The 129,118-nt window shown below is 37.0% G+C and overlaps 3 protein-coding genes, 4 long non-coding RNA genes, 1 other non-coding gene and 2 pseudogenes across 23 annotated transcripts; 4 read left to right on the top strand and 6 right to left on the bottom strand.

Moving 5' to 3' along the window:
* Positions 1-19,325: 19,325 nt before the first annotated feature.
* On the bottom strand, positions 19,326-20,494 carry LOC110912294. The gene is made up of 2 exons (XR_002577821.2): positions 20,302-20,494; positions 19,326-20,075 (listed from the first exon to the last, which is right to left on the bottom strand). It is a non-coding gene; the product is annotated as an uncharacterized LOC110912294 (long non-coding RNA).
* A 37,116-nt stretch (positions 20,495-57,610) lies between these two features.
* LOC110912303 lies at positions 57,611-61,699 on the bottom strand. Of its 8 annotated transcripts, none has more exons than XR_004864403.1 (8): positions 61,339-61,699; positions 61,112-61,217; positions 60,339-60,421; positions 59,997-60,113; positions 59,204-59,331; positions 58,962-59,032; positions 58,392-58,543; positions 57,611-57,847 (listed from the first exon to the last, which is right to left on the bottom strand). It is a non-coding gene; the product is annotated as an uncharacterized LOC110912303 (long non-coding RNA). The 8 variants fall into 8 exon arrangements; XR_004864401.1 differs by having other exon boundaries at positions 57,611-57,853; XR_004864398.1 differs by lacking the exon at positions 57,611-57,847 and adding an exon at positions 58,635-58,638 and having other exon boundaries at positions 58,199-58,543.
* A 376-nt stretch (positions 61,700-62,075) lies between these two features.
* LOC110912311 lies at positions 62,076-66,236 on the top strand. Of its 6 annotated transcripts, XR_004864408.1 has the most exons (7): positions 62,077-62,432; positions 62,542-62,648; positions 62,824-62,871; positions 63,016-63,131; positions 63,304-64,311; positions 64,710-65,359; positions 65,552-66,236. It is a non-coding gene; the product is annotated as an uncharacterized LOC110912311 (long non-coding RNA). The 6 variants fall into 6 exon arrangements; XR_004864407.1 differs by having other exon boundaries at positions 62,076-62,432; positions 63,016-64,311; XR_004864406.1 differs by having other exon boundaries at positions 62,824-63,131.
* A 12,382-nt stretch (positions 66,237-78,618) lies between these two features.
* On the top strand, positions 78,619-83,871 carry LOC110931804. Its single transcript, XM_035976171.1, has 6 exons — positions 78,619-78,871; positions 78,995-79,249; positions 79,340-79,778; positions 79,875-80,815; positions 80,904-82,124; positions 82,208-83,871. Exons 1-6 carry the CDS (start codon positions 78,619-78,621, stop codon positions 83,869-83,871), a joined length of 4,773 nt encoding a protein of 1,590 aa, XP_035832064.1.
* Positions 83,872-95,219: 11,348 nt separating this feature from the next.
* LOC118481105 lies at positions 95,220-96,258 on the bottom strand. The gene is made up of 2 exons (XM_035976213.1): positions 95,419-96,258; positions 95,220-95,322 (listed from the first exon to the last, which is right to left on the bottom strand). Exons 1-2 carry the CDS (start codon positions 95,650-95,652, stop codon positions 95,254-95,256), a joined length of 303 nt encoding a protein of 100 aa, XP_035832106.1. The 5' UTR covers positions 95,653-96,258; the 3' UTR covers positions 95,220-95,253.
* A 2,020-nt stretch (positions 96,259-98,278) lies between these two features.
* LOC110932120 (two-pore potassium channel 1-like) lies at positions 98,279-100,711 on the bottom strand. 4 transcript variants are annotated; one of them, XM_035976217.1, is made up of 3 exons: positions 100,096-100,711; positions 98,715-99,628; positions 98,279-98,620 (listed from the first exon to the last, which is right to left on the bottom strand). In XM_035976217.1, the coding sequence occupies exons 2-3, from the start codon at positions 99,602-99,604 to the stop codon at positions 98,428-98,430; spliced, it is 1,083 nt and encodes a 360-aa protein (XP_035832110.1). In that variant the 5' UTR covers positions 99,605-99,628; positions 100,096-100,711; the 3' UTR covers positions 98,279-98,427. The 4 variants fall into 4 exon arrangements, with proteins under 4 accessions (XP_035832110.1, XP_035832109.1, XP_035832108.1 ...); XM_035976216.1 differs by lacking the exon at positions 100,096-100,711 and adding an exon at positions 99,760-99,934; XM_035976215.1 differs by lacking the exon at positions 100,096-100,711 and adding an exon at positions 99,760-99,934 and having other exon boundaries at positions 98,715-99,637.
* Positions 100,712-103,300: 2,589 nt separating this feature from the next.
* LOC118481106 lies at positions 103,301-105,138 on the top strand. Its single transcript, XR_004864410.1, has 2 exons — positions 103,301-103,546; positions 104,485-105,138. It is a non-coding gene; the product is annotated as an uncharacterized LOC118481106 (long non-coding RNA).
* LOC118481642 lies at positions 105,042-105,225 on the top strand (annotated as a pseudogene).
* Positions 105,226-105,249: 24 nt separating this feature from the next.
* Positions 105,250-105,421, bottom strand: LOC118481641 (annotated as a pseudogene).
* A 1,187-nt stretch (positions 105,422-106,608) lies between these two features.
* On the bottom strand, positions 106,609-106,805 carry LOC118481640. The gene has a single exon (XR_004865847.1). It is a non-coding gene; the product is annotated as a U2 spliceosomal RNA (small nuclear RNA).
* Positions 106,806-129,118: the final 22,313 nt, after the last annotated feature.

Raw genomic sequence — 129,118 nt, forward strand, 5'->3', positions numbered from 1 at the left:
AGGGTATGTCTTTATAGTGGGAGGCACTGCTGTAAGTTGGATGTCCAAACTTCAGAAAAGTGTTGCCCTATCAACCACAGAAGCGGAGTATATGGCAGTTGCTGAAGCAAGCAAAGAGCTTATTTGGTTGAAGAATTTTATCAAAGAGCTTGGCAAGGAACAAGTTGATTGTGCATTGTTCTGTGACAATCAAAGTACAATACACCTTGCAAAGAACCATGTCTTCCATTCAAAGACGAAACATATACAGTTGAGATATCACTTTATCAGAGATCAAGTCGGTTATGGCACTCTGAAGTTAAAGAAGATCAAAGGAACTGAGAATCCAGCTGATATGTTGACTAAGGTTGTCACCTTAGAGAAGTTGAAGCTTTGCATAGCTTCAACTGGCCTTCAGGTTACCTGATGAGAAGGCCGCCCACAACTAGTAAAGATGAAGAGGTTACAGAGGTACTTATGAAGATGAAGTTTTAAGGAGAGCAGTTTGAAGTTGTCAAAGCCTCCAAGTGGGAGATTGTTGGGTTGTGTAACAACTGCCACTAAAATCAATAGTTAGGACAATAATTAGTCAAAAAGAAAACCCTAATTGAGACACCCAAGTAATTCTGCACTAGCCCTAAAATTTTCAAAACAATCAGAATCAGGATCAGGGCCCCTAAAACTCGAGGGGGGCAAACCCTAGTCTAATATTTATCTAAAATGAACGTTGCATAATTCTGATTAGTTGAAAAGTTGAGTCACCCAAGCTATACCCGAGCCTAGGCAGCCTATGAATTAGACTGCTTAGCTTACGGACCGTAAGGGTTCGGGCATACGGTCCGTAAGGAGGTCCCAAAAATTAGTATAAATAGCCGACCTTGGGACTTGAATAGGGGACTTGGAACGACGTAAATAGCTTCTGTGTACGTCGAGATATCACTGTTATATCACAATAAACACACACACGATCACGAGGTGCTGCCGCAATCAGGGTAATAACTCGATCACTATTACGATTCAACGTCCGATCGATTATAACTATCCAACGATTGTCCGAGTGCTGCTCAAATTGAGCTTGTACTTTGTTATTCATTGTGATTTCGACTTGAATGTTTGAGTGCTGTTCGAATTCGGACTATGCTCTGTCATTCGTTGTGAATCCATTGAATTATTAAGTATCGCACTTGATAATAGTTGTGAAGGTTTAATCTCGTGAATTGACGTAACTGCTGAATTAGTTACTAATCCCGTTTGTGTGTGTGCATTGTTATTTAAATTAGGTTAAAAGGCTAATCAGTAAAGCTTATACTCTGCTCATAAATCTGCAATGTGAGTCATTCTCTTTTTATCAACTGTTTTACAAAACTCCAAACTATTTTCAAAGTTATAATTACAGGGATTAAGTCTATGTAATCACCAAATTACAGCCGGTATGTGGGGTTTTGTATACATTACTTATTTCCCGTCACACTTGGACAAACGGGTGGCCAAGGGGTGATCTGACCACAGTCACAGACACCATTGGACAAATGGGCTAGCCAATGGATGGTCGAGTGACAAATACTGTGGGTAGTTGGTTTGATATCAGAAACATTGTAATTCCCCTTAATACTGTAGATTATAACAAATGTGTCGTTTTCAGTAAACTGAATGATTCATTCAGTATTTCCCCGCTGACAAAACCTTTTTCAAACATGTTTCAGGTGATATGGTATGAGCAAAGAAAAGTGCCGTGGAGCACTCCCAGCTTAGAAAAGTGGCTCAATGTAAATAAGTAAATGAACATGTTTTGAAAATAAAGATTTCCCTGAGAAATCACATTATTGTAAAATACGGGAATTTATCCCTAAGTTATGAAACGAGCAGTTTAAATTAGTGAAAGATCCTGTTTTAAAAAGACTTCCGCTGTCGCCTAAATTAAATACCACGGGATTCCTGTCCCGCGGCTCCTGAAACGGGTCAAACCGGGTCGGGGGCCGTGACAGGAAAAGGTGGTATCAGAGCCACTGTTTTAAGCTTACTGATTAAGCTCATTGTTCTACTTAATTTAAGTTTATTGAAAATTTTATTTGTTATTATGTGAATATACGCTTATTAATGATTAATTGTTAAAATTACAGTATGGGTAAACAAAAGATATCTGCTATCTATCGCAAATTAGATACTACACCTAAAGAACAAGGAACCTCTTCCTCCAAATCTCCCACCAATTTAGAAGAGGGAATCTTTGTCCGTAAGGCAAATTATGAAAACCCACTTACACCGGAGAAAAGGAATTCAATCCTTAGAAAAGGTCAAGAGAAAAAGAAACCCCGAACCAAGAGAGTGAGGTTTAACCCAGAAATTCAGGAAATTAATAATAATCCATCAGGGGAAAATAACTTAGATGAAAAATGGGCAAATCTGTATCTGCTCGCTACTGTAGCAGAAAATGCAAATCTTTAAGCTTTAAATCTAGAAATATTTACTTCCCAGTAAATAAATAAATAGATCTGAGTGTGTTCTGTTTGCTGTATGTTGTACAAATTGGTATGCAATAAAAATGTTTATTTGTTAAGCTTTGTTCCAAAGTTTTAACTTAGCATTTTGTGCATTTTGCATATATGCCGTACAACATGAATGAGATGTCGGAAGCATTTCAGAATCTCAACCTCTATCCTGTGCCAATTGAACTCTCCCACAACTTCACTGGTTACATTGCTGACATAGAGGAACCTCTGGAATTCCAAGCTCCACCGCTGGAAAAAGCAAAACCTAAAAAGAAGAGAAGATATGTAGGGTGGCGAAAAGTGCGCAGAAGGAAACCTAGGAGACTCCCTAAAATAGAAAATCCTGTGAGTGTGAGCAAGGGAAAAGAAATAGAAACCAGAGAAAGTTCCAAGCCAGCAGAAATAGGGATAGACCTAAAGCAAAAAGGAATAGAGATCGGAGAAAGCTCTAAACAGTCTGAGGAAATCACATTCCAGGACGAAATAGACCGCCTACTGGATAATTGTGATGTTCTAGAGCCTATCAACGATAATCTTTTCTCTTATCCTGCTACAGCCCAATTCCCAATAAACCTAGGACCAGCTATTCCAGACCCACTAGTTCACACCCGACCATTAGGCCAAATGGAGGAATGGTGGACCAATGACTGGCAATTCCAAAATATAGTTAATAGCCCCTATAGTTTTCTCCCACAGTTTGATCCAGAACCTGTCCCTAATCCGCCAATGAGCTATGAAAATTTAGCTGAGCTACGTCAGTTTGGTGAAGAACTGATAGGCACCGGGAATAGGATCCGGGAAATGGGGGAGCAGATTTCTTGGAAGTACGACGAGAGGGAACGTCGTTACTGAAACTGCCAGTGGACCAAAAGATAGGAAGGGTTGGAAAAGTTTGTTTATATTATAATTAATATAGTAAAACTGATTCTGTAAAATGGACAATAAAACACTGTAAGATAAAAAGTGTGTATTGAAGCAGGTATAATATATGAAACAAAACAGAAGTCGAGGCATCGACAATTTTGGCTATGCTTGCATGTTATGCTGATCTATGTGTTTATCTGTGATTTTGTTATCAATAATTAGACACTAATAATTTCTGCTAGTACTAATTAGCAGATGGAAAAAGCTAATAGTGAACCAGTTAATGAAGTAAATCAGTCTGAGCAAAATCAGGAAGATCAATATATAACTAGACAAGATATTGAACATTTTATTGCTCAAGGGATAGCCAATGCTATTCCAGAAATTGTGGCTGCTGTTCAGAAACCTGCCGAACCACAATTAATTCCTAGTAAACGTATTCCGGAAGATAACGGCAGTAACAACATAAATGGAGGCGGCAATCATGACGATCATGATCCGCAACAGGCCCCACTCCCTAAGAGAATGAAAGCTGCAACGCCTGGTTGCACTTACAAAGAATTTCTTGCCTGTAAACCCGCAGAATTTGCAGGTAATGAAGGGGCAACTGCAACACTGCGTTGGTTAGAAAAAACCGAGGCAGTAATTGCAATAGGTAAATGTGCTGAAGAAGATCAAGTGATGTATGCATCAAACTTGTTCAAAGAAGGGGCGTTAGAATGGTGGAACACGGTGCTACAAGCAAAAGGAAGAAGGGTGGCCTATGCAATGAATTGGGAAGAATTTAAGAGTCTTGTCGAAAGAAAATTCTGTCCCGAATACGAGAAGGAACAAATGGCAAATAAGTTCCTGAGCCATCGTATGTTAGGTGTAGACTGTCGAGGATATACTTCGACATTCTTCGAATATGCGAGAGTGGTACCTTCCCTGGCTTCGCCAGAACCGGTACTTATTTCCCGTTATATTTGGGGATTAATCGGAGAAATCCGTAATATCGTTAAAGCTGCGAGACCACGCACGATTGACGATGCTGTGGAATTAGCTAATACCTTAACCGATGAACTAGTCCGCACCAGAGAAGAAGATCGCAAGAAGGAACTGGCTCAGAAGATTACCCAAGGATTCCGCGTGGGTAATAATAGCAATAAATTCAAGAAAAAAGGAACCGGGCAATACTCGTCACCTCCTTTCTGTAGAAATTGCAAAAAGAAACACTATGGACAGTGCAATATATTTTGCAACTTCTGCAAGGCGAAAGGACATGGGAAGAAGACTGCAGAAGGAAAACAAAAGTTTGTTATAACTGCAGAGAAACAGGACATTTCCAGTCTGAATGTCCTAAGTTAGCTAAACCCGCAGACAGTAGGGCTAAAACGACTGAAGGAACTACTAAGAAAAATGCACGAGCATTCCAGCTGACCACTCAAGAAGCCGAACTCATTCCAGACGTGATAGCGGGTACGTTCTTAATGCATAACGTCTATGCAAAAGTATTATTTGATTCTGGTGCAAACCAAAGTTTCATTAATACTGCATTCTGCCAAGCTCTTAACTTACCTCTAAATACCCTTAGGCAGATCTTTACTGTTGAAACGGCAGATGGAAATTCTGTCAACATAGATAAGGTTTTGCAAGAAGTAAAAATAGAATTGTTAGGTCATAAGTTTTCTGCAAACCTGTTACCCATGAATTTAGCCGGATTCGATGTAGTGTTAGGAATGGATTGGTTAATAGCCAACCATGCTCGAATCCTGTGTGATAAGAATTCCGTAGAAATCCGTACCCCCACAGGAGAAGTAATTCTAATTACAGGAGATAGACCTCTGAAGCCACTGAAATTCATTTCAGTAATGAAATTAGCTAGTTATTCAAGGAAACAAGGAATGGTGTATATGATTTCTGTAATCATTAACACTAAAAGTAAGGAACTTCAGGACATCCCTATAGTTTCAGAATACCCAGATGTTTTTCCAGAAGAATTACCTGGTTTACCACCTGATAGGGAAGTAGAGTTTAGAATTCATTTAACTAGATTTTTACCATGCCGCGCGTTGCGGCGGCACCAAAAACATAACCGGCTCAATATATTTTAAATGTGTACATAATTACTTCCATGCATTTACATATTCTGTAATGCAAGTAAATGTGTTCCTTTTCCCCCTACAAACTGACCCGTTCTCATCAACATCTTCAGTTTTTCATTATTAACAGATGTGTTCATGCACATGTAGTATAAACTATAAATATCATGCTCCTCCAAGTTCACCAACTGCTCAGTAGTTAATGAAATGTAGATTCCAAATGAAATTAATGTGGGCTTCAACTTAATAAGATATAAAATTAGAAACATATCAAAAGGAAATAAAACAAACAATAGGGGTGCACAAACTAAAAACAAACCTGCAAAAACGAACCAGGTGATTGCGCCTACTCTTCGCAGCAAATATCGACTTAACATTGCAAACATTACCCGTAACTGATATCAACATACCATCGTCAAGTAATTAACGGAAATAAGCAAATTGCGAGCACAGGCCTGGGAGCAAATTGAAATCAGTTGGTAATTGGTATTGAACATATTGAACACATCGACTGAACGTACTTAAAGACTAAACCGAACCCTAAATATTTGTTTGATTAAACCGAGGCCCTGAATTTGGCAACATCTGAGAGAACACATTGAAAACATAGAAGGAAAAACTTAAATTCGTGAAACTAAATCGAAATAACGACGCATGGCAAACCCAAAAAATAAAAGTTGTAATCACTATTCATGGTTGTTGTGTCCTAACTACAATATGGGTGTTGAAGACATTGAGCATGTTCTTGTTTCATGCCCCTTAGCTAAGGAGGTATGGACTCAGATGCTTGCTTGGGTTCGGATGCCGACTTCGCTGCCCGAGGATGGAGTCAATGATATTCTCCATAATGTTTTGACTTGGAGTTCCAACTAAAAGACTAAAAAAGTGCTCTACACTGTTTTTGACTTGTTTACAAAGGCCACCGATATTTGTAATTCATAAAAAAACAATAAATATCCAAAAGCTAACTATGATACATGACCATAAACATTAAAATTTTAAAACAGCTTAAAAGAGAAGGTTCTTACATCAATTATTTTCTCAATAGTAGCTTCCTTGACCTTGAGTGTTTTCATCCACGAAAACTCAGAACTGTTGACTGAAGCAAATGCCCTACCAAAATACTCTGCAAATCTCATGAGCCGCATATCCCTGGTTGCGATTTATATGGTTCCTGCACGAAACAACAACAAAACCTAATTAAAATTCGTGTTCGAATTCACTGATCAACTCAACTTAAACCACATAAGTTCAATCAAGTCACAATTAGTTATCCCCAAATTACTATGACATCATACCGCATAAACGATGCCCATCCTTATCTTTTTCTTTAAACCTCATTTATCATGTTACTTCAGACCAAGGCTCTTCTGTCTTCTTTTCCATCTTTCTTATGGCTCCAACAAAGTAACATTTCAATTCTCACACAACCAACCATATTATCTCTTCATGTAAGGTTAATTCCTAAATTACCTAAGTATTCTAATGCCAGTTCCATATTAGTTTTATACTTAGTACAGTTCACTTGTTACACCACAAACACACAGCGAAAGAGAAAACAACAGTATAAAGTGAGACATAATAGCAGTATAGCACGAATGCACGATCAGAGCAAATTAGAAAGATGTAGATGCAAACCAATAGCAAGAAAAGCATGAGTGAATATGGGATTTGGGCTTCAATGGGGATGCCAAATGCAAAAAGGAGGTGGCTAATATCAAATTCATCAAGTTGAATGACATGAGTAATTTATCAGATAATCGGGTTAGGTAAATGGCTCTATCACCACATCTCAAACCCTCAAAAAATAAATAAAAACTAATCTCAAACTCAGCCCCAAACCAGATTATTCAACCCCAATCTCATCTCAAATATATTAGGTTTTAAGTTACCCATATCAGGTTCGAGTAATCGAGTTCAATTACAATGTCTGCTTCTCATTTCACACCCAAGACAGAATGACACCTCAAAGTCAGACTATCCACCTAGTGAGTGGCAATTAAATATTTGAAACATCTTATCTATAAAAAAATTGGTAGAACAATATTTTGGTAAACGTTATATATTCAAGTCTTCATCAACATTTATAAACATTTGTTGATATTTTCGTAGCAACGCGAGAGTACAGCTTCTTGTTTATTTGTAAAGTTTGTTATTAATCAAACAAATTGTTATAATTTTGAAATTACGTAACTTACCAAAAACGACAATCGCTGGAACCGTGTAAAGCCGTCGTCACCATCCATAGCCCGCCACCATCACCACCGACAACCATTGTATCGGAACCCTAAAGGGTTCGATGAGCAAAACGATACGACAAACATCAAACGGAGGCGGCAACGGATCTAGACGACAGAGCATAGCCATCGTCCGCATTGACCGAGGCGCACACAGCGAAGCAAGACGGAGAAGATACCATAGATCGAGATACAATACAATCGTCGCCGGCAGGGACAGTCTCCGCATCCGATCTCTCTCTTCTCTCCGCCGGCGAGCATCTCTCTCTACGCTCTTTCTCTTTTTCTGTCCGATCGCGCCCTCCCTTTTGGCCGCCGGTGAGCATCTCTGTATCCGCTGTGACTGTCTTTTATCCGGTGACCATCCCTCTTTGTTTCTATTAAAAACCCTGAAATACCCCTAAGTTTTACTGTTCATTTCATTTACTGTTCATTTCATACTGTTATTAATATATAGGGTAATTCCAGGTACTATACCAATAGCTAAGACACCTTATCGATTAGCACCTACTGAAATGCTAGAATTGAAAAAGCAATTAGATGAATTACTAAGCAAAGGATTCATACAACCTAGTTCATCCCCTTGGGGTGCACCAGTGTTGTTTGTGAAAAAGAAAGATGGATCAATGAGGATGTGTATCGATTATAGGGAATTGAATAAAGTCACAATTAAGAACCGATACCCATTACCTAGGATTGATGATCTTTTTGATCAATTGCAAGGAGCTAGGTATTTCTCTAAGATAGACTTAAGATCTGGATATCACCAGTTGAAAGTGCAAGAGGAGGACATACCTAAAACTGCTTTCAGAACTAGGTATGGTCATTATGAGTTTACAGTCATGCCCTTTGGATTAACAAATGCTCCAGCCGCATTTATGGACATGATGAATAGGATCTGTAAACCATACTTGGATAAATTTGTAATCGTGTTCATTGACGATATACTCATTTATTCCTAAGCAAGGAGAATTAAGAAATAAGATTTTAGAAGAATCTCATAAATCTAGGTATACTGTACATCCAGGAAATAATAAGATGTACCAGGATTTAAGAAATAATTTTTGGTGGATAGGAATGAAAAAGGATATAGCCGAATACGTATCTAAGTGTTTAACCTGTTCACAAGTTAAAGCCGAACATCAGAAACCTTCAGGACTACTACAACAGTTAGAAATGCCTGTATGGAAATGGGAACTCATAACAATGGATTTTGTTACTAAGTTACCCAAAACCAGAAAAGGTAATGATACTATTTGGGTAATTGTGCATCGATTAACCAAATCAGCTCATTTTCTACCAATGAAGGAAACCTTTAGCATGGAAAGGTTAGCCAAGTTGTATGTAGATGAAGTAGTATCCTTACATGGAGTCCCACTCTCCATTGTATCGGATAGAGATAGTCGTTTTACTTCCTGTTTCTGGACAAGTTTCCAAGAAGCAATGGGAACTCGACTTAATTTAAGTACCGCATATCATCCTCAAACGGACGGACAAAGTGAAAGGACGATACAAACCCTGGAAGACATGCTCCGAGCATGTGTAATTGACTTTGGTGGTAATTGGGATAGTCATTTACCATTAATTGAATTCTCCTATAACAATAGTTATCATTCGAGCATCGAAGCTGCTCCATTCGAAGCACTGTATGGACGCAAGTGCAGAACTCCCGTTTGTTGGGCAGAGATAGGAGAAAGTCAGTTATCAGGCCCAGAGATTGTGCAAGAAACTACTGACAAGATATCGCAAATCAAGGAAAGACTGAAGACTGCTAGAGATCGTCAGAAGAGCTATGCGGACAATCGCCGTAAACCATTAGAATTTCAAGTAGGAGACAAAGTACTTTTGAAAGTATCTCCTTGGAAAGGAGTAGTACGATTTGGTAAGAAAGGAAAACTGAGTCCCAGATATGTTGGACCATTCCCAGTGATCCAACGAATAGGACCAGTAGCCTATCGTTTACAACTACCAGAAGAATTAGCTAGAGTACATGATGTGTTTCATGTATCCAATCTCAAGAAATGTCTATCAGACGAATCCCTGGTAGTACCTCTTCAAGATATAGAGGTAAATGAAAAGCTGAAATTCGTAGAGAAACCCCTACAAATAGAAGATCGGAAGATTAAGTTTCTCAAACATAAACGACTGCTGTTGGTCAAAGTCAAATGGGAATCCAAGAGAGGACCAGAATATACTTGGGAACTGGAATCAGAGATGAAGCGAAAGTACCCTCATCTATTTCAGTAAATCTCGAGGACGAGATTTTTCTTAAGGTGGGGAGGATGTAACAACTGCCACTAAAATCAATAGTTAGGACAATAATTAGTCAAAAAGAAAACCCTAATTGAGACACCCAAGTAATTCTGCACTAGCCCTAAAATTTTCAGAACAATCAGAATCAGGATCAGGGCCCCTAAAACTCGAGGGGGCAAACCCTAGTCTAATATTTATCTAAAATGAACGTTGCATAATTCTGATTAGTTGAAAAGTTGAGTCACCCAAGCTATACCCGAGCCTAGGCAGCCTATGAATTAGACTGCTTAGCTTACGGACCGTAAGGGTTCGGGCATACGGTCCGTAAGGAGGTCCCAAAAATTAGTATAAATAGCCGACCTTGGGACTTGAACAGGGGACTTGGAACGACGTAAATAGCTTCTGTGTACGTCGAGATATCACTGTTATATCACAATAAACACACACACGATCACGAGGTGCTGCCGCAATCAGGGTAATAACTCGATCGCTATTACGATTCAACGTCCGATCGATTATAACTATCCAACGATTGTCCGAGTGCTGCTCAAATTGAGCTTGTACTTTGTTATTCATTGTGATTTCGACTTGAATGTTTGAGTGCTGTTCGAATTCGGACTATGCTCTGTCATTCGTTGTGAATCTATTGAATTATTAAGTATCGCACTTGATAATAGTTGTGAAGGTTTAATCTCGTGAATTGACGTAACTGCTGAATTAGTTACTAGTCCCGTTTGTGTGTGTGCATTGTTATTTAAATTAGGTTAAAAGGCTAATCAGTAAAGCTTATACTCTGCTCATAAATCTGCAATGTGAGTCATTCTCTTTTTATCAACTGTTTTACAAAACTCCAAACTATTTTCAAAGTTATAATTACAGGGATTAAGTCTATGTAATCACCAAATTACAGCCGGTATGTGGGGTTTTGTATACATTACTTATTTCCCGTCACACTTGGACAAACGGGTGGCCAAGGGGTGATCTGACCACAGTCACAGACACCATTGGACAAATGGGCTAGCCAATGGATGGTCGAGTGACAAATACTGTGGGTAGTTGGTTTGATATCAGAAACATTGTAATTCCCCTTAATACTGTAGATTATAACAAATGTGTCGTTTTCAGTAAACTGAATGATTCACTCAGTATTTTCCCGCTGACAAAACCTTTTTCAAACATGTTTCAGGTGATATGGTATGAGCAAAGAAAAGTGCCGTGGAGCACTCCCAGCTTAGAAAAGTGGCTCAATGTAAATAAGTAAATGAACATGTTTTGAAAATAAAGATTTCCCTGAGAAATCACATTATTGTAAAATACGGGAATTTATCCCTAAGTTATGAAACGAGCAGTTTAAATTAGTGAAAGATCCTGTTTTAAAAAGACTTCCGCTGTCGCCTAAATCAAATACCACGGGATTCCTGTCCCGCGGCTCCTGAAACGGGTCAAACCGGGTCGGGGGCCGTGACAGGTTGTGGAGGATTTGACTAGCAGGGGTGTTGTTACACTCCTTCTGCACCTAGCAAGCTAGCAGGGGTGTTATGTGTTACACTCCTTCTGCAGCTAGCAGGAGTTTCTCTGTTTATGTAGTAAAGTCAACAACCCTAATTGTAACCCATATAAATACTTCTTTTCATGTATTGTAAACTTCTTGAGCACCTAATACAAAGAAAACTAGTTGTGGAGAGTGGATGTAGATCAAGCTTGATCGAACCACTATAAATCCTGTGTTCTTGTGAATTAGAGTGTGTGTGTGAGTGTGCAAGCTTGCTGATTTTTGTTCTAGTGTTGTGTGAATCGTGTTCTTGACCTAACATGGTGATGGTGACGGGTGGGTGAAGATGGTTGTTTTCCTAGTGCAAAACGTATTAAGTCAAGAAGACCACCGATATGCGTAACTAGTAACAAGGGAAATTGGCTAGCTGTTTTGGAGGAAAACAGTTCTTTAAAAAAAAATGAACACGGAGGACTTCACAAGACACTACTGGGATTTTGGTTCTCTGGGTTGGGGATGTGGAATTGGTCGAACAATATATGTTGAGACTCTTGTATCATGAAGCCATGATTGGTGAATTGTTTCCATTCCTCTAAGTATGTTTTCGTTTATTGTTCTATCGTTGGATTGGATTTAAACTATCTACACTTCTTCACATTCAATTCTTAGAGTTAATTATATTGGTCTAAGATTTGTCCCTTGTTTAGTGAGAGATGGATCTTTTTCTAGCATCTTTGTGTGTATTGCATTCTTTTATCTCTGCAATAGCAGCAAAGGGTGAGTTTGGCTTTTGGTTCATCTCTAATGGGTTAAATGGGTTAGGCTAAAGAGCTTACTAAACTGTAAACGCGCCAAATTGGTATCAAAGGTCAAACGAGTTGAAATTTATCCCAACTCCAAAGTGTATTCTAATTCATAAAACCTCCTTAATCCCTTGCTAAAGAAATCAGATATACATCACCATATAGTTTTAGAAAATTAGCCGAACCAAAATGAGATTGGGTTGTTAATGTGTTAAGTTGGGTTGGCTCGAAACACCTTCTTACTATGGCGCCTCCAACTACATCATCACTAGAGGGAAGACATAAAACGCTATCTCTATGTCTCATACATACCGTCTTGATGATATTTTGGATTTGGATCTATCAACATAAGAGGTCCATGGAGTCGGTTAAAGTAGAATAACCTAAGAACCACGGATGCAGCCACAACGATCGATCTCTCCGTCTTTAGAATAATGGTTTAAGCACCATGCATGAGGTTGAAGGCTGGTTCGGTCTTGGCATGCATTTCTCCCTCTCGATCGATTTTTTACTTTCCATCCTACATATCCACTGTTATATGTATTTGGAGCTCTTCGTTAGTGATTCGTATGGTTTAGTTTTCGGTGTTTTCCCTAGCGTCATATTCTCGCATTTTTTTGTTTCCGTTTTACTATTGGTGTAATTTCGAATGTGTCTAGCTACTTGCTAGTTTCTTTTTGATGGAATATTAGCTTCAATTGCTGCAGTTAAAAACTAAAATAAAAATGGACTTGTACTCATACACAACCACTATTTAAAAAATTTTGTTCCAACTGTAACTTTTGTGATCTTATTTTTGTCGTCCTTTAATTAAATTAATCCACAACATGCTTTATTAGAGATATAATTAAATTTTGGGATTTGAAGTTGTATCTCGAATCATTAGAAGGAATAGATAGTTGCATAACATACATCTTAGACCGGATGGTATGGGGGCAAGAGGATGGGCCGCAACATCATCCGTTACGCCACCGGTAGTGAGGATGAGCCTAAAGGGAATAGACCAAGGTGGTGGAGTATAGAGCTAAATATATATATATATATATATATATATATAGTGGAGAGTTCAAATGAGAAGAAATTTTTTGTAAGAAGAAAAAAGAACAAATTTCAACCAATAAGAATGCTTTATTTTACTTTATTTAATATAAGTATTTAATGTTACTATAATGGTACATTGGTAAATCTACATAGGTTATTAATTTGTAGTCTTCCTTTTTAATAGCTAATACATTAATTTTTTTGTAACTTATCTTCAAAAAATATATATTTTTTTTAAAAAATAAAATAAAATAATTCAAAGTGTAGGATAAATTAGAAGTTGTGTAAGATAAATTTCAACGTGTAGGATGAATTTCGAAATATGTAGGACAACTTTTTGATGTGTGTAGGCAAAAAAGTTAGTGTGGAGGATAATAGTCTTTATGACTAATTAATTAGTCAAAAATGATAATAAATGAGATAAGTGAAAAACTATTTAATGTTTACAAAATTACCCTTTGTTCTTTTTCTTCTCAATCAATTTTTCTTCTCAAATGAACCTTCCCCTATATATATATATATATATATATATATATATATATATATATATATATATATATATATATATATATATATATATATATACGTATGCATGTATAGGTATGTGTGTGAAGGAGTGGCCCGGCTTGGGCGTCGGCTGGAGGATGGGGAAGACGGGACGAGGCTCCGGAGGGCGGTGTGGGGGTGCGGCGCCGGGCCACGCCGGGTCTAAGCCGACCCTCATACCTTCCAGTCTTAGACTTAGGTTATCCATAGTGGTCAAATGAGTGTGGAAAAAACAATTATCACCTCAAAATCACGTAAACAAAAGGGACACTCACTTTCACTATTCACTTGCCTAAGGAGACGAAGTGGTCAAATGGGTGTGAAAAAAAGTTGCCACTTAAGACCGTGGAGTTTGGGTTGGGGTTTGGGTTTGGGTTGGGCATTTGGTGACACGTGTCCGCGGAGCCAGCCCACTGCCAGGTTACGTGTCCGCGGGGTATGGCGGGGCGTGGGTTGGGTGCACCGCGTGGCATAAATGTTTTTAAAAAAGAATACAAAAAATTTATAAAAACTCACACAACATTTATAAAAAACCTACAACTTCATTAAAATTTTAAAAATTACATAATCGTAAAAATTACATAATTTCTAAAAATTACAAAATAAAAAAACCTAAAGCGTTAAAAAAATTTCAAAAAGGTCGATCTTGTCGAACGCTTTGTTTTCCTTGCCTCGAAACTCTATGTTCGCCACCGCCACCCGGTCCTCGTGGCTTAACTCGCCACCGGGAACCGCATCATAGTAAGCCTTGAAACGCTCGAGCTTGGGCCGTAGCTCGCGCCATTTATGTTGGCACGCGTTGAGGTTGTGGCGGTCGTTACCGACGTTATGTCGGTAGGCCGCGAATGCTTCCGCCCAATATTTTGTTTGGCCCGGTGGCCGCCCCTTCATAGCGTCGACGACGCTAGTTACGAGTGCCATTTCTTCTTGACGGGTTCAGGATGCCATAGTGGTATTGGGTTCGTGGGATGGGGGGGACCAGCGGGGTAGCGGGTTCAAGACAGTGGGTGTAGCCGGTTGGGTTTTGGTTCGTGGGATGGGGGACCGGTGGGGTTGGGGTTGCAATATATAGGGCCTTTGGGGGACCCGGGTGGCGGTTATGGAAGATGGGGGGATGGGGGGACCAGTTTGAATTTTAAATTTCAAAATTCAAAATCAACCGCCTGACGTGGCGGGTGAACCAATGGGATTCAGCCAGCTCGCTTGGTCATACCGCCCCACGCCCGGCTTGAAAGCCAAGCCCCAAGGGGCCACGCCACAACCCAAGCCCACCCGGGGTGGTGACTTGGGCGTTTTCCCCCAACCCACGCCCAAACTCCCGTCCCATACCCCACGGCCTAAATGCCACATAGACAACAGGGACATAATGGTAGGGGTTGGTTCCGGTACAAAACATATTTATCCTACAAACTGTAAGAACAGATCCTAGCACTTAAAAAAAGTTAAATTAGCACATACCAAAACAATACATACATAAAAGTAGCACTTTTGAATTATATTAGCACATGAAAATTAATCAAGATAATTGATTTTAGCACATATTTGAAAGATATCAGCACTTTTCTTAATCAGCACATTGAAAACAAAAGTAAGATCCAAATAAAGAATTAGTTGCTTGTTCGTATATTTATAGGGAATTCAATATAATTGATATTATTTAGGATATTATTTTATCAATTCTCTATAATTGGTTGGATGTCACGTGCTACCTTTTAAATGGTTTTTACAGTTTGTATGCGAAATGTGGTTTGTATTTGATCCTAGTCTCATAATGGTAAGTGAGTGTGAAGAGGTTTTTTATTATATATTAATTATTTTTGTGACTTTAACTATATTTAAACATTTAACAAAAAAATATTTTTTTAAATATTTAATTATATATAATAAAATAGGAAATAACCAAAACATTAATATTAATTTTCTAAAGCATTACATAATTAAGAAAAAAAATACTAAAATACTACTCATCATTTGGTGCACATTATGAATTTCCTTTTACGTAACTCTTTACGGATTGCTTCTTTATCTTCGTAGTTGAGCACCACAGTCGGCTCGACATGATCTTCATAGTCTTGGCAAACGGCGAGTCCTTCGTCCTCCGGTGTAATTTTATGTAAAATTATGCAAGCACTCGTTACATTTCTTATTTTGTCTTTAGGAATCATTCGTGTCGTGTTGCGCACGATATGCCAACACTGCTTCAATATACTGAATGGTCATTCAATATTCTTTCTTGCTGATTTTTAAGCGTTTTTAAGTGCTGGAATTTGTCCTCCCACGGGCATATAAATGATTTGATAATCACGGGGTGGTCAGGATGAATAACATCGAAAAAAAATACCCATACGTTACTTTGATCCATTTACATAAAATTAGGATAGTGGTGCAACTTCATAGACAATGTCGTCCAAAACATGTGACTGCTCAAAATAATTGATTTCATTGTTTGATTCAGACCACCAAAGAATGCATGCCAGATCCAAAAAATCACATGATGCCACGACTTCTTCAAGCATTAAGGTTTGGACACTATGGTCACCTCGCGTATATATGCTGGCCTCACCAAGCTGTAGGGCAGTTTCTGACAGCCAATTTGTGCAATTAATGCTACCAACCGTCCATGAAGCCATCACCACTTTGATGGGGTGGTAGAGGCTTTGTGCCTCTTGAAGAGAGATTATGGTTCAAATCCTAGCATGGGTAAACTTAGTGTAATTTAAGAGTAATGTTTATGTAACCTTTTTCGTTAAAAAAAATCAATCATGAAATGCCGTATATAAGGCATGAATGAATCTTTGAATAACCATAAATACACTTGAAAAGTCTTGGCAAAGTCTTACCTCTCTTCATGCACATCATATATTTTTTTTAATTCACTACACATCAGTTTTATCAAATATCTAGTACCGTAGAGATTAATCAAACCTTACAATATTAGTTATAACAACTAACTAAAAAACAATAATAATATACAAATAATATTAACAACTAATTAAAAAAATAATAAAATTAAGAATGTAAGTAATCATACCTTCACTAAAATAATAAATGCTAACTGATCGTATATTGAATCTTATCACTGTTGTTTAATTGCGTGGTGATTGTTTCCTATTGTCTTTGTTTATGATTATTGTCTTTGTTTGGTGATTTTAACTTGTTCACTAAGTTAAAATATGTAACTTATCTGGCTCCTTGATTCCCAAGTTAACTTGTTCCCTAAGTTAGTATATCCTCCACATCTCCTAATTAGTATTTAAATCTATTTTTCACACATACTAAATTTTATTAGAGATAATATCAAATTTTGGGGATTTGAAGTTGTATCGAAGAGATCTACACAAGGTATGATTTTCTTGTTCCTTTGATGCATCTATCTATATCTATACTATATAATAAAAGAAACCTGTTTTGGGACACTTGTCATTCTCTCATTTAATTGATTAAAATTATTAATAAAACTAATAATAATAATTACCCATGATTTTTTTATTTCTAGATAAGTAATTCTTATATATATATATATATATATATATATTAGATTAATAGTAATTAATAATATCTAATTTTTAACTCTATCCGTATAAATAAAGATATACATCAATTTTTTTAATAAAAATAGAAAATGTATATTTCAGTTTCGTATTATCAGATCATTTGAAATTCATAGACACGAATTGGGTTTTAAAATCCAAACTTGGAATTTGTTTATGATAATTTACCCATTATAATTCTTTTTTTCTAAATCAACTTATTTTTTCCAATTGTGAACAAAAGCCATATAAATATAATCCACCGTTTTAACTTTTAATTAATGAAAATGTTCATGTGAGCATGAATATTATATAGACACCATATAAATAGATTTATTCGAATGTAACAAAAAAAAATATAAAACCTTAATATATCAAAAATTTTATAATCAAAATAACGGATCAAGAGTCTCGTGAGCATGAATATTATATACACAGATCATGTAGTTAGATATTTACTCGAATGTAACATAAAATATAATAAAAACATGATACATCAAGAATTTATGATCAAAATATTGGATCAAGAGTCTTGCGAGAATCTATATATATCTATACTATATAATAAATAAAAGAAACCTGTTTGACACTTGTCATTCTCTCATAATATATTAAAAATTTTATTATCAAAATAATAGATCAAGAGTCTTGTGAGCATGAATATTATATACACACATCATGTAGTTAGATATTTACTCGAATTTAACAAAAAATATAATAAAAACATGATATATCAAGAATTTATGATCAAAATAATGGATCAAGAGTCTTGCGAGGATCTATCTATATCTATATCTATACTATATAATAAAAGAAACCTGTTTTGGTACACTTGTCATTCTAACGAGATTTTTAAATATATATTGTTTTATTATACACGACGTTCTTAAAAATGTAACTTTTTTCATTATTTAATATAAAAGAGTAAGTTATGATTTTGGCCCATGTGGTTATATCAATTTTAACCTTTTAGCCTAAAAAGAAATTTTTTAACATTTGAGCTCCTAACGTCTTTTTTCTAACCCTTTTGGCCTCCAACGTCTTTTTTTCTAACCATTTTGGCCCCCAACGTCTTTTTTTCTAACTCTTTTGTCCCCTAAAATTAAATGGATGGGGTTAGTGTTTGGGGCCAAAAGAGTTAGAAAAAAAGATGTTGGGGCTCAGATGTTAAAAGATTCTTTTTTAGGCTAAAAGAGTAAAAGTGATATAACCACAGGGGCTAAAATCGTAATTTACACAATATATAAAACTAAATTTACTCAACCCGTACAATACATGAAGTTCTTAAAAATATAACATTTTTATTATTTAATATATAAAATTACATTTATTCAACCCATGTAATAAACGAGATTTTTGAAGATATATTGTTTTATTATTTGGTATATAAAATTACATTTTTTCAACCCGTGTAATAAACGAGGGTTTTAAAGATATATTTTTTATTATTTGATATATAAAATTATATTTATTTAACCCGTGTATTACACGGGGTTCTAACCTAGTTATCTAATAATTCATTCCTCCACTCGAACAAGTTAATTCCCGTTAAGATCATAGAACCCTAATTAATTGCAATTTCTACTGAGTCATAAAAGTATAAAGAGTAAACTGCAATTTTACCCCCTGGGGTTTGGGGTGACTGGCACTCTTACCCCCCCTAACGAAATAATTGCAATTTTACCCCCCAACGTTTGCTCTTATGTCGCAACTTTACCCCCCGGTGTTAATTTGGCTAACTGATCTGTTAGATTTAATATGAAATGACTATTTTACCCTTTTATTTTACCACCCAACATTCTGTTATGTTGCATAATTACCCCCCACAGGTAAATTACTAAAATGCCCTTTCTTATTACCCCCTATACTTTGAGTTTAGAAGCAATATTACCCCCTGCAACTTTCAAATCACCATGGAAACCAGTATCAAGCTTTCAAAAGAAAAGAAATTTCAAGTTCCACAACAAATTCACTCATTATCACACATCATTCCTTATCAATATACACTTATCCAAGAAATTAGTGAGTATATGTATCGAATCATTCATGGATCATCATCACTGAAAAACACTAACATGAAGGAATTCTCATAACTCAGTCAACTCAAATTAGATACAATCGTTTGTCACTGTGCACAACATCCTGTAACATGTCACCAAAATGTCACCATTTGCTTCATAAATCATAATCACCTTGTAGATCACTGAACATGAACTAAGAACACATACATATGAAATCATTTACTGCATCTAAGATGGTTCTAGAATTGAAAACAACATTAACAATCAAGTAGCAGAAGAACACAAATCACTAGTACCGAAACCGCGAAACAACATCGGTACAACTACATTAACCAAACATATAACGATGAATACCTCAAAATGAACAGCAACTAGCAGAAGAATAATTAATCATGACATTAAAAACTAACTGATAAAGTGAATAAAAGAAAAAAAAATTGAAGAACAACTTGTAATGATTGTCGATGAACCTAAGAAACTAGAAATTAAAAACCGCTTATTGCAAAAGCTTGTAACTAAATGACCAAGACTTATTATCAAGAAATAATTTCATTGGTGAACATATAGTCGATTGATTTCCCATATCCCCTACAACTTGAATTGTTTGTTCCGAATGAACTCAGCAAATGGACCTAATTCTGAACAGTGAATGAACAAATCAGATTCGTACAGACATACTTCTGTTCAGCAAATGAACTAATTTAACCAGATGAACTTGTAATTTTTGTGCAAATCAGTTCTGCAAAAACAAACCCCTGTGAATTAAGAATCTCAAATTCTTGCAAATGAACCAAATATCAGATCTATACGAATCAGAAACAAACTGATTCGTGAATGCGGATTGACTGATCATATAATCTGATTCGTGATTATGTATGAGTGCAAAGATCTGTGATAACCAAGACCCTTGATTTGTAAATGTAATCAAAACAAATTTGTGAATAATATGCGCAAACAAACATCACCGTAACACAATCAATTGCAAATCGATGTAGATCTGTCATAAACTGAAACAATGCAACCTGCAGACTTGTGGATTCGTGTGAAGAAGAAGATACATATGACGGTTTGAATGGCAACTCCATCGGTTTGAATGCAACCTGCAAATCGATGTAGATCTGTCGCAAACGACGTTATGATGTAAGGTAAAAGATCAGATATACTATATTATTATTCATTAATAAATAATATTAAAAGACTTTTAAGGTTATCATGTAACTCTAATGTAACAGATTAGATATACTAGTGGGAAACCCGTGCGTTGCAGCAGAGGAGTCGACAATATGGGCTGAGAACATAATTTAAACCTAAAACGTTAAAAAATCATATATACGTGTGTTTATATATAATAGTTGAAATGACCGCGCGTTGCGGCGGGTATCCCGATTAATATCACAGAAAATTATAGTGTCACTAAAACTCGCTTCTTGTTTCCGACATACGTTCCAACCACCTTAAGCCGTTTCTAGATCGAGCCAGCTTCTTAAGACAACTTTTCACATGCACTCACATCAGCTGCTTGCGACTCCAAAACATCTCTCGTATGAGGTTGAATCAACAATCCTTTTAACACATGTAAATATCGCTATTTTGGGTATGAATGAGTTCACTTTACAAAGGTTTATAACTAACTCTTTAATTAGGAGTACGATTACACTGCACATGAAGACTTTGAGAATACAAATGTTTCTTATTGCATTGGTGATCCATCTGAAGAAAGGTTTAATCTTGTCTTCTGCAACAACCTTCTTCAAAAGCAGCATGTCTAGCCAGCTAGCTACCTAGTACCTACAAGTTTGTAACAATTTTCATCTTGCTTTCATATTGTAGCATATCTAAAAATATTGTAGAGGAATTCAATTGATGTGACAACTCGTACTTTAGACTTATCTTGTGTAACGTTATATGCTTACGTGAACTATATTATTTGAATGAATACATGATATGTTATATGAATGCTATGTGTAATTTGTGTGCATGATACGTGAACCGAACGCACAACGTAGGACTCGATCGCACAAGCCCTTTTGGGCCGTATCACTTACATTCGGACTATGGGCAACCCATTAAGGGATTCGGCCCACCCACCTTACACGCATAACACTTAGAGTGTTTGTAACTTTCTCACATTTTGCAAAAACACAATACACACACAAGAACCCTAGCTCTCTAGAAGCCGGCGGCAATCATCTTGTATCTCGAAGCTCTCTTTGAATTCGTTTTCCTTCCAATCGGTTAGTGTGTTTATGTTTGTGTTCATGATTGATTAATAATACGATTCATATGTGAAATTGCTCATGATCATGCTAATCGGTTTGTTCTTAATGTTTGTATACCGAATGATTTTAATCGGCAGGATGGTTATTATGATCGATCATGTTATTGAAAGATAGTGTTTTCGATAATCGGCTAGCTTAGCTTGTTCACGAATTGCTTACATGATGAAATAGAAACTGTTGAATGTTAGTCGGCTGCTAGGGTTTGCTCGATGGGTTAATTTTGTTGATGGAAAGTTTACAAATCTTGTGTTTCGGGTTGAATCTTATGGCACATGTTCATGTAAATCGTTATGTTATTGTTCATATGATTAGGTTAGGGTTCATGTGAATTGAAGTGTTAGATGTGCTAGTTTGATCGATTAGGGGCATGATTGGAAACAGATTAGTTGTTAATTGATATAAGATAAATTGGAAACTTGGTAGTTGATTGGCAAGATAAATGCTTGTAACCGAATTAGCATAATAATCGGCCATTGAACCCAGTCGCACAAGAGCCCAAATCACACAAGACATCTTGATCTGATCGCACAAGACCAAACACACGAGTCCAGTCGCACAAGAGACTCACCGTCGCACAAGATGTTTTGGATCGCACAAGTTGCAATGGTTGGGCCGAGTATATATGTTGGATTGGGCCAGGTTTGATCGCACAATCCAATAGGATCGCACAAGGCCTATCAATCGCACAAAGCTAACCGGACCGCACAAGTTCACTATGTGTTATATATTTTGGGCCGTATATGTTATTGGATCACTTATACTATTTGGGCCGGGATTTATGTGAATCGCACAACATGTTGCGGATCGCACAACATGTTGGGCTAAATACTTTTGGGCTGAATTTAAATTGCACAAGTTAAATGGATTTGCTTTGACTGTAAACTGTTGCCATGATCTATACGTGTTTGTAACGTGTTAACTTATGTGATACATACGTGCATTACTCGAAGTCAAAACCCGACTTGTATGGTAACCCTGTTAGGACGAGGTTGACCACTTTAGTTCAAGAACCCTTTTGTGTATCTGCCGAGCAAACCAAGGTGAGTTCACACTCTTACCAAGGCATGGGATTCCCGGGGTGTTGGGAATGGGATTGAGAAGATAAGGTTGAATAGATTCAATACGGACACTATTACTAGACTACCATACCATCGTCCTCGGTTGTGCAGGACACATACGTAAAACCTACGTATACTTAAGCTACACACTGTCCTCAGGTTGCGAAGGACACTCACGTAAAACCTACGTGAACGGATACTCACTACTGCCTCGGTTGTGTCAGGCACTTACGTAAAACCTACGTAAACCCCCGCGTACCCTATCCTCGGTTGTGAAGGATACTTACGTAAAACCTACGTAAACTTGTACGTATTACTGTTCTCGGGATATGTAGAACACTTATGGTAACGCATAGTCTAGTGGATTAATAACATGGGAAGCCCCCATCAATAGAAACCTATATCGGCCCAGTAGAGCCACCTGATACTCATGAACTTACTTTTACGCAATTACTTTCTGTGAACTCGCTCAACTAGTTGTTGACTCTCTGCTGCATGCCTTGCAGGACCTTAGGTACTTTTGGAGCTTGCACAAGGAGGGGCGAGTCGTTGTGGGCAAAGGATCGTGGTTAATTATTAAACACTAATGACATTTCAAACGTTAATACTTATGTTGGGTTTTCTACATTAATGCTTCCGCTATATTTACTTTGTTGGTTTTGATAAACACCTTTCGTATTGATGGATAACTATTACTACTTAATTACATGTTCAATATGATTGGTGGCTTGATCCTGGTCATGTCACGCTCCCAAGTGGTGGTACTCCGCAGGTGGATTTTTGGGGGTGTGACAGATTGGTATCAGAGCCATTGGTTATAGAGAACTCGGTTTTAATATGGGAAAACGTTTTATTAAAACCAGACTATAACCAGAACAGTGCTCTCAACGATCCACAACGACGCTTCGCTCCACGTGCAAGACTCTACATCCTAGGTAATAAGGATTATGTTTATTACCTGCATGCTAGAACTATATAGAACCTTGCTCGTATTACGCTTAGATACACATGACTTTATTACATGAGAATACCTACGTGCTTACGCTTTTCTGTCATCGCCCTACTCGCGAACCATTCTCACTTACGCTACTTTTGCAATGAAGATCATGTCTGGACGAATTAACATGACTCAAGCCCAGCTAGAGGCTCTCGTTCAAGCTCAAGTTGTTGCGGCACTTGCAGCCGCACAAGCAGGAGGTATATCCTGTGGTTATAGCACACACTAGGATCTTTAGATCCTACACTCCTAAACTAGCCTTGTATTTAAACTTTGTCCTATTCATACCCAATAGGTCAACCAGCACAGCAACCAGTCTGCACTTTCAAGAACTTTATGGATTGTCGTCCTAGCACATTTAGTGGCACTGAAGGAGCGGTTGGACTCCTCCACTGGTTCGAAAAGCTCGAGTCTGTGTTCGAGATGTGTGAATGTCCTGAGGCTCGCAGGGTGAAATACGCCACTGGCATGCTAGAAGGAATAGCACTAACTTGGTGGAACGCCCAAGTTCAGATTTTAGGGTTAGCAGCTGCTAACGCCACACCCTGGAATGACTTCAAGGAACTGATCAAGAGGGAGTACTGCACACGGGAAGACATTCACAAGTTAGAAGATGAGTTATACCATCTGAAGATGACTGGATCGGAAATTGAAGCTTACACCAAAAGGTCAAACGAACTGGCCGTGCTGTGTCCAACCATGGTGGACCCTCCAGTTAAGCGCATTGAGTTGTATCTCAAAGGGTTGGCGCCAGAGATCCAGAGCCATGTTACCTCGGCTAATCTTGACAACATCCAGGATATTCAACGCCTCGCTCATCGCATCACTGACCAGGCAGTGGATCAGAACAGACTGCCTAAACGTATCAGCGCTACTGCTACCGTTACTACTTCAGCTACTCCTACTACTCCCAGTGACAGTGAGAGAAAATGGGATGGGGATTCCAGCAAGGGATCAACTTCAGTTCAGTCTCAGGCCCAGCAGCGAAAGACTGACAGTTACCAGAGTCCTGGTCAGCACTCTTCTGGTAGTCACAGGCAGGGCGGATATCGTGGGAACCTCCCAAAGTGCAACAACTGCGGCAGACACCACGGTGGCCAGTGTAACAAGGGTCGCTGTCAAAGATGCCTCAAGATGGGTCATGAGGCCAAGGATTGTAGAAGCCCTCGGCCTGCGAACCAGAATCAGCAGCAGCCACCAGCACAGCAGAATCAACAACAGGGCAACAAAGGATGTTTTCATTGTGGTGCAGAAGGTCACTTCAAAAGGCACTGCCCTCAGCTAAACAGGAACCAGAACAACAACAATCACAACAACCACGGCAATGGCAACAACAACAATGGGGGAAACAACAACGGCAACGAGGCAAGGGGTCGTGCGTTTGTGTTGGGGCAGGGTGATGCCAGGAATGATCCCAACGTCGTTATGGGTAAGTTTCTTCTCGACAACATTTATGTTACTGCTTTGTTTGATTCGGGTGCGGATACAAGTTACATGTCTTTGAAAATGGGTAAATTGTTAAAACGTACATCAACACCTCTAAACACCAAGCATGTAGTAGAACTAGCTAATGGTAAGAGTCTAGAAGCCACGCAAATAGTCAGGGGCTGTAGTATCGTCTTAGCCGGTCAAACATTCTCGATCGACCTTATTCCCAAAGCTTTGGGAAGTTTTGATATCGTTATTGGGATGGATTGATTATCCCAACATCAGGCAGAGATCTTACGCAGTGAGAAGATTATTCGCATTCCTCGTACTGGTCAAGAACCTCTCGAAGTTCAAGGCGACAAGAGTGGTGCTGTGGTTGGCATCATCTCTTTCTTGAAGGCTCAGAAATGTCTGCGGAAGGGTCACACCGCAATCTTGGCACTCGTTTCAGATGCATCAGTGAAGGAAAAGAAACTGGAGGATATTCCAGTAGTACGCGACTACCCTCAGGTGTTTCCTGAAGATTTACCTGGATTACCGCCTCGCCGTCAGGTCGAATTTCAAATCGAGCTCGCTCCAGGAGCAACACCCATAGCTCGCGCACCATATCGTCTAGCTCCATCAGAATTGGAGGAACTGTCAAAGCAGCTACAAGAGCTCTTGGAAAAGGGCTTCATTCGTCCAAGCTCTTCGCCTTGGGGAGCTCCAGTGTTATTCGTGAAAAAGAAAGACGGTACGTTCAGAATGTGCATCGACTACCGTGAACTGAACAAGGTAACGGTGAAGAACCGTTATCCTCTTCCACGCATAGATGACCTATTCGACCAGTTGCAAGGGTCGTGTTACTACTCCAAGATAGACTTGAGGTCTGGTTATCATCAGCTGAGAGTCCGGGATGAGGACGTCTCCAAAACTGCATTCAGAACTCGCTATGGCCACTACGAGTTTCTTGTCATGCCGTTCGGGTTAACGAACGCGCCTGCCGTATTTATGGACCTTATGAACAGGGTGTGCAAACCCTATCTTGACAAGTTCGTCATTGTCTTCATCGACGACATTCTGATCTACTCCAAGAGTCAGGAGGAACACGAGCAGCATCTACGACTTATTTTGGAACTTCTCCGGAAGGAACAACTGTACGCTAAATTTTCGAAATGTGACTTCTGGCTTCGTGAAGTCCACTTTCTAGGCCACGTAGTGAACAAGGATGGGATCCATGTCGATCCATCCAAGGTAGACTCGATCAGAAATTGGCCTGCACCACGTACGCCAACGGAAATACGCCAATTCTTGGGTTTGGCGGGTTACTACAGACGGTTTATTAAAGACTTTTCAAAGATTGCTCAGCCGCTTACACTACTAACACAGAAGGGTGTCACCTACCGTTGGGGCAACACGCAGGAAACTGCTTTTCAGCACTTAAAGGATAGACTTTGCAGTGCACCTATGTCGCGTCCTCCGACCCACCCTGGACGGAGTCGGGGTCCGCGAGCAGATTTCAGTGTGGTACCCGTGGTATCTAATGGCAGCGGAAGTCTTTTATTACAGGATCTTTTAACCGTAAAAATATGCTCGTTTTAATATATTACACAAAGTTTTTTTTTTTTAGGGATAAAATCCCATCATTTACAATCAGTTGATTTCACACAGAAATCATTATTTTCCAAAACATGTTTTATTTATTTATTCACAATGAGCCACTTCTCTGAGCTTGTAGTGTTTTACTGCACTTTTCCTAGATCACACAGATCACCTGAAACATGTTTGAAAAAGGTTTTGTCAGCGGGGAAATACTGAGTGAATCATTCTGTTTTCTAAAACGACCCGTTAGTTATAAATCACAGTATTAAGAGCGATTACAATGTTTCTATCAACCAATTATCAAGAATGGGTATTTGTCACTCGACCGGATCTGTGACTGTGGTCATACCACTATTGGGTCCCGTCGCCCCAATAATGACGGTTTACTCACACAGAGTAATAATCACTCACATAGAGTAATACTCACTCACATAGAGTGATAAAAATAGTAATGTGCACAATATCCCACATACCAGCTGTAATTTGGTGATTACAAAGACTTAATCCCTGTAATTATAACCTTGAAAATAATTTGAAGTTTTGTAATACTTACTCACAAACTGTGAGAAAACAGTTAAAAAGAAGAATGACTCACATTGCAGATTAACGAGCAAATAGATAATGCCTACTGATTAGCCTTGATTAAACCTAATTTAACATAATGCACACACACAGGTTAGTAACTAATACAGCAATTACGTCAATTCACGAGATTAAACCTTCACACGATTAATCAGTGCAATACTCGATAATTCAATCGGATTCACAACGAATAACAGAGCATAGTCCGAATTCGAACAACACTCTAATATTCAAGTCGAAATCACGACGAATAATCAAAGTACAAGCTCAATTGAGCAGCATCTGGACTATCGTTGGATAGTTATAATCGATCGGATGTTGAATCGTAATAGCGATCGAGTTATTACCCTGATTGCGGCAGCGATTCGAGATCTGTGTGTTTTTGTGTAGTATATAGCTGATAACTCAGCGTGTATTTTGACGTTTTACGTTGTTTCAACTCTCAAATTCAAGTCCCAGACACCCCTATTTATATACGAAATTTGACCCCCGTCGCGTAGCGCGAGGGGTACCCCCATGGGCGTCGCGCTACGCGAGGGGTCACCCTACTTCATAGGGTAGCCCTTCGTGCATGTAGGCTGGATGAGTCGACAGTTTCTTAAAATTCGATTTTGACAGATAGTTATTAAGATAATCGTTGGCTAGGGTTTATCCCCCCCTGAGTTTTAGGGGCCCTGATCCTGATTCTGATTGTTTTGGAAATTTTAGGGTTAGTGCAGAATTACTTGGGTTTCTTAATTAGGGTTTCCTTAATAGCTAATTACCATCCTAATTATGGATTTTAGTGACAGTTGTTACATCCTCCCCACCTTAAGAAAAATCTCGTCCTCGAGATTTATTGGAATAAATGAGGATATTTGCGCTTCATTTCTGATTCCAGCTCCCAAGTGTATTCTGGTCCTCTTCTTGAATTCCATTTGACTTTGACCAACACCAGTCGTTTGTGTTTGAGAAACTTGACTTTTCTATCTTCGATCTGTAGTGGTTTCTCTATAAACTTTAATTTTTCGTTCACCTCTACATCTTGAAGAGGTACTACCAGGGATTCGTCTGATAGACATTTCTTGAGATTGGATACATGAAATACATCATGTACTCAAGCTAGTTCTTCTGGTAGTTGTAAGCGGTAAGCAACAGGTCCTATTCGTTGGCTTATTGGAAATGGTCCTACGTATCTGGGACTCAACTTTCCTTTCTTACCGAATCGTACTACTCCTTTCCAAGGAGAAACTTTTAAAAGTACCTTATCTCCTACTTGGAATTCAAGCGGCTTGCGACGATTGTCTGCATAGCTTTTTCTGACGATCTCGAGTTGTTTTCAGTCTTTCCTTGATCTGAGTTATCTTGTCAGTAGTTTCTTGTACAATCTCAGGACCTGATAATTGACTTTCTCCGATTTCTGCCCAACATACTGGAGTTCTGCACTTACGTCCGTACAGTGCTTCGAATGGTGCAGCTTCGATACTTGAATGATAACTATTGTTATAGGAGAATTCAATTAATGGCAAATTGCTATCCCAATTACCACCAAAGTCAATTACACATGCTCGGAGCATGTCTTCTAGCATTTGTATTGTCCTTTCACTCTGTCTGTCTGTTTGTGGATGATAAGCAGTACTTAGATTTAGTCGAGTTCCCATTGCTTTCTGAAAACTTGTCCAGAAATGAGATGTAAAACGACTATCTCTATCCGATACAATGGAGAGCGGGACTCCATGTAGGGATACTACCTCGTCCACGTAGAGTTGTGCTAACCTTTCCATGCTAAAGGTTTCTTTCATTGGTAGGAAATGAGCTGACTTGGTTAATCGGTCTACGATTACCCAAATCGCATCATTACCTCTTTTGGTTTTGGGTAACTTTGTAACAAAGTCCATTGTTATGAGTTCCCATTTCCATACAGGCATTTCTAACTGTTGTAGTAGTCCTGAAGGTTTCTGGTGTTCAGCTTTAACTTGTGAACAAGTTAAGCACTTGGATACGTATTTGGCTATATCCTTTTTCATTCCTATCCACCAGAAATTATTCCTTAAATCTTGGTACATCTTATTGTTTCCTGGATGCATAGTATACCTAGTTTTATGAGCTTCTTCTAAAATCTTATTTCTTAACTCTCCTTGCTTAGGTACCTAAATTCGTTTCTTATGGAATTTCCAAATTCCATCATTTCCTTGTTCTAATTCTTTTAGGTAACCTTTCATTTCTTCAGCATCGTCTTGGATTGCTGTTTTCTGAACTTCTTTAATTTGTGCCATTAAATCTACTTGTAGATTTAACCTCAGAGCACGGACTCGTTTCTGTTTCTCATGGTACTTACGACTTAAGGCATCTGCAACTACATTTGCCTTTCCTTCGTGATATTGGATATCACAGTCGTAATCACTCAGCCTCTCCATCCATCTTCTTTGCCTCATGTTTAATTCTTTTTGCCCAAATATATATCTTAAACTTTTATGATCTGTATAAACAGTAAACTTATTTCCATACAGATAATGTCTCCATATCTTAAGGGCAAAAATTATGGCTCCTAATTCTAGATCATGAGTCGTATAATTTTATTCGTGCTTTTTCAATTGTCTAGAAGCATACGCAATTACCTTCTTGCGTTGCATTAACACACATCCATAGCCTAATTTTGAAGCATCACAATATACTTCAAAATCTTCTGTTCCTTCGGGTAAAGCTAAGATTGGTGCATTCGTCAACCTATGCTTTAAAATCTTAAAGGCTTCTTCTTGTCTAGGTCCCCATTCAAACTTAGCAGCTTTACAGGTTAACTTAGTTAATGGTACGGCTATCTTAGAAAAATCTTTGATAAATCGTCTATAGTATCCAGCTAAGCCTAGAAAACTTCTTATCTCCATTGCTGTTTGTGGGACTTTCCATTTTGTAATTGCTTCTATCTTAGCAGGATCTACATGGACACCTTTGTGATTTACCACATGACCTAAGAATTGTACTTCTTGTAGCCAAAATTCACATTTTGAGAATTTGGCATAAAGCCTTTCTTTTCTTAACAAAGTTAAGAGTGCATGTAAGTGTTCACAATGTTCTTTTTGGCTTTTGGAATAAATAAGTATATCGTCGATGAAAACGATCACAAATTTATCCAAGTATGGTTTACAGATTCGATTCATCATGTCCATGAATGCTGCTGGGGCATTTGTTAATCCAAAGGGCATGACTGTAAACTCATAATGACCATACCTAGTTCTGAAGGCAGTTTTAGGTATGTCTTCTTCTTGTACCTTCAACTGGTGATATCCAGATCTTAAATCTATCTTAGAGAAATACCTAGCTCCTTGCAATTGATCAAAAAGATCATCAATCCTAGGTAGTGGGTATCGATTCTTAATTGTAACCTTATTCAATTCTCTATAATCGATACACATTCTCATCGATCCATCTTTCTTCTTCACAAACAGTACCGGTGCACCCCAAGGGGATGAACTCGGTTGTATGAATCCTTTGCTTAATAATTCATCTAATTGCTTTTTCAATTCTAGCATTTCGGTAGGTGCTAATCTATATGGTGCTTTGGCTATTGGTGCAGTACCTGGAATTAAATGAATTCTAAATTCTACTTCTCTATCAGGTGGTAATCCAGGTAATTCTTCTGGAAAAACGTCTGGGTATTCTGAGACTACGGGAATGTCCTGGAGTTTCTTATCTTTAGTGTTAATGATTGCGGAAATCATATACACCATTTCCTGTTTTCTCGAATAACTAGCCAATTTTATTACTGATATGAATTTCAATGGCTTTCGAGGTTTATTTCCAGTAATTAAAATTACTTCTCCTGTAGGGGTTTGAATTTCTACTGCATTTTTATCACATAGGATTCGTGCATGGTTGGCTACTAACCAATCCATTCCTAACACTACATTGAATCTGGCTAAATTCATTGGTAACAGATTTGCAGAAAACTTATGGCCTAATAGTTCTACTTTTCCTCCTTGCCAGATTTTATCTATGTTCACAGAATTTCCTTCTGCGGTTTCAACTGTGAAAATTTGCCTAAGAGTGGTTAAAGGTAACTTAAGATCTTGACAAAATGAAGTATTAATAAAACTTTGGTTCGCACCAGAGTCAAATAATACTTTTGCAAATACGTCATGTACTAGGAACGTACCGGCTATCACATCTGGAATGAGTTCGGCCTCTTGAGTGGTTAGCTGGAATGCACGCGCATTTCTCTTGGTTGCTCCTTCAGCTGGTTTGGTTTGGTTGGCTATAGGTTTAGCTAACTTAGGACATTCAAATTGAAAGTGTCCCCTTTCTCTGCAATTATAACAAACTCTTGTTTTCTTTCTGCAGTCTTCTTCCCGATGTCCTTTCATTTTGCAAAAATTGCAAACCATGTTGCATTGTCCATAATGCTTCTTTTTGCAATTTCTGCAGAAAGGAGGTGATGAGAATTGCCCTGTTCCTCTTTTCTTGGTATTACCCGCACGAAACCCCTGGGTAATCTTCTGAGCTATTTCCTTCTTACGATCTTCCTCTCTTGTGCGTACCAACTCATCCGTCAGGGTATTAGCTAATTCTACCGCATCGTCAATGGTACGAGGTCTCGCAGCTTTAACGATGTTTCGGATTTCACTAATTAACCCCCAGATGTAACGAGAAATAAGTACCGGTTCTGGCGAAGCCAGTGATGGCACTACCCTTGCGTATTCAAAGAATGTCGAAGTATAGCCCCGACAATCTACTCCTGTCATACGGTGACTAAGGAATTTGTTTGCCATCTGTTCCTTCTCGTATTCGGGACAGAATTTTCTTTCTACCAAACTCTTAAATTCTTCCCAACCTATGGCGTAGGCTATCCTTCTTCCTTTTGCCTGGAGGACCGTGTTCCACCATTCGAGTGCCCCTTCTTTGAACAGGTTTGATGCATACATCACCTGGTCTCCTTCGGCACATTTGCTTATTGCAATTACTGCTTCGGTTTTCTCTAACCAACGCAGTGTTGCAGTTGCCCCTTCGTTACCTGCAAATTCAGCGGGTTTGCAAGCAAGAAATTCTTTGTAAGTGCAACCAGGCGTTGCAGCTTTCATTCTTTTAGGGAGTGGGGCCTGGTGCCTGGTGCGGATCATGATCGTCATGATTGCCGCCTCCATTTATGCTATTACTGCCGTTATCGTCTGAAATACGTTTACTAGGAATTAATTGTGGTTCGGCAGGTTTTTGAACAGCAGCTACAATTTCTGGAATAGCATGAGCTATCCCTTGGGCGATAAAGTGCTCGATATCTTGTCGAGTTATATATTGATCTTCCTGTTCTTGCTCAGATTGATTTACTTCATTAATTGGTTCATTGTTAGCGTTTTCCATCTGCTAATTTAGTAGGAATTTATTAGTGTCTAGCTTATCAATAAAAAATTTCACATAGATTATCACAATATACAAGTATAACCAAAATTGTCGATTTCTCGACTTTTACTTTGTTGGTATATTGTATATGCATCCATACACACCGTATTTTACAGAGTTTTATTGCCCATTTTACAGAATTTTAAGTTACTATCATACAATACGGCTTTCTGTGGTTTAACTGACGATTCTAGTAACGATGCTCCCTCTCATCGTACTTCCAAGTTAGATGCTCTCCCATTTCCCTGATCCTATTACCTGTACCTATCAGTTCTTCACCGAACTGACGGAGTTTAGCTAGGTTTTCATTACTCATGGGAGGATTTGGGAGTGGTTCTGGGTCAAATTGTGGAAGAAAACTATAAGGACTATTGACTATGTTTTGGAATTGCCAGTCGTTTGTCCACCATTCTTCCAGTTCCCCTAGTGGTTGGGTATGGATTAAAGGTTCGGGAATAGCCGGTGTTATGTTTAAAGGAAATTGGACTGTAGCCGGGTAAGGATACAAATTAGTGCGGATTGGGCTTATGACCTCACAATTTCCTAATAGACGGTCTATTTCGTCTTGAAACGTAAGTTCTTTTGGCTGTTTAGAACTTTCGCCAACCTCTATTCCCTTTTGTTTCAGATCTATTCCTATTTCCTTTTCGGGTGGTTTCGAAGTTTCTCCAGTTTCTATTTCCTTTCCCTTGATCATACTCACAGGATTTTCTATTTTAGGGAGTCTCCTAGTGGCAGGTTTCCTACGGCGTACTTTCCTCCACCCTACGTATCTTCTCTTCTTTTTCGGTTTAGCTTTTTCCAACGGTGGAGTTTGGAATTCCACAGGTTCTTCTATGTCAGCAATGTAACCAGTAAAGTCGTGAGAGACTTCGATAGGCACTGGATATAAGTTGAGATTTTGGAATGCTTCCGACATCTCATTCATGCTGCATAGTATATATGCAAAATGCAATGTTAAAACTTTGGAACAAAGTTTAACAAATAAACACTGAAGTTTTATTGCATACCAATTTATACAAAGGATAACAGAAATAAACACACTAGGACTTTATTTATTTACTGGATTGTGATTTCTCTTACTAGGCCCAACTTATCAGATATTTAGAGATTTGTGTTTTCTGCTATAGTAGCTAACATATAGAGATTTGCGCATTTCTTGTCTATTTTATCTTCCCAAGGTGCACTATTACCCAATTCTTGAACTTCTGGGTTAAACCTAACTCTCTTGGTTCGGGGTTTCTTTTTCTCCTGACTCTTTTTAAGTATCGAATCTCTTTTCTCTGGGGAAAGAGGATTTTCATAATTTGCCTTGCGGACAAAGATTCCTTCTTCTAAATTTACTGGGTTTTTAGAAGAAGATGCAACATCTAGTTTGTGGTAGATGGCAGACAGCTTTTGTTTACCCATACTGTAACTATCAAATAATCAGTTAATAAAACAAATAATCACAGAATGATAACTAGTAGAATTAAGTATTTTGTCCAATACTTAATTGCGTAATAGGCTTAAATCAGTGGCTCGATCAGTGGCTCAATTTAATTATTAGCTCTGATACCACCTTCTGTCGCGTCCTCCGACCCACCCTGGACGGAGTCGGGGTCCGCGAGCAGATTTCAGTGTGGTACCCGTGGTATCTAATGGCAGCGGAAGTCTTTTATTACAGGATCTTTTAACCGTAAAAATATGCTCGTTTTAATATATTACACAAAGTTTTTTTTTTAGGGATAAAATCCCATCATTTACAATCAGTTGATTTCACACAGAAATCATTATTTTCCAAAACATGTTTTATTTATTTATTCACAATGAGCCACTTCTCTGAGCTTGTAGTGTTTTACTGCACTTTTCCTGGATCACACAGATCACCTGAAACATGTTTGAAAAAGGTTTTGTCAGCGGGGAAATACTGAGTGAATCATTCTGTTTTCTAAAACGACCCGATAGTTATAAATCACAGTATTAAGAGCGATTACAATGTTTCTATCAACCAATTATCAAGAATGGGTATTTGTCACTCGACCGGATCTGTGACTGTGGTCATACCACTATTGGGTCCCGTCGCCCCAATAATGACGGTTTACTCACACAGAGTAATAATCACTCACATAGAGTAATACTCACTCACATAGAGTGATAAAAATAGTAATGTGCACAATACCCCACATACCAGCTGTAATTTGGTGATTACAAAGACTTAATCCCTGTAATTATAACCTTGAAAATAATTTGAAGTTTTGTAATACTTACTCACAAACTGTGAGAAAACAGTTAAAAAGAAGAATGACTCACATTGCAGATTAACGAGCAAATAGATAATGCCTACTGATTAGCCTTGATTAAACCTAATTTAACATAATGCACACACACAGGTTAGTAACTAATACAGCAATTACGTCAATTCACGAGATTAAACCTTCACACGATTAATCAGTGCAATACTCGATAATTCAATCGGATTCACAACGAATAACAGAGCATAGTCCGAATTCGAACAGCACTCTAATATTCAAGTCGAAATCACGATGAATAATCAAAGTACAAGCTCAATTGAGCAGCATCTGGACTATCGTTGGATAGTTATAATCGATCGGATGTTGAATCGTAATAGCGATCGAGTTATTACCCTGATTGCGGCAGCGATTCGAGATTTGTGTGTTTTTGTGTAGTATATAGCTGATAACTCAGCGTGTATTTTGACGTTTTACGTCGTTTCAACTCTCAAATTCAAGTCCCAGACACCCCTATTTATATACGAAATTTGACCCCCGTCGCGTAGCGCGAGGGGTACCCCCATGGGCGACGCGCTACGCGAGGGGTCACCCTACTTCATAGGGTAGCCCTTCGTGCATGTAGGCTGGATGAGTCGACAGTTTCTTAAAATTCGATTTTGACAGATAGTTATTAAGATAATCGTTGGCTAGGGTTTATCCCCCCCTGAGTTTTAGGGGCCCTGATCCTGATTCTGATTGTTTTGGAAATTTTAGGGTTAGTGCAGAATTACTTGGGTTTCTTAATTAGGGTTTCCTTAATAGCTAATTACCATCCTAATTATGGATTTTAGTGACAGTTGTTACAACCTATCCTCTCATTGCCAGAGGGCACGGACGATTTTGTAGTATACTGTGATGCATCCATCCAGGGTCTGGGATGTGTGTTAATGCAGCGCGACAAGGTCATCGCTTACGCTTCGCGTCAACTTAAGATTCATGAACGGAACTACACGACGCACGATTTAGAGCTGGGAGCTGTTGTCTTCGCGCTCAAGATATGGCGACACTACATGTACGGTACCAAGTGCACTATTTACACCGATCACAGGAGTCTCGAGCATATCTTCAGACAGAAGGAATTGAACATGCGTCAACGTCGATGGGTTGAGCTACTGAACGATTATGAATGCGCCATCAAGTACCATCCAGGCAAAGCCAATGTTGTGGCTGACGCTCTCAGTCGGAAAGACACTTTACCTCGGCGCGTGCGAGCGCTACAGCTTACGATTCAGTCTAGCCTTCCTACACAGATACGAGATGCTCAGGCAGAAGCATTGAAACCAGAAAACGTCAGGGCTGAAGCCCTACGCGGCTCAAGGCAACGATTAGAACAGAAGGCAGACGACGCCTACTATGTAACGGGGCGTACTTGGGTCCCACTTTATGGCGGTCTACGCGAACTTGTAATGGATGAAGCTCACAAGTCTCGCTATTCGGTACATCCAGGATCGGACAAAATGTACCACGACAACAGAACTAGTTATTGGTGGCCTAGCATGAAGGCCCACATCGCTACCTATGTCAGCAAGTGCTTGACCTGTGTGAGAGTCAAGGTGGAATACCAGAAACCAGCGGGCCTACTTCAGCAACCCACGATACCACAATGGAAATGGGAAGAAATTTCCATGGATTTCGTTACAGGCCTACCTAGATCTCAGCGTTGGAATGATACCATATGGGTGATCGTGGATCGACTCACCAAGTCTGCACACTTCCTAGCTATAAAGGAAACGGATAAGTTCTCCACTCTCGCAGACATCTACCTTAAAGAAGTTGTTTCGAGGCACGGGGTGCCCACTTCCATCATTTCGGATCGGGATGCACGATTCACGTCAGAGCTATGGCAAGCGATGCACAAATCTTTCGGCTCACGATTAGACATGAGCACAGCTTATCACCCTCAGACGGATGGGCAGTCTGAGCGAACGATCCAGACTCTTGAAGACATGCTTCGGGCATGTGTTATTGATTTCGGCAACGGCTGGGAAAAGCATCTCCCTTTGGTGGAGTTCTCGTACAATAACAGTTATCACACCAGCATACAAGCCGCTCCATTCGAAGCATTGTACGGACGTAAATGCCGGTCACCTCTCTGTTGGGCAGAGGTAGGGGATAGTCAGATCACGGGTCCAGAGATTGTAGTGGACGCCACAGAAAAGATAGCACAGATACGACAACGCATGGCGGCAGCACGCGACCGTCAGAAAGCCTACGCGGACAAGCGTAGAAAGCCATTGGAATTTCAGGTCGGGGACCGGGTTTTACTCAAAGTCTCACCCTGGAAGGGTGTGGTTCGTTTTGGCAAACGGGGCAAACTAAATCCGCGGTACGTCGGACCATTCGAAATCATAGAGAAGGTTGGCAAAGTGGCATACAAGCTAAACCTACTAGCTGAACTCGGTGCAGTTCACAATGTCTTTCACGTGTCAAATCTGAAGAAGTGCCTGTCAGATGAGACCCTCATAGTTCCTTTTAAGGAACTCACTATCGATGAGCGGTTGCAGTTCGTCGAGGAGCCAGTTGAAATCACGGACCGGGATGTTAAGGTCCTCAAACACAAGAGAATCCCTCTTGTTCGAGTTCATTGGAACTCCCGTCGTGGCCCAGAGTACACCTGGGAACGCGAAGATCAGATGACAGAAAAGTATCCCCAGTTATTCGGAACCAATGCAACCACTACTTAGGCTGAAGCTACTACTGCGGAATTTCGGGACGAAATTCCAGATCAACGGGGGGAGGATGTGACACCCTAGGAAAACCAGTGAACAATATAACTTACCTAGCTTCCCCAGTGAGTGCATACCAAATTTCGGGACGAAATTTCTTTTAACGTTATGATGTAAGGTAAAAGATCAGATATACTATATTATTATTCATTAATAAATAATATTAAAAGACTTTTAAGGTTATCATGTAACTCTAATGTAACAGATTAGATATACTAGTGGGAAACCCGCGCGTTGCAGCAGAGGAGTCGACAATATGGGCTGAGAACATAATTTAAACCTAAAACGTTAAAAAATCATATATACGTGTGTTTATATATAATAGTTGAAATGACCGCGCGTTGCGGCGGGTATCCCGATTAATATCACAGAAAATTATAGTGTCACTAAAACTCGCTTCTGGTTTCCGACATACGTTCCAACCACCTTAAGCCGTTTCAAGATCGAGCCAGCTTCTTAAGACAACTTTTCACATGCACTCACATCAGCTGCTTGCGACTCCAAAACATCTCTCGTATGAGGTTGAATCAACAATCCTTTTAACACATGTAAATATCGCTATTTTGGGTATGAATGAGTTCACTTTACAAAGGTTTATAACTAACTCTTTAATTAGGAGTACGATTACACTGCACATGAAGACTTTGAGAATACAAATGTTTCTTATTGCATTGGTGATCCATCTGAAGAAAGGTTTAATCTTGTCTTCTGCAACAACCTTCTTCAAAAGCAGCATGTCTAGCCAGCTAGCTACCTAGTACCTACAAGTTTGTAACAATTTTCATCTTGCTTTCATATTGTAGCATATCTAAAAATATTGTAGAGGAATTCAATTGATGTGACAACTCGTACTTTAGACTTATCTTGTGTAACGTTATATGCTTACGTGAACTATATTATTTGAATGAATACATGATATGTTATATGAATGCTATGTGTAATTTGTGTGCATGATACGTGAACCGAACGCACAACGTAGGACTCGATCGCACAAGCCCTTTTGGGTCGTATCACTTACATTCGGACTATGGGCAACCCATTAAGGGATTCGGCCCACCCACCTTACACGCATAACACTTAGAGTGTTTGTAACTTTCTCACATTTTGCAAAAACACAATACACACACAAGAACCCTAGCTCTCTAGAAGCCGGCGGCAATCATCTTGTATCTCGAAGCTCTCTTTGAATTCGTTTTCCTTCCAATCGGTTAGTGTGTTTATGTTTATGTTCATGATTGATTAATAATACGATTCATATGTGAAATTGCTCATGATCATGCTAATCGGTTTGTTCTTAATGTTTGTATACCGAATGATTTTAATCGGCAGGATGGTTATTATGATCGATCATGTTATTGAAAGATAGTGTTTTCGATAATCGGCTAGCTTAGCTTGTTCACGAATTGCTTACATGATGAAATAGAAACTGTTGAATGTTAGTCGGCTGCTAGGGTTTGCTCGATGGGTTAATTTTGTTGATGGAAAGTTTACAAATCTTGTGTTTCGGGTTGAATCTTATGGCACATGTTCATACAAATCGTTATGTTATTATTCATATGATTAGGTTAGGGTTCATGTGAATTGAAGTGTTAGATGTGCTAGTTTGATCGATTAGGGGCATGATTGGAAACAGATTAGTTGTTAATTGATATAAGATAAATTGGAAACTTGGTAGTTGATTGGCAAGATAAATGCTTGTAACCGAATTAGCATAATAATCGGCCATTGAACCCAGTCGCACAAGAGCCCAAATCACACAAGACATCTTGATCTGATCGCACAAGACCAAACACACGAGTCCAGTCGCACAAGAGACTCACCGTCGCACAAGATGTTTTGGATCGCACAAGTTGCAATGGTTGGGCCGAGTATATATGTTGGATTGGGCCAGGTTTGATCGCACAATCCAATAGGATCGCACAAGGCCTATCAATCGCACAAAGCTAACCGGACCGCACAAGTTCACTATGTGTTATATATTTTGGGCCGTATATGTTATTAGATCACTTATACTATTTGGGCCGGGATTTATGTGAATCGCACAACATGTTGCGGATCGCACAACATGTTGGGCTAAATACTTTTGGGCTGAATTTAAATTGCACAAGTTAAATGGATTTGCTTTGACTGTAAACTGTTGCCATGATCTATACGTGTTTGTAACGTGTTAACTTATGTGATACATACGTGCATTACTCGAAGTCAAAACCTGACTTGTATGGTAACCCTGTTAGGACGAGGTTGACCACTTTAGTTCAAGAACCTTTTTGTGTATCTGCCGAGCAAACCAAGGTGAGTTCACACTCTTACCAAGGCATGGGATTCCCGGGGTGTTGGGAATGGGATTGAGAAGATAAGGTTGAATAGATTCAATACGGACACTATTACTAGACTACCATACCATCGTCCTCGGTTGTGCAGGACACATACGTAAAACCTACGTATACTTAAGCTACACACTGTCCTCAGGTTGCGAAGGACACTCACGTAAAACCTACGTGAACGGATACTCACTACTGCCTCGGTTGTGTCAGGCACTTACGTAAAACCTACGTAAACCCCCGCGTACCCTATCCTCGGTTGTGAAGGATACTTACGTAAAACCTACGTAAACTTGTACGTATTACTGTTCTCGGGATATGTAGAACACTTATGGTAACGCATAGTCTAGTGGATTAATAACATGGGAAGCCCCCATCAATAGAAACCTATATCGGCCCAGTAGAGCCACCTGATACTCATGAACTTACTTTTACGCAATTACTTTCTGTGAACTCGCTCAACTAGTTGTTGACTCTCTGCTGCATGCCTTGCAGGACCTTAGGTACTTTTGGAGCTTGCACAAGGAGGGGCGAGTCGTTGTGGGCAAAGGATCTTGGTTAATTATTAAACACTAATGACATTTCAAACGTTAATACTTATGTTGGGTTTTCTACATTAATGCTTCCGCTATATTTACTTTGTTGGTTTTGATAAACACCTTTCGTATTGATGGATAACTATTACTACTTAATTACATGTTCAATATGATTGGTGGCTTGATCCTGGTCATGTCACGCTCCCAAGCGGTGGTACTCCGCAGGTGGATTTTTGGGGGTGTGACAATTGACAAGTTGTCAAAACCGATGTACGGATTCAATTTATATAATTATCATTTTATAATCCAAAATCGGGATTCAAGACGAACATTATGCTGGTTTTTAGCCATTCTTATACATCTGGTAGGTAAACAAACATATAGACACAAGAAACATACATATATTAAAGCATGTGTACCTTATGATGCGTCATAGTTACATAGGAACCAACCACCCTCTAACCACAACATGCTCATAGTAAACCTTAAACTTGTCATTAGCATCAGGAATATCAAGTGCCAGGTCATTGAGACCGTATTTAACCCTACCAAACCCTTTTGTCATTTGATTAGTCGTAATCAGTCCCTTGCCATAACATTATTGCAACAAATACCACACCCCAAGACCTCAATAGTCTCTCACTCCATGGCGGACATTTATAAGTGACTGAGCCACATGAACTGTCTCACTCCCGTTGCACTTTGGTGCTAACTGGTTCCTTATATCTTCCAGATTTAATAGAGCGAGGAGATCGTCAATAACTGCCCGTGCGAGGAAATGTGCGATCTCGTTTGATGCGTCAAGTATCTCTGAAGCCGTGTCTTCTGCAGATTTTAGGAGGGTCAGCTAGCAATAAGGTAGTTATGAAAGTCCTTAGTGCATATGCTCCCAAGTAAAAATGAATCAATCAGTAAGATAAGTTCGAGAAACACTGGTGTGGACAAACAATAAAGGGTATAAAAAAATTTCTGAGAAGAATCAGGTTTTCTATCAATTGAAGGCATTGAGTTACTGCTACAAGAAATTGAAGAAACTGCTATGTATAAACAAAAAAAAATTCTTATGCGTAACATGTACAAGAAAGTGCAGACGCTGATGTGTATACGAAAAAAATTAACGCATGTTAAATACTCATGTTTATCTACACAGTAATTGTTGTCTAGTAAAGAACCGTTAACAAAGAATTGAAGAACCCTAGTTGTAAGAGTGAAGGAAAGGAAAATACAAAAGCGAGCACCTGACTATGCATGCACCTGAAGAAAAGATTGTGCCTAGCGTTTGTCAGAGACGTCTCAGCCTCACTTTGCTTCGATACATAGGCGCACGCCGGAGCGCTTTTGATTACATACTTTAGGGGGAGTTTTGGGCTTTTTCTCCATACTTTAAGTTATTTATAATACACGATAATAATATTCTAATTGGTTAAATAAAACTATTTAAAAGGAAAATCAATATTTTTTACAAAACTGAATACATGTGAAGATCAAATGGTTTACCGAGTGCATCTTTCAAGACTGTGATCTGGCCTTCTTTCGTCAACACATCTTCATCTAGAGCTTCTAGTTTCTTCTTCAACATGGCAATTTCAGAATTCAACAGCGTGTTATTTTCACTACATTTCTTAACATTCTCCCACAACATGTCTCGTTCTTCCGACACTTTTGGTAGGATCCCATTAACGAATGCTAATTTTATTTTGCAATCTTGCAGATTGACTTGCAGATGATAAATGCTTTCATCTTTCTTGATCACCTATTCAAAAACAAACCAAAAAATCCCACAACTTATAAACCTTATATCATGTTGTATATAAAAAATAAATAAATTATTCTCCACGAAGTTCTTTGGTACATGGTGCTTACTGAGATCGCTTGACAAGTTCGATTCATAAGTATTCCATGGCTACGAAACAAGATAGCACACAATCAGGAGAGCAAATAAATTTCACAAACGAAATTTCTCTAAAGTTGTATACGGAACAATATATGCCCAATAAAAAGAGATGAATCCACATATCTCTGGTCTGATTTCAAATCCTCCATAAAAAAATACGTAATCGGTTTCGTCTAATAATTATATAATTGTCAAATCACTAATGGGACGTAGATAACTAATAATTTAGCAGATCTGTAAGTCAAGGTGATTTTGTTATGGCAATGTTTTGTCTTGTAACCTGTCGGTCAAACCACCCTGGTCTAAGTAAAGCCGAATGAAGAATTTCGGGTCTGTTAGTAGCAGCAAGAACAATGACTCCACTGTTACCAATAAATCCATCCATTTCTGTAAGAAGTTGATTCAATGTTTGCTCTCTCTCATCATTCCCTTCACCGATTACAGTCCCTCTTTGTCTTCCAACCGCATCAATCTCATCGATAAAAACCAAACAAGGCAAGTTCTTTTTCGCATTGTTGAATAAATCGTGTGAATCATATAGCATGGTAAGCTGGCAATTTCAACCCGTTTCCTTGTGAATGGGTCGACTTGGGTTGTGCTGTGACTGCTGATACCATCTTTATCCCTCACGCCCATGAACGTGCTAACACCCCCTCCCATGGCGCCCCCCTTTATCGCCGGGGAGGCAGTGTTCCGGGGCGTTAGGGTGGCATCTAGCCAAAACACAGTCTTATTAATGCTTAAGATATTTAATAAAAGTTTAAAAGAAAATGAAAACGGTTATATAACAGCCTTATCTATACAATACAAACAAGATATACAACGCTAAAAACTGATTTTATAAATAAAACAGTAAATTATGAGTTCACAAAAGAGTTTGTATTAAAAAGAAAAGTTATGAACTTATGAAATGGTGAAAAATATAGTGAAATCATCACATAATAACAATAATGACACGAGACAGTTATAACATGTCAAAATCCATCTACTATGTCAATGTATATACAGTGATTGCCATCTGTTTTTTCAAGTAGTTACAAAATGCTAAGGAAAGTTTGTACATTAATATCTTATATTGTTTTACTTTATAAACAATACTACTTTGGTAATATGAATCATGCGTTAATATAAGCATCTCACCATCAACCAGAAGAAACTTCAACTTCAGCAGCACTCGATGAACCGTTCTGTTGAAAGTTGAGCTGTAAAACCGACATACCAAGCAACCCTCATGAGCTGTAAAAGGACAAGGGAATTTCATCTAATTAGCTTTTATCATCAGTAATTTGCTTTACTGATTACCCTGAAAAAAAAATCATCTTTCTTGATAAAAAGATTGTCCTGTTCATTAACTGAAGCTTTCAATATGTCTTACTAACTAAACATAGCATAATCATCAAGAATCTGCAACATACTGTTTAATTAGGGGTGCAAACGTGCCGAGCTACTCGAGATCGGCTAGAAAAAAAGCTCGAATGAGCCGAGCTTGAACGAGCTCGAGCCCAAGCCCGAGCCTAAAAAAACAAGCTCGTTTAGTAAACGAGCCCGAGCTTCTGTAACGTCTGTTGGCCTTCTTCACAACTGGTTATTCGTATATTTTTTTCAGTCAACCAAAAGAGCATGATGGGTGAAAAGAGACATTGGCTTACTCGATATTAATCTTATTTTTATGGGGAAACGCCCACCACAATAGCTTGCTATTGGGGTCTTTGAGCGTCGCCTTGGTCTTGCACTGCTGCCTTGGCCTGGCGCACCCCTCCAAACCTTAGTTTAATTTTATAATTGGCTTTAGAAATTATCTTCTTTCACTTTTTTAAGCAAGTAATATTTAGTAGTTTTTTTTCTGTTAAATTAGTTATTAAATCAACTTACTGTTTTGGTTTCGAAATTTTAGATGTAATACCACACATCTAAAAGCTGCTATGTAATTTTTTGTATGAAGATCCCAGTTACCTTCACCTTTGCAAACATATATTTGGGATCAGTGGAATAAATATACAATTCATTGATGCCACCTGGTTGCTTTATAACTTCTTGAATTGTTCACATAAAGTATATGCAACTCTTGAGTCACAGTTATGGTTTGACTGTGCCTCAAGAACATTGCTTTTCTTTTTATTGGACCAGGCTTGAAGTATTATTATATAATCTTGCAGGTGTTCCTCAAGAAGTATTAGGAGAGTGTCATGAATCCTGGACGCGACCAGTAAAGCATAACGTACACCTCAAGATAAGAAAACAATATAAGGTGCCTTCTTGTATGCTATACTTCTCTTGATAAAATCTCTTACAAAGAGATGGAGAGATTCATCACAAGGGACTTCATCTGCAAGACAGACCAGAAACGCTCAAAGTTCCAAGTTGTCATCAATAAACACTCTTCCTGCTCCTGTTACTTGGTATTACAAATTCGTTGTCATTTGGCGAATGAACCTCCGTCCTCAGTTATTAAACTCTAGACGCTTCAGATCTGCTCATTTGCAAACCCTATCTCCAATGGAATCTTCATTCGGCATCCCGTTCCTCTCCATCACCTGCAAAAAAAATATTCTATTTGGCAGAAAGGTAATACGTTAACCTCTAGAGAGCGTGTGTGTAGAGGACGTGGGAGGGTTACACCACAAAGGCTCTAGCCAGGGGTTTACGGCTCGATGGCGCGACTCCATTGTCGGCTCTATGGCTCGACTCAATGGCTTGTATGTATGTGTGTGTATTTATTATATTCTTTAGAAATGTGTTAATATTTTTTATCTTTGTCTCTTTTATTAATATTACAAAAAAAATTAAGAAAAAGTTGACGAGCCGGCTTGATTAGGCTCGAATTTTTAAGGAGCCAAGCTTCAGCTTAACTTTTCAGCTCAAAAAAATAAACGAGCCGACCTCGATCTCGACTTTTTAGCTCGAAAAAATAAACGAGCCGAGTTGAGCTCACTTGTTTAAGTTTAAGTTCGAACTCGAGCATAAGCCGTAAGTGAATCTGAAACATGTCATTCTGAAAAATCAAAATTCCAAAATCATGCCTCCCGCGTGTCGCGGAAGATGTCCTTAACCTGTCGCGTGTCGCGCCCCAATTATGGGATCCTGTCGCGTGTCGCAGGGAAACAGATTTTCCAGCGGGTCCAGTTCCTGGACCTGCATATTTGCTCAGCACCAAATTTTCCAACAATTTCAACTTTAAAAGTTCATAACTTTCTATCTAGGCGTCCGTTTTAGCCGATTCTTTTTCCTATACGTCCGTCTTAAAATTACGGATCTAACCATGTGAATTTCACTTAGTAAAAAGCAGTTTACGAACAAATGATTTATAGATTCTCTAATACGATTGTTCGACCCATTAACTAACGTGCATAGCCTAGGAATAAATAACCTAGTTAGTTGAAAGACTTGAAATAATAGAACAAACATGGTTAAAATACCCTTATAAAAACTTGAATAAAGTTGAGGGGCCAAACATGGACAAATGAATTAGAGTTTTAATTAAATCAAATATTAAAACATAAAACACACACATACGTGTGTGTTTCCTGCGAATTCAACCAGAGCCAAGAAAGGCTCTCATGCTCAAACCCTAAACTTCAGAAATTCATCAAATTGAAAGGGCAAATCAAGCCCAAATTGAAATCCAAGCACAAATTAGTGATCACCTCAGTAAAGGGATCATAAGGTATGTAAAATTTTACTATTTGGTTCCATCTTAAATTCTGGATGAACACATAAGATTCGAAATTTGTGCTTGCATGATTGTTGTTTGGATGAAATTGGAATGAAATCATGTCTAGGAGTTAACCCTAGCCATTAGCTTGTTGAATTTTTGCTCATCATGATGAAATTCATAATCACCAATATATCGCTTCAAATGATCGAAGAATGAAAGCATCAACATCATACCTGGTAAGTTACGAACAAGCGGGTTGACATCTAAATCGGTAAGTCTTCTAACCAAGTTTTTTTTTGGAAACAGGGTTCCTACGGAAAGTGTGTTTTTCCTAGAAAGTCTAGGAAGCGATCTGGTCCATCAGATTGGTGTGTTTAAGGGTTGAGATTAAATCAATGGCAATCTTGTAATATTTAACTATATTTAATAGATTGTTTTAAATGATAAGGGGCAATTTCGTCATAACAGTGTTTAAAATCAATCAAAAATAACCGTCAACAAGTCACATTTCCTTATTACACGCGAATTTCCCTCTCTCTCACTTTCTCTCTCTAAACCCACAACGAAATCAATCAAAAATCATACCAAAAATACCTATAATCATGGATGAAGATAAGAGATTTTCCAACTTCTATATACATAAGATCAAACGGACATTGTGTTTTGTGTTTTAGTTGGCGATTAGGGTTCAATTGTGTTCTACATTGAAGTGTTTTATGTTTGGAGGGAAGAGATTCAAAAAAAAGAGGGATTTGAACAAGATGGATGGGAGCAGACTTGAAGTCGCCGGAAGAGAAAACACAGTCGCCAGAAGCAACACCGGAAGAGAAAACACGGTCGTAATCTGCTTGTAAAACACATTTGTATGAATCTGCTTGCTGTTAAAACACAGCTGTATGAATCTGAATTGCTGTTAAAACACAGCTGTATGAATCTGAATGATAAAACACATTTGTATGAATCTGCTTGCTGTTAAAACACAACTGTATGAATCTGAATGCTAAAACACAACTGTATGAATCTGCTTGCTGGTAAAACACAACGGTATGAATCTGCTTGCTGTTAAAACACACCTGTATGAATCTGAATGCTAAAACACAACTGTATGAATCTGAATGCTAAAACACAACTGTATGCATCTGCTTGCTGTTAAAACACAACTGTTTGAATCTGAATGCTAAAACACAACTGTATGAATCTGGTAGCTGTTAAAACACAGCTGTATGAATCTGAATGCTAAAACACAACTGTATGAATCTGCTTGCTGTTAAAACACAACTGTATGAATCTGAATAATAAAACACAGTTGTATGAATTTGCTTGCTGTTAAAACACGTCACCAAGAACAAACTGTTAAAACACAGTACCAAGAACATGCTGATAGATTCCAGTAAGAAAACGAAAGAATAATTGATATTAAGTGAAATTAGAAATCGAATACAAAAAATTCCGAAATTTATGGATAGTTAGTTATTGAAGATAATTTCCTAAAATAAAAATAGATTGTGAAAGTACATAAATGCCCTTTTAGATAAAATCCTTCAATGCCACATGTCGCGTTCTTATTGCTTCCTAGACTTTCTAGGAAAAACACACTTTCCACCCAACTCCTACTATATATATATATATATATATATATATATATATATATATGTATATATTTCAAAATTGCCTGCCCACGGGGCCGTGTCCGCGCAACTGTCGGGATAAAACCCCTTTTTCATAACAGTTTCTTCATTCCACACGCCCCGTTTCCCCGAAAACTCTCTGGTTCAGGCGATTTTTTCTGCAAGATTTCGACGTCTCCTCTACTTCTAACAACATCAAGGTATGATCCTATCATCATTAGTAGTTAGATTAAACACTTGCATGTAGTTTAACATCAAAAATTTGAGGAAAATATATAGGGTTCTTGAACTTCATCCGGATCAAAACTCAAATTTTTGCTCAGATCTGTTAGCATTAGTATAGATATATGTTATAGGGGGAGTAAATCAACTTGTATTGTTTGTAGATTTGCCCGATTTCTCACAAAAAACCCCAAACCCTTGTTTTTGAACCGAAAAGATAAAATTGAAGGGGTAAAAGGTTTGTTTTGGGAAAAACGACACTTGGGGTTTCATTTTCGGGGAAAACCGCCCCTACTGGACCAGAAACTTTCAAGTTTTCGGGACCGGGTCGAAAAATGAGATTTTTGGGAAACAGACGTCTGGACACGGGGTCGTGCTCGCTGAGCACGGGGGCGTGTCCAACCAATTTCTGACCAACTCGGGGCGTGTCCGCTGAACACGGGGCCGTGTTCAGCCGACTGTTTTTAGTTTTCTCCGAAAATTTCACTGTTTCGTGCTAATTGTTTGGTGTTTCCTTTCAGATGGCCAAGAAATTCACTCGGTTAAATGCAAATGAGTTGGATGCTAAAGCAAGATACGATGTGCTTAGAACCAGGCCGGAGGAATTCCCACGACAAGTCTGCATGGATCTCCTAGGAGCAGTGAACCAGCTTGACCGATTTCACAACCTGGTCACCGGCCCGCTAAGAGCCGCACTGTGCACTCGACTTCGTTCTGTCCATGAATATAACCTTGAATTCTATAGCACGCTAGCTTTCAAAACGAGAGCCGATCCATTCGATAGTGATGGGGTAGAATTTCGGTGTGGAGGGAATGTGTACTCAATCTCGATAGCACAGTTTGGGTCTATTGTTGGGTTGTATGCGGAGGAAGATGCGGGGGATGAAGAAAACACCGGTGGTTTACGTGAAATACCAGAAAACCAATGCCAGGCTACTTGGGCCCAAATAGGAGAAGGAAACTACAATCCAAGCAACACTAAGAGCACTAAGTTGAGGGACCCTCTTTACCGTTATATCCATAGGGTCCTCACTTACTCTCTTAGCTAAAGGCACGACAGCAGTGGCGTTGTAGGGTTAAGAGATCTGGTGGTCCTTCATTGCATTCATACCCGTACCAACCTTGACGTTCCATACCTCCTGCTCCGAAACATACATTGGAACCAGCTTGCTACCCCCCGATCCCTATCTTCTTTGGGGGGTGGATATACCGTCTCTTCAAACATTTCGTGAACATGCCTAGGTCTTTCCAAAAGAGCACATGGTCGGGAAGAGTGGACATGACCATCTGCCGCTCCATGAACCTGATTTATGAAGCAGAAGACGGGACGGTTAGCTTCCAAAGAGTCCAGGGGCATGCTTGGAACCCGCAAGAGGCACTCGTCTTACACGCTCCACATTTCCAACCTACTCCTCAGTACCATTACCAGCCCAAGGGTGATCCGGGCCAATCCTCCTCTCAAGGAGGCGGTTTTCCTAACTTCAAAAGTTTACATGATTTATTGCAGGAAAACCTCATGTGCACCAGGAACACCTACAACATGGCCGGCAACACGTACACCCGAGTCGGAGCAATTGAGAGAAACATCTCCGATATACAGGATGACATTGGGAACATCCGGGAGTACATGGCGGGGCACGGAGGAGGAGATGATGATGAAGACGAGGACATGGACTAGGCGGAAGGAGTGGAGGTAGGAGCAGCTGGTTGGAGGTCTCACAGGTTAACCCCTCTTTTCTCACGAACAATTTCCGGCTTGCGTGCCGTTTGTTGAACAATTTACTTTCTTTAACTCTTTTTATTTTCTGCATTTATTTTTCTTTTTAACTTGTGATGTGGATGATTAACGTTGGTAATTTAGGATGTTTGCTATGAGTGGTGTGGTATTTATAAGTTAAACAGGTACAGACGAGGCTTAGAGCACTAAACATTAGTGCTACTAAAGCCGGGACAGCAAAACCGAAGCAAGAAACCTATTTTACACCTTTGCAGTTTGTCCACACGGGGTCGTGTTCAGCCAACACGCCCCCGTGCCCATTGCCCCAGACCTGCTGTTTGTCTAAAATATGCAGACTTTTGCCAGACACGGGGTCGTGCTCAACCGACACGCCCCCGTGTCCACCTTCTGTAAGTTCTTCTTACTGGCACTCTGACCACGGGTCCGTGTCCAGATGCCCGGTAACATAAATTTTTTTAAACACGCTTTTACACATTCAATCCACCTAAAAACTTATTTTTGGGACATATTGAGGACAATGTGTAATTCAAGTGTGGGGGGATGCTAAAACCTTGAATTTTGCAAGTCCTAATTACAAGCCTTACACAAAACTCTATTGGAACCGCTAATCAGCCCAAATTTTTTCAAATTTTTTTCATTTTTTTTACTTGTCTAGGTTTAATTTGGGAATTTCAAGTTCTAAAAAGGTTATATTTTTACAAATTTACAACCGATAACGTCGTGATAAAAAGAACCAACATAAGAAAATTACGAAACGACATGACAAGTCTAGTTAAAATTTGATTATATATACTTGATCACATAAAAACCCATTCCCACAAAAAGTGAGTTTTTGAGCCTTTATTGAGCATACAAATATACATCTTTAAACTAAATGCTCATTTTTCGTTTCTTGTGTGAATAGCCGCTTGGTTCTTACGACTCTAGAACTTGCCACGACGATACATTCCCGGTCCTTACCAACTTAAACTCGAGTAAGTAAATGATGGAGGCATTAGGACTAACCCTTTTTATTTCTACACCATTATTTTTCTTTTTCTTACCACCTACCCAAAATCCCCCTAGTTAACCCCTTTGAGCCTAAACCTTTTCATTTCTTAACCCAAAATAAACACCCTTTTACCCACCAAAACCCTTTTTCATTTTAAACCTTTTATTTTAGTAACAAAGCTCGGTTTTTCTTATGACTTCTTATCAGAAAAAAAAATGATGAGGATAAAGCCAAAAGAAATAAACAAACAAGTTTATAAAAAAGAACTTTGTTTGAAGAATTGCTTCATCAAAATAAAAAGTTACAAAAATAAAAAGTCTTATGAAAACCGACGCTTTTTACGCCTTTCGCCTTTTTCTTCTAACCACTAACCCATCCACCTACCTTTAACCCAAGCCTAACCCTTCCCCCAAAAGTTTTCTTGATATTTACAAAGGTGTATAGTTAAAAAGGAGGAGGATTGATTGCTTGGAAAGCTTATGGTAGGAGTAAGTTCCATGCCGCTTTCGAGTGTTTCACTAAAATACATCTTCGGCCGAGTGTTGAGTGATCCCCCGTTAGGTATGAGAACTTGTATATAAATGGAATTTTAAAAAGGCATGTTATGCCCTAATAAGTAATTTATCTTATGTAACGTTTTAAATAAATCATGACGAATAGGATTGTAAATAACATAAAAATAAAACCTAATAAAAATCTTGGAAATCCCGACACTCTATGACAAGCCCAAAAACCTTCTCTTCAACCCATTCCATTTGGGAGTGCAAGCCACATTATAAAGAGTTTTGCTTGAGGACAAGCAAAGATTCAAGTGTGGGGGTATTTGATGTGCGCAAAATGCAACATATAAATTACATCAAATGTGGCATAAAACTAACCATTTTTTAGTACTAATGTTGGAAAAAGTGTGTTTTTGTCTTACTTTTGTATTTTCAGGATTAAATGAGCTCAAATGAACAAAAGAAGCAAAAAGGCAGCTAAACCTAACATAAATACAAGAAAAGGAATAAACGTGGCATGCCCGACCCCTCGACAGCATCCTCCCAAGCAAAAACAAGAGAACAGAAGGCTGAACACGCCCCGTGCTCAATGAGCACGGGGGCATGCCCAAGTGTCTGCAGAAAAGACAAAGTTGTAGAAGCTTCTATCACCCACCATGGGGGCGTGTCTAGCGGACACAGGGCCGTGGTCAACTCTGAGATTCGCAGAATCTAGGAAAATCTCGATAGTACAGATACGCTTCTGCACACGAGGTCGTGCCCAGCGGACACGGGGGCGTGGTCAACTAATGCAGACAAACTGCATTTAATGAAGAAAGAGAAAATGGGTGGACACGGGGCCGTGTCGAATGGACACGGGGCCGTGTCCGGGTCTATTATACTTAAAGGAGTCAGTAATGCTATTAACGACCAACATCATGCTAGCAGAATCCATCCACGTGCATCAGACGTACGGTGCTCTGTTTATTGTTACTATTTTTAATTTACATTAGATGGTTGTCTTTTGTTTTCATTAAACATGAGTGTCGGTATTGTTTCAATACTGTAACCAACCGAACAATATTAGATAAGGTTTGACTTATGTTCTATCCCGAATTCTCGACTCTGCCGCAACGCGCGGGTTCCCCACTAGTACCCCTAAAATGTCTTAAATTTTAAAGAATGGGCAAGTTTACCCCCTCTAAAATAGCTTGGTTTACTTGTACATGTTGCTTGAAGATGTGTACACAATGGAAAATTACCAAAAGGATAGAAATACTAGTTCTCTTAATATAGTAGTATAGATAAGTAATGGATCGATCCGGATAGATAAATGGATCGATCCATTGGATTAATTAATGGATTAATGGATATTTTTTATGATCCAATAAGTGATTAAATGGATCGGATTGGATTGGATTGGATATGGATCAATATCCAATCCATTGACAGACCTAGTCCAAAATGGAGGTGGGACTGGAAGCGTGCACCTGTAACGACTTCTGATATTTCAGAGAGACAGTAGTTAATCGTGATCATTAGCTCATTCTCGATTGCTGGACCCATATGGTATGTTCTCAGTTTGTAGCATAAAACGTGTTTCACAAACTCATAATTATACACATCCGGATTATATTCTTGGGGAATCATTAGGTTCCAAAAAAGGTTGGTATATTAGCTTGACGAGCAGAAAAGGAAAGTTTACTAACAATGCAGTCATTGGTCTCAAGGAATGTAAATGTGCAATCGGAATTGTGTATTTTCTGTGGTGATTTTCCTGAAACTGCGGAACACATTTCTATTTCATGTTACTTTTCCCATTCTATTTGGCAAATCATTAAGCAATGGTGTAGTATCTCATCCAATTATGCGTTTCGGATAAGAGATTTATTGGAGTTGCACTCGTTCATTGAAGGTTCCAGAAAAAACGAAGGCTGTTAGTGTGGTTTTCCTGATTGCATTATGGTGTTTGTGGATAGCTCATAATGGAAAGGTTTTTTAGCAGCATAATGTATCCTTGCAGAAAACGATTAGTGATATAAAGGCTTTGGGTTCTCTGGTCGAAGGTGAGATCAAAAGAAGCAGGTCTTACCTGGGAACACTAGTGGAAGTTTCATTTTGATAGAATTGGATGGTAACTTAGTTTGGTATGATTGTCTGTTCCGTATTATGTTTTTGGTGGCTTTATCGCTGGTGGTCTGTACATTCTCTTGGGTTAGCATGTTGGGTTTCCATGGTGATCGGTCAAAATTTTATGTATCAAAAACCCGGTTCAATAAATAATAGTTAATTAGTTAAGCAAGTTAATTAATAAAACGCAGCGGAAATGTAAATAAGTGATCAACAAAAATGAAACCCGACAGGATCCGGTTACCTATAAGTATGAGCACAGTGAAATTATATATTTAACTACCAATGAGAAAGATATACCTCGGTTAATGACTAACCTATCGAGACACCAAGGTTCTCGGACAAGTGCTAGTGTTATGAACTAATGAAACGCGATGAAGGAGGCGGCGGCAAAGAGCGGCGGCAGCCGGCGGCAACAGCGGCGGCATGTGGCGGCTTGCAGCGACTGGCATCGGCGGTCAGCAGCGGGACGGCGGAGGCGGGGGCGGCGACGGAGGCCCGCAGCGGTGGCTTGGTGGCCGGTTGTGTATGTGGGTGTTGTTGAGAGAATTTTTATGTTCTACCTTTTTTGTTCATCCAACAACCCTTACCAAAATTGCAAGACCCACAACCTTTAAAAGACATGAACTTTTGCATGCAAGTCAAGTGGCACACATGCATGGTGCATATGTTGCCATTAGCCAATGTGTTAGGTGCGCGACAAGTGGCAGTAGCACGACGCATGTGCGACATGTGGCACAACAAAGGTGTATTGGCGACAAGTGGCGTAGGGTGAGTATACCCGTCTCACCCGGTCCATGTACCCGTCTATCAGTTAATACCCGTGTATCGTTCGTATTTTCCAGTTAAACAGGTTAAGTGTATTTTTAGTTCGTTACTCAAGGTGTAACTCTTACGGGTCAAGACCCGGTCGGAAGCATTGACTTATCAAACCGGACATAATATCCAACAGCTCCGACTTGGACGATCTCTAATAAGATCTCAACGCAAACAGCCAGCGGTGTTCTATCTACACATAGCTGCCCCAACAGGTCATGACACTTTAAAGTCATTAATCAAGGCATCTTCTCTTTAGCAATGGCTTGCTACTTGAAGACAGTAGACTTATGGCAATCTTCGTCATCTATCCTTTCTGTAAAAGACATCAATTGAACAATGAGACATGGATCAGATTCAATCTCACATGGCGTTCAATCATTATCGTTCTCGTTCAAAGAATCAAAGTGGTCCAATCAAACACATAGTAAGTTTGGGTAACGCCTTACACTTCACCAGTTTGAATCAACGAGGGCGCCCAGATGTCTAATTGTTACATATAATGTAAGAGTACAAAATCCCATCTTGACTACATACAACTCCCACTGAACTTTAGAACCACTCCCAACCAATGCCTTTATGACTGGCAGTTACGCGACAGCGTTTAACACTGATCAAAGAATAGTATTTAGTAAACGAAAGTTCTAGTATGTATCTTAGGTCAGAGGATACTAAATGAGTATACCTAAATCAAATACATCTTATGACCGTGATCCATGAAGATGATTTGATGCGAGTTACATCCAACATCATTCATAATGTGGTTTTTGAGTTTGGAAGTCAACTCCTTGAGTCCAAAGTCAGAATAGTCTTTATTCAGAGTCGTTCCCATGAGTCTGGCCGACTACGGATAATTTAGAATACAAGATTCATGGATTAAACGCACAAAAATCGAACACAGCTGTAAGATTCAAACTTTGCATTTAACCAGTAAGTCAAGGTGAATTCAAAAGGTACAACTGTTTGAATGTTCGTACATCCAAATTCTAAATCAAACAAATGGTTATCCAATCTAAGACCGATAGCTTATCCTGAATCATCGGTTTAGAGAACGGGTCTGTTAGGTTTTGATCTGTGTTTATTTTACTTATTAAGATGTCTCCTCGTTCCAGTATTTCCCGTATATAGTGGAACTTTCTTAGAATGTGCTTAACCCTGTGATCCAGGCTCCTTGGTTTGAGCAATGACTCCTGTGTTATCACAGAATACCTAGATCGGTTTCTGAATACTTGAAACCACATTGAGGTCGTTAATGAACTATTTCAGCCAAGCAGATTCTTCCGCAGCATCTGATGCAACTATACATTCGGATTCGGTGGCTGAATCCGCCACTACATTCTGTTTGTAGCTTTTCCAATAGACAGCTACTCCATTGAGAGTGAATACGAATCCTAATTGTGAACGAGAATTATCTCGGTCACTTTGGAAGCCAGCATCAGTGTAACACCTTACAGTGAACTCCTCTTCCACTCCTCCAAACACCAAGAACATATCTTTGGTTCTTCTCAAGTACCTCAGAATGTTCTTTACTGCAGTCCAATGGGCAATGCCAGGACTATGCTGAAAACGATTGGTTATGCTTAAAGCATACGAGACGTTAAGTCTAGTACATAGCATACATGATTGAACCAATCGCTTGTCACACCCTGACTTTTGCGGAAGCGTGATTATTGGTGTGACTTTCCTTAATACCATAGCATTCAATCATAACAACGCTATATGATAAAACCATAAGATGTTCATCCATTAATTAAGTTTGAAAATAACATAACATACTTGTTTGAGACATCGATACTAAATTCAAGTTACAAACCATAACAAGTTTAAATGAGTTCACAAAGACTCAACAAAAGACCTTAAATTAAACCGGGTTTAGAAACATGTATCCCGTCCAGGAATAGGATACACCTCCTAAACCCTACGACCCGGATGACATCTTTTATTTATGACGTAACTCGAAAACGTGCAACACCTGCCAGATCCACTTAGTTCCCTGAAATACATGTAATTTGAAAACATCAACAAAAGTTGAGCGAGTTCTTGTGTTTGTAAAAGTATGTATAAACCTTTGTAAACAGTGTAGGTATGTATGTTTGTAAATCCCGGTATGAAAGCAAACAAGGAAAAGATCATCAATGGTTTGCAAGGCCACTGATATGTGTGACGGTGTAGGAAGACTCAAACCTAGCAAATTTGTACCGGGCTTCCGGCTGGAAGACATGGCCACCCTGGTCCTCATGGGTGTGGGCTCGCTACACCCAATAGATCTATCACTCATGCCCCTCGGTCCTTATACGAGGATTAATGGTCTCAAGTATCCGCCTACCCATTCACATGATCTATGGTCTTTCCTAGGCTAACCATACCAATTGTATTTGTATGTAATCCTTTTGTAACATGTATATCACCCCCGAAGTTAATAAACAAAACAGTTTAAAGAAAAGGGGGACATGAACTCACTGTCTTGCGTCTTCAGAATCGTAACTCAAACCTCTTCAGCAAACACGACTACCTACAATGTACTAACGTCTATTAGACGAACGGGCCGTGCCTTAACTTAGAATTAATGTTTTCAAGTTACGTTTCTTTTAAGTCTTTAATATCATGCCAAGTTATAATTACTTTTTAAAATAATAAATATCTTAACTTTAATTATATTTAATTTTAGAATAATTGTTAAACCATATTTTGTAACAATACTTCTCAAGTATTTATTTTCGTATTTCCTTCCCAAGGATGGGGGTATCTCATACATGCATATTTGTACTCTTGTATTTGTAGTTCCAAAATAATATATTTTTAAGTCTAACTTAGAAAATATATTTAACTTATTCTGTCCAAAAATAATGTATTTCAAGAAAATATATATTTTTCTCAAAAATCATATATCTTCTAAACATTCTAAGAAAATATATTTTAACTTCCAAAAATAATATAGTTTCTCCTTGTTGAAAATACAATATTACTTTTGTAATATTTTCAAAAATCATATTTTCATTTCTTGTGTCCAAAATAATATTTTCCAATAATATATTTATAATGGTATTTTCCGGAATAATTTGTAAGTTACGTTTTTGCGTTCGGTTTCACAATATTAAGCGTGTAACTTATATATTTATCCCTTGTGATTTTTGGTATTATTTTGGATTGTAAATTCTTGGTATTTTGTTAAGTTATATTACTTTAAATCCTAAAATAATATAACTAATACACAAAATATACAAATATTCACACACAATGTGTCGTTAATGTAAATATATATTCTAATTACATATTTATCCATTTTTATTTCTAAAAACCAACCTCCAATACTTGTATTTTTGTAACAAAATCTATGGCAAAGTTTATGTTGAAAACTATAGTTAAATCACACTTGTAAATATTTGTTTAGAAAATATTTTTCTAAGTGTTTATATTTTGAGAAAATTTTGCCATAGTTTCCCCTAAAAATGGAGGTGTCCATGCTATTTAAGCATATTATTTTCTTTTCAAAAATCATCATAAGCAATCAACAATCAATCTACACTTACCATGTGCTAAAACAAAGCTATCTACATAATGATCATGAACTTGGCGACTCCAAAACATCTTTCTCGTATGAGCTTGAATCAACAATCCTTTTAACACATGTAAATATCGCTATTTTGGGTATGAATGAGTATACTTTACAACGGTTTATAAGTAACTCTTTAATTGGTGAGTTTAGGGCTATGCACAGCAGATCTCAGCCTTTTTGATGTCTGGCAATGGTATTTCCACATGCACCGATCCATGCTTTAGTGGTCTTGTTGGTGCACAATTCCCCGACTGCTTCTTCATGTATCAAAACAAATTGACTCGGTTTAATGTAAATATTCAGTTTTTTAAACTTCCATGGTTCGATTCTCTTTGGTTTTGACTTCGGCCTTAATTACCTGATGAACTTCCACAACTTTCACAGTCATGTATAAAACTGAGGTAGCGTTCGTTTCATGGAATGGAATGGGATGAAATTGGGAAGCTTTTCTTTGTAAAATTGATCTTGGTTTGGAGAGGGAGGAATTTGAAATCCAATGAATTTCTTTAATCAATGAAATTTGTGACTATTTCAACATTTCATTCCATTCCTTCATTAGAGTGAAGGATTTCTAAGGAATGTTGAAATAGTCAAAAATTTCATTAGAGTGAAGGATTTCAAATTCCTCCCTCCCCCAACCAAGATCAATTTTACAAAGAAAAACTTCCTAATTCCATTCCATTCCATGAAACAAACGCTACCTGATAGTACCAGTACCTATCTCATATGTGTCCTGCAGGAACATAAAAATCAAATCTTAGGTCTCTAAACAAGTTCATGAAATACAAACCATACATGACACACAGCTAAGTGAAGCAGATTTCTCCAAGCATTCAGAACGGGTTTAACGCGCTCTGCAATCAACATCAACTTCATCATCTTCAACAGGGACCCCGTCATCATCAACGGTGTTAACACGTTCACATTCATCGATCCATTCACTAAATCTGCGTGTTATTAACGTTCCACCATGAGAGTGTGTGTGATATATATATATATATATAGAGGGGAAGAGAAGGGTGTAGACATTGCACTTACATGTCTATTGGCTCAGTCAAAGTTGCAAGCCAAAATAAGAAAAAAACAGTTATAAACAACGGTTATTGTTTTCCAAAAATAACTTAAAAATAAATAAATGATAAAAAGGCTAAACAGGGCCGGTTAGGTTCACACTGCCAAAAAGTTGGTTGGACCATTAAACCGCCAAAACATCAAAACCGAACCGCATAAATCTCTAACCGGCCAAAATGGAATACTTGTTTTTGTTTGGACGATTCTGCCAATTTCAACGTTTTATGACTCATGGCTATCACAGATCATAACAATAAGCTTTTATGTACCGAGATTCAGAGAACACAATAGTACCTGTGACAGTATTGCTGAAGTTTTCCTAGCAAATTCGGCAAGATGCCTCACCAATCAAGTTCTTCACATCACTGAAATCAAACAAGTACCAAAAAGGCAAAAATAAATGAATTCTACTTCCAATTATCTCATTATTATTTCAAATGATGACTTTAAAAATGTACATCCAAACACTGTATTACGCTTGGCTAATCATAAGAGATCAGCACCCAAAAGGAACCAGACAACAAACAGATACTTACATGCGACATTCAACGCTAGTTCCATGGTTGCAAAAGGGGCAACTGAATACAGTGTCAAGTTTGTCCATCCGCTTCAAAGGAGCCGGCTTTGCTCTAGACTTCCTATTACCCATACTGCAAGTAACTTCCTTGAAACCAAAACCATGTCACCAAATAAGAATTGCAACTATTCGATAAAACATAAAGTTAGGGAAATTTTATTATTCTATAAATGGGTCATAATCCTCATAACTCATTTACTTTGTAAGTTGGGGCTAACAACCTAACGTAAAATAAGGCATATGTACATTGAAGATATTTTTTTACTACAAAGCTTAGTGGGCGGGTCGGGATGGGTAACGGGTCATTTTTATCCGAGTCCAAACAGTGTTGACCCAAAACCCTTTTGTACAATTTTTTATCAAAAAATAATAAATGTATTGATTACAGAAGTTATATTATTTGAATAATAGTCCAAATATTTAAATAAAAGTATAGGTGGCCGTATGCAAAGATATATTTTTAAGATGAATTTAGATTCATTAGAGATATAGAACGTACTCGAAAAGACCAATTTATAAGTAAGAGTAAAGTACACGAACGATTAGTCAAACAACTTTTTTACCAAATAAATTTATAGATTAACAATTTAACGTCCACTGAATTCAGAATTTCCTTTTCGAGAAAGTGTCCACATAACTCTCTAATCCAACAGCTGTTATAGAAACGTCATCGAAACGAATAAATGCAGTTATCACAAAAGACACAGGCTAAAGTCAACAAAAAAATATGAGTAAAAGGAAAGAGAACAAACCGGGCTGTATCGGACAAACTGTCGTCACATTTGACTTTTGAGCATTTGATATAATATCAACTTGCAAAATTCGCCCAACATCATATGGCTCGGGTGCACAAACTGATTTGTTCGCACCTGGTGAAAAAATAAATTTTGTCATATAACGTAAAATATGCACATTGAAGATGCTTTTTTTACTACAGGGCTTAGCGGGCGGAGCGGGATGGGTAACGGGTCATTTTTATCCGAGTCCAAACAGGGCTCATCAACATTTTTTTAACTGAGGCATTTTACACATTAAATTAAGGTTTTTATCAAAATATGTGCTAAGTCAAATGTTGCAAATTTTTTATAAGATACCTCTTGCTGAACTTTTACGGAGAATGCAGACTTCTCTTGGATTGTAGCCTCAACACTCGAAGCTCATGTCCCATATCCATCACCTAGAAAACAAATGAATAAAAAATCAAGATTTTGAAATGATACATAGGCGCCTAGCGTTTGTCAAAGACGCCTCAGCCTCATTTTGCTTTGATACATAGGCGCACACCTGAGCGCTTTTGATTACATAGATAAACTGTGTAAAAAAGGCTTTGAAAGAAGGGCTCAAATGCTCAAATATGGTGGTGATACAAGTTATGAATGACAATAATCAGTCACCACTCATTCTCCCCATGTTCATATATTCCTTACTTTTGTTTTGTTCATCTATTTTAATTAATAGACAAATATATATACCGCACATGTAGCTCATTCGAAAGATTGTTTAGGTTGAACCAATGACTGCAGTTTAACTAAGATTAAATAAACACATGGCCACATTAGAGTTCATGATTATAGCAAGGCAAGCCTAAAGAATGTAACCAATTTTGGTCATTTTCTGGGTTTTAAGAAGCGCGCCTCAGGGTGTGCAGGGTCTGGGGCTTTTCGCTCAGCGCCTAAGGCAAATACAAGAAGTTTACAAAAGGGGCAGATTTTAGGGGGGGAGTTTTGGGCTTTTTCTCCATACTTTAAGTTATTTATAATACTTAATAATAATATTCTAATTGGTTAAATAAAACTATTTAAAACGAAAATCAATATTTTTACAAAACTGAATACATGTGAAAGCCATAATAAGTCGAGAAGCATACCTCTGAAGTTGCCATGGAGTCTGATATCCCATAACCCTTGTTAGTGTCAAGAAGTTGTAATTTGCAAAACATCTTAACCCTAAATTCAATAGCCCAGACTTTTCAACTACAAAACATAAACTCACAAACAAAACAACTTATAACCCTAGAAAATAACAGATCAAAAACGAAACCCTAAAATTAAAAAAAAAAAATCAGGAGCTAACATATCAAAATCAAAACAATACCTGCACTGCAAGAGGTAGGAGGATCCTTCTGGAGATCCTTGAGTTCTTTCAAGATCCGTTTCGAAGCCATCAGGAATTCCTATAGTTTACAAAAGTAAAAACCCTAATTTTGAATCTGAACGTATATAGAAACAATAATATCACGAGAAAAGAGAAGATCGAAAGGGGGGTGACTGGCGGAGCGGGGTGTAGGCTCTCTCCCCCTTCGTATAACCGAAAACGGATAGGTGCTCTTGATTTCTCCGGCCGTTGAAAGGTGGTAGCCTGCTGGGGGAGGGTAAAGGTAACGACTGTCTTAATAATCCATTTAAGGACACCGTGAGCGAACACCAGATTTAGTTCAGTTTAGAGGGTTTGACATTATTACCATTCAATAACTTTGGAATTAAAGAATTAAACTCAGTATTTGTAACTGATGATAGAGTCTCAATCATTGCAACGTTTCAGTGATGCGAGGGTCTCAATTTCAATACTTCAATACTGATGTTCGCTGATGTAGGGTAGAACAAGGGCAAGAATGGAAGAAAATGGCAAAGAATTTAGGATTTGAACGAACCATTCATATGCCATCTTAAAAAAAAAGGGTTAAATTACTTTTGTGTCCATTGGAGATGTACTCCAAGGGGAGCTCGCTCGATTCGCAGATTGGTCCGACTCGTAATTCACTTCTGACCCCGTGTTCGATATATCTCCCATGTACAAAAAGGTAATTTACTTTAAAATTTTAAGATGACATACAAAGAGTCAAGTTTACATACCTATTTTTTACCATTTTATTCCATCTCTACTCTTCACTCAACTTCACTCAAAAGATCTCCCAACAGATCTCCCAACTCTAGTCGTCTTTCACCACCACCATAATTGAATGCCATCATTTAAGCCTAAGTAAAGAGACGCCCGCTTCACTTCATCTTCCCCTAACCCCTCCAGTCCCATAAAATCCACCACACATTAATGGCGAATTGCATGACCAGATTCAATGTAATTGTAACTTACGATTCAATTTTCCTATTGAATGAAATTGAAGACTCAAATTGAATGTTTGCTAATCTTCGTTGTTCTACATCACCCCCAGTTTTGCATTTGTATATAAGGTAAATGGTTTTGTCAATCATTCTCAGAATCCAACCCACCTTTCACATTCAATTAGGAATTCCAAAGATCATTTTCTTTAATTTTCTTTTATCAAATTCTTTGACATAGCTTCACCCTTTCTGATGAGGAAGAACACCATTGCGGTGATTGGGCTGAAATTAGGGTTGTGATGAAGGTGACAGTTGGTATCGGTGTTGGCAGCCCTACAAATCTAGGTAACTGGCTTCGTCTTTTTTTTTTTATACGCTAATCTATATACACTAATTCCTTTGTATGTATAGTTCACATTTCAATTGAATTTTGTTCCATGTTCGTTATTTGTAAATATTATTATTTTGAACTGGTATGGTTTCAGTGTTTTATTATTTTTCCCCAATTGGTTGTTTTCAGGTTGATTCATGGATGATAACTGTAAGATATCAGACGTTTAAAATAACGGTATGATTATACATTTTTATTAATTTTCCCGGATTGTGTGTGCTTTTTAGATTAGTTTTGGTGTTTTTGAGGTTAATTCGGATAAAAAAAATGGTATGATTTTTGATTTTAATATTTTTCCCCAATTTGATTGGTGTTTTTAAGGTTATGAGGAATGTGAACTATTCAATGAAACAAAAAGGGGTTTCGATGGTATATAATCAGTTGTATGTGTTTGAAGGATTGCTTAATTACAGTTCTAGAACATGTTAAGTTTGATGGTAAGATTTTTCACTCAGATCTTTTTTTGGGTGTTAATTGATAGTTTGATGTTTAATTTGGTTATTTGACCTATATAAGTAGACGGGTCGTGTTTAGGTTTAACTATTTAATCCATTTAACTAGACATTCGTCGGACCTTTTAGTTAACATGTTTACAATTTGGTTAATCAGTTTATCACAATCTTTCATGAGCAATTGAGCATAGATTAAAATCAAAAGGTTGTTTCATGAGCGAGCTGTAGAAGCTTTTACTGTACTCTCAAATTCTACTGATGCTCATTGCCGAAAATTTGGAATTATTCAACTTCATGTACTCGGCAGGACCTCTGTATATGACAGATGAAGAGATTGATGGATTGTTCAGGTAATCATAGATTCTTTTTTGTAATTCGTTGACTAATAATACCCTATGTACTTAAAATATCTTATGGATCTAAAAGGATAAAACAGGGTGATCTAAACATTTTTGTAGTTTACGTGTTATAATCTCAGTACTTAGATTTAGTTTTGCAAGGTTTCTTGAAAAAAAATCACATATGGCATGAAAACGATTTCTCAATTTTATTGTCATTTTAAAATGATAAAGTTGTCTTAAATTAATACAAATCGTGATTCATCAATCTTTGTAGCAAACAATTACATCAAAGTTTGTTTCGTTCCTAAGTGGTTGAGAATTAGAATCTTAGACCACCCGTAGTGGGGCGTGATTTTAAAAAAAAATTGAAAAAAAAAACGCCCCAAAACGCCCCCCCCCCCCCTCCATTACACTAGGCGTTATTTTAAAAAAAAAATTCAGAAATTTGATTTTGGCGTTATTAAGAAAACGCTCCATAGCTCCATTTGATTCTTGCATGTGGCCAATGGGAGAAGAAGTGGGTTTGACTAGCCAATGATCATTTAGTTTGCTTTTTTTTTTTTTTTTTTTAATGATTGGAAGGGGGCATTATTTGGGCATTATTCCCACTACGCCACTTTTGCAATAACGCCCCATGCTGACTGGACTGCCACGTGTCGGATAATGCCCCATGGTGGGGGCATTATTTTTCTTAACCACTAACATGGTCTTATAATAGATAATAGATATTGTTGAAGAGATATGCATCTAAATCATTCAGACACTGTATTCCATTAACAAATCTAATCATTTGTTCCAGATGAATTGCTCTGCTGCATCAAAAGGTATTCCAATTCTATATCTTCATTTTTTTATTTCTTATTGCTTCAATTTATGTTCTAAAATCCAGTGTTTGATTCCTGTAGTTACAGTTATTGGCTAACTTTACATTATTTATGTGATTATTAGTTTCTTTATGAATCATGAGAATCAAACCCTTGTTGTCAACTTAAAAAAAAAAACTTTTCCCAAACCAACCCGACCCGTTTTGCCGATAACACAACCTGTAATATGTCAAATTTCACTGGGATATACTGCTGCATAAAGATAGATGTAATAAGTTATTGATGATGTTGTGTCATAAAACTATTCAGTTTGCATTGTTCTCTTTTACTTAATATTTATTGGGTTACTTTTTAATTTCATTCATCATAATTACAGTGATAATTTTTTATAATGACAGGTAAATTTGATGGAAGGGTTGATTAGTGCAAGAATATTTCCTATCCGCGGTTACAGCAGTCAGGGAAACACAACCCTATTTCCAACACATACATCAAACAGAAGAAGAGTGTTTTGTGGTCCAATCAAGATGATGGCACCTACCAACTCATCCAACTCAAAAGCCGGTTCTGTTAAGCCAATGACAGCATCCTCATTAGGCCGATTAGACAACACATTACCTTCAAAAGCTATTTCTTATAACACTAACCTCAGTTAAAAATAATAAAAATATATATTCTAACTGGGGTCTCGTCAAACATTCAGAGGCTCTTGATTTATGGCAAAAGGCTGAAGTTGTATGCTTTGATGTGGATCGCACCGTGTGTGTGGATGAAGGCATTGATGAATTTGCTGAATTTTGTGGAGCTGGAAAAGCTGTTGCTGAGTGGACCGCAAGGTGTGCTCGGTATTTAGATGGGTTTTCAGTAAGGGTGTGAATTTCTGACACAACCCGAAAACACGACATGAACCTAACACGAAATTAGTGGGTTTTGGTTTACTCTAAACGGGTTCGGGTCAGTTTCAGATTTAACCCATGGCTGCCAGACTTGATCTTTTCAAACCTTCATTATCAACAGTCCAAGACTTTCTTGAAAAGAGGCCCCCAAGGTATGCTGCTGTATCTTACCACCTTCATACTGTTGGTTCTTTATTTATTTTTTTTTTCTTTCATTTTAAATTGGTAGACTGTCTCCTGCCATAATGGAATTGGTTCTTAACCTAGAATAAGGAAAATAGTTTTTAAGCGGTGACTAATTTGTTGGTTGAAAGTCAAAACTGTGTGATTCTTTTTTATTGCAGTGCGAGATGGGAAAAAAATCACATGTTAACTGATTGATGCATGAAGAAACACGAGTCTTGATTTATGGATTAGTTAGAAAGCTATAGTGGATGGAAGAAATATAAAGAAAGCAGCAAGATTAAGAAGTGATCTAGCAAGATTCAAGAGCAAATCGAGTTGAGTCGAGTCGGTGTGTGAACCGATTAACCAAGAAATCACCGTTGTGGTCGCAAGAAACGAGCAAGGAACAGTCGAAAGTGATCCTTAGATGTGATTGATCGAAGAGCATGTGATTTAAACAAAACAGAAAAGAAGAAACAGTCGAAAGTGATTCTTAGATGTGATTGATCGAAGAGCAAGCTAAGCAAGAAAGGAAGGATATTCAGCAAGGAAAAAAAAAGGAAGAAACGAGTCAAGATTAAGGGGGTGAGTGTAGGTTAATCTTGATGGGTTTTAATATGGGTTTTCGGCTACCGGAAATGGAGCTTCGTAATCGGATACGGGTCAAACGAACCGGCAGAAAACTTATATATGTCACATGGTTTTTTATGTTTTTATGTGGTCAAGTAGTGGGTCTTGAGTCGTGGTTAGAGTTATTGAGTTGTAGGAGTAGTGGTTAGTTGGTTTCATTCATTTACGTAGCTAGATTGTGTATATATGTATGGTTTGGCAATGAATAAAAGTGTGAGTATTTAAGCAGTAACATAAGTTTCCTGTTTGTGAGTTTGTTTTGAGTGTAATTGAAACTTGAAACCCAACAACATAAGTTGTGTAAAGGGATAAATGTGTTGGGGGTTGACAAAGCTAACTCATCCCAACCCAAGTTCGCATGTTTGCTCTTTTCCAAGTGACGTATTTGTTTACTCCGCCGCAACGCGCGGGTTTCCCACTTAGAGAAAAAAGAACCAGTCGATATACAGAAAGATCTTGAATTTGAAGATGATGATGATGGATCTGTTATTTGAAGATGATGATGATATTTGATTTTATAAATAATAATAATAATAATAATAATAATAATAATAATAATAAATATAGGGTAAGATTACCAAAATACCCCTGCCTATAACAGTCAAATAACTGTTGACTGACGGCAGGGGGTAAAATTGCGACAGAACATCAACGTTGGGGGGTAAAATTGCAATTATTTCGTTAGGGGGGGTAAGAGTGTCAATCACCCCAAACCACAGGAGGTAAAATTGCAGTTTACTCAAGTATAAATTGTTAAAAACCTAGATCTATATTTAAGTGTTTATTGATAAATTTATTATACATACCTTCTCCGTTTAGTTGCACTTCATATTGACCAATTTGGATTCTCAGTCCGTACGGTAAAGTTTTCAGTTATCAGAAGTATTTTGTTGTTTGGGGCTCGGATCTCAATCATGTCGGGTTGGTGGGTTGACGGGTTGTGGCTTGGTGGGTTGGCAAGTTGAAATTTGCAACCCGAAACCAACCCATATTATTTATTTGTGTCAAATATTTCAACCCTAACCCGCACACACATAAATTCGGGTCAATCTGAACACGACCCATTTAACATACATGTAGACAAGTTATAAGCGGGTTGTTGGGTTGTAAACGGGTTAGCGATAACATATTTAGTGGTGAGTATGAGTGTGACAAGTAAATAATATGGCGTGTTAAAACTAACATTATCATAACTAACCATGTAAATGGAAGACGGAAAAACCAAAAACAAAAATATAAAAGTTTTTTTTTCTAAATACTTAAACGGGTTAACGGGTCAACCTGAACTGTTTTTAATACGGGTCAACCCGAACCCAACCCGTTTTTAACCAGTCGTGTTAGTCGACTCAAACCTTTTTTTTTCGGGTCAGGTTTCGGGTCGTGATAATTTCCGCGACGGAAGCCCACAAGAAGATGAAGAAGAAGAAGATGAAGAATGATGAACTTCCACTCAGTTTAATAGAATCCAACATCCTACCAAGGCTTCCAGCAAAGTCGGTAGGTCGATGCATGTGCGTGTGCAAACAATGGAAATCGTTTCTATCAACGCCTATGTTTGCCAGGATGCACCTCCGCCACGTAACCATCAACGACTATAATGATGTTGTCGGTTTCTATACTGACTCTTCCAATGATTACAAACTTCTATATTTGATCAATGGGGCTCGCAATGGGGCTTATATATATTCCAACAGATTGGATTCGTGGAGAAAGATTGATTTTTCTGTTGGCACCGCCTGCAGTGAAAGGCCTCAGTCTACTTTGTGCGGCAAGTTCGTTTATTTTAAAGCGAGTCATAGATGGATTATATGTTTTGATGTGAAGACGGAAAAATTTAGGAAAATACAATGTCCACCGGTTCCAGGTGGTGCAAAAAGTTATCGTAGAAGTTTAGTCGTTCTCCATGGATGCATTCACTTGTGTGTATCCTATAAAATAATAATAAATGACATATAGTCGATGCATGGCGATATATGGAGGATGGATGGTGATGATGGGTGGGGGAAGGTGGCTGCTTTCAGTGACCCGCAACCGCTTCATAAGAAGTTTACATGGCCGCATATATACACAGCGAGTATTGGCAATTGGCTTGCGGTTTTGGATAAGGATAACATATCGCTTGATAAAATGAAGTCGGAGGACTTCAAAAGACACTATCCGTGTTTCTCTACTCCGAGTTGGGAGTATCGATTTAGTCGAATGATATATGTTGAGACACTTGTGTCACCTTTGAATCCGTAACTGGTTGTTTAATTTCTCTAGTAAGTATGTTTCCGTTTATTGTCGTCACAGGACTCAAACTACTGATCATATTTTCTTTATCAGCACTCTTCACATTCAATTAATAATATCATAATTAATTGAGATATGATCATCAATGGAAATGGAAATGCCAATCATATGCAGCATTTACCTATTTAAAAACGGGTGCGTTTTGATTCTGGTTTATCTTTAGCGGGTCAAATAGGTTAGGTTAAAGAACTTAACTATTATCGGGCTAAACACAACTCCCAAGTCATTAAAACAACTCAAAAACTTGTAAAGTGTGGCGATACTTTAGGTGTAAAAATTGTTTAAAAAAGATTAAAATAAATAGGAAAAGCAAAAGTGAGCTTTTTATGAGGTCAAGGGTTTGGTCGGCATATCCAACTTTGAGAACGCCTTGTAAAAACGTTTTAGGGAGGAGGGGGTGTGTTCGGGTAAGGCATTTCATGTAGGCTACCCGATTCGGTAACACCCCGTCACCTATGCAAGTACCGAAATTGGGTAGTGCTAGCGGGTATATGTCACCGAATGTTGGAGATGACATAATAGATTAAGAATGGTAGGGTCCATAGTTTTGGGTAGTTGAGAGGATTGCCCTCTCCTGCCTTAGCCTTGGTTTTTTTTTTTTGAAAACAACAAAGCATGTTATTAAATAAAGAAAAAAGCCCGCTAGCAAGACAATAGTGGCTAAACTTAAAAGAGAGAAAAAAAGCCCACTAGCAACTACAAGCACAAAAAAATCAATAGTCAAACTATTTTTTTTTTTTTTTTGGTTTTGTTTCTGTCGTCATTATTTTAACTGGAAATTGAAATTATAAAAATTAAAAGTCAAACTTTATTGTAGATAAAAGTTAATAGAATTAAATTTTGGGAACTAAAAGTTATATTCAAATCGGAATCATAAAAAAAAAGTTTGAATTATTCATCAAATCTACTAAAATTATAAAATTTGGATTTCTAAAAAATATGATGTTATATCATTAATCAAAATATATCTTAATCAAATTCATGGGATGTGGTCATATAAATAAGAAGATATTTTTCTAGTTTTATTATATTTGAAAACAGAAATTATAGCATAATTAAACCTCCTTAATTATCTCTTGATTCCAAAATTAACCGTTCTATTAGTTAGCATAATCTCCAGTTCAAATCAATAAAATCCCTTCCACACATCTATATATATAATATATGAATAAAGTGTGGGACACGTGTCCCTCTATTATGCAACCATTTTAGGTTTTTGGCGGGAAAATGTGGGATACCTATTATTCACGCACGGGATCCGAATTAAATGCTCCGTTTTGTGTTTTTCGACCCGGGTATATAATACACCTAAATTACATAAATCATTCATTCTCCAAAATAAAAACCCTAAATCGTTTCATCTTCTTCCCATCCCTGCTCTTGTCAATTGAAGATTAATGTTCGGATTTAGCATCGGAAGTTAAAGGAAATTTTAAGAAGTTACAGATACGCAATTTTCATTTATTTATTATCAATCTTTTTTGAGATTTATAGTTACTATGTTGTTTGCTTGGTTTTATCAATGAAAACTGTGATAAGTTTTTGCTTAGTTACTATGTTGTTTGCATAATATTATGTTTTGTTGTTTCATCTCTGTTATTGTTTCGAAAAATCCTAAATCCTAAATCAATGATTCGTCTGTTATTGTTTCACACTTTATTCATATATTATATATATAGATTGTTCATGTTTGCACGAACAATCCTAAATCAATGATTCGTCTGTTTTTACTTATATTACTAACATTGTATGTCTTTACATTTCTTCCTCAGATTTTACTTCATCCTTATCTGGTTTTAGCTCAAATGGTCAAATGTCAAAGTGTACAGGTTACGGTATTCCAACTCTCTCTTGATAGAATTCTGTTTTAACTGTGGTATGAGCAATTATACAATTAAAATTTCTTTATTTGCAACGTCCTAAAAAAAAGGATACATTGTTTATAAAAAATCATTATTTAGGTAACTGTAAATATGTTTATTGTTTTTTTTTTTTTAAATTTTTAGTCTTGATAGCAAACAAATAGTAACAGATTAGGTAATTAAAACCGTTACCCAAATTACTTTGTCTCCCGAATTATTTTATTTTTGTAAATGATTTATAACTTCCATAAATATATTCCGTTTATGCCATAATTTACTCAACTTTTATTGTATAAATAAGACCAGAAGTTAAAGACTCTGACTCGACATTCGAATTGTCTTTCTTTCTTGTGCTGTGGTTTTCGAAATCTGAGGTTAAACCATTTTCCCTATTTTTAATTGTTTTATTCATTTTTATATATATATTAGAATTAGTATCAGTTACTAATATTGTGAATCTTTACCAGTGAAAATGGAGAACAATCATATTACTATGTTCAGGTCACTTAATGCTCATTCCACCAATTATACCATCAAAGCTAAGATCATATCTATGTGGGATAAAAAAATGAATGGTTATGATAACCAGATCTATCGTGTTGACATGTTGTTAATGGATGAAGAGGTAAGATATTTAAAGTTTTTATATAATTATTAATATGCTTTTTTCAATAAATATACGTGTTCATTCTGTATGATTCGTTATAACAATTTTTTAAATTTCAGGGTGCCTTCATTCAATGTAGCTGTTTACATAAGCTTTTCAAACGTTTCCTTAAGTTTTTGGTAGTTGATGACTGTTTATTGATTCATAAACCATCCCTAGCCAAAGATACAACCAAAATTAAGGTTACCGGAAAAGATCAGAAACTATCTTTTTATGCTTTCACATCTGTTCTGAAAACTGATAACTGGTCTGGTCCTCGGTACTTATTTAAATTCACTGATTTTAAATCTGTGTTGAGTAAAAAGATTGAAGTGAATACACCAATAGGTAAATACTATATACTTTTTATTTTTTTAAATGTTTTAATTATGATTAGTTGTTTGTAATTTTTCCTTATATTTTAATATACAGATTTCATCGGTTATTTGGTTGTCTCATATCCTATTGAAGATGCAAATAGGAAGGATGGATCTAAAACAAAACGAATGACCATTACCTTGAAGGATCTCGAGTAATAATGTTATAACAAAAACTTAATATATATGTTTTTAAGTCACTATCAATTTTGATATATTATTATGCTATAAAATGATTATGTGACTTTTAATATTTACAGAGATCAGAAGATTAGTGTAACGTTGTGGGAAAATTATGCAATCACTTTGTCAAACTACATGAATGACAAAAATCGACCTGCTCACGTGGTTATACTTGTCCATTTTGGAACAGTTAACATATATCAAGGTATTAACCCACTTTTTTTCCCATATGGTAATCTAAAAATGTATTTTAATTATACATATTAGTCTTTACAATGAACAATCTGTTATTTAATACCTGTCATTGCAATTAAATGTCTGTTACAATCAGGTAAAGTTGGACTGACTAACATGTTTGAAGCAAGTCGTGTCTTCATAAATTCTGATATTCATGAGATCAAAGAATTCAAAGACAGGTATATCATTAATAGCTTAATATTCGTTTTAAAAAAATGATTAAACTTTTTATTAATATATTATACTTTAATAGATATCTTGAAAAAGAGTTTTCTAAATCATCTTCAAGTAAACAATCATGCTCCCAAGTGATATCGAATGCAGAAGATGAGTTTCTAAATGCTGAAGATTTTGTTATGAACGGTTTTATTGCTTCTATTGACGTGGTATGTATATCAAACATATATATGCTTCACGTATCTTATATGTCATTTCTATATACTTATCTGTAACTACAATCTTTATATACTTGATAGGAGAAAAAGGTTATCATTGTTGGTACTGTTATAGCTATTTCAATTGATAAGCCGTGGTATTATTTATCATGCAATGTTTGTAAGAAGCAAATTGAAGAGAAAACTGAGTTGGTTGAAAGAGATGATGGCAGTTTTGACGTGTTGGATGACAAGTCGTTTGAGTGTATAAACCCAGATTGTGATGCTGTTGACATTGTTCCTGTTCATCGGTATCTATACATTTTTACAATTAATTTCAAAACTAATTTTATGCAATTGTTAACATTTAGTCGTATAATAGATACAAGATACCTCTAAGGGTTCAGGATTCAACTGGAACCATTTCCTGTACTTTGTTTGATTATGAAGCTATTAAGCTTTTGAAAAAAACCTCGAAAGAACTGCTAGATATCTACTCGAAGGTACAAATATTTATCATCTGATAAAGGTTTGGCATGATTTATTAAACAATTTATACATATGTTATATATATCTTTATCATTAAACAGGTTGACACTTCCACCGAAGGATCGTTTCAATCACTTCCATCTGAGTTTGATGTGTTGTTGAACAAGAAGTTTGCATTCCAAATAAAAATTTCCAGTTTTAACATTACCAACCAGGTTGAAAACTATGGGATTTCAATGTTATCTTCTGATGAGGATCTACTATCTGCTTTGGAGAAAAAATGGAAAGTTAATGAGGTTACGCTTTTCTTCCAAGCATAATAATATTTCGGTTATTGATAACTATATGTCTTTATTCATAAATTGAAACAGTTCTAAATTTTTGTAGTCTGACTTTTCTGAGTCAAATGTTCAAAGTTTGTCCGATTCAGTTGGTAATGTCAAAGGTTTAGGGAAGGTATTATACTTGTGTTGTTCTACACTTTTTTTTTCCTTTATATAGATTACATTTTTATGAAACCAATGGATGTTTTTATATATGACGTAGTTTCAGGAATCTCAATCTGTGATGGGTGACAGCGTTACGCCAGATCCTATAGATGGTAGTGATCAAGAAGCGACGAAGTTCGAGAACATTAAACGTAACCTGGAAGATGTTTATGATGTTGATGCAGTTGATAGCTCTTCTACTAAACGTCGTAACAGTCCTGGGAAAGTTGAAATCAACGATGCTGTCGGCTTGGATCTCCTGACGCCAAAAATTGAGAAATAAGGACTTTTGAAGTATGGTCAAAAGTGGTGTTGCATCATTGAACGTTTTTAATATTTTAATAATTATGCTTTTTGTGAAGACAATTTTATTACTTTGACGGTTATTATTGCTTCATATTTTATAGTTTTCATTTTGACGTGAGTGTTTATTACATTTTCATATCGTTTGGTAAAGTTTGAAATTATTTTAATGAGGTTAAAATATCTTTGATATAAGTTTCTAACATGGTGCAAAATGTCAATTTACGTATAGTAGAAGATATATACCATGTTATGAACAATATATCATACAAAAGTTGAAAAAATTTATTGTGTATTTCACGGATATATAGCATTTATTATTCAAAATAAATGTTTCTTTTGGTTAGGTTATAATATTTAAATATATAATAATGATAAGATTTTGTTGGCTATTTATTTTATTCATCCAAGTCCTAATATCTAAACCCAAGATTCTTATTGTTAATTTCGTAGATTTGTAAATGATTTATAACTTATAAGAATATGTATCATTTACGTATCGAAAATTTCCCATTGAAATTTAGAACAATATGAATATGAAATTTCCCATGAAAATAACAATATATGATTCTATATTAAAACAAGATGTGATCAATTCCATAATTGATATTTAGAAGGTTGCTTAAGTATGGAAATTTCCCATTTTGACATTATCAATTCCTATTTTAAAATTCTTTACTCATATATAAACTCAATGAAATCACTGTTTTTGTAATTGGTTTTAGAAACACAATGGTTGAGCTTCCTTTTCATTTGATACTTTTCCAGATATTAATAAGGATCGATACGAAATCAATACATCGATTCAAATTGGTCTCTAAACAATGGCTTGATGGTTTATCATCACGTGAATTTGCTTTTAAACGTGGTTGCTATGTTGAAGATTATCTTGTAATGGTTATTGAGTTTTAGTTTTTAAAACTCTAATTATGGCTTATTTTTCCAATGTTCATTATTCAATAAACTCACATGTTTGAATTCTTTTTTTTTTAGGAAATGCTCCAAGAACAAGGTTTGTTCATTTCTTCGTCTATTTTGATGGAGTTGTGGCCGCGTGAACTCATTGAACTCTATGGACTTCATGATCAACATGCAATTGAAGAGAACGTAAACGTTACAGAGGAGATGGTGATTATTGAAAATGGTGAACGTACTATATATCAAGTATATCAAAATGAGGAATTAAGAATTTTACATTGTTAAAATAATATGTTTATGGTTTAATGGAAAACCTTATTATGGTTCTTACTATTATATATTTCGGGTTTAATTGAGGTTTTTTCATTTCTTAAAATATTTTAACAAATATAATGTTTTATTATATAATTATAAGATGTGAATAATTTTTGGGATCACAAATAACTATCATTACAAACTTACGCAATCAGAATTAGTATCAACTAATTATTTGCTTATATTTTGTGCTACAATTTAGCAACAATTTGCCTAATTTATCTATCGACTTTCTATAAATGAAGGAAGTAGTGTGTATAACTTTTTGTCATCACACATTTTCTTTATTCAATGTTTTAGTTGCATTTTCCAGTTCAATTTTAGATCTGTGTTTTTTGCTTGTCATTCTTTCCAACAAGTAAGTTTGCATCCGTTTACCGTTTCATTGTCTGGAATAATTTACTTTGAAACTAACCAACAGCTTATTATTATACGTCAGGTATGTTTACCACTCTTATTATCTTATTTCAGAAACGAATATACAATGGTTTATTACATGTTGTTCATAAATCAACGTTTTTGTTAGTTTGATGCAACACGTCAACAAGATGATTAACATTCATTTATATACTTATATATATTATAGCTAACCGATAATAGTTTCAATTTACATCTACATGTTACATAATCATGTAGCCAAAAAACTAAAACCATTGTCTTCATAACCAATTATATGGTTACCCCCCAAAACCCTTATCATTCACAATCCACAAGCCAACAAAATATAACACTACTACCATCCTTTCACATATTGTTCTATTTTCGATCCACACTTTTTAACTGGAGCACCTGTGTAGACGTAACAAAGTTGAAGTGTAACATGTCACCATTCTTCAAACTGTTTGTACACATAAATTTATCCCACTTCACCATTTTGTAACGCGGTTTGCCACCATTTTGTTCTGTTTCCACTTCATTACACATGATTTTTCCATCCAAAGTCTGAATCTTTAATGCATGAAGTTCTTCTGTAAGACCAGATCTCCTTGCAACCTCAACAGGAAGGCGCTACCAAAAAAATGTTACATGTTATTATTATAAAATACCTTATTAACTACTTACATTATCTTAATCATTATATTTCAAATTTCCATACCAATCTGTTTTCTCCTTTTCGAGTAAACTCATAATTTTCAGTATCAACTTCAGCCTTTGATTGAATTCCACTACCAAGCTTCCTTTTCTTTTCTTTTCCACTTTTTGATACCTTCTCATTGTAGTTTATACTCTGTGAATATAATTATATTTATGAATGATATGCATTTTATAATTGTGAAAGATGTTATTCAACAATAAATGAAAAGTGTTATAATACATGTGATTAAAATAATGTTTACCTCTCTTTTGTGAGATGATCGGCGATAGTTTCCTACTTTTGGTGTCACCACTTCCGGAGTCTTGTCAACCTCCTTTCCTTTTTTTGATGTTGATTCAATCACCTTCACAAAACAATAGTATTTTTTCGTAAATCTATTAAATATACAATGGTAGGGATCAAAATTATAAATAATTTACGTTTTTAACCATTTGTAAAAGCTGTGATTATGTATACCAAATCTTTATTACCTCATCTTTGACGTTAACCTCAAAGCTAGAATCATTAATTTTAGGTGATGTAACTTGCTCACAATCTAGAATTCCTTGTCTCCTTCTCAAAATCTGTTAATTTTCATTTCCAAAGATGTCATCTTCATAATTAATGAATGTTCAATTTCATTTTTATTCGAAACTAATGCAACAGTAGTATATTATTTCATTAATCAACATTTTATTATATACTTTCAGTAAATTATAATCCAGTACCTCATTCATCACTAAATCTCCACTTGTCTCCCGTTCACTTTCAGATTCACCAAACTTCTGCTGGAAAAAAATAAGCATAAATATAACCAACCTGAATTATGTGATATATGTTCTTTGTAAGAAAAAAATACTTACATAGCAAACACTTTCTTGGAATGTTCTTTTAGATATGATTTCACAAAAATCAGTATCTTCGGACTTTTCGTCAAACCCCAATTCAACTTCAATTCCTTTCCTGAATACCCTCAATTGAAACACAACATTATCAATCTTTTCAAAGATCATTGTGTCACCCTCCATAATTTCCAACCTCTCACACAGTTTCGGCCATCCGTCCGTAAAAGCATATGTAACATGAATCTTGGATGCCATCACATCCCAGTACTTACCAGCTGCATATACTTGGTAAATGCCGTTTACCTCATGATTTTTGAAAAACATGGTAACATACTCACTTGGAATTACCTGCAAGTTATTAATGTTAGTATATAAGTATTACTATTAACAATACAATGACAATTCTATTATCTTATAAAGTTTGAATATATATTAATTATGAAATAGTATGCTTACCGTAAGACCCAACTTTGCTAAGTTGTTCATTCTTATGAATGATTCATTACACACATTCTTTACGAAAGGATAAACCTCCAACTCTTTATCCCCCAAGCTTCTAAACAGCAGCCAAGTGTTTTTTAACAAATTAAGACTGTTAACAACAGCCCTCCAACCATCTGTTAACACTGGTAGATTATTCATGTGTCTAAGTCTTACAGTCCAATGTCTACCGTCTTGATGATGAACCTCTATGTTCATGTGTTGCCAATGTTTTCCCCATTTTTTTATCACAAATTGAACAGGTACCAGCTGGGTTAACAGTTACATGAAACAATAAAAAATAGGCTTATGTCAATATTACATATTACATACTTTGTTTAGATCCATCAATTTAGAGATGAAAGTACACATACCAATGATAGATCTTTAGGTTCTTCCATCAGTTGAACAAATGATGATACCATCTTTTAAACTGCAATGTACTCATATATTTTAATTTTTTCTTAATTTTGCAAATTGTTTGATTTTCAATTATAAATATATATTAAAACAGGTATAACATATAAAAGACAAATATTCCAAAACAAGTATCATTTTCTGTCTAAAAATCATTCTTGATAATATTATCAACATTTAATAATTAACCAGTACTGACATATAAAGCTAATTAGTTTCCTATTAAGTTATCCGACCCGTAATTGTATTTTTTGTGTTAATCTCATATGGGATTATCTAATTTTTTTCAAAATTAATAACTTATTACAGAGTCAATGTTATTTAAACATGTAAAAAATCCTATTCTTAGTCAGATAACTTAAAATTTCTACCAACCCACTAAATCAATGATATTCAAAACATGCAATCTATAAATACTACTGATATATGCTTTCATAATGTAACTCTGTTCTAACTTCATTCGAATTAAAGTTACTCATACATTTCACACATTATTATTCCTCAAATAGTAGTGAATGAGTAATATATCGATGATAAGGATCATACCTTTTTGTTTAAAATCGTCCGAGAAGGTATAAGTAACTTTCCCTTTGATTATCTTCCAATATAGAAATTCTGATTTTTGTAAGCCCTAGATGATGAAGAAGACGGTTTTTTGTGTTTTAGTTTTGTAAGAGAAATGATGTTTATAGTGTAATGATGAATTTTTTTATGGGGAGTAGATATTGATTGATGGGTTAGATAATAAACGGCTATTTTATGATTACTTTTTTTTTATTATTTCTTATGTATGTTTTTCAATTATATAAATTGTATGTTTTTCATTTATATAATTTGTATGTTTTTCAATTATATAATTTAGGAGATGTTAAATAAGAGAAGATTTGAAAATACCCCTTTGAGTGATATCACATTAGTTCCGCAATCAATTAATAGTAAGTTTTGTTCTTACAATTATTTTTTACGTTAACGGTTAATTTAATTTGTTTCTTTTATTATATTTTTTTTATTCCCTTTTATTATTTTATAATTATTTAGGTACACTTGGAAGGACACCATTGTCGAACATTACTAATGGTAAAATTTTACAGTGTAGAATTCTTCAAATACCTTTTTTTCTTTAATAGTTTTTGTATTATACTGATAAATTCTTATTTTTTAATATATTTAGTTACAGATGATTCAGTCCCTTTATATTGTAATTCAAATGGTATGTCGTATTTTAATGTAACGATTTTTTATTGAAATTTGTTTATAATATAGATTTTTTTATTTTATATATAAACTGTTTGTTTCAACCTAAAAAATTAATAAAATGAACATTTCAGCATTACTTGCTGCTCATAGAAGAAAAATGCGGAAGACAATTCTTGATAATAGGCGAACAAAGTCAAATAAAAGAAGAAGTGCACCAAGTGGTAGAGGATCCTCTAAAATTGTTAACAAATCTCAGTTAACCGACGAAGAAAATTATAATCCTAATCTTCCTTCGTCATCTAATAGTTTTCAGACAGTGCGTAACTTTACATCTTTAACAACGTCAACACCCTTAAGTGGCATAACAACTGGTAAGTAATCTGATAATATTTTAAAAGAATATATCATCTCATTATTTATATATATATGTATGAAGTAGATTTGCATTACAATCAAAATTTTGTTTTACTAACATTTAATTATGACATTCACAGGTGCTATTACTTTTAATAACCAATCAACCCATACGCCTAGCAGTTCTCAGTTTTCTATTGTTTCAAACATTGTAACACAAAACAGTAACAACATTCTTCGATCTTCTTCTACGTTGACTAAGCTTAAATCTGGTAAACAAAAGGTTTTACCTAAGAAACGTATTATCGAACCTATTCCAATGGTAGATCTTACTTCTGATGACGACAATGAAAATTTACATTCCATTGAAGACCCTTATAAAGGTGTATCCACAGGTAATAACAATGTTACTTTGATTTAAGTTAAATAATATTTCTTTATTAATTTATGAAAATCATAATTGAAAATCAATGTTATGTTTACAGATTATTTGGATCACGGTAATCAAATCCTTAGATGCGAGATGTGTCATTCATTATTATGGTCTGACGAAGGTGGTAAAGGTCGAATTACATTGGGTAAGTTAACTTACAGTTTATGTTGTGGTTATGGCAAAGTGGAGCTTCCAGATTTGAAAGAACCTACTTCAGTATACAAGGATCTATTTGGAAATTCTAATGAAAAAAGTAAGTACTTTTTAAAGAATATCCGACGATACAATTCTATGTTCTCCTTTACATCAATGGGTGGAAAGGTAGATTCGAGTATCAACAGTGGTAAGGCACCATATGTATTTCGTATTAGTGGACAGAATTTCCACACATTAGGTGGTTTGGTACCTGCACCTGGTAAAGATCCAAAGTTCTCCCAGCTTTATATTTACGATACTGATAATGAAGTTTCAAATCGGAAAAGGTTGTTCAGGTAATATTACACCATAGTTTATAGTATTTTCAATGTACCAATATTTTGATGTTACATACCATCACATATTTACCTTATGCGTTTCTATTTTTTCAGTGAATCTACAAATAAGTCGGATTCTCATTTAAAGCAATTAGATATTCAGCTCATAAAGTTTTTAAAAGACTTCCTGGATCATAATAATGAGTTGGTTAAAAGTTATAGAATTGCAAGAAACCACTTCAATGAGAATCCTAATGAAAATTTCAAGCTTCGTCTCATTTACAAAAGAGATCTTGACGGTCGTACTTACAACTTGCCCTCAACTTCAGAAGTTGCTGCATTGATAGTTGGTGATCTACATAAAATAATTGATCATCGTGATATTGTTGTTGAGTCTCATACTGAAGGTCTTCAACGAATCAGTGAACTTCATCCATCATATCTAGCACTTCAGTATCCAATCCTTTTTCCTAATGGTGATGATGGATATAGAATAGACATTCCTCATAGGGATGGTATACGTACGTTAAAGAAAATTCGACCCAAGTGTACAATGAGAGAATTCTTTGCTTATAGAATTCAAGATCGATCATCTGCCTTTTCTATAATTTTAAAAGCTCGGAGATTGTTTCAACAATTTTTGGTAGATGCATATACCATGATTGAGAGTGAAAGGCTTAATTATATTCGTTTTCAACAGAAACATCTAAGGTCTGAAACATATTCAAATCTTCAAAACCTGAAAAACGAAGGAAAAGATGATCTATCAAATACTGGTATACGTGTTTTATTACCATCTTCTTTTACCGGCGGATCACGCTATATGCAACAAAACTATTTAGATGCTATGGCTATATGTAAATGGTTTGGATATCCCGATTTTTTTATTACCGTTACATGTAATCCGAAGTGGCCAGAGATTAAACGATACTTGAGAAATACTTCAATTAAGCCTGAAGACAGGCCAGACATTTTGTGTAGATTGTTTAAAATAAAGCTCGATTCACTTACAAAAGATCTAAAGGACAAAAAAGTATTTGGAGAATTAAGTGCAGGTATAATTATACTTTTTATATTTAGATAATACCATAAATATTTATAATTTATTTTTCACCATTTACTAAATATCATTTTTTAATGTAGCCGTTTATACTGTGGAGTTTCAAAAACGTGGATTGCCTCATGCTCACATTTGCATTTTTTTGAAACCGGAATCCAAAATTTTGTCCGTTGATCATCTTGACAAGTTCATTTCTGCTGAGATACCTGATAAGAGAGAAGATCCAAGCCTATATGCACTTGTGACTGATTTCATGATTCATGGTCCATGTGGAAATGCAAATCCGAGTTGTCCTTGTATGGTTGATAGTAGATGTTCAAAAAACTATCCCAAAAAATTCAACGCTGAGACCACCACTGATGCTGACGGTTTCCCTGTATATAGAAGAAGAGACAATGGAAACACTGTTACAAAGTCCAACGTTCAATTAGACAACAGAAGTGTTGTTCCTTATAGTCCGGTTCTTTTGAAAAGATACCAAGCTCACATTAATGTTGAATGGTGCAATCAAGCTGGTTCTATTAAATATTTGTTCAAGTACATTAATAAAGGCGCAGATAGAGCTTCCCTTGTAGTGTCAAACCGAGACGGTACAGAAAATGAACAAACAACAAAGGATGAGATCAAAGCGTATTATGATTGTAGGTACGTTTCGGCCTGTGAAGCTTCTTGGAGGATATTTGCAAATGAGGTTCACTTTAGGTTTCCTCCGGTCATGAGACTTCCTTTTCATCTTGAAGGTCAACAAAATGTTGTATTTGGTGCCGAGGACGATATACAAGAAGTTTTGGATAAGCCATCAGTTTCTTCTTCGATTTTTCTAAAGTGGTTTGAGATGAACAGAAACGATGAAAATGCACGGAAACTTACCTATGTTGAGTTTCCTACTAAATTCTGTTGGAAGTTAAGAGATAGAGTATGGAAACCACGTAAAAGAAAGCTGTTACAGATCGGACGGATTCATTCTGTTTCCCCTGCTGTGGGTGAACCGCATTTTCTTAGAATTCTCCTAAACAAAGTCAAAGGACCCAAGTCGTTTGAAGATATTAGAACTGTTGATGGTCAGTTGTTTCCAACTTTCAGGGACGCGTGTTATGCTATGGGTTTGTTAGATGATGACATGGAGTACATTGAAGCAATTAAGGAAGCAAATTTTGCGGGTGATGGTCGTTATACCCGTGCACTTTTTGTTACTTTGTTGTTGTCAAATACATTGTCAAGACCTGAATATGTATTTGAACAAACATGGAAATTATTGGGCGATGACATATTATACAATAGAAGAAGATCAACAAAAAACAAAGGTTTCTTTTCAATATATTACCCATAACATTATTCAGATACATTTTATTCACAATCTTAGTCCTTATTTTTTTTTTCTTTACAGAACTTGTAATGTCTGATGAGAGGTTGAAGAATCAGACATTGGTTGAAATTGAAAAGTACCTGATTCGAAATGGTTCCTCTTTGACACGATGGCCGACAATTCCTTATCCTGATTACGATTCCTTTGCTGCTGGAAACAATCGTTTGGTTGACGAAGAATTATCTTTTGATATTCCGCAGCTTCAGAGTGAGCTACATACTCTTATATCTTCATTGACTGACGAACAAATGTGCATTTATACTCAAATTATGAAAGCAGTTGAAGATGGAAAAGGAGGTGTATTTTTTGTATATGGATATGGTGGAACAGGTAAGACATTTCTCTGGAAAACTTTAGCTTTATCCGTTAGGTCTAGAGAACAGATCGTTCTAAATGTTGCTTCGAGTGGTATTGCTTCTTTGCTAATGTCAAGAGGTAGAACGGCACATTCTCGATTTCACATTCCCATAAATTTAGACGAGAGTTCGATGTGTCACATAAGGGCTGATGGTGATGTAGCCTACTTGCTTAAGCATACTAGGCTAATTATATGGGATGAAGCACCCATGGTACATAGGCATGCGTTCGAAGCTTTAGACCGAACCTTTAAAGATGTTTTGGTTGACAAAAGCAATTCTCAGTCGGATGTTTTATTTGGAGGTAAAGTAATTGTGTTTGGTGGTGATTTTAGGCAAATTCTTCCTGTTATTCCAAACGGAAGTAGGCAAGAAATTGTTAATGCTTCCTTGAGTTCATCTTACATATGGTCACATTGTAAATTACTCACCTTAACAAAAAACATGAGGTTGACTATCGGTGCTTCACAATCCACAATGGTGGAGACTGAGAATTTTGCCAAATGGCTTCTTGATATTGGGGAAGGTAAAGTTGGAGGTGACAACGATGGCGTTGCAATTGTAGAAATACCTTCTGAATTACTAATTACAGATTCTTCCGATCCCATTGAAAGTTTAATTCGATTTGTGTATCCGTCGGTTTTAGAAAGATATATGGATCTAGATTATTTTTCTGAAAGAGCCATTCTGACTCCGAAAAATGAGGTCGTTCATGAAATAAATGATCGATTGTTAGAGTTGTTTCCTGGTGAACCAGTAGAGTACCTAAGTTCTGATACTATATGTGAAACTGAAAAAGGTATTGATTCCTTCCAACAAGAGTTGTATTCACCTGATGTTTTGAATGGTTTAAAGATATCTGGTTTGCCAAATCATCGTCTGGTTCTAAAAGTTGGCGTTCCTATTATGCTTCTTAGGAACATTGACCAACAGAATGGATTATGTAATGGTACAAGGTTAAAAGTTACATATCTTGGAAAGAGGGTTATGGAAGGTGAAATTATATCAGGTGCTAATGTTGGAACTAGAACGTTCATTCCAAGAATTAGCATGATTCCATCCGACAAAAAAATACCTTTTGCTTTTCAAAGACGACAATTTCCTGTTGCTGTGTGTTTTGCGATGACAATCAACAAGAGTCAAGGCCAGTCTTTGTCTAAGGTTGGTCTTTATTTAAAAGAACCAGTTTTCACACATGGCCAGTTATATGTGGCATTATCTAGAGTTAAATCAAGACAAGGGGTGAAGATATTAATTCTAGATAAGGATGGGAAACCTACTAATACAACAACCAATGTTGTTTATAAAGAAGTGTTCACTCACCTTTGATATGTATTTCATGTAAATTTGTATTTTAATGACTGTAATAAAACTTTTTCTATTGTACGAGATTTTTATATATTAGTTGTAGTATTTTATAATTTTTAAATTTCTTTATTAATTTTCCATTTTTTAATTTACTCATAGTAATTATTAATCATATGTTTCTTATTTATATGTATATAATATCGTATAGATTTACTTATTTTTTAAATACTTCATTGAAACCCGAAATGTATAATCCTAGCCATCAATTTGTACTGTTTTTAAAGTATTTTCATTTTATGTTGGACAATCATACGTTTAATTTGTCTTTCATTGCAGAATATAAGATTATTGTTGTAACTCATGTGTAAATTGTTAGAAATATTTTAAGTTGTTAAATTAATGTGTTTGTTGATGTAACAATCTTAAAATTACACGTTTGTAAATATATTGTAAATCATATTTCCATTGGCAAGATATAAATATTATAAATTAAACATTAAATATATAACCCATTTTGATGTTAAAGTTACTTTGATCCCATTTAGAAGTATATAAAGGTCTACATCAAGATATGTTAATACATTCAAAACACCTTATAGGATGAAGATGCAAAATGAAATATAGAGACCAGCCAACCAACAAAATTGGAAGAGACCCAAATTTTAGTTATATTGTTTAAAAAGTTTGAAAGGAACTACTTGACAACCTTCTTCAGAATCAGTTTGTTTTCAACTGGGCAGTAAACAAACGTGCACTTAGCTGGAGGATTGATACCATTTGGTTTTGTAAATTTCCTACGCCATTCCAAAGCCTCATAGCGAAAACCACCACCGTGTTTATCAGCACGAACAGAAATTAACGTGTCCACTCCAGCCAAATTCTGGACGTACATCTCCATAGTCATATCAATTCTGGATGCTTCAGCAACATTTACATTAAGACGCTACAATAAATAATTATAACAAAATATTAGATTATGAGTGGTATAACACTGCAAAATTAAATACCAAAAATAATTTTTCTATTTTCTATTATGTCAATATATGTAAAATATGAATAACAACTGATCTTACAAAACGCCTGTCGTACTTCCATTCAAACTCAATAGGATTGTAGTCCGGATCACCCTTTTTATCTTCTTCAGAATCTGAAACTTCAACGTCTTCCTCATCATTCATTCCATCGATATCAGAGTTAGTTAAGATAGAAGAAACATCAACAGAATCATCATTCATTGATTCATTATAATCTGGATCAGATTCTTCCTCATCGTTTTCATGATCGGTTTCATCATCGGTGTCTTGTCTTTCAATATTTGAAGGACCTGGTTTAGGTATGTTTCCAGCAGCAAGCGTGTATAGACGCTTCGGCACAAGAATCTCACAACCGTTCAAGTCATAAACAATGAGCTGGAAATTTTGTTTAAAAATGTACCTCATCACAACGTAATAATCCGGGTATATAGGTACGTAATTCACAACATTGTCCCATGAATCGTACATCAGATACACCTTAAGATTACGGTCTTTCTGAATCATCACATCAAAACTGTCCCACAAATTAACATGGACCTTGAATGTTAACTTGCTAATAGATGGTAAACGTATTGTGTCTTCAACGAAATCAGCAGGAATTATCTGCGTATAATATTCATGCAGTTTAAATAACATAAATTTGTTAGTGAAAACCATATAAAAATATTGTTTGTATACTCACCAAATTATCATTCGACTCTTCTGTGAAGCGTTGACAGAAGTACTCAACATTGCTTATCGTTTTCTCGGTAGACATGGAGGTAAACAAAGGAACATTAGATCCGAAGATCGGATGGTCTTGCATATTCTTAAAAGGTGTTAACAAGTACGAATACAAGTCAATTTGCTTAAACATCAGAAAACAACCCTCCGTAAATGATAGTTTGGCTACAATCACTTCCCAACCATCCATGAACACAAACGCATCTTCCCGTTTAGTCAAAATTACTTCAAATTCCTTACCGTTCACACATTTTATAATGGCTTGATTGTTTGGTTCAGCATTCAATAGGAATCTGTTGCTATATTGATTTGGTATTTCCTTGAAAAACATAAGATGGATTAACATAAAAAAATGAGTAAAAAATGATTTACTTATAAGATTAATTATCTTACTAGATATTCTGAACAGTCGGAGGAAAATATTTTATAAAAAGACGTCATAGTTATCTGCGTTTGAACAAACATGAACTAATTAGATTAGGTATTCCTGTTGAATAAAAAACATAATCAATGTACTGCACATAATCTAAACAACATATTCACATAATAAAATGTTTTCCACAATTATCATAATGCAAAAAAGATGATGATACCTAATATAAACAATTTAACATATCTACAAAGTAAGACCTTATACCATAAACATTTAATATATAATAACGGTAATCTAACATATACTTACTAATATTACATCTTCTATTGTATAATACAAAATAAACATTCAAAATCAGAATGTTTTAAACTTAACTTAAACATGTCTTTTATCATATATCACATTCAATACATCAAAATAACACATATCGTTCAACTAATCTCATTAATAATCACCCGAATGTGCTAAATCTATATATAAACATGAATAGAAACTAAAATCCATAATCCAATATTAGACCTTCAAACTTAACAATGCTTTCAAAGACTTAACAAGAACAGTACAATGAAATTAAGAATTTTAGATATTGAAGCATACCTTTATGATCCGAATAAGTGAAGAAGATGAAGATGATGTAACCGATGAAAAAGATGGAGGTTATTGGGAAGTGGGAGGAAATCTTTGTATATGGAGAAGACATATGGGGAAAAAGATTTTGTACAAAGAAACCCAAATAATTACATTTTCTTAATTATTATAATTTATTAACTTTACGGAAAAAAATGTTTATTTACACTTTCAGACTTATTATGATTTTAATATAAGTTTTGAATTTGTTAAAAAGATACTAAAACATTATTAAAATAGTTTTAAACTTTCTAAGTTAAATGTATTAATTATAGAATCATCGATTAATTCCAAAAACATAATAGTCAATCTCTTTCTAAAAAAAAAATGGTAAATATAAAATTCATAAATCAAAAATAAATACAATCATCTTAGTATTTACTTTATATATTGATTTAGTTTAATTTAAATCGTAATATAACATATTAAATTAAACAACTTCCTAAATTAAAATGTCTTTATAAATACATGTTCAAAGTTGTTAGAAATTTATACATTACAAGATAAAAAACTTTATTTCTCCTCGAATTTGAAAAGGTATTAGTTTAATTTTGATTTATTTTGTACTCTATTCTACCAGTAATATATAAATTTATTAATGCCACTTTGTTGTTCATTTTCTACATACAAATTTAACTTTTCGTTTATATTATTGTAGATGTCAACTGATGAATTTATCATTAATACTCCTTTGAGGAATATATATGATCTTTGGCAAATTATGAAGGTGTGTATATATATTTATAATGGCAAAAGTAGATGTACATTGTTTTTAAATTAAATATTTTTATAAATTTTATTTTATACAGCCTCAATCTGTTATCATACTTGGTACTATTACTGGTATCGATAAGCATTTTGGTTGGCACTATATGGAGTGTCCTAAATGTTTAATCGAGGCTGGTACAGATTTTATAGACAGCCCGAGTATGGAGGAACAATTTTTCTATGTTTGCAAGAACCCTAATTGTGATGAAAGTGTTATATATCCAGTTCCAAGGTAATATGATAATTTGTTATCTTTTTTAATATTTATATGTTTTGTAAAATAATCTGTTTGTATATATTTGTCATTCTATTTAACTTAATTAGATTCAAAATAAAAGTTCAAGTGGAAGACAACAGTGATGATGTTCCACTAATATTATTTCATCCTTTGGTTGATGAAATCATTGAAAAAGTTGTTCTAAAGTCGGCTGAACAATTGTTTCAAGAAAATATAACACCTGTATGTATAAATCAATTTTCCCTTTGTATATTTTTTTAATTTTATTTTCTAAAAATTGCTTATTAACTTTTTCATAAAATATGTTGATTCATAGGTTGTTGAAAAAGTAAACTTTCCCGTGGATTTAGACAACTTGATTGGAAAGAAGTTTGCCTTTAAAATTGAGATAACAAATTATAATCTTACTAACTTTGATGAGATGTATTTTGTCACGAACTTGACTGATGATGAGTCAATTATTAATGAGCTCAAAGAAAAGATGAAGATTACGGAGGTAAATTTTTTTTTTCAATACAAGTTTCATACTTATTAATAGTTATAAGATTTTTAATTATATTATTTTTTAATATATTTTCACATTTCTTTTAGGTAAATGATAAAGAATTTATAAAGAAGAAAAGTCACATCCCAAGTGTGAAGGACGATGATGTTAACACCAGTTGTGATACCAATAAAAATAAAAAACGTACATTGGATGACGTCTACGTGTCTTCAACTTCAAGTACTTTCAAGACTTTGGAGAAAGTTAGCAAGAAATTAAATTAGCTCATCTTTCTATTATTAAAAATCAGATTTTTTGATTTAAACATTCAAATTTTATCAATCATTACATGATATTAAACATTCATTGGTATTTCAATATCAATGTCTGCATTGAACAGAGGTTTTTTATATTTTGTGTTGGTTTTCTTTGTGCTGAATTTCAATCGAATCTCGATTGAATCCCAATCTAATTTCATCTGAGATATCAACATTTAACTTGATTATAATATACCAACATTTAACTTGATTATAATATACCAACATTTAACTTGATGATATTTGCCTTTTTTTATATTAAGTATATCTATATATATCTAATATATCGTATACTTAATTGTAAGGTTTCCAAAGATATGTTTTTATTTGAACAGAAACATAAGTTGGTTGTTAATAGTTATTGAAAAAGTTGTTAAAACACGTAACAAGTAACGACGTTAGATATAATTATTTTTAAATCCCTTTTTTAGCAACATCTATATATAAAAAAAATTTTAACATTTTTCAATTTTCTAAATAATAATAAATTTTGTAGGAAAGAAATTTATATTTGCCAACATTTAATATTGATATGTAATAAATCTTATATTTAAAATTTTTTTAAATATAAGATAAATTTTGTAGGAAAGAAATTTATATTTGCCAACATTTAATATTGATATGTAATAAATCTTATATTGAAAATTAAGTTTTCCAAATATATAGTTAGATAGTATCGTAACATAAATAGATTGGTGAATGCTATGGAAATAGTTGTATACCAATTTAGCAATTAATGAGAACAAATCTAATTTTGTTAAAACTTCATATTTTTTTAGCAACTTTTATATATATGAAATATTAAAACAGATTTGTAAGATTTTGTTAACAAATTTACGTCAATTTAGTAATAAAAACCGATTTACAATGTATAGTATGAATGTCCTATAAATACCCATTTTTCGTTTCATTATTTCTCATTCATAGATTCTTACACATAACACCTCCACTAACCCGGTTAGTTATTGTAAAGTATCTTATACAATTTTTGATATTTAATTGATAGTTCTCAAGTGTTTATACAATAAGATTTTATACAATCGTTTTTTGTTTATTTTTATTTTTGTTATCAGAGTATTAAGGATCATGGAACGTATTGCTGATGACATGATGTTTGAAGAGATCTTATCGAGACTACCTGCAAAGGTAGTTTGTCAATTCAAGTGTGTTTGCAAACAATGGTGTTATGAGTTATCGACACCAAAGTTTGTTTTAATACATACTCGACGAGTTTCAAACTTACTACAAAAGAAGCTGCTCTCTTTGAATGAAAATACCATTGTCGTTGACGACATAGTATCTGGCAACTTGGAAGTCGAAACCGTTAAAGTCGTAACTTTTCCATACGATGTCGAGCCATCCTTTTTAATCATTATAGGTTCGTTTAACGGACTGATTTTACTTTGCATTAGGAGGACTGATGCCAATGAGCTCGTCCTTTGGAATCCAACCACTAGGCGGTTTAAGTTCATATCGGACGACTATTTTAGTCATTATTTTGGTCGACATGACGATACGGGTGGGATGTACGTTGATGAGCACAACGATCTGAAAGTGCTTCATATTAACTGTTTCGCTGGGGCAGTTACTGCTCGTGTATATTCACGACATAATGACTCATGGAGAAAATTGAGTTTCTTGAAAGGATGTATGTTAGGTTCAAACTTTTATTCATGGTCTCATGGAATTTATTCCGGCAAAACAATTTATTTCACTGTTTCCAATTACTTTATTCCACCTGGTGAATGTAACATTGTTGCTTTTGATGTTATATCTGAATCGTTCAGTATTCTTCGTTTTCCCGAGCATATTCAAGCCAGTCCTTGCCAAGTGCATTTTCTAACAATTTCGAACAAGCTTCATGGCATTGTTGTTAAATATTCTGAAGAACTAACTGCAGAATTGGTCAAATATGAACATGATGATTGGATAACGGTATTTTCTTTCAGCAATGCTCGCATAGTTCAACATTTGGAGCCGCAGCAAAGGACGAATATAATTCACGACAATAAGTGGTTGATAACAAGTATTTGGGGAGATACTGTTGAGGTTCTACTGTGCAACGATTCTTTTAACTACATTCAACAGGTTGACAGCTTTAACGGACCTAAAGGCGCATTATTTTTGGAGACAATCGTTTCCCCTTGCTGATAGAAAAATTTAATTAAATTCATACTAATTCATCTTTTGTTTATCGAACTATTTAATTTGTTTCAAGTTTTTGTGTTTTATCTGTTCCTTAGTTTAATAATAAAAGAATTAAGTGTATTACGTTTCATGTTTAATTATGTCAAAAAAATTGCTCTATTAAATTACAGATTTGGACGGCCCAATGATAGTTAGGACGGCCCAATGATAGTTTACAAATTAAATGTGTAGGTCAGTATTTGTTGCTATATGTGATTTTGTATTATTTTTTATAAAGCGGCCCAATCAATTTTTATAAAGCGGCCCATTAACCTGGTATAATTAGTTTTTCCATTACTACAATACCATATGTCAATAAAAAATATAATGTTAGTATTTACTTATATACGTTTACACAACTTTCCTATTTAACTGAATATTTGTATTACTAATTTCAAAGATTTTATACACAAGTTATAATTGTGTATCCAAAAATACCCCAATCTTTTCAAAATGCCAGTCAAAGCTGTAAACATATTTCAATTTAATAATTATATTTTTATTCTGATTTCATATAATTAATAAGGTTTAAAAAAATACTATCATACTAAATGAGATTGACTATATCTATATACATTTTACAAAAGTTAACGTGGTTTATGTACATATCTTTTTAATCCTTTGCTATATGGACCGAATATCCATGCTATTACTCAACATTAGTAAACATCAACAAATATCACTTTTCAAATCTTCATACAATCATCACATACAAATATCTTCATCATCTCCAAACATTATTATAATTATATTTCACTCTTAACCTAAAAGTTAATTATATAAAAGCCTTTTGAAAACAACCAAGAACTTTTTGTTATCAACATCATGGGACAAAAAGGATAATTAATCATCAAATTAGTTTGTACTTGGATTTAATTCTTGCTTATTGCTTAAAATCCCTGTGAACTTATAGTCGGAACTCTTCATCTTCTTCGACGAACCATATTGACTATATGTCCTCATACGACAATCATTCATTCATTCTCCAGACGAATGAACCTAACTCTTAAAGATCTCCCGTAGTCACTGTAAATACGTTATATATATATTTAGATATATAAATTTCATATTGTATAAGTTTGTATTTTCAAATTTAAAATATTTACTGTACAGTCATACCAATATTAGTCACTTTAAATACATTATATAGTTTTAAAATTAATCCTACAAACTTATAACATAACTCCACGAGATATGCAAGCAATGCGAACCGCCCATCCATGGGTATCCGGACTATATATATAGGAGATATTTTAGTAATATCTCTCACACAATATTTCAGTTATTTATATTGCTTCATCTCGAGAACCAAGGAATCCTTTGATCTTCAACAAGTTCATCAAAAAACCTCAAAATCTACATCGGTAATATCCTGAATATTTCATACCTAAAATGTTTTTGGTGTATTGTTTTCATGTTATTTACTTTAAATGTAAAGCTTTCCATCTCCGATTATGTATCTATACATGCAATCCCATACCTTGATCTTTTGTTTGTCTTCATAAAATATTTCTGGTTAAATGTTTGATTCCATCTCCGATTTGTGTATTTTTTTCATCTTTTTTATTGGAAATTATTTGTTCTTTATGGTAATAATCTATGTCTTCAATCTTATACAAGTATTTTGTATAAGATTATCTTCAATCATATACTTGGATAGTATGTGTTTGTTGATGTTTTATCTATAGATTAAACTGGAAACCAAAACAATACTCGAGATTGTTTGGTCTGGAGTGTAATAATCTATGTCTTCAATCTTGTACAATGGAATTTTGTTTATATTGTTATGGTACAGTGATCGAAAGTATTGGGTTTGACATAAACTTATTTGAAGATTTCGTGTTTTTATTAATGGATTTTGTTTTCATTAGGTTTACTGTTAATGGTTAGATTTGGTGATTTTATATAAATATTTTCTATTTTTTAATGTCTTTTATTTATATTTTTTGAACATCCTGTTTGAAGTTTTAAAATTATTCTATTATGGTTATTGTATAAAATTTTACTATTATAAAATTTTTGATATTCAATTGATAGTTCTCAAGTGTTTATACGATAAGTTTTTATACAATCGTTTTTGTTAATTTTTTTGTTTTGTTATCAGAGTATTAAGGATCATGGAACGTATTGGTGATGACATGATGTTTGAAGAGATATTATCGAGACTACCTGCGAAGGTAGTTTGTCAATTGAAGTGTGTTTGCAAACAATGGTGTTATGAGTTATCTACACCAAAGTTTGTTTTAATACATACTCGACGTCTTTCAAACTTACTACAAAAGAAGCTGCTCTCTTTGAATGAACATACCATTGTCGTTGACAACATACTATCTGGCAACTTGGAAGTCGATACCAGAAAAATCATCACTTTTCCATACGATGTCCAGCCATCAAGATTAATCATTATAGGTTCGTTTAATGGACTGATTTTACTTTGCATTAGGAGGACTGATGCGAATGAGCTCGTCCTTTGGAATCCAACGATTAGGCGTTTTAAGTTGATATCGGACGACTATTTTAGACATTATTTTGGTCGACATGACGATACGGGTGGGATGTACGTTGACGAGCACAACGATCTGAAGGTGCTTCATATTAACTGTTTCGCTGGCGCAGTTACTGCTCGTGTATATTCACGACATAATGACTCATGGAGAAACTTGAGTTTCTTGAAAGGATGTTTGTTTGGTTCAAGTTTTTATTCATGGTCTCACGGAATTTATTCCGGCAAAACAGTTTATTTCACTGTTTCCAATTACTGGATTCCACCTGGTGAATGTAACATTGTTGCCTTTGATGTTATATCTGAATCGTTCAGTATTATTCGTTTTCCCGAGCGTATTCAAGTCAATCCTTGCCAAGTGCATTTTCTAACAATTTCGGACAGGCTCCATGGCATTGTTGTTCGATATTCTGATGAACTAACTGCAGAATTGGTCAAATATGAACATGATGATTGGATAACGGTATTTTCTTTCACCAATGCTCGCATAGTTCAACAATTGGATCCGCAGCAAAGGATGAGTATAATTCAAGACAACAAGTGGTTGGTAACAAGTATTTGGGGAGATACTGTAGAAGTTCTACTGTGCAATGATTCTTTTAACTACATTCAACATGTTGACAGCTTTAACGGACCTAAAGGCGCATTATTTTTGGAGACAATCGTTTCGCCTTTCTGATAGAAAAATTTATTTAATTTGATACTATTTTATCTTTTGTTTATCGAACTATTTAATTTGTTTCAAGTGTCTTGTGTTTTATCTTTTCCTTAGTTTAATACTAAAAGAATTAAGTGTATTATGTTTCATGTTTAATTATGTTAAAAAATTTGCTATATTAAATTACATATATGGACGGCCCAATGATAGTTTGGACGGCCCAATGATAGTTTACAAATTTAAATTGTAGGCCAGTATTTGTTTGTATATGTGATTGTGTATTATTTTTTATAAAGCAGCCCAATCAATTTTTATAAACCGGCCCATTAACATGGTATAATTACATTTTATATTACTATAATACCATATGTCAATAAAAAATATATTACTCAAATTTACTTATATACGTTTACACAACTTTCCTATTTAACTTAATATTTGTATTAGTTATTTAAAAGATTTTATACACTATTTATAACTTTGTATCCAAAAATACCCCAATCTTTTCAAAATGCCAGTCAAAGCTTTTAACATATTTCAATTTAATAATTATATTTTTTTTCTGTGATCATTTAATTAATAAGGTTTAAAAAAATACTATCATACTAAATGAGTTTGACTATATCATAGCCGTTTTACAAAAGTTTACGGGGTTTTATGTAAATATGTTTTTAATCCTTTGCTATCTGGACCGAATATCACCGCTATTACAGAGAATTATTAAACATCAACAAATATCACTTTTGAAAACTTCATACAATCATCACATAGAAATATCTTCACCATCTCCAAACATTATTATAATTATATTTCACTCTTAACCTAATACTTAATAATTCCACATGAAACCTTTAAACACTCATGGAGGCCAAATTGGAATATTACTAAAACCGAATAAAAGATTTTGTTAGGACGGGAAAGAACATACCAATTAGTTTACTAATTTTATCTATGTATTTGATTTTTCAAATATAATTTTCCCTATCCCGGGATGTTCCCGGGTGATAGCCTAGTATAGATTATAAATGAGTAGAAGATTAAACTAAATAATAATTATCCATAAGATATTAAACTAAATAATATTTAATAGAAGGGTTATTTATAATTAATTAGAAAAGATTAAATTAAAATAATAATTATCTATAAGAGATGCCCTAATATGATGACAAGTGTCCTCAAAGTATTATATAGTATAGATGTTTAGTGTTTCATAAGTTTTTAATCATAAAAAATATTAAGTATTTCAATACAAAATCAATTTTGAATATGGAACTACGAGAAAAACATAGGTGTTTGTTTTTTCAGAGGTAAAATGTCTGCAGTCTGCGGACCACATCTGCAGACATCTGTAACTGAATAGGTGGACCAAAGTCTGTAAGAAGAAGACTGTTTATTTTTTAACTTCTTAACACCAATCAACTTATTAACATAATCAAAATTCAGAATTCAAACACCTATAATCAACTTATTAACATAATCAAAATTCAGAATTTAAACACCAATAATCAAACACAAAACAATCCATTCTCGTTTAATCTTCTGTGAAACCGTCTCCATTCTCTACAAAAAACACAAAACAATCCAACTTAAAACCCTAACAAACACTCTTTCACCTATCAATCAAACAACCACAATTCAAAATCAAATCAAACCTACCGTATTTGCGCCGTAAACTGACGATCCATTAACAGATCCATTGACGGATTTTGACGATTTCGCCTCGATTGTCTTCGGCTTGGTCTCGGTTGCGACGACGCGAGTCTTCACTCTGTTCCGGCGGTTAACCTTAATAATGGTTGGAAACGGACAGTGTACGACGGTGAATCCGGTGCTTCTATCCTTGATGAAAGAGTTGATTCTGCAGCAGTTGAGTTGAGAAGATGCTTCCATGGCGGAATCGAAGAGAAGTAGAGAAGATTCGATGGCTAAATTTTTTTGTGGTTAGGGCCGGTGGTGTGGTGGAGGAGGAGGGGTGGTTGGCGACGTAGGGGGAGGAGGAGGGGAGAAGGAACTAGGGCAGTGTTTGTTGCATATGGGAAAAAAAGAAGGAGAAAAGGTACGAAGACCTTGATCCATGTCTGCACCAAAAAGAGGTCGCGCAGACATTTTTTAATGAAAGGTCTTCGAGAAAACAAACATACTACAGACTCAAACGTCTGGGTGTGGTCTGCGTGGGGCAGACGTAAGAGGTCCTAAAGATCTTTTCACAAAAAACAAACACCCCAATAGTGTGTTTGTATGCGCTGAGATGTAATGTTAGAGAGGAGGGTGAAGTAAGAGATTATATAAGCGTCTTATACGTCATAGGTGACATAGTATACATGTGTTTAAGCAATTCTCCTTCTTTAAGACCATTTTGTGTGGGCTCACGCTCTTCGCCGCCTAAGCACTATAGCGCCCCAAACATTGCTACACGGGCACCATGGGAGACGCCATGGTTGATGTTGTTGTGTCCTTCGTGAGCGCCAACAAGTTGATTGTTTGAATAATTAATACTTGACCGTTGGGAAACGGTAAAATATATTTTGTTTTTATTTAAATCCTCTATATAAATCTCTATCTTCTACCAATGTATACCACAGCTCTCTAACTTTTCATACTACAAAATCAATCATCTCTTAACATTTCCTACCATTTTATGGCATAACAATGGACCGAGGAAAAGGACATCACTTTGGCTACGAGTTTGATGCTTGTTGCAGAGCCATGGCAGCCTCCTGATTTTGTTTCTCATTGGAACACGATTTTGACACGCTTTCATCAATAAGTGGGTGCAAACAATGAATCACATTACTGGTAGATTTATTATGATGCGAAAAATGTGTGAGAAATTTGAGAGGCTCTTTATCAATGTCATGAATAACAAAGAGGGCTTAACTGAAGATCAAGCGATTGAGACAGCCCGTGTCAAGTTCCAACAACTTCAAAACACTAGCTTTCTTCATCTTCCGATCTTCCGACTTGGAGAATTTTGGATGGTCATTTTAATTAAGCCGTTTATTTTAATTAACTTTCTTATGTATTGTTTTTAATTAAGTTGGGTTGTTATCTTTTTTATTCTAGTTTAATGATTTTTTTTATGTTTTATCTTAATTTTTCTTTTAAAACTTACGTTTTTTATAATATTTATTATTTTAAAATACATCTAAATAAAAATATAATAATTGAGTAATGGTTATAGAAGTTTTATCCTATTGCATGTTAGTTAACAATAAAGCCCCTTGCTAAAGTAGGCGTTGGGATGGCGTGACTTTATCCCACACCACCCAGCCTTAGGCTATACGGTGTGGGATAAAACTTCTAGGGGTTTTGTTAGATTACATCAGCACTCCTATTTAACGTTGACAACGTAAAATAAAGCTCCTTTAAATATAAAAAATAAATTAAAATAAAAGAAATCTGCTTGGTAAGGATAAGTAGGTCCCCCAAGTCAACCCCAATGGCGCTCGTGACGCAGCTGGCGAAGCCACCTATAGCGCTCTCGCAACAGTGTTTGGGGCACTATGGAGGTGATATGGCAGGGTGTGGCGTGAGCCCGCGCCATCCAGCCTTAAGAGCTAGAGTTTTGTTTGATGTGTCGAATAAAAACAAATAAACTCACATATTAGCCCTTGTACTTTATTACATTTCTATAGTTACTCCTTATTTTATTCGATATTTACTCAAATGACGTATCGTTCAGCGTTATCTAGGGTTTATATCTTTGACCATGGCCAATGCAAAGCATTTAGCTTGCATTTGGCTTATGTGGATTTAGCATTTGAGGGGGGTTTGCATTTGAGTGGAATGTTCTTGGGGAAGAATTGTGCATTTGGTAGGATGGTGAGCCTCTATGTTTGTTTTGTATTTATTTTACTCTTTTCTTGTTTAAATTTATTTTGATATGCATAAATGAGTTGTATACTAGAAGTTTTAATGACTTATATATCTTTTTTTTTTCATTTCACATATAGTAATTGGACAATATAACAAAAAAAATGTATTGTTTTTATTTTAAAACATAAGTTTATTAATGTTACTTTAATTAAAAAAATGATACAAAAGTTTAAGATACGTATATATTAATGTTCATGTTTAGACGTTTAATGTTTTGTTTTTATAACTTTCGATATAATATTGATATAAATAAGTTAATTGTTAAAAATAAATGTAAATGTGGTGATGATGTGGAAATATAAGTATTGATAAATATGTTTGTAAGAGTGGAGAGAAAATGTGTATTTTTAGTGTATTTGCGGAAATCTAATGTGACAGCTGATTAGGCATGTTTGTAAATGCATTTATAGGTGATGGTCTAAGAAACTGTTATGTGAACCAGAAACTGAAACATTACAAACATCGCATGCCTTATCAATCACTGCTTGGTTCAGCTTTGATTGTTCATGAAGGTCTTTTAACGCAAATTACTGTTTAATCAGTTATGAAATTCATTGACAGAGCCCTAACACAATTTGTTCTTAAAACTTGTTTAATTTGTAGTTTAGAAGTTGTAGCATTTTAGACTATGATTGGAATATTGAAGAGAAAACAGTTATTTTGCACCATTAGTTGATAATTTTACAGTTATTACAATATCCACTTCTACCCAAACACCAACAACTGATTAATCAGTTTAAACTCCCATCCAAACATCTCCCTCTTACTGTGTAAGATACTTGCATTACCTTACACTGATAACCGGGGAGCTACAATATCAGCCCCTGATAACAACGCTGACTGGGATAACCGAAGATCATTGACAGATAACGTTCCGGTTTTATCAAAATCTAGTGTTTCAAACTCATCCACGATCGGTGTGATGTCGTCTTGGCTGATCTTTCCCATCTCTTTTAACTTGTACAGAACAAACTCTGCAGCCCTGTTGAATACCAACCAAAACATCATATCACAAGCTTATTACTAAGTTATTAAATTCTTGTTATATAATAATATTTTATATATTTTCTACTTACACGACGACTCCATCGCCATCAAAATCAGCTGCCTCGAGGTCAGAAGTCGTTGTTTTTCTTTTAAGAACCCATTTAACCAACGATCTTTGCTTTCGTTCGCTGTACAGCAAAGCGAAAGTGAACAGCAACTGCGCTACATAAACCGTACCCAATAATATCCAAAACACAGCAAACACGCGGCTGCCAGTTGTTGTAAAACATGTATGTATGTACCCGAGGCCTGTAAGCGTTGCAACAACACAATAAAACGCGTGAACAAAGTCCAAATCTTCAACTTCAAGTAACAGACCTGTTCCTGCACCCATAAGTACCAAAAGCAATAATACCAAGATGATACACTTGTTCCTCGCTGTATTCGTTTTCATTTTCTTAAGGATTTGTGCTTCACCGATGGTTTCGTGTAGATGTAACGCCTTTTCTAGTATTCGTTCTTGTTTTACCACTAAAACCTCGGCTGCTTTACCTAAAACCAACCCCACAATTAACATGCCCAAGACCACAAACAGACACGCGAGTAGGATTGTGAGAGTGCTATCCGGAATAACGTCTCCATAACCGACAGATGTCATCGTTACAACAGTGAAGTACAGCGCATCGAGTACGCTGTTCGTTTTGTTTCCTGCAATCTGGTGTCTGGTCAGATGAAAACAAAGTGTACCTGCAGCTAAATAGACCAACAATACGACACCTATTTTCCAGTAACTCGGGCTAAACTGATCAAAAACAGACTTGGGACATTGTTTAACTGCATCGGTTTTTTTATCATAAGTAAACGAATCGGCCAGTGGGGCACTTTTAAGTCGCCGAAATCTTCTTCTCTTGGCGGAAGCTATATGATCGGTTACACGCGGGTGCTTCGGTGAAGCTTGCTTTTCGCCATTAGTTGTCATGGCTAGACACTTGTGAGCAATATTCTGGAAACTCTAGGAAACAATACAAAATGTCAAATATTGAAAAAGCCAGTAAGTTTTTTTTTTTTTTTTAAATTTAATTTTTTTTGGCCAGAGTTCGTGTAATGATAGTTTTAACAGTATTGCAAACTTACATATGAACTTATGAGGAAACAGGGTGGCTCCGGCGAGGGTATTACTGGTCAGTTTCGTATAGTTTACCGAAGCTGATCGGATACTTTGAAGGTGGAGTAGGGAAGAAAACAAAGTGGTTCAGGCAGGGGTACAGCTATGTGTGTCATTTATAACATTGTCATATCCAAACACACTCTAAAATTATGAATATGTGAACACACATAGCTGGAAACTCTAGGAAACAATACAAAATGTCAAATATTGAAAAAGCCAGTAAGTTTTTTTTTTTTTTTTAAATTTAATTTTTTTTGGCCAGAGTTCGTGTAATGATAGTTTTAACAGTATTGCAAACTTACATATGAACTTATGAGGAAACAGGGTGGCTCCGGCGAGGGTATTACTGGTCAGTTTCGTATAGTTTACCGAAGCTGATCGGATACTTTGAAGGTGGACACTTGTGATGGCAAAACTATCCAAACACACTCTAAAGTTTGCTCTGCTTCCTTCCATCAGCCGATGAATATGTGAACTTCCTACCACGCATATTGTACTCAATAAGCCCTGAGTGAAGAATAAAACTGTTAAAATTATTAGCACATGACTGCTGATCCTGGACGGCCCGCTAATTGTTAACGAAGTTTTGAATTGGGCTAAACACTCTAATAAAAATATCTTCCTTCTCAAGATTGACTTCGAAAAGGCGTACGACAATGTTAATTGGAACTTTATTCTCGATATGCTCCTTCAGTTGGGTTTCTCGGTTAAGTGGCGTTCTTGGATCAAGGGTGTGCTGTCGTCGGCTAGGGCGTCGGTTTTGGTTAACGGCGCGCCATCCTTCGAATTCAAATGCTTTAAAGGCATGCGTCAAGGTGACCCTTTGTCTCCTTTTCTCTTCGTTATTGTGATGGAAGCTCTATCGTGCATGATTAGGAAGGCTTGTAGTTTGGAGATAGTTAAAGGAGTTGCTCTCCCAAATGGAGGTCCTGTTGTCTCTCACCTTCTCTACGCTGATGATGCGGTTATTTTGGGAGAGTGGTCCAGGGATAATATTATAAATGTTGTTAGAATTTTGAGGTGTTTTCATCTTTGTTCGGGCCTCAAGATTAATCTCTCTAAGTCTAGTTTGTTCGGGGTCGGTCCGTCTCTTAATGAGGTGACGGAAATGGCAGGCATCGTTGGGTGTAAGGCTGGTTCTTTCCCATGCAAGTTCCTTGGTTTGAAAGTGGGGGCAAACATGAATCGTTATGAAAGTTGGAGACCGGTTTTTGACGCTTTGGAAAATCGCCTCACTATGTGGAAGGCCTCGTTACTCTCCATTGGTGGGAGGGTTACGCTGATTCGTTCGGTTCTCGATAGCCTTCCTAATTATTATTTTTCCATATATAGAGCCCCGGTAAAAGTGGTGAGTGATCTGGAAGCCTTGGTGAGAAAATTCCTTTGGGGGGGGACTTCGGAGATTAGAAAGGTTCATTGGGTTGCGTGGGATAGGGTGGCGTCGCCGCTTGAATCGGGGGGTTTAGGGATCCAACGTTTAAGAGACATTAACTTGGCTCTCTTATCTAAATGGGGGTGGAGATTCAAGAACGAGCCGGATAGTCTTTGGGCAAAGGTGGTGAATGCTATTCATGCCGGGGGGTCGGCTTGGGATTTTCTTCCTTTGAAGAAATCTTTGGGTGGAGTATGGAACAACATCGTCTCGGTTATTAAACGGCCTCTGGTTGGGAACGTTCCTCTTCGGAACTTCTTTAAAGGTGAAGTTAAAAGTGGTTCTTCTATCCTTTTTTGGTTGGACCCATGGTTGTTCGACGTTCCGTTAAAAGAGAAGTTTCCTCATCTTTTTAAGCTTGAAGTGGTTAAGACGTGTTGTGTGCTTGATCGTCTTCAAGGAGAAGGGCTTTGGCTTTGGAGGCATGAGCCAGAGTCTACCGAGGAGCTATTGGAGTGGCAGACGTTATCCGTGGCATTGGGCTCGGTTACCCTCTCACCGGGTGCGGATAAGTGGCTGTGGATAGGTAATGGGTCAAAGTCTTACTCGGTGGCGGCGGTTAAGCATCTTATCAGCTCCTTCCGCGAGTATGGCAGCCGATATGTGATGAAATGGTGCAAGTGGGTCCCCAAAAAGTGTAATATTTTCGCGTGGCGCGCTGAAATGAATAGGATCCCTACGGTGGACGCTCTCAACTGCAGGGGGGTGACGGTTCTCGATGACACGTGCTGTTTCTGTGAGGAAGGTTTCGAATCGGTCTCCCATCTATTTTCGGCTTGTCCGATCTCTTTGGGAGTTTGGGAAAAGGTCAGTTTTTGGTGCCGTGTTCCGAGGTTTCTCATTTTTTCGTTCAGAGATCTTCTTGAGTTGTATAATGAGGGTGTTAGAGATTCAGTGGCTCGTGAGGCTTTGCACGGCATCGTGATTACGACTTGCTGGGTGTTATGGAAGAATAGAAATAAATTGAGATTTGATGGCAATAGAAGTAGTGTTGAGGAGATCTTTAGCGAAATTAGAGTCGTTAGTTATTTTTGGTTTAAACATAGAGCGAAGAAAGGGAATTTTGAGTGGGGAGATTGGTGTAAATTTGTGAATATGTAAGCGTTTTTCTTGTTTTCCCGTCCCGGTTTTCGGGTTCGGTGGTGTGAATGAAGTTCTCCTTTCAAAAAAAAAAACTATAGAAAAAAAAAACAAGTAAAATTTTTTTGTGGTCCCTAAAGCATCTTCAAAGGTGTGGATCTAGCAGGGGTCCTAATAATATGACTTTTTTTGTACGTTGAGTGGATGGGACCTGTATTTAATTATTTTGTTGTGATTGTTTTGTTTCTCGAGTTTTATTCTGTCAAAGAAACGTATAATAGTATCGTTAATCATGTAACGCGTCTTAACATTTTGTTCGATTATATCATATTTATGAGGCGTTTCACATGATTGGGTAAGGATAGTGTAAAAAGTGCTTAAAGTGTGAGAAGTGTATTATAACACTATATATAATACTATATAACACCATATAAACACCGTATAACAATATGTAACATCATATAATACCATATAACACTATGTAACACTATATATCATTATATAACAAATATAACACTATACATCTATCATAGACATGCTATCAGACAACCTATAGTGTTATATTTGTTATATAATGATATATAGTGTTACATAGTGTTATATGGTATTATATGGTGTTACATATTGTTATACGGTGTTTATATGGTGTTATATAGTATTATATATAGTGTTACAATACACTTCTCACACTTTGAGCACTTTTTACAGGATCCTCTACCTCACATGATTATATCATAGTATAAATCTTTTTTATATTGACAGGCAAATTAGTTAGATACCGCTATTAATAGAAAATTTGGTCGGCCAGAAGGTGTATTTAAAATCACTATGCATATGGTAGTAAAATGAAGAATGGTAGTGAATTATATTTATTTAAAGATGTGTGAAGTCCAAGTCGCTTTCCTAAAGCAATGTAAAACATGAGGGGACAGTGGCCACACTAGTACACCACTAAAATCCACATACCAATAGCTTCAGTCAAGGTCACCTTTTACACATTTACCTAACCCATAAAACACGTTCAATGTTAAGGCTGAGCTAAAATTATGATTTTGGTAAATTATTGACAACATATGATTTAGGATCATCTCTAAGGAAGCTTACGACGGCACCCGTCCACACTGGGGCTGCACAAGCTACCCGGTGTTGTTTTCTTTCATTCTGCATGGGACGGGCGTCACAGATCCTCTCTCCGGTGGCGTCTCTGAGAATTCATGTACCTTGTTCGAGCTCGAAAAAAGGTGCTCTTTCGTAATGTTTTATTATTATTTTTTTGAAAATCAAATGGGTATTGGGCTCACTAAACCTAATTCCAATGAGCTAATGTCTAAACCATACAAATTGTTATGTAAATGACCTATCTTAGAGTTGGTATGCGTATACTATTTTAAAAAAAAATTAACATATATATTGGATTTTTTTTAATAAAACACATGCCCCTCGAAATCACGGGCGGTGGTCCTCCCCGCACACCCTCATCACGGCCATTGCCTCTCTCCTTCCCCTCTCACAGACCTCACGGATGATGCCCTTGTGGACGGACGACACTCCTACTCTCTTCCCAAATTTGCTGCCAAATTTTCCTCTCTTCGACAACAACCCAAGTGGTGCCCCAAGGGCCTCTGTCGGAGGCGGTCTTATCTAAGAATTATTAAAGAGACTTACTACCGCTCAAATGTAGGAAAAAAATAATTGGTTGGTGATTGCTTAAAATAAATATTTTTCTCTGATGCAACGTTTTGATTTGTATTGAAGTTTTCTTATTCATCCTTGAATAATGTAATTGATTGAAAATACCTTTTGTGGGTCAGAAGTCTTTAAAGAGAGGGCATGGCCTTATAACATGTTTCTGTCAATTTTAACATAAAAACCTTGATTTAAAGTTTACGTGACTCAAATTTTTGGCTTGGCCCGGTAAAACTACGTGTACAGCAATTTCTCGACGTTGATAAACCATAGCTTTGTTTACGGTAGGATCGGGTTTGCTATTTTAAAGGGGATTATAGTGCAACTTGTTGTCCGTTTACCTGCCACTTTGCTGTAAATTTTCTAATGGTATGAGTCTACTTGACTATATTGCCCTTCTATATGAAAGCTTATCACACTCTATGAAACCTTGGACTCATGCCCAATTTTACTTAGCCAATAGTTTGATCAATTTTTTGCTCTTATTAATCAGGAGTGGAAACATCTTGCAGTTTTAAGCATAAAATGACTTGTCCTTTTTGTATTTCAAAAGAGATGCTGTCATCCTTGAATGATAAACACACATGCTTATAATGTGAGTTAAAGCCTGAAGGCGTCGGTGATTTTACCTTTACATAGAGATACAATTTGCTTCCTTGACTCATCAACATTGTTGTCAGGTTCTAGCACGCTCATGATCCGGTATTATCTGACTGATGTTAATCAATGATTCAATATAGTAACTTATCATGCATGGATATTAACAGGAACTTTGAACACTTTCAAAGTGTGCATCATACCTACCAACAAGTATTTGGGTCGAGTGAGTGCAAATTAGAAACTGCACCATATGACATATGTCAATCAGCTGATGAACATATTTATGGTCGTAAAAGACTTGTTTATTATCTATTAGACATTAATCTGCAGTACTTTATGGTATTAAGTTCTAGAAAACAAAAAGTTGGGCACAGTCCCACATCTGCTAAGTGAATAATGCATTAATGAAGGGACGGACAATATAAACAGCGGCTCAAGGAGGAAGAAAGCATACCTTTCTCGGCTAAGATCAAGTGTAGTATCTGTTCTTATCAGTTTAATATCTGATATGTGGGCCATCGGCCCACTCGATATTAATCTTATTTTTCATGGGGAAAGACCCATCACAATAGCTTGCTATTTGGGGTCTTTGAGCCTTGGTACTGCACTTCTGCCTTGGCCTGGCGCACCCCTCCAAATCCTAGTTCTAACATTTTACATATTTTGGACCAAGGCGACACTCAAAGACCCCAATAGCAAGCTATTGTGATGGACCTTTCCCCATAAAAAATAAGATTAATATCGAGTGAGCCGATGGCCCACGTATCAGATATTAAACTGATAAGAACAGATACTACACTTGATCTTAGCCAAAAGGCCGAGAAAGGTATGCTTTTCCACTTCTTGGGCCTTTGTTTATATAGGCTGTCTTTTCATCTTTGTATAGTTCACTCAGCCTATGTGGGATTATGAGAGTCCTTTTTTTCCTTTTTGTGTTTCTATTTTTCTGGATTTTAATACCATAAACAAGTATGGATTAGTGTCTAAATCCTGATAATACTAGACTTTTGAGATCCTTTTCTAAATGTACCTGACTGGATTCACTGTATAACAAGCGTAATCCGTAACCTCACCCTGAAAATTGATGTTTGGAGCTCAGTGTTGCTAACTCACACTCTCTTATATATAAACTAAATTCTGTATCTCTAATACTGAATAGCTATGTGTTGGTTATATGACTACTATCACTTGGGAACTGTTAAAAATGAGCTCAGATATCCAAATTTGCTATAAAAGTGGATAGACCTGCCAGCCATTTGCATCCAATAATCCCGAAAACCAATCATCCTTAGCAGAACATTTTGACACACTTGCACCATTTGTATCATTGGCAAAAGTAAATACAGAGACCACAAGCTCAAGTGCTAGACATGCATGAAAATACAAGCAAATTTGTGATATTACCATTAACTATTGAACATTAGCAGACAAGCAAAATTATCTTTTACACGCATCAATTAGGGAAAACTCTGCAGTACCAGTTTCCCAACGTTAAGTCCACTGGTAAATACTGCAGCTATACATGATACTGTATTACTGTAAATTTAGGATTATGTTATGAACACTATGGATCCAGCCCCAACTAGCATCTATAACACCAAGCAGCCCAGTTCAAAAGTCAGTAAAAGCCCAACAATTAAATGGATGGAATGGACCATCAGACGTTATAAGCACGGGTAGAATGTGTGTGTAGGCATGAATGAGTTTATGAGTGATCTGTTTTAGTTTCCCATCTCGGTATTTCTCATCTTCTTGATTTGAGTAAAAATCTCTGTATTTACATCTTATTGATTCGAGTAATAAATCTGTGCTGACTATCTTAGATTCGAACAAACAATGACACATGACTAATATGAAAACTTACGCACCAGGCATAGGCTCTCATGCATGACCAAAGCTAGCTACGCTCAAAAGACCGATAAAATTCGAAAAAATCAGAACTATTAATTTATTGGTTGAAAATAAAAAGCTTTTAACTTTATTGGTTGAAAAATAAAAAGGTTTTAACTATAGTTTGGAGGGGTGCGCCAAGCCTAGGCAGTAGTGCAACGCCAAGGCGACACTCAAAGACCCCAATAGCAAGCTATTGTGATAGGCCTTTCCCCATAAAAAAATAAGATTAATATCGAGTGGGCCGATGGCCCACGTATCAGATATTAAACTGATAAGAACAGATACTACACTTGATCTTAGCCAAAAGGCCGAGAAAGGTATGCTTATTCCTTTATTGGGCCGCTGTTTATATAGGCAGTTCTTCATATATGTATTCTTCACTCAGCCAATGTGGGACTGTGACAGACTTATTTCACCTATGGTTTTCATTTCTCAGGGACTCAGGGTGTAATACCATAAAGCAATGTCAAATTGTCAATCAATGCCTAAATCCTGTGCCAGTCACTGAAGTCATATCTACAAGCCAAATCCATTACCTCACCCTCAAGGTTGTTGATTCAAACTCAAACTCAATGTTGCTTACTCACACCCTTATTAATAAACAAATCCTTTCTCTCTAACCCTGGTAACTATTACTGTGTTGGCTAAAGAGAAAGTATCTATCACCTGTGAACTATTATCGATGAATTCAGATATCCAAATTTGCTAAACGGTAGATTAAAATACCATCCATTTACATATAAAGCCTCTATGCCCCATACTACACCTGTGACATGTCAGCTAAAGGGTAGATAAAATTACTATCCATTTATAAGTAAAACGTTTTGATAGCAAAGGTGGAATTGCTTATTTGAAGACCTTTTCAAAATATGTTATTATGCTACACCCGTGACATGTCTATTCAAATTTAAATATCAAAACTCTTCATACACAGGCACCTCGCCAGTGGCAGATCTAGGATTCGCGCCAAGCGGTAACGTTTTATAAATAAGCGGTAACGAAATAGAAAAAACGTCAAATTTTTCCAAAATTTACACTAATTTTACACTACCGCCGGAGCGCCAAGGGGTAGCGGGGCATTACCCCTTGTTATACACTAGATCCGCCCCTGCCTCGCCTACACCATTAAGAGTATAAACAGAGTCCACAAGCTCAGCAATGCATAAGAACATAAGGAAATTATAAATAATACCATTATGTTGAAAAGCAACTAAGAGATAAATTCACTCTTGGTACCTGGTGTATATAAGGGATGATGATAAGATAATTAAGCTTTTAATTAAGGAGTAAGATAGTCTTTAACAAATGGAGTACATTATTTTTGTTGAGTCCATAAACATGATAATACTTATCCTAAAAAAGTTTAAATTACATCACCGTATTGATATTATGCATACCATTGCAATAGAATTGGTGCTTATTTACCTAAAAAGCTTACCTATGACCACGCATGAGGGAGAAGAAAGACAAAAACCAACACAGTTTAGCTATTTGAAGTGGATTTTTGAACTTGAGATGATTAAAACAGAACCTTGGGTTACATTCCACAATGGTTTTGAGCATTTTGGTTATGAATTCTTAACTAAGGTTTGGAGGGGTGCGCCAAGCCAAGGCTCGCTGTTTTTAAGCACCATCTTCATAACCTCGCTGTTTTGAACAGCCAAGTACATAAACTTCGTTGTTTTTAATAGCAAACTATATGAACTTCGCTGATTTAACCACCTGGTTAAATAACTTCGCTGTTTTTAACAGCAATCTTCATAAACTTCACTGATTTTAACCACATGGTTAAATAACTTCATTGTTTTTAATAGCAATCTTCAAGAACTTCGCTGATTTTAACCACCAGGTTAAATAGCTTCGCTGTTTTCGACATAAAGGTTAAAAGAACTTCGCTGTGTTTTGCTATATTAATTTGGTCGTGTTTTGCTATAAGAAACAGAAACTTGTATGGCTAAGTAGTGAAACACCTTCTGTGAGTATGAAGACAATCATTTTGATGTTTAAATTACCCAGCAACATGGAGGTTTTGTAAATGTAACTTGTGAGAGTATGAAGCTAATTTTGTAAATGTAAATTGAGAGAGTATGAAGCAGTTTACGTGCACCGGAAGATTATTCGGGACTTCTTTCAACATGACGTTTTTCTCAGCTTTAAATTATGTACACATAGTGAGAAGATTTTGTGGGGAGGAGAACGATACTTCCCTTTTACCACCTTCTCACATAAGGTGTACCATTAGAATGACTCAACTGCTGTTGTGGATGCTTCTACTGCGGCTATTGAGTCTTCTTGAAGATTCAGTTGCTCAACTGGTTGGGCGGTTTATGACGTTTTTCTGAGCTTTAAAGGATACTGCAGCTTCTGGTGGGGGTATGTGGCGGCGAACTATCATTCTCTGCCCCGTTTTCGGTAGGTGATTAGGATCATAATACATTTGAAGTCGCATTCTACCACATGTGACTTGGAGATGATAATGTACTAATTAGATCCTATAGTAATGTTGTTCGCTGTTACTGCATCAGCCTAGTTTTTGGTCACCCTCCCCTCTCACGCGTATGTAGGCTTTTGCAAATCCTCAAACATCACCGAAGCTGCAGAATCGTTACTGAAGGTGCGAACAACCCGTTCCATATCACTTTACGGGTCGAAGAGCCTGTGACAACCTTCTGACCTTATATGGAAACTCGATATACGAAGAAACCGGACGGGTTTAAATTCATTTAGTTTCTGTTTTGCACCTCTCCATTAGAAATGCTTTGTTAAGTAACAGTGTATTTCTGCACACAACTCAGCATTTTAAATGCATTTTTTATTCAATTAAAATAGTACTGCATGTATGTAATGTTGCGAGTTTGATAGATCCTATTGTAATGTTGTAATATTGTTGAATTACTTAATAAAAAAGTTTGTTAAATTTGGTGTTGTAACATCTTGTGTTGTTGAATTCATTAATACAAATAATATTGTAATATTGTAGAATTACTTAACTGTTTGTCAAAAATAATATTTATTGTTGTTGGAATATTAAAAAATAATACTTATATATTTTCAACCCACATGGTGGTGGGCTCCAGCAAAAGTCTGGGTCCTCACCACTATAAATACCCATGGGATTAGGGTGTCAACTCACACCAAGATTGAAGAACCACAACAACTTTCTTTTTTCAGCTCATCCTAAGAACCACAACAACTTTCTTTTTTCACTTCATCCGATCAATTTTCCGCCAAATTCCCTTTGTTATTTAATGGATTCTTTTCGGCCATACCTGGTAAGACTTTACTGGGGTGGTGTCTTTTCTTTTGTAAACGGGGATGTTCAATTTGACCAATCCATGCTAACAACCACATTCATTGTGCGACAGAAAATGTCTTATCACGAAATGGTCGATTCAATCTGTAATCATGTTCAACTACAGAAAGAATCCGTTGTGGTTTCGATGTTATTAGCGTACACGTATTAAGGCACATCTCAGACAACAAAAATTTTCAATGAAGATGGCGTTGAAATGTTGCACTATTTAGCCGGAGTGTCGCAAGGCAACTTCGTTGCCGAGATTTACGTTCAATGGGAGGCAGTTAATCCCCTCCGTCATATGAGTTTTACAAACCTTCTCCATAGGGTTGCAAACGAACCGAACGGACACGAACAAAACCTTGTTCATGTTCGTTTGTTAAGAAATATATGTGTTGCGAACCGTTCACGAACACTTATCGAACGAGATTTTATGTTCGTGTTCGTTTGTTAAGGAAATGAACTTGTTCGTGTTCGTTTGTGTTTGTTTGTTAACTTTAGGCAATGAATGTTGACGAACACAAATGAGCACAAACTAATGTTAACAAACACAAATGGAAACAAACGAACACAAACAATCATTCATGAACAGAATATATATAATACACTGACACTTATTAGATATTTAATTTGTCGGAATTTTGAAGTATTTAAATAAATATAAAAACTAAAAACACTAATGAACCATCAAACACAAATGAACACGTTACCGAACGTTCACGAACATAAGCGAACAAACACGACCTCTGTTCATGTTTGTTCATTTAACTAAACGAACGAAATTTCTTGTTTGTGTTCGTTTGTTTAATAAACGAATGAACACAAACGAACTTCCCACTGATCGGTTCACGAACTGTTTGCCGATCGTTTGGTTCGTTTGTAGCCCTACTTCTCCATGACATAACACAACGTAATGTTGTTGACACCCAGTTATCCGATGATGATGGTGAAGGAGATGGGCAAACAACTCAAGAACACAACCTCATGCCATCTGTTGAGAACCTAGTCGGTCCCTCTTCTCAATTTCTAGTTGGTGACGACAATAACGATGGCTTTGATGAGTCAGAAGTTTATAGCGCTGAAGACAGTTCAGAAAGTGAGGAGGCCCCTATCAGATGACGCCTCTTCTGACGACGAGGCCGCGGTCAACCAACAAACTGAGTTGACCCTGTCTCAACCGACGCATTCTAGGCCTATCTTTGCAGGTTCACATGACGACCCCCAAGAGGATGAGGAGCTTAGGGATTACATGTGTCCTGATTATGAAGATAACCCAATGGATATATGGAATCCAAAAGCAAAACAAATTCGTCTGGGCATGTTTTCAAGTCTAAACAGGATGTGGACCTTGCTGTTCGAGAGTGAACATTCGCCGTGGAAAGGGAAATATTCGTGGTGGATAGCAAACCAACTTTATACAAAGTTAAATGCTACACCAGAAACAAAAATTAAAAAAAACCCTTTTCCCTAGTGCTCCTGTTTGCCAATGGCGTGCAACCGCATCAAAACAAAAACTCCAACACATGTGGCAGATTACCAACTGGGCACCTGCCCACAGTTGTTATTCAACTGTGGTACATAACAACAAAAGTTGCCTTAGATCTAAAGATATCGCTGCAAACATCCTTCCACAAATTCGTACAGACATTGCGTTGAAGGTGAAACACATCAGGATGTTCATAAAGCAAACGGTGTCCATCGATGTTACGTATACAAAGGCGTGGTGTGGCCGAAGAAAGGCAATTGATAGGACATATGGAACTTGGGACAACAACTTTGCGGAGCTCTCGAAGTACGTGTTACGGCTTCAGTCTCGAAACCTTGGTACGGTGGTTAATTGGATTCATCACCCACATTCGGCTCCAGGACATCCCACATATACTAATAATAATAATAATAATAATAATAAACTAACATATACACATGTGTGGTTACGTGGAAAACAAAAGAAATCAAAAGATTATGCATTGAATTTATATGTGTACGTGCATGAACTATGCTTATTCTACGTGTCTAGCTTTGAGAGGAAGGAATCAAGTTTTGCTTATTCTCCAAGATTTCAACTAGTATATGTTTTGGTCAAAAATTACCGAAGCAATTAAGTGATCAAATTAGTTAAGTGAGGTAGTGTGCTAAAAAATGTGTTGAAAATATGCTGGTTATGTTGTTTGGAAAAACAGTGTTCATGATACGGCCCAGGATATTGAGCTGTATCAACGATCAAACAATGAGCAAGAAAGTAAAGTAAATGACACGAGATGTACGAGGAAAGCCCTTGATCAATCTAGATCGCCGGCACAAAACCTCGGGAGCTGACAATCGCAGCTGCCTTGTTCTTCTTATTGCTTTAAACTTCAGGATACAGTGCAGGATATAGATCAGATCGCTAAGTGTTACAACGAATTTGTGTGAAAGTGAAAATTGCTAGAGAGCAAGTGTTAGAGTGTAGCGGATGTGATTGTGATGTCCTAGTTGATCTGATATACCACCTATTTATAGTAATGAATTACAAACAATAATCCCTACAAATATGGGCTACTCCGAATATTCCATCATGAACGTTATGGACCGAGTAATACGGTATCAACGTCTTCATTTGAAGGACTTGGACCGAGTCTCCCGTGGAATAAGTCTTGTTAACGTTGCTAGCTTCTAACCCACGTTCCTGCACATAATCCATTAGTAATCCCGAGGATACCATTCAGGATGTTACCAATATCCTGAACTAGCATCCCGGATGTAAACAGATACTATATAATCAAGATATATATCAAGATATTTTCCAGGATATGGGCTCAGAATTTCACCCATAACAATTGTCCCCAAAAATGTTACCGTTTGATATCCTAACGGTTACATTTTTCACAGTGGCCGAGGCAATTAAGAGATAAGACCATTGATGTGACAGGTTTCAACCACCCGACCTATATTTACTCATCATGCCCTATATCTTCTCATCCTCATCTTCATTTAACCTTTACCGAAGAGAAAAAGGTAAACATTTCTCTCTCTACTTCATTTTCCATTCTTCCCAATATTCCGGTAACAATATGGCAAGGCAGACAAGATCTAGCTCCGGCGACTCTGCTCCCACGTTCATCCACCAAAATATTCTCCAGGATCCGAAGAAAGAAATATGCACCTTTGACAGTGCACACTTGTCAGCCCTTAAAACCTCCGGCATCTTCCCAAAAGGGACGGTGTTCCTGCCGTTTGATCGGGAAATCCGATCAGATATGGTTTCCGACGAGTGGTTGTGCTTTAATGCCTTTCCTTTCACCTTAGGGTTGCAATTTCCTTTCTCGGATTTCATCACCGAGTTCTTTAACGTCACCAAAATCTGTTTCAGTCAGACAATGCCAATGCTTTGGCGAGTCTTGTCTGTTCTTGATCAAATCAAGAACAACCATATCCCTGATCTTTCTGTTCATGACCTTCCTTTAGCATACCGACTTAGGTGCCACGGCTCCTGTAGATTCTTGTTTTACTCTACCTCCAGTGACCCATTAATCCTCCGAGCCACCAGGAATGAAGAGGAATGGAAATCCAAATTCTTTTTTGTAAAAAGAGATTCAATCCCTGGTGGAGCGGATTATCCGGTGAATTGGTTGAAGAAGGGTAGGATTTAGGGTTTAAAGATGATCCTGCCTGTTATCCTGCTTTATATCCTGAACTGACTTTGTCGTTTTCTTGTACAGCTGATTTTAGGAAGCTAGCACATCCCCTTGCAGATTCTCAGAAAAGAATAGACGCCATCAGACTCCTTCCAGAGGCAGAGAGAAGTTTCAACCCATCTCCACCAACTCCAAGCCCTCTTTCAAGCGCAAACATGTCTGGTAAGGATCCTGCAAGATATCCTGTACATACATGTTTTCATTTGATATTTTTAGGAGAGGTTTAGAATTTTACTCCCTGTGTGCAGATTCCAGCAAAGTTCCAGTCTATCTAGATCTCGATGAACTTGACAGTTACCCAACTCCAACCATAGTCAAGAAGGAGGCTCCTGCTGCTACTAGCTCCAAGCCACTCCCAGCTCCCAAGGCCAACCCAAGGACCCGCGCTTCCACAGCAAAAAAGAGAAAGGGTCTTGAAGTCAGTGCTCCAAGCTCAGAAGGGTTCTCTTATGACGAACTCAGCTTCACTGATTCCTTAGAGCCAATGACATCCTTCCTTAACAAGGTAATATCCTGACGCATATCCTTCATGTATATCCTGCACATATATCCTGCATGTATATCCTAACAGGATATCCTGATAGGATATCTTAGTCATTATATATACATCCTAACTGTTAGGGCTGGATTTTTATTATAGGTGATCCTTACACGTGATCCTAACCAGTGATCCTTATTTCTTTGGCAGACAGTGATCCTCAGCAGGACTTCAGGATCAGGATCATGGGACATTATAGGATCCTCATACTAACGATCATCTTCGCTTAATGCAATGTTATTTTTGCAGGAATATCTAGCAGGATACGCTCTAAGCATCATGATCAAGGGACGCGTCTTCACAATTATGGCAAGAGCTTAATTGAAGATAGACGTTGCACAGGATATGGAAACAAGGCTTGATTTATGGGCGGCTATTTAGGCTAGATTGTATCTCATTTCTAAAGGGGTAATGAGCTGAATATTAGTTTAACTACCTAAAATAGGTCACCTACACACATATAAATACCACTCTTCCTCATTCGGAAGAACACACACGACATACGACGCAACTCTCATACACTTAGACACCGAAAGCAATAGTGATCCTTGTACTCAGCTCATTATCATCCAAAGTTGTAATCATATTTTTGTTATATTGAAGTTGGTGATCGGTAGTTGCCATCACCAGAGGTTTTTTATGCCGGAGATCATTCACTGATCAAGGGCTTTTTCCTCGTATAAATCATTGTGTCTTTGCATCTTTATCACAAAAGTGATCCTTTACTTTCATAATCAACCAAGCATCATACCCCGTTTTCATATAGTTTGGTTACAATATCCCTGTGTGATTTTTGACCAAAACAGTTTGGCGCCCACCGTGGGGCAATTGGTGCTTCATTCATAAGAAAATCCTTTGTTCGAAATCATTTCAAAGAGTTACATGGCTTCATCATTGAAGAACACGTCCACGGCGATGTCTGCAGTCACCTCATCACAGATCACTTTGCCTCCTCCACCGGCAGGATCTCAGAAAAATACTGAGAAAAGATCAACTCCCACTTTCTCTAAACCTTTATCTTCTTCTGCTATGAATTCTTCTATTCCCAGTACTAGTGATGTATTTGTTTTAATTTTGCAGATGAAGGATCGTATGCAGCGACAGGATGAGACTAATGACAGGATCCTCAGGGAAATGGGAGACCTCAAAAGACAAAAGAAAGCGGCAGAGGATCATTCCCCACTGATGCCCAAATCCTTGAGCTTCGATACTCCAATGATCACTTCCCAGCCATCAGGGATCCCCGACGTGCAAATCATAGGGGAGTCAAGAGGATCACGTCTCAACTCGGCAGCAATGACTCAGACATCAGATTCACATTTTCAGCCAATAGGATCCTATCCTCAATACATGGGATCCTTCATGAATCCGGGAGCCTATCCGGGGGCACAGCAGTTTCAAGGATCCTACTTTGTTCCAGGATCATTCCAGGGCCAAGGATCCTCCTTTGTTCCAGGATCATCCCAGGTTCAAGGATCCTCCTTTGTTCCAGGATCATCCCAGGTTCAAGGATCCTCCTTTGTTCCAGGATCATCCCAGGTTCACGGATCCTCCTTCGTTCCAGGATCATCCCAGATACCAGGATCCTTACAGATGCCAGGATCCCTAAAAAGTTTGCAAACAGGAAGTCTAGATGTCCATCAAGGGGATTTCATTCCAATGCAGACCATTGCTTCCACTGGTCCCTCCGTTGTTCCGGAATCCCAGCAATATGGATTCCCTAACTTGAACCCAATGGGAGGTAACACTTTAAATAATTATCCTACCACTAACCATGGATTCATGCAGGATACAGGTACCAATCATGCTATGGCCAGGGAATTACAGAAACTAAAGGACATGATCTCAAGTGTTCCAGGGGTAGTCAAGCCTATCCTAGAGATTGCAGATGGAAGCCACAAGGTATCTCGCTTTGCACCACCAATTTGTGATGCAGAGGTACCCAAAAGGTTCCATATCCCTACCATGAAACTGTATGATGGCACAACGGATCCAGAGGAGCATATAGCACAATACAGGGAAAGGATGGAAATCAATCCTATCCCAGAAAAGTTGAAGGAAGCATGCCTATGTAAAGGATTTGGATCCACTCTAACTGGATCAGCTCTTAAGTGGCTGCTAAGTCTTCCCCCCTACTCTATTACTTCATTTGCTAATTTAGTTAATTTATTCAATAACCAATTCTCTTGTAGTAGAAAATTTGAAAAATTAACTAGCGATTTGTACAGGATAACTCAAAATCATAATGAATCGTTAAGGGATTATATAACTAAATTTAGCAAAGAATCCTTGGACATTCCCAACTTGGATATGGCTACGGCTGTTGAAGCCTTCAAAATGGGACTGCTTAAGGATTCATTATTCTATGATGATCTTGTTATGACACCATGCAGGAATCTAGATGAAGTAAGAACTCGAGCACTCAGGTTCATCCGGCTAGAGGATGACAAGAGGATCCAGGAGAGACAAGTAGGATCCTCAAAACAGGAGAAGCAAGGATCCTCCTTCAAGAACAACAAATTCAAATCCTACCATAGAAATGAGAACAAGAATGTGCATGCTGTTGACCAAGAAGAGGATGATGAAGAATATCCTCCAATCTCAGAATATTGTTTTTCCGTTGATAATCATGAACTGATCCTTGCAATGCAGAATCTAGGTGAAAAAGCTAGATGGCCCAGGAAGAATGATAAACCATCCGGGACTAACGATAAGTCCAAATGGTGTGCATACCATGAGGATTTCGGGCATCTAACTGAAGATTGCATAGCCTTAAGAAAAGAAATTGGATACCTGCTAAGCAAGGGGCATCTAAAAGAATTGTTGGGGAGAAAAAAGCAAAGGACCCAGGATCCTGAAAGGATCCCCGAAAAAGCTCCAGCACCTCCGGCAGACGCACAAGTGATCAACTTTATATCCGGAGGATCAGACATCTGTGGTACATCCTTTTCAGCGGCCAAAAGACATGCAAAAGAATCAAAAATGGATAATGGAGAAAGGCCTATTAGAACCTCAAGTGTCTCAGAAGGGAAGATGATAACATTTGATGAGGACGATCGCATTAACATTCAGGATCCTCACCATGATAGTTTAGTTATCACTCTCTTTATCTCTAACCATTTTGTCCGCAGGATCCTTATCGATGGAGGAAGCTCAGTGAACATTATCCAGCTTGATGTCCTGAAGAAGATGGGAATCCCAGAATCAGACATCACACCAAGATCCTCCGTGCTTGTAGGATTCAGTGGAGAAACGAAGAAAACTCTGGGGGACATCAAACTCCCAATCTACGTGGAAGGATTACATAATTACCAAAAATTTTGTGTTATTGACTGTTTATCTTGTTGCAACGTTATCCTTGGCAGGCCTTGGATACATGATATGAAAGCAGTCCCTTCTACCTATCATCAATGTGTGAAGCTCCCTAGCCCATGGGGGATAATCAAGATCGACAGTGATCAGCAGGAGGCTAAGGATTGTTATACCTCATCCATGAAGCCAACCTCGAAGCCAAGGGAGCAATAGCAATTACAGTATCCTCCGAGGAATGTCTTGGAGGCAAGGGAACAAGATGTGGACGAAATCCTCTTGGATCCTAGTGATCCTGAATCAAAAATCTATATCGGATCAGGGATCCTTGGCAAGATGAAAGAAGACTTAATATCCTTCCTCAAAAGAAGGAAATCTACCTTTTCCTGGAAACATGAAGATATGACAGGTATATCTAAGGATATTATTACTCACAAACTTGGCATTGACAGGTCTATCAAACCAATCCATCAAAAAAGGAGGAAGTTTGCACCAGAAAGGAATACCATTATCCAAGAAGAAGTAGAGAGATTACTTCGAGCAGGTATGATCAGAGAGGTAAAATATCCAAAATGGTTAGCCAATGTGGTCGTTGTCCAAAAGAAAAATGGAAAGTGGAGGGTATGTGTCGATTTCACTGATCTGAATAAGGCATGTCCCAAGGATCCTTTCCCATTACCCCACATTGACTCCATGGTGGATGCAACAGCGGGGCATGAACTGTTGACCTTTATGGATGCATCATCTGGATTCCAACAAATTCAGATGGAACCATCTGACCAAGAGGATACAGCCTTCATGACCCCAACAGGTTTGTATTGTTATATTGCCATGCCTTTTGGACTAAGAAATGCAGGTGCAACATATCAAAGGCTGGTGAATATGATGTTCAAAGATCAAATTGGAAAAACTATGGAGGTGTACATAGATGACATGGTGGTCAAGTCAAAGAAAGCTGAGGATCACCTAAGGGATTTGGAAGAAGCATTCGATATCCTTGATAGTTACAACATGAAACTTAATCCTTCGAAATGCCATTTTGGTGTTAAGGCAGGAAAGTTCTTAGGATACATGGTAACCCAGAGGGGCATTGAAGCAAGTCCGGAACAAATCAAAGCATTAATAAATATCAAATCTCCTGCCAATGCCAAGGATGTTCAAAGACTGACAGGCAGGATAGCAGCTTTGAACAGGTTCATATCGAAATCCTCAGAAAAATGCAAAGAATTCTACGATATCCTAAGGAAGAATAAGAAGTTTGAATGGACTGAGAAGCATGAGAACGCTTTACAAGCCCTTAAAGAATATATGTCCTCAGCACCAGCATTAGCAAAACCGGAAAAAGGAGATGTGTTATCCTTATACCTGGCGGTATCCTCAACCGCTGTAAGTGCTGTCCTTGTCAAGGATCATGAAGGTACACAATATCCTATCTACTATGTAAGTAAAAGTCTACTTGATGCCGAATCCAGGTACTCACACCTCGAAAAACTTATTCTTGCATTAATCATGGCATCCACTAAGTTAAGGCATTATTTTGAAACCCATACTATTGTTGTTAAAACTAATTTTCCAATTAAGAATGTCCTCAGGAAACCGGAGATGTCAGGGAGAATGGCTAAGTGGGCAGAGAAGCTTAGTGCCCATGATATAAGATATGAACCAAGAACAGCCATTAAATCACAAGCCTTAGCCGACTTTGTGGCTGATTTCAGTAGTGATCTACAAAAAGAAGCAGAATTGGAGGTCCAGCAGCTGGATGAAACCAGGGATCCTTGGATATTACACACTGACGGATCCTCAAACGTCAAGGGCACAGGGCTCGGGATCCTACTAAAATCGCCACAGGGGGACATAATACCCCACTCCATAGCCTGTGAGTTCCAAGCAACTAACAATGAGGCTGAGTATGAAGCCTTGATTGCTGGCTTGCAAATTGCTAAGGATATGGGGGTAAAATATCTTAAAGTATATGTAGACTCATTATTGATCACCAATCACTTTAACGGATCCTATGCTGTTAAAGGTGAAAAACTAACCAAATATTTAGAGATAGTCAAAAAATTGGCACTCTCTTTTGTTTCTTTCAGCTTAACACAGGTACCAAGGGAGGATAACACGGAAGCTGATGCATTGGCCAACTTAGGATCATCCTTGAAAATTCCAGAAGACATAAGTATCCCTATCATCCATATCCTGGCTCCTGCTATTGAAAATCAAGTGGCCATGGAAATAGAAGAGGATACTGCAATAATCCCTAGTGAAGAAGCTCAATCTTATTCAGGATCATGGGTCTCACCAATCATGAAATACTTGCAAAACGGAGAGATTCCAATGGGAGAAAATCCTAGAACTTTCCGGATCAAGGTATCTCAATTTACAATCTTAAATAATGTGCTATATAAACGATCCCTTGCAGGACCATACTTAAGATGTATTGAGGATCCTGAAATCGAAGAAGTGTTGAGAGACTTCCATGAAGGAGATTGTGGAAACCACACTGGGGGCAGGGCATTATTCTCAAGGATCCTTAGAACAGGATACTACTGGCCAACCATGAGAAGAGATGCTGTAGAATATGCTAGGAAATGTGATCCTTGTCAAAGACACAGCAATATCCTTCATCAACCAGCTGAATTGCTACACCCCATACCATCCTCTTGGCCATTCATGAGATGGGGAATGGATATAGTTGGCAAGCTCCCTAAAGCACCTGGTGGAAAAGTATTTATGCTTGCCATGACTGACTACTTCTCTAAGTGGATAGAAGCTGAAGCCTTTGCTCAAGTCAGAGAAAAGGAAGTCATCCTTTATTAAAAGAAACATTATAACTAGATTTGGCATTCCCTCTGAAATTGTATGTGATAATGGTTCCCAATTCATTGGAAGCAGAACCACTAACTTTTGTGACAGTTGGGGAATCAAGATGATCACATCAACACCAGTTCACCCACAAGCCAATGGTCAAGCAGAATCATCCAACAAGATCATCATCAACAATCTGAAGAAGAAGCTAGGATCCAAGAAGGGGAAATGGGCAGAAGAGCTACCTTATGTATTATGGGCTGATAGGACAACTCCCAAGAATGCCACTGGTCAAACACCTTTCTCTTTAGTATTTGGGACAGAAGCAGTGATCCCAACAGAAATGGTGATCCCAACTGCTAGAACAAGTACTCGTGATCCTGAAGAAAATGCTACGATTCTAGCCCAGGATTTGGATACTATTGAAGAAATCAGGGATCTAGCTAGGATAAGGATGGCAAGCTACCAACAAAGAATGGCTGGTGCCTACAACAAAAATGTTAGAATAAGGAAGTTCCAAGTCGGAGATATGGTGTTGAGAAAAACATTCCAAAACACTATTAATCCTGCTGACGGAAAGTTAGCACCAAAATGGGAAGGCCCTTACTTAATTGAAGCCGAAGCAGGAAAGGGGGCATACAGGTTGCTAACCATGGAAGGAAACTTGTTGCCAAGAGCCTGGAATGTTGTTCACTTAAAGAAATATTTCATGTGAACATGATCCTTCATGCATGTGATCCTTACATTGAAGTATCCTTAAAGGATCCCGGAGATATCAGTGATCCTTACTCTGGTAATATGCTTATCCTAAAACTATTGCATTTTCTTACTTTTTACCTAAGGATAAGGATCATGTATCCTTCACCCTCTACTCACAAACCATTTGAGTTATGATAGTTCAGGTATCTTCAGCAAATCGTCAAAGATCTCCAAAAGCACCACAGATCCTTGGGTCCAACCCCAGTTATCCTTGGGATTATCCCCAGTTTCCGCCAGCAGCGCACGATGATCCTGGTATAGTTCACGTCTTTGGGACCAGTACCCACTTCCGGGGCTGACAACCTCATCGTACTGGCTATACTTAGGATCCTCCGTATAATGGTAGACGTACCATACATCCGTTCCTAAGGTTTCTAACGTTTTCACGTTAGCTAAGGTTTTGACATTTTCATGTCACTAAGTTTGGATAGTCGCCAGTAAGGGCCATACTCCAGTTTACATACGATCCTTTGGGCTTGTCCCCAGTTATCCTTTGGGCTTGTCCCCAGTGATCCTCCGGGATCATTCTCAGTTATCCCTTGGGCATGTCCCCAGTTACTTCTTACACTGGCTTAGTCCCAAGTTGTGCTTCGTTTTTCAGGGTTGTCAAAGGTAAAACACATAAGGATCCTTAATCCTTATTATCCATCAAAATCGTATCTACGACTGTCTCGGTTGAAGGTTAGGATCCTAACTTGGATCCTCAGGTATGATCCTTGACTATTTTGATTATACTCATTATCCTAACCAACCCTTATACTTTGACAACCAAACCTATGATCCTTGAACTAAAACACTCTGAATATTTTCAATATCAGGATATTTGATCTAGGATCATATCCTAAATTTATTTTCAACTCTTGCTACTTTAACAAATATACTACAAAAACAACTAAGAAACAAGAAGATAAGGATAACAACACGAGATAAGCCAGAAAAAGTTAAAGTTATATTATTAAACAAAAGGATCATTAACCCTTTCAAGAAAGTTGTCAAAATTGCCAACCCACATTTCTACCAGCAAAACGTGGCCCGTCCACATGGGTTGGCAAGGGGTGTTCATTGTCTATGCGGTCTTAGCATTTTGCAGGAAAATTAAAGCGGCAGGATCACAAAGGCTTCATCCCCCAAACAGAGGATCCCTCCACCTTTTGTAATCCTACCTATTGTTCAAAGGATCCAGGATCCTTAACCCTAAAAACTATTATTCAGAGATTACAGACCATAATTGTTTCAAACCATCAACAACCACAAAAAACCACTACCAAACCTAAAAAATTGGGCTCCGGCCTAGTCAACAATATCCATCATCGCCCAATCATGCAGCCTACTCCTTTGCTGCTCCATCACCACCGGCTGCTCCACCTTGATCCTTGCCAGCATCACCTCCCTCCAGCATGGGGATATCCTCAGCCTCATCCTCGTCCTCCAGGTCCGCCAGCCTTGCCTTCCAACCTTCAACGTCCCACGAGCTTTTGTCAAAGGTAGGATCCTGAGCCTCCTCAGCCATCTGAAGTTGTATCTTGTACATAGCAATCGCCGCGGAGACCTTAGCATCTTGGGTGATCTCCTGCTTCTCGTTATCCATATCAATCAACCTCTGAGCAGCCTCAGCCTTCGTAGCCCGGAGTTCCTTCTCAAGATCTGCTATCTTGAGATCCTTTAACACACCCATTTGCTGGAGATCGGCAATTTGACTCTCCTGGTCCTCAACATGGCCAAGATAGGTCTCAATCTCGGCAAGTTTCTGTAACAAGAGAAAAAAGACAAGCTTAGGATCAGGTGATCCTCAAAAGAGCAGGATACACAAGCAGGACATACGAGACGGATAACCAACAGGGGCAGTGATCCGTACCTCATTCACGTAGTCAAGGAATTGCTGACGGAGGAGGGGAAATCCCTGGAGGTCATCTGAAGCCTTCCTCTTCTTCCCTTTGCCTCGGATAGGCGCCTTAGGAGCTGATGCTGAAGGACTGGCAGCAGGAGCCTTCTTCTTTGAAGACGTGACATTGGCAAGATCACTTATCCCAAATTTGGAGGCAGATTTAACAGACCTGGCAGATTTTCCAGCACCTACACAATTCAAAAACAAGATAAGTTCCCTTATTAAATTAAATACTCTTACATAAAACTTACTTTCTGTGAGGATACTTACTTGACATTGTGGCAGATGCAGAGGATATTTCTTGAGAATCTTGGATAGTGACTTGGAAGCTTCTAACTTCAGGATCAAGCTTTTTAAAAGCTAGGACTCTCTCTTTTGCAGCAGGGCTTAATTTCAGATGAGCAATGGATATAGCTGCACGAGAAATAAAAAGAGATATTAGTGATCCTCATTATATGAGACAAGGCTGATAGTGATCCTTCGAGGATCCTCTATCCTACCATGAGTGGCCCATTCTTTGGGCAGATCCTTCCCATCCGGGATGGAATCCCTTCTAACAAAGAAAAAACGACGCTTCCAGTTTGTATCATTCTTGGTGACCTTGAAGACAGGGTGATCCTCACCGGCTTTCCGTTTCAGCAGATACCGGTAAGAACCAAAAGTGGTAAGATCGTAAAACTCGGCCAACTCCGTCATCCCCAGATCAATCCCTCTCTCCTCAATGATCCTTTCGAAGGTATACAGAACCCTCCAGATCATCGGCATAGCTTGGATATAAGAGATGCCGGTTAAAGAAAAGAAGGATTGGGTGAAGGATGGAAAAGGATATGAATACCCTATGGTGAATGGAGTAGCAGGAAAAGCCACCCAGGTATCCGAAACGGAGTCACTCAGAGCGGTAGGTGTGAAGGACTTGAAAACAGCATTCGCCGGAAAGCAATGACGAATTCTGTCTATGTGAACATCAGTAAAGCAACACCTCTCCGTAGGAGAATCCTTGATAATCCCCTGGCTTTTTAAGGGACTATCCTTCTTGGGATCCTTGTGTGGAGAATTCCGGAGCAACATGTTTGTGACGGGATGGAAACAGAGTAGAAGCAGAAAACAGAGCAAAGAGAAAAGAAAGAGAGAAAGAGAAGAATACCTGATCAATCCTCGGTGCAGAATATAAAGGGAGTGTATCTTGAATTTAAATACAAAATGATCCTAACCCTATCTCCTATTTATAATCATGATTTGCAGGGATTGTCACATCCATGACGTAATGATCGCAACGGCTAGTTCAATATTAACGGCTAGTTATTCGGAGTTGTCCGTTGGAGATGAGATCAAAACAAAATATAACTCGTCTATTTACAATTAACTCCTTATATTTTGGGGGCAATTGTTAGGGCTGGATTTTTATTATAGGTGATCCTTACACGTGATCCTAACCAGTGATCCTTATTTCTTTGGCAGACAGTGATCCTCAGCAGGACTTCAGGATCAGGATCATGGGACATTATAGGATCCTCATACTAACGATCATCTTCGCTTAATGCAATGTTATTTTTGCAGGAATATCTAGCAGGATACGCTCTAAGCATCATGATCAAGGGACGCGTCTTCACAATTATGGCAAGAGCTTAATTGAAGATAGACGTTGCACAGGATATGGAAACAAGGCTTGATTTATGGGCGGCTATTTAGGCTAGATTGTATCTCATTTCTAAAGGGGTAATGAGCTGAATATTAGTTTAACTACCTAAAATAGGTCACCTACACACATATAAATACCACTCTTCCTCATTCGGAAGAACACACACGACATACGACGCAACTCTCATACACTTAGACACCGAAAGCAATAGTGATCCTTGTACTCAGCTCATTATCATCCAAAGTTGTAATCATATTTTTGTTATATTGAAGTTGGTGATCGGTAGTTGCCATCACCAGAGGTTTTTTATGCCGGAGATCATTCACTGATCAAGGGCTTTTTCCTCGTATAAATCATTGTGTCTTTGCATCTTTATCACAAAAGTGATCCTTTACTTTCATAATCAACCAAGCATCATACCTCGTTTTCATATAGTTTGGTTACAATATCCTTGTGTGATTTTTGACCAAAACACTAACTTGTACCTGTTATTGTTGTGCAGGGCCTCCAGCATTTGCTCCACTTGTACAATGATGCATGTGGTACTGTTGCACTCCATGAAGCCAGGATCAAACAGCTTGAAAGCACCGTTGCTGACCAAGGTGCCATTGCTGAAGCGAAGAGCCGGCACTACGAAAGCCTGCTGAAGAAGGTCACCCAAGAAGTTGAGGTCAAACTTGCCACCGTTCAAATGGATCATGATCAAGCCATGATCAATTTCCGGGAGGGAATCAAGACTTCCGCTATCGTCTCCCTGTTACAAGCACGCATCAAGATGGCCTACGAGGCCAAGGAGACGGGTCTTGTTTGTCCATCTTGGCCAATTAAATCCTGGGTGGCCAAGTTGAAGGAGCTCGGAGGCAAAGCTGTGCCATTTCCAGCTGAAGCCGGCGAGTCTTCTAAGTCAGCAGAGGTGGTGGATCAGGCTGGAGACAAGAAGGATGCCGGAGCGGATGCTGGTGAGGATGCTGGACAGGATGTTGGTGAGGATGCTGGTGCTGAGAAGCCAGGGAAGGCTGGAGAGGATGCCGCTGTGTGAGGGCATGTGAGTGGGCGATGATGGATGTTGATGCTTAGGCCGGAGCCCACTTTTTTTTTTAGATTTGATGTTGGTCTGTAATCCCTAAACAATTTACTTTTCTGCACTTTACTTTTCTGCACCTGAACAATTTACATTTCCTGCATGGTTTTTGAACAATACAACAGTTGGAGGTGGATGGGTCTCGGTTTGAGATGAAGCCTTCAACTGTTGGGTAAATATGGTAATGGACTATTAGTGCTCTTAGTGGATGGGCCTTGTTTTTAGGTGAAACTAAGAGCACATATTTTGGTATATTAATAATATAACTCCTCTTTTGACTTTATTATTGTTGTCATTGATATATTAATTTCATTTGTGAAAATTCTTTTGTTTGAACATTTTTGAGAATATATTGTAAACGTATCCCGGTAAATCTACTGAAAGATATTTTGATAAAATACAATCTATTAGTTGTCTAAATAAAAAGGAAAGATCATACCAGGGATTCTTAGAGAATCATTTTCGATTCTTTATTACAAGCTTGTCCCCAGTGCATACTTATAAACTTGGATCCATCCTTGTAATGTATGTCCCCTGTGCTTGACACAGAAACACAAATGTATTCATGTTTTGACTCGAATGAATTCCAAATACCCCAGGGCAAAACCCTTAATATCCTGAAATGAACCCTTAGTATACTGGGGATAAACCCTGAGTTTCATGCGCTGCAGGCGAGAGTGTATAAACTCAAAACCTTAGAAAGGTGATAACCTTTAAACCTTAGAGAGTATGAAAATACCCTTTCGTGAGAGAGGGTGATCAATCCTCATATACCTTTAGGATTCAGGATATAGCCAACAGTAACGAAATTGTCAGCCACTTTTACATGGACTGGTCCCGCCACCTTGAACTATCCCCGAATAACTTGCGCTCCAGGCGAGGTGTTTAAACCCAATTCGGAAGAAAGGTGAATACCTTTAAACCTGTGAAGGGATCAGTATCCCTTAAACGTGAGAGAGGGGGCCAATCCTCTAATCTTTCGAGCTATCCTGAGTACACATCCTGGAGCTATATCCTGGAGCATATGCTGCAAAACAATTGTAAACTAAGGTGGGTGTTAGCTTGGCTAACACCCCTCCGATGCCTAAGTCAGTATTGGGTTCAAGATTATAAACAAATATATTTAAAAGAGGTAAAATACATACCATTCTGGGATAGAAATTAAATTCTATTCTTACTTGAAATAGAGCTTTAAGTGTATAGCATTCCAAGACCTTGGTAGCATATCCCCTTCCATATTCTTGAGTCTGTATGCTCCTTTCCCTGCTTCTGATTCAACTTCGTATGGTCCTTCCCATTTTGGAGCTAACTTGCCATCGGCAGGATTAGTAGTATTCTGAAAAGCCTTTCTTAGCACCCAATCGCCAACTTGAAATCTCCTAGTCCTTATGTTCTTGTTATATGCTCTGGATATTCTTTGTTGATATGCTGCCATCCTTAGCCTTGTTGCGTCTCTTTTTTCGTCTATGGTATCCAAGTCTTGACATAAGGTTTCAGGATTCTGCTCAGGATTCTGTAGGATAGATCTTGCAGTTGGTATCGCCATTTCCGTTGGAATTACTGCTTCTGCTCCGAATACTAAGGAGAATGGGGTTTGGCCGGTTGCATTTTTTACCGTTGTCCTTGTTTTGGTCAAAAATCACACAAGGATAATGTAACCAAACTTTACGTAAACGGGGAATGATGCTTGGTTAACTATGAAAGTAAAGGATCACTATTGTCTGAGTGTGTGAGAGTTGCCGTGTATGTTGTGTGTGTGTTCTTCCGAATGAGGAAGATGGGTATTTATACATGTGTAGGTAACTTATTTTAGGTAGATAGACCACTAATCAGCTCATTACCCCTTTAGAAATAAAGATAATCTAGCCTAAATTGCTGCCCATTAATCAAGCTAAGTTTCCATATCCGGTACAACGTCTATCTCCAATTTAGCTCTTGCCATATTTGTGAAAACGCGTCCCTGGATCATGATGTGTAGGGCATATCCTGCTAGATGTTCCTGCAAAATAATATTGTAGTAATCGAAAGTGACCGTTAGTATAAGGATCACCTCAATGTCCCATGATCCTGATCCTGAGGTCCGGCTGAGGATCACTGCCTGCCAAAGAAATAAGGATCACTGGTTAGGATCACGTATAAGGATCATTCATAGTAAAAATCCAGCCCTAACAATTGCCCCCAAAATATAAGGAGTTAAATGTAAATAGATGAGTTATATTTTGTTTTGAGCTTATCTCTAACGGACGATTCCGATTTACTAGCCGTTGCACATGGACTAGCCGTTATGATATTTACGTCACTGATGTGACAATCCCTGCGAATCATCATTATAAATAGGAGATAGGGTCAGGATCATTTTGCATTTAAATTCGAAGTATCTCCCTTTATAATCGTCACCGAAGGCTTGATCAGGTATCATCTTCTTCTTTCTCTTCTTTGCTCTGTTCTTTCTTGCTTTTACCCTGTTTTCGTCTCGAATATGCTTCTTCGGAATTCACCGCACAAAGGCTCTAAGAAGGATAGTCCCTTGAAAAGCCAGGGGATTATCAAAGATTCTCCTATGGAGAGATGCTGTTTTACCGATATCCAAATAGACAAGCTTCGCCATTGCTTCCCGGCGAATGTTGTTTTTAAGTCTTTTGATCCTACTGCTTTGAGTGATTTTGTTTCGGACACTTGGGTGGCCTTTCCTGCTACTCCCTTCCTCATCGGGTATTCATATCCTTTTCCGGCATTCACCCAATCCTTCTTTTCTCTTACCGGCATCTCATATATCCAAGCTATGCCGATGATCTGGAGGGTTCTATATACCTTCGAGAGGATCATCGAGCAAGAAGGGATTGATTTGGGGATGTCAGAGTTAGCTGAGCTCTATGATCTCACCACCTTTGGTTCTCACCGGTACTTGTTGAAACGGAAAGCTGGGGAGGATCACCCTATTTTCAAAGTGACCAAGAATGATACCAACTGGAAACGTCGATTTTTCTTTGTTAAGAGGGATTCCATCCCGGATGGGAAGGATCTGCCCAAGGAATGGGCCACTCATGGTAGGATAGAGGATCCTCGAAGGATCACTATCAGTTCTGTCTCATATGATGAGGATAACTGATGTCTTTTCTTTTTTTGTCTTTTATGCAGCTATCTCCGTTGCTCACTTAAAGTTGACCCCTGCTGCCAAAGAGAGAGTGTTAGCTTTCAAGAAGCTAGATCCTGAAGTTCGAAGCTTCCAGATTATTATCCAAGATTCTCAAGAGATATCCTCTGCGTCTGCCACAATGTCAAGTAAGTATCCTCATAAAAAATAAGTTTTATGTGAAAGTATTTAATTTAACAAGGGAACTTATCTTGTTTTTGAATTGTGTAGGTGCCGGAAAATCTGCCAGGTCTGTTAAATCTGCCTCCATGTTTGGGATAAGTGACCTTGCCAATGTCACGTCTTCTAAGAAGAAGAAGGCTCCTGCTGCCAGTCCTTCAGCATCTGCTCCCAAAGCGTCTATCCGGGGCAAGGGGAAAAAGAGGAAAACCTCTGAAGATCTCCAAGGATTTCCTCTCCTCCGTCAGCAGTTCCTTGATTACGTGAATGAGGTAAGGATCACTGCCCCTGTTGGTTATCCGTCTCGCATATCCTGTTTGTGTATCCTGCTTTTCT

Source organism: Helianthus annuus, chromosome 8, assembly GCF_002127325.2.
Source record: "Helianthus annuus cultivar XRQ/B chromosome 8, HanXRQr2.0-SUNRISE, whole genome shotgun sequence".
Classification (NCBI taxonomy): Eukaryota; Viridiplantae; Streptophyta; class Magnoliopsida; order Asterales; family Asteraceae; genus Helianthus; species Helianthus annuus.

Bases quoted from the DNA above. Each gene is read 5' to 3' on its own strand.
- LOC110931804 (XM_035976171.1), top strand. From the start codon at position 78,619: ATGAACATTTCAGCATTACTTGCTGCTCATAGAAGAAAAATGCGGAAG. The intron at 80,816-80,903 runs GTATAATTATAC...TTTTTAATGTAG, and splicing joins ATTTGGAGAATTAAGTGCAG to CCGTTTATACTGTGGAGTTT. The intron at 82,125-82,207 runs GTTTCTTTTCAA...TTTTCTTTACAG, and splicing joins AAGATCAACAAAAAACAAAG to AACTTGTAATGTCTGATGAG.
- LOC118481105 (XM_035976213.1), bottom strand. From the start codon at position 95,652: ATGGAAGCATCTTCTCAACTCAACTGCTGCAGAATCAACTCTTTCATC. The intron at 95,323-95,418 runs GTAGGTTTGATT...TGTTTTTTGTAG, and splicing joins CAGTTTACGGCGCAAATACG to AGAATGGAGACGGTTTCACA.
- LOC110932120 (XM_035976217.1), bottom strand. From the start codon at position 99,604: ATGACAACTAATGGCGAAAAGCAAGCTTCACCGAAGCACCCGCGTGTA. The intron at 98,621-98,714 runs GTAAGTAGAAAA...GGTATTCAACAG, and splicing joins GATGGCGATGGAGTCGTCGT to GGCTGCAGAGTTTGTTCTGT.